General features: G+C 54.2%; 4 protein-coding genes and 1 long non-coding RNA gene across 5 annotated transcripts; 2 read left to right on the top strand and 3 right to left on the bottom strand.

Moving 5' to 3' along the window:
- The first annotated feature begins 7,314 nt into the window (after positions 1-7,314).
- On the top strand, positions 7,315-8,749 carry LOC119089985 (adult-specific cuticular protein ACP-20-like). The gene is made up of 3 exons (XM_037212784.1): positions 7,315-7,320; positions 8,323-8,453; positions 8,512-8,749. The coding sequence occupies exons 1-3, from the start codon at positions 7,315-7,317 to the stop codon at positions 8,747-8,749; spliced, it is 375 nt and encodes a 124-aa protein (XP_037068679.1).
- Positions 8,750-24,836: 16,087 nt separating this feature from the next.
- On the bottom strand, positions 24,837-33,074 carry LOC119089765 (uncharacterized). Its single transcript, XR_005093195.1, has 4 exons — positions 32,994-33,074; positions 31,135-31,278; positions 27,357-27,431; positions 24,837-24,882 (listed from the first exon to the last, which is right to left on the bottom strand). It is a non-coding gene; the product is annotated as an uncharacterized LOC119089765 (long non-coding RNA).
- A 3,907-nt stretch (positions 33,075-36,981) lies between these two features.
- Positions 36,982-90,837, bottom strand: LOC119090345 (FH1/FH2 domain-containing protein 3-like). Its single transcript, XM_037213138.1, is given in 23 exon segments — positions 36,982-37,705; positions 41,145-41,288; positions 41,702-41,873; positions 42,650-42,842; positions 43,702-43,919; positions 44,607-44,741; positions 46,033-46,140; positions 48,411-48,415; positions 48,781-48,970; positions 49,368-49,524; positions 51,133-51,257; positions 51,507-51,774; positions 51,776-52,263; positions 52,640-52,860; positions 55,355-55,608; positions 57,763-57,885; positions 61,494-61,674; positions 61,998-62,204; positions 62,560-62,665; positions 63,715-63,782; positions 65,672-65,730; positions 80,593-80,702; positions 90,386-90,837. Coding segments are annotated over 23 exon segments (3,786 nt in total). The 5' UTR covers positions 90,557-90,837; the 3' UTR covers positions 36,982-37,622.
- A 5,857-nt stretch (positions 90,838-96,694) lies between these two features.
- Positions 96,695-123,360, bottom strand: LOC119089983 (treacle protein). The gene is made up of 8 exons (XM_037212783.1): positions 123,205-123,360; positions 109,050-109,136; positions 102,971-103,056; positions 98,964-100,479; positions 98,199-98,593; positions 97,490-97,976; positions 97,144-97,387; positions 96,695-96,702 (listed from the first exon to the last, which is right to left on the bottom strand). The coding sequence occupies exons 1-8, from the start codon at positions 123,358-123,360 to the stop codon at positions 96,695-96,697; spliced, it is 2,979 nt and encodes a 992-aa protein (XP_037068678.1).
- A 12,358-nt stretch (positions 123,361-135,718) lies between these two features.
- On the top strand, positions 135,719-136,764 carry LOC119089982 (solute carrier family 35 member G1-like). Its single transcript, XM_037212782.1, has 2 exons — positions 135,719-135,745; positions 135,778-136,764. The coding sequence occupies exons 1-2, from the start codon at positions 135,719-135,721 to the stop codon at positions 136,762-136,764; spliced, it is 1,014 nt and encodes a 337-aa protein (XP_037068677.1).
- Positions 136,765-144,179: the final 7,415 nt, after the last annotated feature.

Raw genomic sequence — 144,179 nt, 5'->3', positions numbered from 1 at the left:
CATTAATTGCGTTGTTCTGGCGCGAACGCGCAGACTTTATCACGCAAACGAGCATGCTTTTGTTCGACGCAAGCTTCTGCTCCACCAGCAAATATCGTATTTTGCACCTGTCCAACACATGCCTCTTTGGGACAGCAAGTGAACATGGGCCGGGTGATGACACACCAGTCCTATGCTCAGCACGTCACCACTGATGCTGAGATGGCCGTTTTGGTGCTGAGCCGGACGGCTTTGACTCGTGCTTTGACTCATGACTCACGCAGCGGCCGGCTTTCGTCCGAGCAGCGCGCGCCGCCGACCCGTGCTCCGTACTCACCACCACCTGTGGTGACGTCTTGCCGGTGGCGTCTTTGACGGCACCCCGGCTGCCCTCGGTCTGGTATCGGGCTCTGTGACGCGTCTCCGGCTCTCTGGCCAACACCAGCCGGTACCTGGCAACGGAGCGGGACAGTCGTCACACGGGGCCTGTCAGCGACGCAGACACAGGCGCGGCATAACGACAGCCAGCTGTCCAACAGCCGTCACACGGGACCTGTCAGCGGCGCAGACACGGGCACAGCACAATAGCCAGTTGTCCAACAGCCGTCACACGGGACTTGTCGGCGGCGCAGACACAGGCACAGCAACAGCAGTCAGCTACTCAACAGTTTTGGTCACAGTAATGCGTTTCAGCAGGAAGCTTCTCGCCCTGCATAGGAGCTAGTTAACAGCACGACCAGGTGACGGCTGCAGCCAGCCACCGGTGCCTTGCATGGCATGACCACTGCATGCCTTGGTGGGGGCCATGATTATCATTTGGTTTCAATAACCTTCCAGGGAACTGATCTCCTCAAACCCTCCAAAGGCGCCCAGCTAGCAAAATACCATATTATATATAAGGTGTGTGTGCATACAAGTAACACGCTTCGTTTCGAATCGCATTGCAACACATCCTTCCGATGTGGTATGAAAGCGCCTTAACCGACGAATAGCTAATGACACATTTTGTGGGCAGAAGATAATTTCAGCACAGGTTTTCAGAGCAGCTTAGCATAAGCGTCTTAAGTTTCTTTAGCCAAAGTGAAGATACGTGGGTCACCAGAGCAGGCAGTCTCGGTCCACCTGGGTGGCGAGCCCCCTGAGACCGGCCTGAAGTCATCTGACTGACGGCAGATCGACGGGGGCCTGAGCCTCTTTGAAGCCGGACCTAATGCGGTTCATAAAGCACTTAAGCCTTTGCTATCTACTGCGCCGATCCGTATCAGCCATGGCCGGCGCCGCAGCCGACACAAACAAACCGTCGGCCAGCGCCGCCACGCCGGCCGTCGGCGAGCCCCGGTCGGACAAATAGCAATCAGGCGCGGCGCAAACAGACGGCCGGCACGCGAACTGCGACCGGACCGGTCCGGTCCGGTCCGGCGCAGGCCCGGCGCAGGCTCCGGCCCGGGCGGAGACACAGCCGGTGAGACCCGGCTCTGCCGGCGCGAGGGACTGGCAGGCCGGGAACGGGCCGCCCACACTCTACCAGCCTGCCGCCGACACCCTACCAGCCCGAGGCCCGGTCGGGGGCGGGCCTCTGCCGGGGTAGGGGACTGGCAGGCCGGGAACAGGCCGCCCACACCCTACCAGCCCGAGGCCCGGTCAGGGGCGGGCCTCTACAGATGCGCTCAATGCCTAATCACTATCGCTGAGTCGTGTCCGAGGACTGATCTACCGCGACAGTTGCCGTCAACGATCGGTTGAGGAGTGACTGGGGGCCTTAGCAGCAAAGGAATGACGTCAGTGATCATAGATGTTTCGAGGCGTAGAGAATGTAGTTAATTACAACTGGCCAAGACTTTTCCACACCAGCACTGCCCACTTCAGACCACACAGAATCGAAAATACATTCGCTGTATCATGTACACTGTTAAATGACCGCCCAAGGCCCGTACTCAGTCCATCCCTTTTGCCAAAAATGGCCGCTGAGCTGATGTCCCGTATTTTCGTCAGTTATAACGCCTGACTTAGTTCGAGATCCAACAGCCTCCCTCCCCCTCAATCACGCATCAACTGCCCCGGCGGCATTCAACTCCGCGTCCGCTTCGCCCAAGCAGCACCGCCGGGTGTCGGCGGCGGGGCGGCGGCGCCCGGTCGCCGTCGGCTCGGCCCGCTGCCAGCATCAGACGCCCCCCGTCCAAACATCCGCCGTCAGAGGCCGCCGGTCGGCGCGGCGGGGCGCGGGGACCTCGGCCGTGATCAGGCGGGTCCGCCGTCAGACGGCCGCCGGCCGGCGCGGCGGGGCACGGGGACCTCGGCCGTGATCAGGAGCGCCGGGGTCCGCCGTCAGACGGCCCCCCGCCGGCGCGGCGGGGCACGGGGACCTCGGCCGTGATCAGGAACGTCGGGGTCCGCCGTCAGACGGCCCCCCGCCGGCGCGGCGGGGCACGGGGGGGCCTCGGCCGTGATCAGGAACGTCGGGGTCCGCCGTCAGACGGCCCCCGCCGGCGCGGCGGGGCACGGGGACCTCGGCCGTGATCAGGAGCGCCGGGGTCCGCCGTCAGACGGCCCCCCGCCGGCGCGGCGGGGCACGGGGACCTCGGCCCGTGATCAGGACGTCGGGGTTCCGCCGTCAGACGGCCCCCCCGCCGGCGCGGCGGGGGCACGGGGGACCTCGGCCGTGATCAGGAGCGCCGGGACTGGTCAGCACGACATGGGACATCACACACGCTGATGTCTGTCATAGACAGCTTATGGGGAAGCGGAAAATGTGGAATTGCTATTTGCGTTCAATTATCCGTCCTGACGCCTTTTCGATAATTGCTACAAACTTAAGTTTAACAACCTGTCGCTTTTTTTCTCTCCTTTCAGAACAAAACGTCTAAGTCAGTGCACCAATAAAGTTCGTCCATCTGGCGTGCCATGATGTTTCTGATAACCCCGATAGCGGCCATACTGGAGCATTGTCCACCACCCAGCACGGGCCCCTACACTGGCCGCATGCCTGCCCGGTGAGCAGGCTGACCCGGCTCAAGCCCGCACTGGCTCCGGCAGGGGGCGCAGCTCAGGGCCCATGGCCCATGGCCGCCTATCGGAAGACCGCGCTACCTCATATGCAGACATTTACCGATGAATTTTGACTGGGCCTCTCTCAAAATTGCGACAGGCTCTGTTCTGGTTAATTTCAATTCGATGCGCTCAGCTTCAACGGCTCTCCCCAAAAATCCGTCTTACAAGACGCTTGATGCAGACAGAATGTGCTCACAGTGTTGGCAGTCACACGTTGGCCTGGCCTACTGCTTGATTATCCGCAGCACTCCCGGCCGAGCCCGCCGTCCGAGCTCGGCGGACGCGCGAGCCCGCGGGGTTCAGGGCGCCGCCATGATTCGCTCAGCTGTCCTCCCGTCTAACCCTTCGACACGCCACACGTCTTTCAAAGCCCTTATTTCCGTGCCATAAGCCAAAGCTCACTTTTGTTGGCCTCATCGCATCACCTTCTTATTAACGACGCAAGTTGAACGGAGACTTCGCTGTCACATATCTTCAAGGGCGCACGTGGAGTTTCACCATGGAACGGGGACATAACTAAACAAAGTTTAATTAAAAATGGGTTAAGAGCGCCGCAGGCGAGTACGGCTTCCCGAGTGCCGTGACAAATTGTCGCGGGTTTCTGATCTTCTTGATTTTACGTTTCTACCTGGAATATTTAACTCACGATGTTAGCCATGTACATATCAATACATGTCATAAATTTAACCAGGGTGGTAGTGGTGGCAGTGGTGGTAGTGGTGGTGATGGTGGGGGAGAGGGGGCACGTGTCCTCGGAGGTTATTAAGTGCATGCGCCATTGCACGTCACGCATGGCGCGCCCTCCCACCCACTACATCTGATGTATTTCAGGGAACTTTTAGCTCCGAGGTACACCGAAATTTACTTAACACACGACGAAAGCATAATACATCCAAATGCCAGTGGTGCGCGCTGCACGTCTTCATCTGCCCTCGCGTTCCGTGGCGAGTCTGCGCCGGCCTCCACCAGCCGGTCAGGCCCACACGCATGAATACTGCACACGAGCATCGCATGTGGGTGGCCATGGCCAGAGGCGGCGGGCGCCGGCCCGCGCGACCCCGGCCACCGGCGCACCAGCGAGTCGGACCGGGCGGCGATCAATGCCAGAGCCGGCGGGCCCCGGCTGCGCCGGCGGCCGAGCCGAGCCCGGCTCCGCCGCCGGCCGAGCCGGGCCCGTCGCCAGGTGATTACGTCACGAGCTACGCAGCCGACGCACCGCCGCCGACCGGGGCGCCGACGGACGGGGGCGGAGAGGGAAGGTGTGCACGCCCCGCAGGACTGCACGCATCACCAGCTGACCTGTATGGTGGAAAACAGACTAGCTGACGTTGCTTGGCGGTTTCACCGGTAATATCGTTTTTTTATTAGCGCCGCTCGTCGAACGTGCCGGCGTGGCTCCGGGTAATTTCCCTTCACTGGGATACAGATACGGATGGCTGCTGATCAATATCGTTTCGGCGACGGCTCCTTGCTGACAAACGAGAGTGGAAGCTCTCCTTGGCGGAGTGAAAAACAGGAATGCAATATGCGCGCAAGTAGGTTTTGGAAATTAAATATCTGGAATACTCCGAATTCTCTTCTAGGACAATAATTCATGTTTTCCAGTAATCAATGCCTCCAATTTGGACACATACCTTTACGCACACCACGTGCGCTGTCCGTACCAAGCTCTCCAAAACGTGGTCGCCAACATTCCATACCCAAAACCTTCGTGACAACGGGTTAATCTAGGCCATTTCCTCTCCTACATGCGAGGCGTGCTGACAGCAAGTAACTTGAAATCGGCCACCGAGTCCGATGGCAAAGGTCAGACCGAACACGAGGGCGGTCTGTCGCTAATCCGTCTCATGGTCAGCTGTGTGACCGATCGTGGGCCCCGCCCGGTCCGGTGCGGTCCGGTCCCGCCCGACGGCGGGGACCGGCGTGACAGTCTGACCTGCGTGACCTACGGTCATCAGGGCAGGTAGCGGGCCTACCGGTGCCGGGGTCAGGTCGGTGTGATTTGTGATCGCCCGGGCAAGGTAACAGCGAACCAATGCAGACATCCGGCCGACGCATCCGCTTAACTTATAAGACAAACGGGCCGGGGCACACACATCAATACGAACTCCAGCTGCCAAAGCCAGGCGGCGGGACACCAACCCAGTGGTCTGACCGGGGCACGCACATCCACACGAACTCCAGCTGCCGGAGCCAGGCAGCGCGACAGCAACCCAGTGATCAGACCCAAACAGCGTTTGATCGTTCGACGGAGGGGAAAGATAACCAATCCAGAGACCAGGACCGACACAAACAGAGAGGACTACAACAACCGCTTCACCAAGGAAACACACGATCAAAGCGGGACACCAATGCGCAGGCCAAGCCGACATAATTCGTTACTCAGGGCACAAACGACCACAACAAAAGCCTAGCCGATTTCAGGCCGGTGAGCCAGAAAACGCTGGCAAGCCCATGGTAGGATCGGAACAACCTATGGACACTCAAACAGAGCAAAAGGAAGCCGCCACACAGACCTCAGGCTGGCATCAGCCCAGCGCCACCATATGAACAATAACGCAGCCGATGTCCACTTGTTCCCAATGGTGGACGACGACCAGTGGTGGCGCCAACACCCTGGGACAGCTCCGGTACGGAAACGAAACCCTGGCGATCCAACCATATGTATGACTACAGCACACGCATTCTCTTCTTTCCACGTGCTCTCAATCTCAAACTAATTAAGCTTTCTATTGACGTCGATATCTATGAACTACGTAGGCCCGTACGTACTGCACTCACCCGTATCGACGCCACACGCCTTGTCACGTGTCAGGTTCAAGTGCGGGTGATGATGCCACATGATTAGCTTGAAGTATGTTAGACAAGTCAGGGACAACGTCTGGCGTGCTGCTACAAATGATTGGATTCACGTGAGGGTGGAATTGGCGTTGGCCATTCGGTTTAAAATTACCGAAGTTATTAAATGCGTATGCGAGGAGCATTATACACATAAATAAGAGAGTACTGAAAGCGTTATTCCTCGAGGAATAACCAGGGGAATGGAGAGATAGGTGTGTTGATCTTTGGGCCGCATGCCTGGACCGAAACGAATATCGGTAGATATTCTATACTAGAGCACCGTTTAGATATTTCATAATAATGATATTCGCTTCGATACAGGCATGTGGCCGAAATATCGACAGGTCTACCCCTCAATTCTCAAGGTTATTCTACGAGAAATAAGGCTTTTAGTACTGCCTTATCGATAAGCGTTGGTCTGGCGTGCTGTACAGACGTGCTTAAAACGACGATCTCAGGGCAAGACTTTAACAGAATACTGGTCCTTGCAAGAGCTTTTAGTTCAAAACGTTGGCTTGGGCTGGGTATGTACAAGGCTCTAAGCTTGTCAGGCAGCGCCATGGGTGCCTCAATGGAAAACTAACCAAAACCACGGACGAAAACTGAAGAAAGTTCGAAGACATACCCCATGCATCAAACGAAATTCGCCAACCTTCCCTCTAACCCCATGCCATGTTTTGCACTTGCTGAATGGATACATCTTCCCATGCAGTAACACTTGCACTCTATCTCCTCTTTTACAGTTTCTAACTTCAGGCTACAAGATACAGTATTCGAAGCCAGTTTCGAAAACGGTAACAATTTGCCGTTTGCCGGTTGCCTGCTGAGGACCAGATGGGCCTGACAGCTCTGAGACCTGGTCACGAGCAGAAGCGGCACATCCGCCAACACCATCCAGCCGGTCTCACGTCTCCATCCGCTCCAGCGCTGACATCTGATACCCATCTTCACCACTCGACACGAGTGAATCCGAGATGCGCGGACGCCGGCGCGCGACAGCCAGCTCACATCTCTGGGAATTCGACCCGCACTTCTGCCAGTACCACTGTCCGTTTTTGACCCCTGCCAGTATCAGCAAGTTTAACGTCGGATATCCTGTCGGCGTCTTCCTGCTGCGCCGCCTCATTCAGCGGTGGCGACCGGCCTCCTTCCGCAGCCGGGTCTGCCCGGCGGGGCTGTCCGGCGGGACTACCGGGACTGCCGGCGGGACTACCGGGGCTGCCGAGGCTGCCGGCGCGCCCCCAGCCCGGCTAACTGTTCAGGGGGGCGAGGTGGCGGCGCGCCAGGTGTGACCCCGGTGCCAGGCGGCCGGCCGCGCGTGACACGCTCATTGCGCCGCGTGCGTAACCGGCGACCTTCGCGGCGCCCCGGCGGCCGTATAAAGAACGGCCGGCCCGCCACCGGTCAGCACTCGCAGCCACCGCCCTTCCACCGCAGCACGGCAACATGAAGGTAGAGAGAGAGAGAGAGGGCCGAACGGCAGGGCCCGGGCCGACACAACGCCCGCCACCGGCGGCGTGGCCACACGCTGTCCGCCCATTGGTCACGCCGGCCGCCAGCACACGGCTCGAGGCACCCAATCACAATCATGGTACGATGCGGGCCCCGATCAACGGCCCAATCAGCTTCAGATCCCAATTCAGATACCAGATTCAGAGCTCCAGGAGTAGACCCCGTGGAGCCCAGGAACTGCCTCGGGACCTGGGTTCCACGGCATACAGAGAGCTGCCCGCACTCCCCTTTCGGCTTGCATAAGCATCATCATATATATCCTCTACGCCTGCCTATGCCTTACAGAAGCTAGTCTGACCCTAGGCACAAGTCACTTCTTTCTTCTCTCCCCGCTCCACTGCCTGGTGTTCTACAACACAAGCATGCAGAAGGCTTACAGCAAAGCTTCTCTCCCAACCCCATTTTTACCATTTCATAACACAGGCTTCCGAAAGGGCCTACAGCACAGCCAAGTATTAATTTCTGCCACGGCGTCCGTTGGTCCGGTCACCAGCATACAGAACAAAACCGTCCCAGTAAAACGACTTGAAGGCTAGTTGGAACCGTTCGATGCCACTGTTCTTTGAAACGCAGGTACAGATACGATTATCATAAAAACGACAGATACTCCAACATCTAATGCATGTTTGAATGATTTGCTCCCATGGCTCGTTTCGACGGCATACCCGTGGTGCACCGCCTCCCAACTGCGATGGAAGCCGAGCGCCTGACAGCGCCCCAGCGGGACTCCGTTCATTGCTGCCCACACCTCCTGCCCCTCCACGCCGGGACCGTCCCACTCCGGCCGCCCGCCCCAGCTCGCGCCGCTGTTCCAGTTCCTGGCCCTCCGTTTCCTGACAGCGCCCTAGCGGACACTCCGCCACTGCTGCCTATACCTCCTGCTCCACCACGCCGGGACCGTCCCACTCCGGCCGCCCGCCTCAGCTCGCGCCGCTGTTCCAGTTCCTGGCTCTCTTCGCCGCCATCGCCGCCACGGCCAGCGCGCAGGGCTACGGCCACGGCGTGGGATACGGCGCCGGCCACGGCGGCGGCCGCGGCGGCGTCCACGGCGGGCGGCTATGGCGGCGGATACGGCTACGGCGGCGGCTACGGCGGCGGCCACGGCGGCGGCTACGGCCACGGCGGCTACAGCGCGCCGCGCGCCTACGCCTTCGAGTACGCCGTGGAGGACCCGCACTACGGACCCAAGTTCCGGCAGAGCGAGCACAACGACGGCAAGACGGCGCAGGGCTATTACAGCGTGGCGCTGCCCGACGGCCGCACCCAGCACGTCAAATACTACGCCGACCAGGCCGGCTACGGCGGCTACAACGCCGAGGTCACCTACACCGGCTACGCCCAGCACGCCCAGCCCGCACACAAGTACTAGGATTGCGGACCCCGACAGACAAACAGCCGGCCCCGGCGGCGCGGTTGCGTCCGCGCGCCGCGCCGGGCTCCCATTCTACCCGTACCCAGCTCGCACGCCCGCTCGGCACGACACCAGTGTACATAGAGTAATTTATAGATGAATATACGTGGCTGATGAGACTCGCGCCGAGGGAGACTGTGCGCCGGCAGTGACCGCTGAGAGCCAGGCAGCAGGTCAGGTCACGACGGCTCGACGGACAACAGCGTCCGCAGGCATGTCTCACACCATGGAGGGTGCTGAGAACAAAGTGTTCTGGGCCACAGTCGGTGCATGATGGCGAGCAAGGTGCCTTGATAGTGCTACCAGTACTGAGACCCCGGTCACGGTGCGATGAAGCCAGCGGTGGCCTTACTCATACATGCCTGTGGATTGTCGCAGGGATTTGAACATGTTGTCGCAGTATTAGACATACAAACATAAAGACATCCGGTCAACCAAGCACCACCAGGGCCTATCCAGGTCGGCCTACCTCCGGTTCCGTACACATCCTCAAAGCTAATCCTATCACCTGACCTGCATGCATTTGGCTATAAATGAGATTTCAAGACCGATAGAACCTATCCGAACGGTTTCTAAATGTTGCTAGGGACGGACTTCCTACAACTTCGTTTGTCAACATATTTCGATGGTTCACTACTCTTTGACGAAGTGACATCTGCCTCTCTATAGTTATATTCCCACCTTTTTCTACATGAAACTGGTTCCCTCCATATCTCCGAATCAATTTCAGCGCTCCACGTAGATGTGCCTTGTCTATTCCTTTCATAGCCTTGTATACCACTATCAGACTTCCTCTAAGTCTGCGATATTTCAGTGAATACGAATCCAAGGCCCTAAGCCTATCCTTACAATCCAAGTCGCCAATCCATCTATAATCTTGGTTGCTTTTCGCTGTACTCTTTCTTGTCTATCTATATTTTTTGGAAGTATAGGGACCAAGCATGTACACCATACTCTAGATGTGGTCTGAAATAAGCTAAGTGCAACTTTTTGACAATATTCCTGCTCTTGCAATGGGCATTCCTGTTCAAGTCCCAGCATCCGAAGAGCCTTGCTCCTAGCAGCCGCACATCGTTTTCACCCCCCCCCCCCTCCCCCCTTTACCCTAAATCCCTAGAAATGATAATCCCTGAGTCCTCTTCTCCCTCGACCTAGCCTAACTCCCGGCCTCCCAGTTTATCGCTAACGCCCTCACGGCTAAAACTATCCAAATACATCACATTATGTACCTGTTGTAAATGAATGACATCTGCCACAGAGACGCCCAACTTTAACTTTATCTAGGTTAAGCCAAATTTAGTTCATCCAATCGGTGATTTTCGACAGCCATACCAATTTAATATCGTCCGCCAATTTCAGCACCTTGCTCCCTGATCCTAAAAATAATACCCCTGAAATAATAATCAGGAGTAGCCATTTCCTCCCCTCCCTCCCTCCCTGCCGTCTTCTTCAGTAACGTTTACTGTACAGCGCACAAAATTGTGCGTAACACAACGTCTGGAGGTAACTTGAGATTCGTTCATATTAAACACGTCTTTACCGCGAAAACATGCCGCGTGTTTCTGCGGCATTGGGTCACAGAAACATGATGTAACTGCCTGCTCTGCAAACAACCTCTCCTTGCTGCTCTCTACGACGGCGTTGGAAGCGTATGGGGGTAAGTTAGAAAACTCACATCAACAATCGCTTAACTACGACGATCACAACACAATCGCAACGAATATCGCTGAATTCTGAAGCTTACCACACAACTGCGTAACAATGCAACATCATACAGTCAACTGGCTATTCATGCTGACCTGCAGACAATTCTCGTGCGGGCTTCCGCAATTTCGCTGACCCCATGCAGCCGCATGAATCTGGTAATGCATTTTCAACCAAGATCATGGCGTGCAGGTCATGGAACGGGAGCACATACAGATCGCAGTCTGCCCAAAGACCGGACCGTGCTCAGACCTGGGAACCTCTTGTCACCTTCGAAAAGGCAAAGTACCGCGTCAAGTAGTGCGCTCACAGGTGATTTGTATCTTGAATCGGTGGCATGCCAGACAACTACGAGTGGCGTCGTCTCTAGCTCTCCAGCCCAGTCCGACCAGACGGCAACGCCGTTTGTACGCACGGCCGCGAACGTCACCTGCTTAGATCACTTCAAAGAAACCGCACTTCTCGCCTTGAAGCGTGCCTTGCCTCGCCTTGCAGCACGCATGGAGCAAGGAAGCATGCCACCTATTCCACTCTCTCAGCCCACGACAATGTACAGAGCTCCAGCAAAGCGCCTCTCTATGTCCCTCTAGAACCACCGCTGACCATAAGTTTTGAGGGAATCTTAAGGCTTTGACAGCATATGATCAGGAAATTCAGAGTTCCAATGTTATTTTCGACGACCCAGAAATACGGGAAGGAAAGCATGTCGGAAAACCTGGAAGTTCACAGATGCAGGCTATTTCAACGCCTTGTGCCCGCCATTTTCCCCTCTTTTGGTCTTTCGCGGGAGTCGGGTTGTAGAGCCATCTGTGACAGTTGTAGTTACGGTAACATCAGGTAGCAGCCGACACCCCAACTTACTTGCCACACTTGGACACTGGGTTGACGCCCCTGAGGAAGTCCCTCGGCGAGTACGGCTCCGTCCTGCGGGGCAGGGGGCGCGCGTGAGCGCCGGAGGCACGACATCCCCGGCCACAGAACGGCGGGACGACACACAGGTCACGGTGTCGAGCAGCACGAGCCAGACGTCTGCAGGCAGGCCACGCTGCTGGCTGACCACCCCCAGCGCGCTGCGGACATTCTACTGCGTGCACGATTAATACCCTCCGGATACGGCACACACCAATTATCTTGTTTTCTACAGCATGAGAGAAGCCAAAACAAAACGCATTTCCACCATCCGCCTCACATCATCATCAAGTTCGTGTTGAGGATTATTCTCTACAAAACAAAGTGTCGGTAATGCCAGGGACCCTCGAACGTCAATACAAGAATACAAATCTGCACATATATTGCGGTCCGTCGCAAATGCAGGGTTCAGGTTAAAACTGCTAACTTTACAAATCACATCTTTGACCGGGCATGCACAACTGATAAATAATGCCCAGTCCAATGTGAGCAACCGTTTGATGGCACCCAATTCAGCGATGACAATACGCAAACAAACAACCCACAATCTAAGTGGCAGCAAGACATCAGACACCCAGTGACGAAGATACAAACTCGTCCAGTCCGGCCCCTTCCATTCATCAGCGGCAGGGGCGTGCATAGCGCCTCACCCCCGGTCGCGGACCTGGCGCCGCGCCAGTCAGCCTTCCTCCCACTGCCTGGCGGCAATACCGCTTATCGCCTTAGTCCCCAAAAACCGCCACAGCCGCAGGCCCTGGTCACTCCACAGCAGGCCCCAGTGTCGTTCTGCGAACGGCACGTTCAGCCCGCGCAGCGCCAGCCATCCCCGAGGTTAAGCACCGGGTTCGCGCGGCTGCCGACAGATGCCAGTAGCGGCGCCAACAGCGGCATCACCGCCGCCGCCGTCGCCGCCAACTTACGTGGTGTCAAGATCCCGCACGAAGCCGCCGGCCGGGCTGAGGTCACGGCGCAGGCCACGTACCTGCGGGCAGAGCGGCGGGTCAGGTCAAGGCCGGTCATGACACGGGTCATGCGGCAGGTCGGGGCCGGTCACGACACGGGTCAGACGGCGGATCAGGACCGGTCACGACACGGGTCAGACGGCGCGCCAGGAGCGGTCACGACACGGGTCAGGCGGCGGCGGCGGTCGGCACGCGGCCGCGGTCCGCCGCCGCCGGCCCCCTCGCCCCCCGCGGCTCGGCAGACCGCAGGCCAGGCGGGCCGCCGCCGACAGACCGACGGACCGGCTCCGGGCCGCGATTTTTCCGACCACACTGTGGGTATTAATACATGAGGCCGCGCCGCATTACAGCGGCGGTGAGACCGGCGGGCCTGACGGCAGGCATGACAGCAGCCATGACGGCGGGCCTGACGGCGGGCATAACGGCGAGCAGCGCTCCCTCGCCGAGACCGGGTGCGCGCGATACGCAAGGTCACGCATTGGCGCCCTTGGCATGCCGCCCAGGACTCACACTGCACGTGCTCCGGAGACGACACGGCGGCCTCAGAAGCCGCCATTTACTGCGGCGAATGAGTGACGGTTTGGAGATGGAGAAACGTGCTTTGTGTCTGAATGACGGAAATATAATTGACCTTTAATTGACCTATAATTGACTTTGTTGACCTTAGGTATATCAGTGCAAAGGAACGTAGGGCTGGGAGCTTTCAGTCCTGATCCATCTAACAGAGGTGTGCCATATACACACGCTAAAGTAACTGGACAGGCTGTTCGCTGCTGAGTTGAGAGCAGTTTAAAGCGCGCTAAGGACGCTATGAACCCATGACGAACGTTATCTCTTCGGCGTATTACTTTTTGTCTGAAAATGACGGCAGTCAAGCCGGTAAATTAAAGTACGCATTTTCGGTCATCTTAACTCTCCGCTTGGTTACATGTTAGTTACGCTGGGTGAACCCTGCCCCCTGATAACTTGCGATAAGCGCACGTCACAAAATGTAACGTCCGCCTGGCCCCCTGATTCAGCTAGAGATGAGAAGCCGATAATAGACGTGTTCCTTGTCATGAGAGGAAGCCAACGACATTCGAGTTCGAGGCTTTGATTTGTTCTTACATATTCTAGAACTTGCACACATCTGGCCGTGATGCTACGCCGTCCAAAACCTTCGCCTCCTCCCGAAATACTTTGTTCCTTTTTAAAGAGCTTTCATAAAAAAGTTTCCACTTCACGCATATCACATTAATGGACGGCCCTAACACAACCACCTACTTGGTTAGCGCACAATACGAAGGATGGGATGCTCTTCAATAAAGTAAAAACATCCATGTACTCAGCAAAAAGAAGGTAACATATCAGCACCGTGCGTCCCTCCCCTCAGACATTTATCCGCAAACACCGAGACGACATCAACCCGTCGATGCCCGTCGGCTGTCCGGTGACGCATCGCCCGAGCCGGGACGAACCGGTGCACCGTCCACCGCCCGGCCACGTGCGGACAGCTGGGCCGCGGTCAGACGCGCCGGAGAAAACCGGTTCGGCGGCGCGCGACGCGCTGCTGCACGGCTCAGCCTCACGGCGTCAGCACGGGGGCCGCTGGGCTTACTCCCCCCTCCCGCACGGCCTCAGCACGGGGACCGCTGGGCTCTCTCCGCCTTCCCGCACGGGTCCGGCTTACGCCCCACCTCGCACGGCGCTAAAAGGGGACCCCCCCAGTGCGGGATTCCGCTTACTCCCCACCACGCGCGGCGCCAACACAGGACCGCCGGGTTCACTTCCCCCCCCCCCCCTCCCCCTACGGCGCCAACACAGGACCGCCGGGCTCACTCCCCCCTCGCACGGCGCCAGCACGGGGCCGTCGGCCCTGCGCCAAGCTGATGAATCAGTCGACAATTTATTTTCGGAGAACACTGCGAAAATGAGTCCGAAATAAATGAAACAGCAGCCGTGTACGGAATGAGGGAAACACAATTTGAGTCGGTACCACTACGTGGTGCGGGAGAAGGGAATACGCAATTTAAATCGATAACACTACGCTTTGGGAGACGAAGGGTGTTTTATTTCCAGAACATTCTGCGAAAATAGGTATAAAATACATGAAACACCGTTCGTGTCAGGATGACGGAATGTAAAACTCGAGTATCACTACGCGTAGCTGGTATCCCCGTCCGTGCCGTAGCGTAAATGGTTGTCGGGTCGGCCCCATGTCAGCCCGTTCGGCCTGACGCTGGGTTCGTACAGCCTGATGCTGGTCTGTTCAGCCTGGTACTGGTTCGTTCAGTAAACAACTTTCGCTTTTATATCCAAGAGCCAATCGGCGATGACTTAACCGATCATCGGCCAGCACGACGCCTATGTGACGTCACACACCGACCGTCGGCCCAGCACTGGCGACCGTGTGACGTCACACACCGACCGTCGGCCCCGCATTGGCGGCTGTGTGACATCACGCATCGCGATCGTCGGCCCAGCATTGGCGTTCGCGTCGTCGTGACGCGAGCGCCGGCCGCCAGTTGAGCCGTCGCGTCGGTCGTCGGTCGTCGGTGCCGGCCCGGAGGCCCGCGCCAGGTCCCGGCTCGTCTCCGGCGTCGCGCCGCTGACCGGGCAGCGGGCGGCATCGATTGGACAGCGTCACAGGCCGCCGGTGGCCGACGCGTCTAATCGGGCGCTGCCCGTCGTTCACACCGCCCGCCGCGCGAGACGCGGCCGCTGGCGGCGCCACGCGCAAACTGAATGTGATATGGTCAATAGCTACCCACTGCCCAGTGCGTGTGGCCCAATGGGGGTATATCGACGTCAAATGGAATGTAAAGGTCATTAGAATTTGTAGTCGCTAAATGAAGCACTTTCGGCCGCAAGAAGACTGACGGAAAATGAAACGAGTGCGGTCCTTGTCAACTGAAATCTGGAGGACATCGAGCACTCCCCAAGCGTCCTCATAAACGGCCGGGAGAGGCCGCGGTCAAATAACAATTGCAAACAACTGAATCGCAGAACTGAAGAACACCAAATCTGACGGCGCACGGCAGTCGAACCCACTGAGAGTGGCGCTGGTTCAGGGACGCGGACTGCGGCTTGACGGAATGCAATGGAGTGGAAAGGGACGGGACAGGATTATGGCTGTGGCTGTGAATTGGGACGGATCCAAAAGGAAAACTAAAAATCCTATGACATCCTCCATACATTACAGAATCTTACACGCACCTCTGACTTAATATGTATCGCGGCACTTAAGTCGGACACCAAGCACCTTTTAAATCAAGTTGGCATGTGTCACACGGATTTGAAAAAAATGAAGCAGCGTGAAGTGTGTTTTTCTGCTACTCCTACCTCCCAACTATCCCGCCGGTGGGTGTAACACGTGCCCACATTTCACATGCGACGAATACCGCAGCGGCTTTTCTAAGCTACTTGATTTCGCGCAAGATTTTTGCTGCCACCGTGTCCGCGACTGTTGCGACACAGTGATGCGTTGCGCAATGTGTCGCCCTTCTGGCCGCTGGGGGCCCGTTTAAACAAAGCACGGCGTCTGGGAGCCGTCGCACGCGGCCTGTCCTGCTTCATCGGGTGAGAAGCGTGCCGGGGCTGCCACGGGGCTTCCCTTCAACCTACTCGTAGGCAATTCGTAAGCGTGATCTGATCCCTAACCGGCTCAAATTTGTTCTTTTTTGTCAAAAATTGAGCACAAGTGTAACATCACGAACCGCGGGATGAGGGACACAGGACTTCAGTCACCACTCTGACTACCCGACATTCACCCGACCTTGAGGTCACAGATCAGCGGAGCGGCTACCCTGTCCATCGGGGCGCCGTCTCCGGGCACGCACGGGCGCCGAGCCGGTCAGGCGACCCATCATCAATCACCAGTCAGGCCCAGTGGGCCGCCGCAGCGCAAACAGCGGAGCTCGGCCGAGCGGCGCATCAGATAGTGGGCCGAGTAGGGCCGGCCGGCGGCCGCGGACGCCCATGCGGCCGCGGGGCCGGCACGGGCGCCGACACGCGGCCCGGCCACCAGACGGCCCAGCGGTGCCGGCAGGAGGCGTAAACACTTCCAGGAACCGATGGTCCCGGCGCGTCACGGCCGGTCACACCGGTCCGGCAGCCTCACACGAGACGCGGCCGATCGCGGCCGATCGCCGGGTCCGGGTAACGCCGGCGAGCGCACGGAGAGCGACGGCCTGTCGCGCTGCTCACGGAGAACCTACGCTACGAGAACCTACGCCCAGAAGAGCAGCTCCCAGAATACCAACGCCCGGATGACCTACTCTCGGAAGACCAACTGTTGTGAATAATTGTCCCCAGAATTGTCCTCCCAGGAATCTGCGGTCAAGATCGACTCTCCGACTCGACTGTTGCGATTTTGCCTTTGATCGTGGGATTTAGGATTTTTCCCTGGCGAATTGAGCTGATGTGATTCGGCCTCGTCATATACATACGATCAGGCCTCCCATTCCCCGGGTCGTCACGACGGCTTTCATTCCACCCAAGCCCATTCTTCCGTGGTCTAGTCAGCACTCCTGGCCGCGTCCTCTCAGCGCTTGAATGTTATCACTAGATGAACGAACATCTCCAGTGGCTTTTCACAAGCTTATTACGCTCGCAGTCGATCTTCTGAGCGTAGGTATTTCAGCAGCGGGTCTGCCGAGTGTACGTTTCCGAGCGTAAGTGTTGACAGCGATGGCCTTCCGACCGTTCTTCTTCTAACGGTAATTGTTTCAGAAGTAGACCTTACGGGAGTAGTACCTCCAGGTGTAGGTCGTCAAGTAAAAAACTAACAAAGACAAAGTAAAACAGCAAGCAGTCGAATGAGATAGGAACCAGATTAATCTAAATCGACCGACATTGAGTCAAAAGAACACAAAACCAAAGGGCAAAATATACGTAAAGATATACATCAAAGAAGTCAAATTGGCAAAGTAGCCAAGAAGTGATGATGATGATTGGGGTTTTAGGGCGCGTCGACTTCTAGGGTCATTTTGCGCCCATTCAAAGTAGCCAAGAAGGACGACAGTAAGATCGATAAAAGTCAAAAAGTAACAGTCAAATATACCAGAAGCTAAAGCAATCGAGAAACGATGCCGGTTATATGCAAAACGTTAGACAGACGAACTGTTAAACAGGATAAGTCAGCTGAAAAAAGGTCAAAGGCAACCATCTAATAGCATAAAGACAAGCCAAGGAAATACACGTCAAAAAGATCAAAAGGCATACAAAAATATCCCTATGCAAATCATGCAAAAATATCACTATGCAAATCATCAAACGATTTCAGCTGGGGAACATGGGAATCCTGAAGCAAATAAGTTAGACCAACACTCCGATGACCACAACCGACATCGTCTGGAACCAAAATGGACCAATTTGCACCCTCTGCATCTCCACGATGCTGGCCGCGCCATCAACATGTAGGCTGGCATTAATCTCGATCCCAGGAGGGTCAGACCCCATAGGCTAGTAAAAACAAAAGGTGACCCCGCTCTGTGCTGGAGACTGCAGGCAGTGCGCCGGAGGGAGGGGAGTTGCGGGAAGGAGGCAGTTACATAGTTCTTGCTCTGGATCAGGAGGCCCTGTTTCGCGTTGAGGGTGAGGGGGCCTTGCTGCCTGAAGAGGCTCATTTAATGAATCGGAAAGGCACTGTTCTGATTAAGGTGCATGCAACACAGATCAAAAGCCCCCTACTCTGGAATCGATTTCTGCATGTATTGAGATGCACTGCATGTTTCCGGCCACGAAGCCCTGTCCTAAGAAAATGAGGCCCTTTGCTGGATTTGGAGTCCCCCCCCCCCCCCCCCCCCCTGCAGAGGCGACGCCCGCCAAGTGATAGGCGCCGCCCCTGCCCCTGACCAGCGCGTGCCTGCGCCGCCCCAGGCGCCGGCGGCGGCGTGGGTCCCGGCCCGGCCCCCGATACTGCGTGGGGCGCAAGCACACACGCCCCGCATTAATGCCCCGAGGCGTCACGACGGCTGGCGGCGTGCCAGCGCAGAGGGACAGGACGGCCGGCTGGAATCCCAGACGCTCCAGGCGCCGGGCTACCGCGCTGCCACACAGGGGGACTACTGGCCGCGGCGAGGGCCTGCACGAACTGGCACAGAGGGAGCTCGAGGACACGTCAGAGGAGGGAGAGGGGGGGGGGGCGACAAACGAGAGGGGGAGCGGCCAGTGAACAGCGGTGAGAGAAAATGTGGGAAAAGGTTCATCACCGAAAAAACACCATTCAAAGTTGGTATCGATATCTAAATCGAATCATGCATTTCCGTGACACCTTATGCGCTTGTAAGCAGCCCACACACATACGGGCATATTTATAGGCACGTTTAGGCTCACCGGGCGGTGGGCGGCGTGAATGGGGCTACCCGCCAGACATTTCTGGGACCACGGAAACAGACAAAGACAAAACGGCACAATTGTGCTGTTATCTTGTGATATGACTGACTGGCTGAACTGTGATATCATGACTTAGAAAGCCCATGTGTGACCTTAGGAATCCACTGGGACAACGCTGAATTTCCTACAGACATCTTACCCACTAGCCTTAATTCGTGACTCGAGCTCAAACCTGGGCAAATTGGCGGAAGGGTGCCCATCCTCTTCTCGCTAACAATGCGGATCATAGACCTTCAGCCATGACAGTGTATTGCTTCAGTAATTAAGCGTCCGACCTCCGTAATGTAAAGCTGAACCATTTCCGAAGACTGCGTCGAGCCAAGTGTCCGGTTTCCAGCCTCACGAAGAGCGCCAACATGGACGGGAACGCCAGGTGACCGCGCTTCTGCGCAGTACGCCGCCAATGGCTTTCGGTGTCACGCAGGCGAGTGGCCCCAGGCTGGAGCGGCGCACTTCGAGAATTTCACATTGCGCAAGCCACCGTGAGTAAAATATCCCGCCGCGCAGCACTGGTTCCTGCGCGACCACCCACCACTAGAGCAGACGGAGGGGGCACAGGAGCTCCAAACCAGCAACGCACAGTCGGCTCCGTGGTGGCGTGGGGCTGCGGGCCCATTTCGCGAGCAGGGACAAGGCTAGAGCCAACGATCTACGTTGGTGCAGGCCCCAGCGTCTATCAGAGCCTCACAGAGGACAAAAGCGCCCTCTGTTGGCAACGGCCCGATCCGGCCAGATGCGGTGCTCGAGGAGGCCCGAATAGCCTGGAGGGTCCACCGGGTCCAACGATCAAGGGCCCGACTGGAAGGTCTACGAATACGAATGGCTGGTCGGAGTCTCATTCAGGGGCCCGGCCTGTGAGACGGGCCCTCAAATGACATTCAGAGGGCCTTTTACGCCATTCAGGGACACCTGAGTCAACATGGGTCTGAAATGTCGGTCAGGCATCACCGGTACCGCACAGAAGGCTGCGTGTCGGTATGGGCCTGAGCCCCACTTCCCAATCAGCCACAAAACGGAATCCAGCTATTTACACTTGTCAGGGCCTCTGTATCTTTCAGGGGCTCACAGCGTCCGACATAGGGCTCTTTTTTCGCAAGGGACCCCGAGCCGACCAAGGGCAGTGTTCGATAAGTCCAGAAGAGGGGCCCGGGCGGCCAACCAGTACCAACGATCAAAGGCCCGGTTGGGGGTCGGGCAGGAAGGACTGGCTGTAGTTCACATAAAGACTCACAGCCCGTTGGGTCGTGACCTGAAACATCAGTCAAGGGTAATCTTGCACCGTTTGAGGAGCCCTGACACAATGCGTGTGTCTAAGTTGGCTAGAGACCATGAAAACCGGACAGTTGGCTCCCTGTCAATCTGCAATGCGATCCATTTCCCACGCAGGAGCAAGGCCAGGGGCCACGATTTGCATTGCTTTTGGGTCCCCGAAACAATGGTTAGGGCTTCTATGTCGGTCAGGGACCCACCTTGCCTACCAGGGGTCATCGGTCGGCTAGTGGTCCCTAGTCGATCACGGGCTCTGTTTGAAGAGGCCTGGAGAGGGATATTTTGGCCCCTCGGGTCAAAGATCAATAGCCCCATTGGACCCGGACCTGGCCCCCCAACCGAAGTGCCGTGGCAAAAAACAAAACGTCAGAGGGCTTCTACTAGGGACCCAAGCATAAAAGTTATCTAACTCTTTTATACAGAACCCCGATAGGGAGCCAAACAGTCGGCCTCATGTCTGTCCATGCCCTGGGAACCATTTCCCAAGCAGGAACGAGGCCCGGACCGGCGATCTGCAATGTTTGGGGCCTTTGACACAATGAGAGGCTCCTATATCGGTCAGGGCCCAGTGTCTAACAGGGGTCCTATGGCAGCAAATGGGCCCGAGTCGGTCGGGAGTGGTGTTTGAGGGAGCAGGAAGAGGGGCCGAAGAGTCACTTGAGGCCAAAGATCGAGGACCCGACAGAATGGCTCAGGGGCCCGAAGGGCTGGCAGAAGATTGCATTAAAAACCCCGCCCGTAGGGTCGTGATCTCAAACATCAGTTAGAGGGCCTATTGCACTGATTGGCGACCGCTGAGACAGAGAGTTGTTCTGTTTCGGCCAGATTACCAACACCGAGCAGTCGGCTGCGTGCCGGTATGAGTCCGGTGGCCCATTTCCCAAGCAGGGACATAACGGAGGCGGAACTTACATTGGTCGGGGCCCTTGCAACAATGCAGGGCTCCTGTATCGGTCAAAGACCCACAGTGTCCAACAGGGTGTTCAGTGTCAACACGGGGCCTCGAGTCGGTCAGGGGAAGATTTGCTCAACGGGGGCGGGGACGTTCAAGATTAGGCTAACTTGTCTTTTTATAACTTTGATATTGTCCCCTGCACAGATTAACAGCTACAGCAAAAAGAACGTAGAGATTGTCATCCGCTCTTTCAGTTCTACCAACAGATTCCGGCACCACTTAGCAGCGCTCTTAAGCTAATCCGTTCTTATCATCCACCTTAAAATCGCACGTGTGAAAAATACGCCCGGATTACCTACTAAATGAAAGATGTGATGCCCTATAGCGTGCAGGGGTGCTTCTTTCGGAGCCGTTGTCATCTTCGTTCACCCATTGGCCACGACTCAGAATTAGCTGTCAGCTCAGCGCCGCGCGGCCTGCGGAGACTACAACGCCTGCAGCCGAGGTTTTGTCCTTAAGATTTGTTAGCGAGCATGCTCAAAACTACGTTACTATAACATTCAGGCGGAATTGATCTCACAGTATCTTTCGACCTCTTTTGCATCCGTAGAAGGCAAAAAGAAAAACTTAAAACCATGCCCCTGTTAAGAAATGGGGCATTTGGGCGATATCTTTAGGGCATTTTACTATCAACGGGCCCTTTGTCAACCCTGTGCTCCTCCCCCCCCCCCTTCCCCTACCTTGCAAAGGCTCTGGCTGCGCGCCTGCCACTCACTGCACACGAGCAATGTATGGCAGTTCCAGCCCCTGAAGTCCAGCTCCATACCACCAATTTATTGACATGGCAGGGACTATCTGACCATGCGTCGACGGCACTGGCAGCTACAGACGGCGAACAGGAGAGGGCCAACCCGCGCGTGCGCTGCCTTAGCAAGGAAGCGCGTGGGAGGTGGGAGGGCCCCGGCCCTGCCTGCAACGCGCGCGTGCCGACGGCCGCAGCGCCGTTGCAGCTCAGACTCGCGGCTGTTGTCGCCGGCGCGGCGGCCGGGCGGCCGGGTGCAGGGTACAGAACACGACACGGGTCAGCCGGGCCGCGGTTGGTTGTCGCCAGGGGCCTGGCGTCGCGGCCGGCGCGTCCGCCGCTCGGCGAGGAGGCCGGCCGCGCCCGCCAGCCGCAAGCCCGCCGCCAGCGCCGCTCGCCAGGCGGCCACGCACCACCGGAGGGCCAGCGGCGCCGCGCGCGCTCGCTCGACGCGCCCCTGTCCCTCCGAACCAGTCGGTATCAACATACCCGGCGGACCGCACCGCCAGCACCCCTCGGCGAGGACCGGCTAGAGGCGCCCCTGGCCCGGCGCGTCGCCCAGGCCGCACGCGACCGGCCGAGAAGCTGGGCCTGCGCCGGCTGAGCCCTGACCGGACGAGGCCGGTGTCTACCGGCTCGGCAGCCCGCCGCCCGGACGGTACCGGTGCACCGCCCAAACCACCCACTTCTGACGACTCCTCCAGCCGCACAGCCCGCCGCCCGGACGGTACCGGCGCACCGCCCAAACCACCCACTTCTGACGACTTCTCCAGCCGCACAGTCAGGGCGGTCAGCCGGCTGGAGCTAATGTCTGCTTTCGTCTGTTTTATGCCGGTTAAAACCAACGTAAACCGACAAACTCAACATAGTTCGCTTTATCCACAGCGTCATATTGCTTCTTTTTGCCAGCAAACCATGCACACCACACTGATACACAGACACAACAAAAATGTCGTACTTGGCACATGGCTTAGTTTCTGAACCTGTCAACTATGACCGCTTACCATGGCTTGTTTGATGTATGACTACTACATCTATAACCAATCATGATTTGCTGTCACACAGAGGTATCGCTTCATTATGGAAAATTATTAATTATTAACTGGAAAAGTGTGTAACATGATTCAAACTGCCTTTCAAAAGACAACCAGTACATTTCAAAGTGCTTAAATACCCGAGTACCACAGGATAATTAAATTTTTGTCATACAAATCAAATGCGAATACAATACGAAGTGATGCCGAACTGCTGCCAATGTGACTAGATTTGTGTATCCTGAAATTGGATAGACCATAATATTGCAGGAAGTGCTTCAAGAGTGTACCGGGTTTTGAACTGAAAAAGCCAGTTCCAAGATCATTCGGTGAAGTTCACAACCCTGCCATTCTTCGGACCTAAACCCCTCTAGTTGCTTAGTTACACCCCGCGAAGACGTGCAGACTTTTTTGTGCGGTCTATTTTTGGGGCATTCAGGTATGCATGACGCCATAGCAATGTAGTCCAAATCCTGCCACCCCACAGGCCATGCGGCGTTCAGGGCCAAAAATACTGTTATCGTCGAGCCGTTCAGATCTGGCACCCGTGAGGACGATTTCCAAATATTATGGACGCCAGTTGGTTCCCCATCAATATTGAGCAATCTGTGCGAATTTCAACAACGAATCACGTTTAGTGCTACGTCATGTAAGAAGTTAGATATGATTACTAGCTTTTACGGAAATAAGTCTTGTAATCGAATGACCTCAGAAAAGAGCCATTTACTAGTACGTGAACGCAAGAAAACTTCGTAAATCATGGATAAATATGCAAGAATACCATGAGAAAGGGTCAAAACCCAAGCACGGAACGATATCTGGTTCAGTGAACACTTGCAACATTGTACTGCCATCTCTCTGCGAGTTCGAAGTCATATAAGTGAGTGCAAGGGTGGCAATTCCCTACAGTTAGTATGGCAGCACCTCGACGTCGTGCAAACGCTTCATGACGCAATCAATGATTGCTGCCTAGAGCAGTCGTTGCAACTGAAAAGTAAACCGAAAGTTAAAAGCGAGCTTCTTTCACCATTTATGATAATTGCTCCAATATCTTCAAACGTGGAGCACTTTCCCTAAGGCACACTTTGTTACAAAAAAAACGACGCCTTGCATAGCAGTGCCTGACTTTGTCAATTGTGCTCCTCATTTGGCTACTAAGCAATCATTCTACGCAGTACATTTTGGCAACTTGTGATTTAGCCGCATGCTAAAAAAAGCACATTGTCTTTGCCGGGTCAGTGCACTCTGCCTAGAAGCAGGCTTAGAAGTGGAGAAGGACGAGTTTGATGTTCTCGCTTGATTTATGCATGCAACGGTCCATCTTATGCATCGTATCACAATATCTAACAGTTTTTGTTAGTACGTCGTTCTTTCTACTGATGCGTTTTCATGTGCGCACTACATTAACACTACGAATGCTGAATGCGAACGCCATATTGGCCTGATGTCGTTCCATTGACTTACAGCCTATTTTACCTCAGCCGAGTTTCTGCCAGTTCTGCCAGTTTTGCCATCTGTAGTTTCTACCAACCAGTCAAGACTGGCTGGCTGACATTGTTTCAGCCAATGGCTGCCTAACTTGCCAAAAAAGTGCATTCCTTAAGACAACGATGGTGATAATTGGAGGAGGGGTGGGGGTGGGGAGTAGAGGCACAGACGCGCCTACTGCTGGGAATATACTGCGCTCGTCGGTTCCTGGAAACGCGCACCGGGGTCACGTCACTTCCGGCCAGCACGGCAAAGACATCGCGAACGCCGTGGACATTGGACGCACAGCAAAGGTGCCGGCTACCGGCGGCCCCATCTGAGAAGTGAGCGCCGAGCCTTCCGACGCTCGCCTTCAGCACTGCCTACGGCCAAGCCAGGCGCCTCGACAGTGCGCCCGTCAGCGTGCCGCCGCCACCGGTCCTTCCCGTCCCCGGACGATAGTGCGCCCGTCAGCGTGCCGCCGCCACCGGTCCTTCCCGTCCCCGGACGACAGTGCGCCCGTCAGCGTGCCGCCGCCACTGGTCCGCCACCGGTCCCTCCCGTCCCCGGGCGACGTACCGTGGCCGTGATGCCGGAGCGGATCAGCTGGGCCGTCTCCAGGGCGCCAACGCCCGGCTCGTCCAGGCCCAGGCCCGAGTCCTCGTCGGGCTCCACTGGAAAACGGCCAACGACGGTCAGGCACCCGGTACCCGGGCACGGCATACGCTGACACGGTCAGCAGGCGGCTCACGCTGACACGGTCAGCAGACGGCATACGCTGACACGGTCAGCAGACGGCATACGCTATCAAAGCCATCAGACGGCATACGCTGACACGGCCACCAGACGGCATACGCTGACACGGTCAGCAGACGGCACACGCTGACACGGTCAGCAGGCGGCATGCGCTGACAAGGTCAGCAGACGGCATGTGCTGACACGACCATCAGACGGCATACGCTGACATAGCCATCAGACGGCATACGCTGACATGGCTACCAGACGGCACACGCTGGACGGTCAGCAGACGGCTCACGCTGGACGGTCAGCAGACGGCTCACGCTGACATGGCTACCAGAAGGCACACGCTGACATGGCCACCAGACGGCACACGCTGGACGGTCAGCAGACGGCTCACGCTGGGCGGTCAGCAGCACCCACCAACAGATCGACCGGGTTCGCCGGCACCGGCTCACCCAGATTTCAGACACACACAAAACACGCGCACACCAACGCAGCATTTACATGCATACCGAGAGCCAACACGGAGACACTAAGACAAGCGGTTCCATCTGAGATACACAGCATACCATCAGACATAGGCCCAATACGGGCCCCACGCGGGAACGCACGGAGGCACGGGTGCGGGGTCATCACGCATACAGTACGCAGTGCGTCACGTGGCTGACCTGAAATTGCCTGGCAAACTGTAACGGCGTGCCACTGGGACCTCCTCGGCTGATGGATCACGCACATTAGACGACGAATATGGCTCATGCCAGGGCGACAATGGCCAACACACATCCATAAATGAAACGGTAGCAGGAAGTGTGGGCGACTGGATGCATGATGCATGGGTTATTAATCGAGCGGCTGTAGCCCGTCCGCGCCAGAGACTGTGGCCAGCGGCTGCCATGACCCCTGATGCCTATCTGGGACCGTATTTCAACAGGCTGGCGGCGGTGCCTGACAGGAGCCGTTTGGGCTGACAGGAGTCATTTCGGCTGATTGCCACCGGCCCAGCGCGGTCGTACGTCCGGGCCGGAGTCTGGTGTGGAATGGTGGTGAGCTCGGCCGCCGATGTGGACCACTCTCCTGACGGCGGCCGAGACAGCGCTCCCGCCACAACGCGTCATGGAACGGGTCCCGCACCCGGCGGCGGCGCCGGCTTCCACCGCCGACCCCATCCCAACGGGTACCGCATCCGGCGGCAGCGCCGGCTTCCACCGCCAGCCCCATCCCAACGGGTGCCGATCCCGGCGGCGGCGCCGGCTTCCACCGCCGGCCCCATCCCAACGGGTGCCGCTCCCGGCGGCGGCGCCGGCTTCCACCGCCGGTCCCATCCCAACGGGTGCCGCTCCCGGCAGCGGCGCCGGCTTCCACCGCCGGCCCCATCCCAACGGGTGCCGCTCCCGGCGGCGGCGCCGGCTTCCACCGCCGGCCCCATCCCAACGGGTGCCGCTCCCGGCGGCGGCGCCGGTTTCCACCGCCGACCCCATCCCAACGGGTACCGCATCCGGCGGCAGCGCCGGCTTCCACCGCCGGCCCCATCCCAATGCCCGGGATCGTCGGCTGGCGACCATCACAAGTGACACAAAATGTCCGCAGCTCGCGTGCTCATCGTATATAAATACACACCTAAAAGGTACGTGTACACACAACCTGCACATAAAGCAAATGTTTGGTACATAGGGACCAAAATGCATTTCAGATGACACTAACTTCGCAGGAAATGTTTATATCTCGCCGTACTTGTCACTAATCTTGTTAGTGAAAAATCCAACAGACAGCATGACGCAGCGCTCTGCCATGAAGCTGCGCATTCCGAGAAGTTTGAAATCCACGGTTGCCGGTCTGAGCCTGAGCACAAGCTTGAGAACCCCTGCGAGCGGCTGGTATGGCTGGGCGGCGCTTACATTCCTCGACGGGTGATAACCGACCTCCTGATCGTGTGCCGAATGCAGGAAGCCCATTACAAACATCGGAAAACAGGCTTGGCACAGCACACAGCAGACTGGCCGCTGGCAACTGACAGCCATCTGGCTAAGGCCACGGGAGAACAGCATAGGCTTGCGTTGAAAATGTGCAAAACGTTGACGCAAACGGCATGTCAAGGTTACGGCAAATGCCCCTGATCATTTTCAGCCTTCCCTACTATTATGCATATGACAACCAGGGGGGAGGGGGGGAGGGTGCACCAAGCCCGAAGTATATTTCCAGCTGCCCGCTGCAGTAAAAAAAAAAACGAAAAACCACCAGTTGTACATTGGCTAAAACTTCTGAACCAGACGCGTCGGGAGTTTTGAGTTTGGCAGTGCACTGCCTAGAGACATTCCCCTGATGGCAGGCGGAGGCAGAGCGCCCGAAGTGAACGATCACGGCAGAGGGAGACGGACGGACGTTGGGGGGGGGGAGGGGGGATACTCACGCTTTGTGATCGGCACCGGCGTCAGCTGGCAGCGCGGCACCTTGGTCCGCTCCCGGCTGCCATGGCTGGTGACGCCTGAAACACATCGGCGGTGGTTTACGCGCACCAAGGCCACGCAGCAGCAGCATACGCCAGAGTTTACAGCTCCGGACTCTCCTCTTACCTCGGAAGGCGGCTGCCGAGAGAAAACATACAGGACACTTGCCGGGGCGCCGCCTCTGCCGTCGGCCATCAGAAGCACGCTTGCGTTCCCTTTGTTTCGCCCCGGTAATAGCCCCGCTGACACTAATGAGTAGCTAATGACCTACAGGCCATGCAGCAGCTGTACTGGTCCCTGGCAGTGGGACATTCACAGCCATCTGTGTGGGGGCGACAGCACATGTCCAGCAACACGATCATACTTGTAAGTGCATTAGCAATAAAAGTTAGGTTATATCTGTCAAGCCGTGTTACAACTCCATGGGTAGTTGTCTGGCCGAGAGCAGTTCCATTGTGTTAGTGACGCATGCTATCATGCCCGCCGACCCATTCTCCGATTTTAACAGCAGTAAAGCAGGCTAAAACAACCATGGCGCAAATGATATCCGTGAAGTGCACCACTGACGCTTGAATACCTTGGCAGCCATTCAAGATATTATGCTGACTTTTTCAGTAGCTCAGTTATCACACTTGCACCTCATGCCAGCTTTTCTGCACATTTTATCAATAGATTGCGAGGTATGCTCTATTTGTGAAGACCATATCAGTCATGCTTCTCGCCCCATCGCCAATGCAGTTAAATTATTACCGACTGGGCCACGCCACCAGATTGCTTTAAAATATAGCGGATTTTGGCGCCGGAGATGGAGACCTTAACTGAGGGCGACGGGCCGGGCCATCAGAGGTCAACCTAGGTCATACATTTCCAATCATTTTACATGGAATGCATGGCACCTACACCTGCGGCAATGCTCTATCAGGATCCATCACCCCAGCACCATTTTGAAGAACGTCGTGCGACCAATGGCAGTGAGTTTCTGGAGACAAGTCCACGCCGGGTCCGATAAATACGAAACTGTTGAGTGCAGGTAGGCATAGTTTGCCAAGTAAATGTGGCAAACGCGCTTCTTTAGCGATTGTAGATTTCTCAACTCGCTTTTGTTTGAGCACTAGCATGCAAGACCATTGACCTTCTAAAGGTCACGCAAGGTTAAACCTTTGAAATAAGTGCCTGCATGCAGCATCTGAGATTCCTTTTCATCGGTTGTGACTGCAGCTGTAATATGTGTCTACCATAGGTCAAGTGCGCTAGCCCAGCCTGATCGTCAGTGCACTGTGCATTATGATTAGTACTCCAATGTCTTCTACGACTCTGTGACATCACTTGACATGCACAGGTATCTTCAGTGGTTTTGAAATCTAAGTAATCTAACAGCACTCTTCACATCAGAGTATTGTTTATCGAAATGGTCGGTTATAATATGACTGGCAAAAATTCGCCCCACGAGCAAAGTTGACTTTTCAAAGGTTATATGCACACGATGCAAATTATTCAAAGCTGAAATGCAAAAAAAAAGGAGCGGGAGAGTGACCTGGAGCTAAAGCCAGACCCAAAGCCAGAACCAGAGCCAAAGCCAGAGACAGGGCTAGAATCAGAGCTACAGCCAGGGCAAAAGCCAAAGCCAAAGCCAACATGCCAAGCCAAGTGCATGCCAAGTACGTGCCAAGTACATGCCAAGTCGTACATGCTCAAGAGCTGTACATGCTGAGCCGTACATGCTCTGGAGCTGTGCGTGCTGAGTCGTACATGTCCAAGAGTTGCACATGCTGAGCAATACATCCTGAGCCGAACATGCTCTAGAGCTGCACATGCTGAGCCGTGCATGCCCCGGAGCTGACCATGTCGTTATACAAGCGCATCCTGCAGCGGGCCGGGCGTGCCGCCCAGACCCGGGGCGGGTGAGGCCCGTTGTGTTTTGGTGTTGATGGCTGTGGGTGACGTTGACGCAGGACGTCGGTACGCCAGCATAACAGACGTCCATGGTGCGGCGCGATCACTGGCGACCTGGCCTGCTCCACTCAGATGTGTATTGCGACGCTGTGTCCTGTTTAAACAATCGCCGACGTCGCCTTCTGAGTCCGGAGCAGGCATGCACGGAGGGTTTCATCATACGGGAAGTCAGTGTATTACAATTAAAAAACTGTTTTGCAAGATCCAAAAATCCCTTTGCTGGTTGATTCACCTCTCCATCTGCTACTTTTCCCAAGCGCCGAATCTCACTTGGATGTCAGACTTCATACCCTATATCAGCCCTAATTCTCCCCTGATATTGCGAGGTCCATTGGCCCCACTATGGTGATCAAAAACTACTATGAACCTTTGCAGATGAACTACCAATTTATTTAAAGGGCATGTTCTAAATTTGAAGATATTGATGCAAGCATCAAATAAGATGGAAAACTCATTGGCTTCCATTGGCATGCCTTTAAATGCATAACTCCTCTAGCTAAAAAGGTACCATCATTTAGAAAATATGGTGCTCACTACATCGCAGTCTGATTGCGTCATGTACCGTTTTTATGGCACTAGAACTGCTGTCAGATTAGCTGTGTCAAGTTTATCTCTGTAGCGGACGGGCTGACTCAACCGTAGGACTTCAACGCGTTAGCCTCGTTAATTTATGTGTTTCAAATGACCGACGATCGTTGTATACGCGTGTTTTGCCCCTTCTTGTGGTGTCCTTGTATATTTTTTCGTGACGGCATGTTTTTTTACTTGCATTTGTATTCTCGGTTACAGCGTCATTCTTGTTATTCAATTGCCAGTCTCATGTCCGTCATCACTAGCAGAGCTGGCCAAATGTCCATATAAAGAATCGCAAGACGCGGTAAATGACCAAGACTTGCATTCAACGCACTAAACTGCGTGAAAGCCAATTGCTATCTGTCGATATGATGATTCGTGCTGACGTGCTCCAGACCCAAATAAAACAATGGACACCTCAGTGCAAACCCCCTACAAATGCGGAGCAGTCGTCTAGCGTATACTGAAATGGCGAATTACTTAGGCATGTCCGTTGAAAAAAACATCCCAAGACCGTGGTGCAAGTACCTTTTATGAACTAAAGGCCGCAGGCAAATCTGTGCTGTGTGCTGCGCTGAACTCACGCTCGAGCTCGATTTATGACAGCGGGTTTGCGTACCTATGATTTGGATATTGAGCAGTAGTGGTGAAGACCTTGTGCTTTACAAGTTCCTCGGGGGACGGAAGTCTTCCAAGATGAAGAAAAGGGGGGCTAACACCCATATTTCGGTCACGACTCTTCCAGGTTTCAGTCGTTTCTTTCCGGTCTACGCCCATAGATAGGGCTAATGTAAGATCTTCAAAAAACAATCAAGCGGGGTCCCTTGGCCGAAAAGTCCCCTTTTGCCCCGATTTGGCCCACTCCTGGGCGAAATTCTGACTAGGACTAGGCCACAACTCCCCCTTCCCGATATCATTCAAAAGGCCGCATACGTTACCACTTACTTCATCTGCAAGTATATGAACGGTTACCAAAAAAAAAACACACACTTTCGCTTCCACAAATGACGACCTGAGCAACCATGGATGAAAATTCAGCCGGAATCCATCATCTGATAGCCAGGAAGTCAGCAAATTGCGTTGCTATATCTAAAATGGTTTGGCATTAAAAATGAAAAAGAAACAGGGGGCCGAATCCCCTGAAATGCAGGCAGGAGTAACCAATGATTTGATGTGGTGTAACGTTGCGCGCAGCCGGGACTGCTGCGGGCTTACCTCGTGCTCTCCTCTTCCGAACGAGCCTTGCCGGCCTCTGTTGCGCCGCCTCCAGCGATATGTGCTCCACAAGCATCACGCTCGAGCGATTCTCTTCCCCCGCCAGCTGCGACAGGCCAAGTTGTTGTCTTCCGTCAGAAAACACTGCAATGGCGAAAAACACAGCCGTGAGTAAAGACCTGCCGCATACACAGCACAAACCACCGACCTGAAAACTGGTGTGGACACCATCGGTGCTGTTTTAACATCTTACTGATCGATGTCTTACATACTTATTTTACATTTTGTCTTCCTGGCATCCCATTTCATCACATAATAATTTCTGTCCCAAAAAATCATTATTTGTCTGACTTCTAATGGACAAATTTCTAGGAGCATAGTCTATGCTGATCAGGGTTTGTTTTGTGAATCATGAACACCACTATCAGACAATAAAATCCCTGAGTCACAGCATGATTTTGTGATGAAAGCTTACCAGAGCACTATGCCCAGCACCAGCTGCCCCACCCTCTGACCTCATCTGGCCTTGAGCAGCCACTGACACAAGTCATTCCAGTCAGAGGCAACTAATGAGCAAGTACTGACCTGAACCCTCACCTCACTGTGAAGCTAGAGAGAAACACTATTTCAGCCACAAAGTAAAAAGCTGTGTGTGATTTTTTATTTTATGACTTAAGTGCAGTTTTCGAAGGATTAAGCATCCACATTTGAAATGTAAGCACTTCATGTAAGGTGCATATATTGGTGCATGCAATATGTTGCTCTAATGTGATTGTGGTCAGACATGTGGTCCCATAGCTAGACAGCATTTGTGTACAAAATTGGTCAACACAGCACAACCAATGACTTTGAAAAGCTTGATAACCAATTCAGGCACCAATACAGGTGGTTAGGAGGGTGGTTAGCTGTTGATAGCATTTTTTGCAGTTGCATTTATACTTTGTTGGAGATGAGCTGCAAGATACTCATCCAAGGTTGCCAACATATTTTCTTACACATATTTCCTCTTTGTACAATTACTGCTCAACCAGAAAAAAAGGCCAGCATCATGGCATGCTCAACTGGTGACATCAAGTAGAAACCTATTTTTGCTGGTACCAGCAGCGGAAATTGATAAGCTTTGCTCATTACACCAATGAAGGGGTCTAACATTCACAAGTTAAAGTATTTATTTCACTCTGCACCTTTGCTGGCACAACACTGTTCTTCCACTATCAGAAAAAATAAAAATTTTCACACTGCATGTAGTTGCCCTTCCATCTGCCTGTTGGGTTCTTTGGTTCCCGAGTGAATGGGCGGATGGGTGAGCATGGGGTGGAATGCTAGGACATCATGGAAAAGCATTGTGCTTCTGTTCAGCAGCTATACAGTCAGTCTAAAACACTATGATGAGCTTGACGTAAGTTTGTGACGCAAGGCAAAAGACACAAACCATTAGAAACAGCAGAATCAATGCTCAAAAATATCATTGTAAGACCAAATCATTTTGGCTGGAGATACCTTTAAAATATTTTTCAATGCAACTGTGTTTGCAACTACTTCAGACCACAGGTTTTCCTGAAATGATCACATTTTAACAGGGTACGTATGAGTATCATGTGTGCATGTGATACAGTATAGAAACTTGGATATGCACAAATTATGTAGACACTATTGACTGACTATTTTCACAGGCATGTCTTGGCATGACTTCATAGTTTCAGAGTGCTACACGAACTGGTACAAGTTCAAACGATGTAGTTTGACTTCGGAATCGATTAGCACTTGTTAGCTAGGCGCATCTCAGCACAACACGACGCGTCTCCACCGCATCAACAAGACGGGAAACCATCCCTCAGCGTTATACAAACTGGCCTCACCTTCTGTGGAGTGAAATATATCAGCTATGCTTCTAACAAATACCACTTTCAGCAGCTTGGTCACTGCAATAACCTATATCGTCCCTCGACCGCACACTACGCAGCAACACCTCCCACTGGCGCTTCTCGATTGACTCCAAAATATTCAAGGTTGTAAGCAGTGGGTACAATCCGAGAACTAGTGCAACGGAGGTATATTAATGACGTCATTAGATCCGAAGCGCACATCGGTTGCTCACAAGAGGCAGAATGGGATAGGCTCCACCGCAATTCTTGGGCAATCGATTGACATTAAGGTATGGTTGGTGCAGGATTGCCATCACGGAGCTCGACTTAAAAACAGCGTAAGGCTGGTGCCGCTACACAGTACATGGTAATTACCCGCGATGAGCCTTTTGTTTTAAAGCGAATGTTCCTCATTTAGAAATATTGAAGCGAGCATCAGATATTATAAAATGAGCTATTGAGCAATTTAAAAAATGAGCAATTTATCTATTGACATACCTTTAAGTGGAGAAGACTGTTCTAGACCATAAAATTTCTCTATTTAGTAAGCATGCGCCTCAACGCGTCCTTATTTCATTGCGTCGTCGTACCTTGTGCAGAAGAGGCCTTCTTCGGCCTCTTCTGTGTGAAGAGTGCACTCTTCGGCCCTCCATGCAAATGGCTTATCTACCGGCATCACCTCTTTTGTCCAAATGACATTCCCATTGCCCACTAATTCTTACTGCCGGACTGCCCGTGGCGTAATGGTAACATAAGGACGGTCCAGGAAAATGCTCATAATTGGGCGCTAACTTGTGCAACTGTGTGCATTCGATAGCGCTGGTATAGGGCTATCAGCTGAGAGTTTGACACTCTTGTGGGACAAGGAATCTTTTTGATTTGGTCGACACCCAACGTTGTCTCGCTCAATGCCTTCCGGCCGGATGAAGCCTTCATCTGCAAAGTGATGGCGTTCAATTACAAGTGTTTTTATTCCTGCGCGGCGGGTGCTATCAGGAACACACCGTGTCATTATGGAAGCGGATCAGTCGGGAATTTAAATCGTTCATCTGCCGAAATGAGCTTTTTCACTTATCTACACCTCCTCGGCGTGTTGCAACTGCGGCGGTCGGCTCGCACCGCACTGAGTTGAATACAGCAGCCCGCTGAAAATGCTTACATTCGGGCACGACAATGGCAGATGTGTGTTCTTTATAGGACTACAATCGGGCTATCGGATGTGAGAAGAATACACTCGTACCATTACAGCATCCATTTTATCTGGTCGACCTGCCGAATGATCTGAATGATCACCGAATGATCCTCAAGATGTTTCACCTGAAGTAAAATATATTGAAGATCATTCGGTGCAGTTCACAGTCCCGTCCTTATCAAGACCTACATGCTCTAGCTTCTATGCTACACGCCCACGAGGATGTGCAGACTATTTCGGGGATGCTATTCCAGGGTCACCCAGGCATCCATGACCTCATAATAACAGCATTCAGATCCTGCCATTCCATTAGCCATGTGGCGATCAAGACCATGACAAAAAATGGGGATTCTTTCATATCTCGAGTTCATAAGCACGATTTCTTGATACAATGGTTATCAATCGGCTCCCAATCAATGTGCCGCAAGGCCAATGACGTAATCAGACGATGACGTATTGTGGGACATATTTACTAAATAGAAAAATTGGGTTGTCTAGAGCAATCCCTTCCACATAAAAAGTATACCAATAGTTAAAAGGTAGCTTATTTCATCATACTAGATGCTTTGATATTCTCATACGTGGTACATTCTCTCCAATGCTGGTCGTCCGGTCGCTTCAATGATTGCGATGTCACGCCGACTGAAACAAAAATAAGTCGTGCGCGGCGGGTGAGACCCTGTGCATGGAATGACACTGCCGAAACACTATCGGTCGTGAATGTAAATCGTTCAATATGTGCTTTGTTGCTGAAATCACCCCCATGACGGCACTTTGCTAACTACGACGCAACTAATAACTGTCCGTTTAGGGAATTCATCGCATTTGGTCGCCCTCTGTCGATGGCTTACTCAACTGTGGCCGGCTGGCCGAAGTGCTGATTTGCAAAACCAATGCGCCCAATCGAAAATGCTTGTGTTGCAGCGCGGTGGGTGCGACCATGTGCACACGACGTCATTTTGGTGGCACTATCGGTCTCCAATGTACATCGCTCATTTTCCCGCAGGAACTTTTCGATCAAATCATCCCTTAACTGCGCATTGATATCTGCTGCCGTCCTGCCAGCAACATGAAGAATCGCGGGAAAGACTTAAAATCGCGCGCAAAGGGTGCCGATGACGCTGGTATGGGGATATGTATTTCCTGTACACCTCACTTGTCTCAATAGGAAGTTCATTTTATTTTATTTATTTATTTTTTCAGTGTCTCGCTAAATGCTTGCGTGTTGGCCGCTGCGGCAATTTGCAAAAGCGCGGTCTCCAATCTCATATACTTCAGTTTTGCGCGACGATTGAGATTTTGTGCACATAATACCTTTCGGGATCACTGTGGGCCGGCAACGAGAATCATTATTTTGCCGACATGACCTTTTGTGTTTAAATCAGGCAGGAACAATGCCTGTAGTCGTGGCAAGGAATGCGACACTGTGCATTTGACAGGTCTTTGAGCTTCCATTAGAATACACTAGTCTGACTCAGACTTGTCTGACTCTGAATGTCCTTGTGACAAGGAAATCTATTTGATTCCTTCGACCACCCGACAGTGTCTCACCCATCCAGCAGCGAATGCCTCAGCTGCAATTTGCAGAGATACAGCGTTCAATGCTTGTATTCGCACGCGGCGCGCGCGACCATGTCAGCACGATGTCAAAATAAAAGCTCCATCAGCCGGCGATGTTAATCGCTTATCGGACGACATGACCTTTTTTGTTAAAATCACTCCTTGGCACAGTGGATTTTTCATTGCAGCCACCATACAGCGTTAGCAGCTGACAGCTTCGCAAAGCCCCAATGACACGCCCGCAATCTCAGGAAGTTAGGAAAGCGATGGCCTGAATTGCAGCTTCCGTGCCCACCGTAAAATGATGTTTCTGAATGTCTTTCAAAATGAATTAATACAGTTCAAAGATTAAACTGGATGATTTCTTTAAAAAATTAAGATCGCCTCTTGGACAGATCAATCGTTACAGGACCACGACAACTAGAGATATCTCTTGTGCTCTTCCAGCTCTACTCTCATACTCTTCAGATTTCAGCACCATTTTGCGGTGCTGTAAAGGCTGATCCTCTATTATCACCATTCCTCAAATCGCACCGGTGAAATATGTTCCCTTTTGCTAAGGCATGAGAGCGCGCATGCTCAAAAATACGCTGCATAATCTGTACCATCATTCGATTCTGGCTGAATGTTGAAAATTTCCAGAGGATCATGATTTGGCCCTAGTAATACAAGTTGCTATGAATACAAGTCGTATACGCTGAGCACAGTTCTGACGTACAAAAGCTAAAGTCAGGCTGCTAATTTCTGAGCTGTGTAGAATAAGATCAGTCGATCTTGATCTCATTGTTGAACACATACTTCAGTTCCGGTTGGCACCTTGCCAATGAACCACTCCAACCGCGGCTTTGACAGCTCCCGGCTCATGGCTGCATGACGATCCTCAGGTTTCTGAAATGATATCTAATCTGTGTTGTTGGGGATCAGCCTCATGCGTTTCTCTGGGATGTCCTCAGTTCTCTGACTGCCAATCTCATGTGGTGTCTGTCCGAAAGGCGTTCAGAACGACATCCTGCGTCTTTTTCTGATTACGTCGTTGTATCAGTGGGTGGTACAACGTCGTGAATGTTCAACAGGCCCGGCGACACTTTAAGTGGTAGACATAAGACTGCTTACAGCACCTCACTTCTCGACAAAAGCGCTTAACGGAATTGGGCAACTCTGGACAACTGAGAAAACAAAAAACGCTATCAGCAGACACGCCCATCAAATCGGTCCGATACATGTATTTGGGTCGCGCACGAGTCACATTGCGGGAAATATCACAGTCAGGCACTCAATCCGGGACTGCCGGGAACGGCGGCGCCCCACGCGCGGGCCTCCGACCGACCCATCCGCTCACTCAGTACACGGCGCACGGGCACACACGCGGGAGGCCTGCTCACGGACACAGCGTCAGGCGCTGCTGTCCCGCGGGGCCTAGTATAAAAGTACAACCAACTCTTATTGACACTGCTCAACAGGCTGTCGTCCGTGACCGCACGATATCAACCGATACGTCATGTCAGCGTGCCCCAGGGACCGCAGACCAGAGCACGACGCTTTTCTCAGAAGCAGCGTGTTTCAGCGAAGCCACGCGCGCGGCTGCAGGACGCGCCTGCAGAGGCTCCGTCACCAGCGAGCGGGTGCCCTGCGGTCGAGCCAGCGGCCCCGTGTTTACACTAACAGCGAACGCCGGCTCCCCATCTGCCAGTCGCGCTGTATGTCCTCTCCTGCGACTAGACACACACTGGTCGGTTCTGTGGGCGGCGGCGACGGCTCCAGCAGGGTGTTGCCACTCGGTCGTCCCGGCCCAGCCGGCCACGACACGGCGCGCTGGTCCGTCACGATACCACTCCGCCTGGACGCCGGGCGGCTCTGGCTCTGGGCGCGGCTCAGCAGTGCTGCACCTTGGCAGCCAGAGCCACCAGGTAGCGCTGCTCCTCCTCCGTCAGGCCATTCTTCAGCGTCCGACGCACTGAGGGCAGAGAGGGCTGTCAGGCACGGGCGAGGCCCGGCGGCGGGTGCGGACAGAGGATTGCACGAGTCGGGGAGAAGCGAGCGTCGCGCCTAGCGGATGAACTTTCGGATCTGCGCAGTCCAGTGTCTTGACAAATGTCTGATTCACACTCTGATCCCGGCGGTGGCGGTGTTGGTATGCCGATACCAGGAAGCAGCGACGTGATGGCGCACTAACGACGACGATGATATTACGCATTTAGCCCTCTACGTCTAAAAATATTTTCGATGCTCGGCAGAGCAGGTGAAAGAAAAGTCAAATGCCAGCTTTAGATTTAGATAAAAGGGTCACTCATCCACATTGCGACTCATCAAATAATACATTACACGAAATGAAATATGCATAGCCAAGAAAATAAAAAGTGAGCATACTGTCCTGCTAATTTCTAAGAACAGTTTGTGTGTATAAATACACAAGACGATTATTTCTAACACTAAAACGAACGGAAATATGACAAAAAAATATTGGTGGGCAGCCCACGCCATCGGAGGGGCATTTGTAGCTCCTCCGTCCTGTATTGCACACTGAATGCCGCGCTACGATTTTCGCAAGTTATAAGACAAAAAGCTCGCCTAAACTAGACAGAAAAGCAAATGGCGCTGATGCCCACCTCGAGCACTGCACACGGCACGGCAGTCACGCAGAAGCTGTACGTCCACAAAAAGCCCCAAGCTAAGAAGCAGGTAGATAATTTTCCAAGAACAAATTTTGACATATTACATGGAAAATTGAATTAAGAACAGAATTTTACAAATTTCCCGCCGCGTTGGAAGAGTAAGATATAACGTTTTCGTATCAGTAAATGCACAGACGCACTCGGTGCCTCTCACTGCGTGCGCAAGATAATGTGGAATAATGAAAATGCAATGAGTTGTCATTTAGAATAAGCTGTGCCCTGGACCTTTCAGATGTAGCTTATAAAAAATATGAAGCACACAAGCACACCATTCAGAAAATGGCTCCGGCAAAAGTGTTAAAGCGTCGAGGTCAGCAATCATTGAAGTAGTTTGAGGGCACCTGTGCAGCACAACATACTTCACACTAAGCGGCATACCTTTACCAAAACCAGCCTCGCTGCGTTTCCACTGCAAACCGGGGATATCGACGTCAGTTACCTCACCCACCAGCGTTGGCTGACGGATAACAGGCCAGGGAGCGGATTACAGCAATAAAGACCTCTGTACTCATCCGCGCGGCTTGAAGTTGTGAATCACGTGCGCTGCCTGTGCCTGTCAGCTTGCAGTTCTCAATGCAGGGCCAGTTTTCTCCACCCCCCCCCCCCCCCCTCCCAGGTGCTAGGGGTTCTCCGTGCGCCGCGAAGTACTCCGGTGAATGCTTGGCCTGTCACACAAAGACATCTCTTTTACAGATTCAGTCCCAACATTTTGATTGGGTGGGTATGTAGGACTAACGCCCAAGCTAAGCAGCACTTGTTGAAGTCTGACCCCACCAAGTGACCTTAAACTTCCGTGTCAAACGAAGAATTTATGAGAGTTTTTGTGACCCGCTATGCTTGATAGTCAAATTTACAGTGCTTTTTAGCATGAAACAAAATGGCCGACACACACTTTTACACGCATTTCTCAGCGCCATATAAATGACAGCATCGACGTCTTCTTCTGTATCATCTACAGCCTGTTCGCAACGAACTAGACGCCGGGAACACGAACTTCTGGTACATGACGATGAGAAAACATACAGCCATGGCTACCGTGCACTGTTTCCATGGCAAGTGCCGAACGACGAGCAACTACCCTAGAGCTCTACTAGCATCTCCGACCACCAGCTGTTCTCCGTCAGCGCCACAGCTGCGGTAACAACGGCTTCACCACCACGAAATGCAGGCACTACTGCACGATGTGACGCGCGCCTTACATCGCAGTCTCGGTTTGGGACGGCTTCTAACCTTCCGAGGCAGTTTTCGTGGGTGAGTATGTACAGGAAGAAACATGTTTTTCGATGAACCAGTGTTCACCTGAACCAGCTACCAGTGAGGTTGCAGGTGACTACGTCACACACGGACCGCTGTGAGCCCCGAGCGTGGGACGTGTTGTGACGGAGCCCTCTGTGACGTCAGAGGTAACTATTTTCCCAAATGTAACCACTTTACCAACGAAGAACTCGCGAAGAACTCGCCTCAGGCTGGCTTACAGCTCCGAACGACCAACGATGGGGATAGCCGGCCAACAGCTGGCAAAAGGGGTGGAACAGGCCGTGCCGGGCCCTACGCTGGCAGCGCCGCGGTCGCGGACGACCGGCGCCAGGCTGGCGGGCCCCGCGGGCCCAACAGCGGTGGTCCCAGAACAAAGCAGCTGAGCACTCTCCCAAGCCGTTCACGCGGGAAAGGTGGAAAGCATGGACTGAGCAGCAACGACGGAACACTTCGCGTGAGGGGAAGGGACAACGGATCCGGGATAGCACGCTCGTCCTACGCCCGTGGACGAGCTCAGCTGTAAGGAGAGGTGCGAAACAGGGTCTCGACACACTTTAGTGTGCTTCCGCGGTCTTCGCGGTCGCGGTGCGTCAGCGGAAATGCGCCAAGGAGCCGGAATCACAAGCTACGCGTCGCGGCCTGACAGTCAGGGTGCAGGCCCGGGTCACGGCAAGTCAGGTCGGGTCAGGTCAGGGCGTCCACTCGGCCTGGGAGCGGCGCCAGGCTCGGCCGCGCGACTCTACCGGCCGATCACGGCACACCACACCGGGTTGGGGGACAGGGGCAGGCTAGACATACCGCCCTCATCCGCCGCCCGGTCACTCCTCCGTTATTGTACTGTCCTCTCGCGTGCGAGATCGCTTCACTGAGGACGAAGCAAAGCTGCAAACACCGCCAGGGCGAGAGCGCGGAGTTCCTATTTACTAAAGACAACGCACCGGACAGTACAACCGCGCGTGAAACTGGCTTAGTTTACACTAGATGCTTAGTTGAGCGGTTCGGTGGAGAGGCCTCCTTTTCTTATGGCGGACATAAGCATTTTATTTACCCCACTCGTCCAGCAAAGTGCCGGGAGACCCCACTGCTTCAGCTCCCATGCTACATCCCAGAGCCTAAGAACAACAGCCCAGCCACGGTAAGCGATGAAATGCTGCACCAAAACGGCTACCGCGAAGATAGTGCCCAAAGGACACTGAGCCGAGATCACTGCCCAGAGGACACTGAGCCGAGATCACTGCCCAGAGGACACTGAGCCGAGATCACTGCCCAGAGGACACTGAGCCAAGATCACTGCCCACAGGACTTTGAGCCGAGATCACTGTTCAGAGGGCACTGGGCCGCGATCGCTGCATAGAGCACACTGTGCTGATAACACGGTGCGCCGAGGACACTGAGCCGAGGACACCACGCGCAGAGGACAATGAACCGGAGACACGGAGCGCAGAGCGGCGCATCGCCACTTACATGATTTTCGCTCCGAGTTGCGGGAGGTGCGGCGCCGCTCCCTGGGCCCCGAGCGGGACGACGGGCCGCGCGTGGCCGACTTCACCAACGACTCGAGGATCTCGTCGTCGCCCTCGACCTGACTGTCTCCGTGACCAGCCCGGCCTGCCAACAAACGACACACGCTCTCAAGGGTGCCAACGGCAAACGTCTTTGGCGCTTCGGTCATCACGCACACCATCCCAATCGTTTCGAACAACAACCTCAACGCCCTACTCGTTTTAACAATCACGACGTTCTTGGCGTTTCCGACGGCAGATATATCGTGCTATGCAATACTTAGATGCAGCGACACTGCCTGACCAGATATTATTCAACGACTTCCTGGCTACGTATTCAGAACAACAACAACAACAGCCTTTCGATGCTTTGGAAAGTTAGAAAGAAAAGCAAACTTGCGAATTATGGTACCAGACCGACAGGACTTCCAGACAGATTACACTGCACCCCGGGCCGCACTCTCCCAGCGAGCAGGCTGCCGCCTCGCGCCTCCTCTCCCCGCGCCGCCGCGTGCTCACTCTGGCGTTTGCGGCGCCAGGGCAGCGTGCCGCGCAGGGTGTCCGTTTCGGAGGCGTCGCCAGTGCCCAGCAGCTGCTTCAGGTCGGCGTCGGCCTTCTCCTCGGTGGTGCGCTGCGTGCGGAGCCGCAGACGGGAGCCGGCGCCGGACGCCGGGTCGTACGGCTGACCCGTCTGTGGGCACGGACAAGGTTCTCAGCTGACCCGTCTGTGTGTGGGGGGGGGGTCTCAACTGACCCGTCTGTGGGCAGGGGCGGGTTTCCTAGCTGACCCGTTCGCGAGGAGGGGCCGGGGTTCTCAGCTGACCCGCCTGTGCACAGGGGCGGGGTTCTTTGCCTACCCTTCCGTGGGGAGAGGGGCTGGGCCCTGGAGTGGACTGATGAATTTGGCGAGGGCACGCGTGGCCCGGTAAAAACGACGTCCTGAACACAACGCACCAGAGGGTGGAGGGAAAACAGGAAGAGGAACGAACAGACATAACGTTCCACCAGGCCAACAGACGTGGTCACGAGGAGCTTTCAGTTGCATTCCTTACTGATAAGTTAGACGCATTGCCTATCCGTTATAGATAAAAAACAACAATTTGACCACTACAGTGCCCCATCGCCTTTCCATCAATGGCTCATTTTCATCCCGGAGCTCCGCTACATGCCTTTGCATGTCCTGATCACCTTATCGCCAGGAAAAAGAAAGCATCAGCAGTCGCCTAGTCACTGCTGGTAAGAACGCATCATGTCCCAGAGCTCCCAATGGACAGAAATAGAAAGCTCCCAACACCCGTGGCGAAACTCTTTTTGGCGAATTAGATTTACTCTAGCTTGTTAATAACAAAAGTGCACACAAACACGGAACATGTAATAAAATGCGTGAACACGGGACGGGTGTAGCCAATCACAGGGCGCTCCGCCGCCGAGCGCCGGCTGCGGTCGGCGCGCAGCTCGTGCTCTCACGTCTGTGATCATCTTGCCGCGCGTCTTGTTCCGCTCGCGGTGGTTGGCCTTCTTCTCGAGCTGCTGGATCACGCGCTCCCGGGTCGTGCGGTACTCGAGCGCGAACTCCGAGATGATCTTGCAGAAGTGGCGTGGCTTGGCGTCCCGCAGCTGGTGCGGCGGCACGCCCAGCCACGAGAGGAACTTGTAGAACCTGGACATCCCAGACAGAGTCAGAGCTAGTAGTACCACAGCTGGTGCGGCGACACGCCCAGCCACGAGAGGAACTTGTAGAACCTGAACAGCCCGGACAGAGTCAGAGCTAGGAGTCCCGCAGCTGGTGAGGCGGCACGCCCAGCCACGAGAGGAACTTGTAAAACCTGGGCAGCCCGGGCAGAGCCTGCGTTGGGGACCCATCCAGCCGGTAGACTCCTTCAGTTAGAAGAGGGGCCCCAGGCTAAGCAACGGCTTTCAAGGAAACTGCACACACACGCGTGCAGGATAACCATTGTCGGTTACATGCATGACCTACCGGAACCATTTCACGCCCTCCCCCGTAAAATCACGCCAGTGTGTGTTCAGGCAGAATCATATGTTCGCCAACAAAACAAAACGGAGTCTCGCAGCTAGTCAGATCAAGACAGGTCAGGGTCAGATACAGCTGGTCGGCTAACCGATCCTTGAAATGTATTCAGCTCACAACGGGGTGTTGTGTCCTTGACCTGACCTGTAAACATTCATGCTCTAAGCTGTCTTGATGCACTCCCTGCCCTGACCTGCTGCTGACCTGGTACCGTCCACATCCCGACGTGATGCTGATATGATGCCGCCCCTGTCCTGACCTGCTGCTGATCTGGTACTGTCCATGCCCTGGCCTGCTATTGACCTAGTGCCGCCCACGCTCTCACATGACGCTGACTTGATACTGCCCCCACCCTGACTTTCTGCTGACCTGGTACTGCTCATACCCTGACCTGCTGCTGATCTGGTGCTGCCCTTGCCTCGACCTGATGCTGACCTGATGCTGCCCCAGCCCTGACCTGTTGACGACTCGACGCCACGCCAGCCCTGACCTGTTGATGACCCGGCGGTGGATGATGCCGAGCACGATGATCCGCTCCGCAGAGTCGGCCAGAAACTCGGACACCTTCTGCCGCATCGGCGTGGGCCCGTCGTGCTTGGCGATCAGCTTCAGGTGGTCCCAAGACGACTTGCACTCGGTCTCCATCCGACGGATGGTCGCCTCCACGTCGTCGAAGTCGATGCGCGAGGCGCGCGTGACGGGGCCCACCTGACGACGCGGAGTGCAGTCAGCTGTCTCGAGGGGAGGGGAGTCGCTCGCCGTGTCCAGGCGACTCTGAGACGCCTCTCGGCGAGCGGACACCATCTGGATGGCAGCTCTGAGTCGGGCTGGGATGCACACATGCGGCTAGCCACTCGCATCTCGGCTGATTGTCTTCAAGTCGGCCGATGTATGTAGCGAAGCTAAAGTCACAGTCAGAGACTCACATGCTGCTGCTATGCCAGGCCAGTTTGACGTGGCGTCCCAGTGGTGGGATATACGGGCACTGTTTAGTAAATATAAAGCATGGCCACGCCAACATCGCATACGTCCCAGATTTCCTCCAACAGCCCCATACACGAGTGTTTACTGTTCATGTGAAATGCCTGGGGCATGATGGTCGTTGAGTAATTGCAGAACACCAGCAGGCCGTGCTTGCCGAATAGATAATCGGCAACAGCGCCTCTCGGCCAGCCGGAGCATGTCAAAGCTTGCACGCCACGATAATTACCTCTCAAGCGCATGTGTCCCGATCGCTGCAATCAGCAAACAGCCAAACACTAATGCCCAGACACCCGGAAAACTCAACATTTTGCCTGCAGCGCAACACAGCCAACGTGACTTTGGTTGCGCTGCAACGCGCGTGATGATGACGGTTCCGTCTGCGGGTACCTCTCCAGCCCGTGACCCGCTCACCTCTGAGTAAAGGTCAGACGATTCTGGGTACTTGTCCATCACCATGTGACAGAGATGGTGCAGCAGGGAGTGCTTGTGCACCGTGTCCTTCACCTCTGGCACCTTGGCTAGGTAGTCCACGTTGAAGCCCTTCGCCTGGATGCGGCACAGAGCGGGCAGAGGTCAATCGAAGCCTTCAGTATTGAGTGTCTTGAAGTTAAAGTTACAATCATACGAGCCATCTTTGTCGCTATTGCCGTCTTTCATAATACGAATGATGATAATGATAATTACGATGGTAATGCGATACTATTCCAACGAATGATATGATTGTAATCATCATCATACTGATCAACGTCATTATGACTATCACAATCACACGATCACAGTTATCATTATTGTGGCCAACATGATCCCGATGACCCTGCTTCCAAGCCTTACACACGACACTGAACACAATTGACAAACGCATGTGCGTGGCATACCGTTCATTAATCACGCACATGCGATGGACGCTGTCCTGCTTCCGCGCCGCAATCCTCTGCAGTACGCAGCACCTCATTCATTGCTTCAGGAGCGCAATCAATCCTGCTGAACTGGGTGCAGGGCTTGATGAAGGGCTCCCAGTGAAAGAGAAGTACCCATCCCTACCCTGCCTTCTCAGGGGCGGACTTGGCCCACCTTATTCCAGGGGGGCCCAGTTTTCGTCGTCTTTTACCTGGTCATGCCGACGAGGGCATGCATTGAGGGGAGGCGGCGGGGGGGGGGGGGGCGTGGATTGAACACCAGTGATGTCTCCCGCCTTCCAAAGCCCTTACGAATACGAAGGCTTCGTGGCTGTGGTAGAACACGAGTGACCCCGCTAAGTTTCCTGTTGAGGGGCTGAAGGGTCTTTCCGTCTCGGCCCAGGGGTGCTAGCCGGCTACCATTCTGGCTACGCGGAGGCTATGGTCCCTAATCGATCCAAAAAACATCAGAGACATGCGATGCACATCAGTTACATTCCATGACAAAGAGGCAGGTGGCCCCCGATCGATGAAGTGGACCTCACTGACACCAAAGGACCCCTTATCGGCACATAGGCCCGACAACTGGCACAAGCACCCAAGTTCGGCTTATGGGGCCCTCACAGAAAGGTAGACGAAAAGCTTCTTCTTCGGTTCTGGGGCCCCTGACTGACACAGGTGCATTGCATTGTCAGAGGGCTCCTGGCAACGCAGGATGCCTTCTGACATTCGGGGTCTCGTCCCTTTCTTCTTCATGACCTGAAGGGGCGTGGCCCGGTGCCTGCCCAACCTGCGCCCGTGCCCGCGGTCGATCTGACGGCCTTCTTTATGCTGGATCGTAGCCCGATCAATGTGATGAGAGCGCTGAGGGCACCTCGCCTCTCCCGAGTTTGTTGTCAGCCAGCGCTTTTCATCTCGGATAGCAACAAGGCATAGCTTACCTCTGTGCCGTTCAGGAAGTTCCCAATGCCCTTTAGTATGGCAAGGATGGACTTGAAAGTCTTGTTCTTACTCAGCAGCTCTACGCCTTGTTTCAAGTCCATCAGCGGCTTCGGCTACTTCCTGAAAACCAAAGGGACGTACGTCAGCGGCGTCCGGAGACGTGCACCACATTACACAACGCCGTTGGCGGGGTCAGGTCAAATAAAATAAGACGGCAAGAGTGTTAGCTGGCAATGCAGGATTAGCCAGGTCGGCATTAATAACCGCGGCGGTCGCGTGATAGGGAATAAGGGATTGAAACGCTGTGGAAGGGATTGATACCTCAATGGAATGCCGAATATTGTATTCGGCATTAATACAACTCTTCTTCAGAGTCACTGTGCCGAGCTGTCGTTGTATGGCAACGTGACACACTACAAATACTTTTTAATACGCGACAAAACTGTGTACCGGCTAACAAAAATGAAGAACTTGTTTGCCACAAACGAATCAATGACAAAAACGTCACTGGTATTATATATTATACTGATGGGAAAATGGTCTGCAAAATACGGTTTATCAAAGGAGTCGTCATGCGAAAATTTGAGAGGCGAAATGCTTCAACTAAGCCATTTCCATAACATATGGCGTATATGTTATGGCACGTCCCCATGTTATGGCATACATGGCATATCCATACCAACCCCGCCACATCGCATTCTCAACATCAGAAGCACCGAGTACGACATGAACTTTCAAGACTGAGGTTGGGCAGCCACTTTAGTTCAGCGTAGGCTGTTTCCTGCTGATAAGGCTGGTCACAAGTGGGTGAAGGGACAGCGATGCGCGGGACAAGGCCCTCAAATATGTCAAGCATAGGGCCTCTTGTGCCGATCGGACCACCTGGGACAATGAGGGCCACCGAACAGTCGGTTTCTTGCCGCCGTGAGACCAAGAGGGTCAGAGAACCTTTCGCGCTGGTCTGGACGCTTTTCGCGCTGGTCTGAGCACTGACAAGGCTTTTTCATCGCGCTGATGATGCCCCCCCCCCCCCCCCCATTCCAGCCAGAAGCCCGATAAGCCGAACTGGGCTACCGGTGACAATTACTGGACCCCTGTGCCGATTGGGGATTTGGCATTACTGCGGGTCCCTCCGTTAATACGCGGTCAACTGCTCTGGTCAGCAGCCTCTTGCAGCAGGGACTGGGCCGATGTATGACTTGTCCCTCCGAGGGCTCCGGCGACAGCCAGCGTGTACCCCGAGTTGGGACGAGAGACCCTTCAGGCCCGGACAGAGAAAGGTTATTGATCTCCTGGTGTTCCGACCTGTCTGTGAAAGGTGGCAAGTTTTCTAGATGCGCAATCCCAGGGCTTCATTGCGATTTGAAAATCATACTTTTCCCATTGCAATCGAATCGGGGGGGGGGGGGGGTGAAATAGCACTGATATTGCAACAATCCAGAAATACGCCCGCAATTTTCACAACTTGCATTAAAGGGGTTGGAAAGTGTCATGACAGATCTTTAACAGAATTAACCCACTTGTTGCTGAAAGTTGTACTATGACTCGATTGATAACTGTAAGATTTTAGCCCGATAAATCGCTTCTTGCCGAACCAGAGCACGCAAACCACCACGTGGATGGTTAGATGGCGTTAAGGCTCGCTCAGCATGAGGCCTCGCTTGTAACAATCGACGCATCGATATCACACGGCGACCAGGTCAGACCAAGTAATCAGTCTGGTTGTGGTTGTGCGTTTATTCCAAGCCTAAGCTGCCTTTCTGTGAGTTTCCCGTACGCTGTTCCATTCAAGCGGACCTTGTTCCGAGACGGTGACATGGTAGCACTGTCTACAGACAAAGGCAGAGCTGAACATATATTTTTTGTGGGCTGGACAACTCCCGATCAATTCAATAAAGTGTGCGTTTTGAGTCTGTGATGCATGCATTCTAAGCTCATATTTTTACAATCTGCGCACGCTATTTTTGAGCGTCTTCGTTTCAGGACGCGCTGGTCAACCCGGCGTCAGCATCGATCAGGATTTCTGACCCAACTCTAGTCAGTCCATCGACAAAGATTCGTGTTTATCTTCCCTACCTCTTGTTTACACCACGCTTGCTTTATGTCATCAGCATGTCATGGAATGGTGACTCGGTAGACAAGCAGGACTAACTACGCTAAAGAGTTGACGGACTTCTCATAAAAACTCGATCCCCGTGCCCGTGCCTATGACCTCAGAGTTATCTAATTAGCATGCCGCGCAGTTTGATGAAGTCCAGATTTTGTTAGTCCGAAAGCCTGCTTATATAACAGGCTCGATAAGAATGCAGCGAGAAACGGGCCGCAACACGGGGAAGGGACTGGTGAGCCGACTGCCATCTAGCGGTCGGCTTTGAACCTCGGCTTCAGGCACAAACGTTGCTACTTGCATCTCGCTAAAACACGCACGCACACATCATCCAAAAACGTCTGAATACACACCACTCCGTGTTGTTATCCGACACCACCAGGCTATACACAAGCGCACGATGTAGTTCCATACCCACTGGACCATGCATCAGCCAGCGACCAACATCCTACAATTCCACCGACGTACACTGTCCCATCCCGACGATCCACACCCTCCCATCCCACCGATCTATGCTCTCCCATCCCACTGATCCACACTCTCCCATCCCACCGATCCACACTCTCCCATCCCACCGACCCGCACGCTCCCACCTCAACGACCCACACCCTCCCATTCCACCGACCCATACAACCACAACCACCAACCTTTTCCATGTTGTCGTAGTCGAGCTTGAACACCCACAGCTTGAGGCGGGCGGCGATCTCCGAGATGGAGCCGAGAGTGAGCAGGAAGTTCTCTGCCGAGCCCAGCGGTAGCTCCGGGTTGGACACCTGGGCTTCGCTGATGCGGCTCACCTCTTCGTCAGACGGCAGCAGCGACAGCAGCTTCTGCAGACGGCAGCGCCGTTAGCAGACTATGCAGAGGGTCGGAGTGAGAAAACTTTGCGGGCAGCATTAGCGCTGCGGCTTCCATGAGGCAAGCAGTCAACACCGTCTGCGGACGGGAGAGACTCATCTTTGCAGACTTTTTGCGGCGATAGATTGAGCAAGAAATGATCTCTCACTTAAATTGTCCAATGGATGCTACCAAGTCCACCGATATCTGCGAACCCGCCAAATCCGGCTACTGTTCAAGAATACGTTTATCCAGTGAGTAGTCGTTTACAGACCACCGCGTCCTCCATACTCCCATTTTCGCGCACGGCAGCGAACATATTCCATGTGCTAAAAGACACTGGCAGATTGGATCTCGGAAATTATTCAGGCCGCTGACTCGGCTCCTTGCCTCGATGCCCTCCTTGTTGATGATGGTAGCGTCCATCTTCAGGATGGCAGTTTTGATGGTCCGCGGCGGCGGCAGCTTGGTCATGCAGATGTTGATGGCGTTGGACCGCTTGTGGTCCAGCACTACGATCTCCTTGGTGCCCTTCGGTCTCCTGCTGCTTCTGTTAACGCGGCCAACGTACACTTAGCTGCACTATGCTATCAGCGGTTTGTTGATGGGACAATGTGGCAAATGTAGCCCCTTGTCAGGCTCACAGTGCTTGGTGTGAAAATGGTTCACAGCTTAGTACACATCAGGTCGATTTGGTTTCTGAGATATGCAAACTATGCCACAGAGGACTCAGCGGGCGGCGAGACAGCAGAAGTGAATTAAACTAACTGCCGATGAGAGCATGTTGTCAAGCAAACCCGAACGAACTACTTGCGACTGGCAATACAATACATATGTCAGCGCAGTCAGTCCTAGTCATACACAGAACAGCGGCCGGCAAGCCCTTGTGTTGGTGCCTTTCACGGCAGTCCATCCGAGGCCGACCGTACACAGTTAGTGAACGACATTCAAACACATGGGCGCTTGTCGGCAAAGGGACGACAAAATGTATCGGGGTAGGAAGCGCACATGTGCGCACACGTATGGGCATTTTTATATATATATATATATATATATATATATATATATATATCGGCAATGCTAGCTATTTACCTATCACGTGCATCAATCATTAACATGTCACGGACCCCGTGCGATGGCGAAAACAAAATATAAAATATGCCTGTGAAGATTTAACGAATGGAATATTTTTCACCAGTGTCTTTAGATGGAGTTGTTTGTGAAAATTGGACATTATATAAACCAAAATATATCACATGACGCAAAGGCTGCATCAGACAATGCTGATCACTTTCAACACAGCAGGATCACAGACAAATACCAAATAAACGGAAACTCAACGAGAAGAGTTGGAAAACGCATCAAAGGAGTTCGAGGCCCTGATGCAGTAACACGGCTTAATCAAACACCGTCTAAAGATAACAGGGGCTGACTGTATATTTCAGCACCCCGCGTACAGTGCCGCGTAGTGAAGTATTCAGTAAAAACCCGCTGATCCTCACGGAGTACCTAGCACATATCAGTCACGAGTAAATGCGCACACACAAAGATCAGAGAGACACAGTATGGCAGGCAACGTTCGACAGGTCTTACCTCCTGAGAAGCCGGAACGGAGGTGGACGACAGACAGAGAGAGATGAGGGAAAAAGAAGCATTAGTACGGCATTCACGGGACCAACAAGGCATAGACGAGGCGCGCCGGTAACTAGTGACAAACTGCGAGGACACTGGCGACCAGCTAGTCACGGTCAACTACCACCTGCGGGCGCCCACAGCCGCCAGGCCAGCGTTAGAGTCCCTACAGAGCTGTCATCTGCAGCCCAGGCGGCCGGCGAGTCAGCGCAGTCCCAGGCCTCCGACTCCGACTCCGGGCATGTCCCATCGCGAGTTACCCCACAGATGGCCGCGTTGCGATGCATTCATGAGAAGCCGCTCCGCTCACCCGGGTTAAGTCCGCGTTACCGACGGATCGCTACTCAAATCTAAGCCCGAAGCATTGCGCCGTCCCACGAAGTGCGCCGGTGCCCGCTCCACCATTAGTGCGCCCTAGGCGGCGCCGGCACTCTACCCGCGTTGCGGCGGCCCGGGTTAGGCGTGGCCCGGTCTCGGCCGGCGCCGCGCGCCGCGCGCCGCTCGCCGCGCCGCACCGGCGCGCACCTTCACCACCAGGTCCTTGGCACGCGACTCGAACAGGTGCTCCAGCTGCTGGGTGTCGACGGCCACCTGCGGAATCTCGTCCCAGATGGTGGTCTGGTTCGCCGGCACGAAGTCGTCGCGCACCTAGACAGTGCAGGACCGTAGATGTAAAGGTTAGAAAATTGAGGCACATGATTACAGTGTCATTTAGGTCTCGAAGGTTGAAGTAACGCTTAAAATTAGGACGGATGTGAGTCTATAAAAAAGGTCCATTGTGATAAAATGTGTCATGTAACAAAGAGCGCTCGACGACCATGGTGGACAAGTGGCACTCGATTGCCAGGATGTCCACGACACACCCACCAAGTTTCAAGAGACCTAGAATGTGCTCACCTCCCTCCAGAACAGCTTGACCGTCTTCTTGGTCTTGGCTGGCCGGGCGGAGCTGTGGCCGTTGGTCCTGTTGCGGTAGAAGGACGACTGGCTGCACGCCTCGGTGGTGCTCGCCGTCAGCCGGGAGATGGGCCCCGGCGGCGGCGGCGGAGGCGGCATGCCGGGCAGCCGCGGCGGCGGCGGCGGTGGTGGCATCCCCGGAAGTTGCGGCGGCGGCGGCGGCACGCCAGGCGGCGGTGGCGGACCGCCGTTCATCGACAGCGACAAGCACCGGCAGGTCGGCGTCGTCGCGCTCGTTCAGGTCGGAGAAGTCGAGGTCGGCGAGTACCAGCGGCCGCTCGAGGCTGCGGATCAGCTGCTCCCAGTGCAGGTCGTTCTCCGACTTCTTGGGCGCCTCCTGCACCTGCCGCACCGCCTCCGGACTCTTGAGGTCGTGCTTGCTCTTGGAGCGTGACAGCTCCTCCTTGGCCTTGGAGATGATGCCGCTGGAGTCACCGATGCGACCGGGCCTCTGCTCATCGGCCGGCGAGAGCGGACTCGGCTGGCTCAGCAGCTTCTGGCGTAGGTCACGCACGCTGTCCGGCTTCAGGTCAAGATCCAGGTCGGCCCGCCGCTGCTCGGCCGGCCCGTCCTCCGCCACCGGCTCCGGCTCCGGTGTCGCCTCCTCCGCCGCCTTCTGGTACATCATGCCCAGCACCCAGGGCTTCTTCAGGACGCCCGACTCAGAGCGCAGCAGCGGGCCCGGCGCCAGCTCCGGCTGCACCGGCAGATGCCATGTTAGGCGGCAGTGCAACTGGCAGGAGCCGATGCATGCTTCAATGCAAGTGTCAGCTGTTAAAGACATTGGAAATCCTTGTCGGAGTAAGACCCTATACAAACTCTTTATATTTCCTAGGTTACAATGAGCTGACCAGAACGTGATTCTCGTGCGAACTGCGGTCAGTCCGGTGTGCCCTGATTGTGCCACCACTGCCTGCATCCCATAAGCACCCTTCTACACTTCTTCTACAGTCCTTCTACACTAGCACACTTCTACACCTCTCCCTTGTATCGTGTGAGTGCCGAGTCACAGCTACCTGGCCATGTCATCAACGTCATCCCATCCCCTCGCCCTATCACATCGTCACCCTCACCTGTATGCCGTGCGAGCTGGACTCCCGCGAGAGCGGCGCCGAGCCGGGCACCTCCAGCCGGCTCATCTGGGTGTTCTTCCAGTTTTGCTGGTCGGTGCGCCGGGCCTCCTCCTTCTCCGGCGAGCTCGAGCCGCGCTCCTCCTGCTCGCGGATGAAGCTGCGCTGCCGCTCCTGACGTTCCCGGCGCCGCCGCAGTCCGGGCGTCACGCCCATCTCCGAGACTGGCCACAGAGACGCCGGCACGTGGGAGGAGGCGGGCGGCTGGCGAGCGTCGCCACCAGGGCACAGGCTGGGGCTTCTGGAGGGCGGAGGTACGCTGGAAAAGGGTGGGATGGGGACAAGGATGAGCACCGGCGCGACGCCAGTGGGGGTCACAGGATTCAAAGGCCAACTGTCCAAGTTCTGGGATGGAGCACTGGGGTTGGAGCCACACATTTTCCTATCACAGATCGACCATCGAGAATCCCAAGACGAACGCCAGGCTTCGAGCGAGACGCGCGCCGGAAGTGGTCATCGCCAGGTTGCCGAGCGATCCTTGAAAGGGCTATTGAGCTATGTACTTTGCTTTCGAGTAGTTTTGCCTGAGCTGTTAGCGCTGATGTAGGCTGCTGAGGAAGTCCGGAGCGACGCATACTTTATATCTAAAACCCACATCAGCTACTATAAAGCCGTGATGACCTACATCATGTCCTGGCGTATGCGACCTTTAAGCTGATCGAACCGACTTCACGGCTGTCGATCTGGTCAGCTCATGGTCAATATCTCTGGCAAGAAAAACAAACTGAGGATGCTGCTGAGAGCTGAATAGTTACAAAGAATGTGTTAAACGAGCTGGCTGATCGTAAAACCAGCTAGTAGTCTTCGGACGGGCTGCTGCGTGCCGTCCACCCTTGTAAGACCCAGCCGATGCGCAAACGAAAACACCTGGGTTTGACAGCCGCCGAGTGCCCCAGCCATGAGACAAGCAATTGTTATGTACTCTCAATCGTACGTGGGTCATAAACATACCTCAAATCTTTCACGTTATTTGTACACAAACTTAGTTTTGACGTATTCTTACAGTTCGCGGCATAGCTGTTCTGCCCAGAAAACTTTTCAAGTTTGGAAAGGCAAGCTGTCTGATTCCAGACAGGTCACACCCGGCCACTCATCTGTACATTACCCGTCAGCCGACGACACTTAAAGCTCCAAAAATAAGCAAATCATGCAGACTCACATAAACGTGTCACGTGCGCTGCCATTTCAATACAAATGGTAAATGATACGGTATGAAACGCGTTTCGGAGCATGGAAAAAGTCAGTAGAATAGAAAAAGCCTCATGCTCATAGCACGGAATCAAAATTGTGACTATTCGTTTGGTATGTATGAGCAGCATTGACTTAATTGAAGGTATTTAATCGGGTGCATGAAGGAACTTTTTCATTTTTGCACGCAGGACTGTTTTTGTTCTTTGGGCTTCATCGAGCTTGATACCACTAAAGAACCAAGTGCGACATATATCTATCGTTAATTTTGCTTTCTATTCCACTGCCAATCCTAAATGTGAATAGCGTCGCATGGACAGCAAAGACGCTTTCGACAAAGAAGAGGAGGAGCGAGCTCCGGGTTTCCCAGAGGTTGAGAGCCTCTGGGCGCCACCCGCCGAGCAGTGGCGGCGCCGTGTGGCAGCCATGCCGAGCCTGCTGCTCTGTGACGAGCACCGAGCCTGCTGCTATGTGACGAGCGCCGAGCCTGCTGCGCTGTGACGAGCGCTGAGCTCAGTCAACAGCCCCGCCCCCGCCGCTGGCGCACGCACAGCGCCAGCGCTGTCCGGCGTGACACGCAGCCGGCCCCTGCGGCGCCACGCAACCGCCCTCTGCTGAGAGGATACGTCGCAACAGAAAATAAACCTGGACGTCGCCACCCAGCTAACCGGGCTGCGGCACAATGTCGCGTTGTCCCCATCCTCGACCCTGCTCGGTGTGAGCGGGCGGTGGCCGAGAGATTATAAACCCGCAGCTCATAGATGACTATAAATGGCTTCAGCATGATCTCTGCATTTCACAGTTTGGCCGCACACAAAGTGAACTAGGCCAGGTTTTTATGCAACGATGGCAGTCAACAAGAAAGCTGACGTCAACGGAATGCTCCAGTGAGCTCCTCTGACGTCCGCAAAAAGAGCTCTTCGCTCTTTTGAGGCCCGCACGAAACTCCCATCACACAAATCAAGTAGGAGCTGGGTAATGCCAGCGTGCTGAAAGCGAATTCAAAGGAAGCGCCATTTGCCGGTGCGAACACTTTTGTGGCGGGAAACTACGCTAACCGGAAGTTGTCTCCAAATGGATGTTAAACTGAAGAGCAATCGAATCATAGAGGCAAAAAAGCCTTGGGCCTCAAATTTGTCGCTGTTGTGACCTGGGAGATCATACTCTGACACATTTTATCTTATTCTTTTCTGATTCTGCTATGAGATCTCCCAACTCACATTTCATCAAATGGTTTTTACAGAAGCATAGATAGAGCATTACCGATACCAACGTGGCAGCATGACAGAAAAGTGACATCGATCCCACTTCCATCAATCCATTTGAGGGGGTCAAAATAAGCTACCATAACCCCTTCACATCCCCGCACATGCATTTTCGCAGCTGAGCCCGATGGGACATGGCTTGGGCACGGATACCTGCCGCAAGAGCACGCTGTCTGCGTCACCAGGCCCGCGCCCCCGGACTCACAGTTGACCGGGTCCTGCTGAGATCCGGTAAGGCCGTTGATCTCGACGCCGGCGGCCGGCGCGTTGCGGCTGAAGACCCTCCTCCGTTCGCTGACGGACCAGCTCTCGCCCACCGGCCGGTAGAAGCTGAACGAGGGCTCGTGCTCCTCCGGCGAGCTGGGCGAGTCGGGCGAGGTCCGGCGCGTGGAGAAGCGCATCGAGCGCCTCCGCTCGTCGGACTCGGCCGGCGGCGATCTGCGGCTGCGGGGCAGCGTCCTGCGCCATACGCGCACCGGTCAAGCGGGTCAGGGTCACGCGAAGTACTCAGCCAGATGGGTACAGACACAACCGCGGACAGAAAAGGGTCAGGTGCGGGCAGCGGCCAGCGGCACACACACACCGAACATGGATGAGGGCCTCACCCTGCGCAGAGGGAAGATAAGCCGGGATCTCCCGCTGCGCAGAACGGGCACGGGTGAGGGTCTCGCACTGGCCGACCCCGCCCGCCCCCCCCCCCCCCCCCGCACGGCTGCGGCCCTGCTGAGCGCCTGCGGGCCTGCCTGACGACCGGACGGCCGGTCTTGGTGCGCGGATGCGACGAACCGATGCCGTCCTTGTGATTCGGTAGGGCCGCCGAGACGCAGCGATGGGAAGCCGCTTGCCTGTGAGGACAGCGCTGTGCGTGCGGGCGAGGACGTCAATGTGGGCTGACCCCGCGCTGGCCGCGCATCACCTGCGAGGGACACCTTCCCGGAAGTGTGCGTGGGGTGCATTCCACCACTGGAGTGAGAGCTCCGTCCCGATTTTGACGTCTGGGAATCTGACGTTGACGTTGACATGACGTTGACGTGACGTTGTGTCACCCATCTCTGACGCTGCATCGGAGGGTGTTTTGTCATGGTATCCCGCGCACAGAGTTGTGATAATCGTCTCTGCATTGTTTCTGTCGTCAGACATGCTGATGTGGCTCATCTTATGTGTTTTCAGGTAACGCGAATTTATGAGGTAGACCAGCGGTGTGAACTAGGTAGATGAGCTCAATGCGAGAACGAGGTATGCAAGAACGCAATTGTAACATTACATTAGTTGTAATATTACAACTGTGTCGGTAGTGCCAGATAAGTAGGGTATCAACACAGCTTTGTGTGATTATTGCAGGTTTCTGTTGCATAATGTCATTGCGACTTCACACGCTCGTAATCGTGTAGCAATGCTGTATGGTTCACACTAACATGAAGGTATATCCCTTGGTGGTCCAAGCGGCATGATGGCGATTGTTCTGCAACGCCCTCCTCTGAGGTTGTTGGCAATGCGCGCCTGATACAGTTCTTGTTCTGTGTTATGCCCCATAGGACATTGTGATATCACAGGCTTCTTCACAGCTTCAGAGCAAAAGACAATGATTCGCGCTCGAACTCACTCGGGATTTAATTAAGCTGGGCCAGGCATGGCTAGATCTGGGCCAAGCTCAGGTTGGGCCAGGCATGATTAGATTTGGGCCAAGCTTAAGCTGGGCCAGACACGGCTGAGATGTATCCACGTGCCGTGAGGTGCACTGCAGTGCCTTAAAACACCGTACGTAATTGAGGTAATTGATGACCGGTCAGGTCATTATTTTGACGGGAGAAATGTAATCGGTTAGACCAGGCATGACTTACTCCCGGCACGATTCGTCAGTCAATATTGCGGCGAAGCCGACGGCCCCAGCCGGCGTAATCAATAGTTGCACGAAGTCAGGAGGGTCACAAGCTCCCACCTGGGGCCGGGAAAGTCACGGCCATGCATATCAGTGAGGGTTCATGGAGAGACGCCAGCTGTGGATTGTGGTCAGCGAGATCAAGGCGGCGGCGCCGCGGTAGCGCAGCGTGGCGCTCTTGAAAAGGCCACGCAGCCGTGACAATGTTGTCGCGCCGACCCGCTGTACGTGGGAGCACGCAGGAGCAGATGACTCAGGACACGGTTATGTATGAGCAAGCCCAGCTCGTTCAGCAGCGGAGGAACGTGTCCCGGGCGATACATCCCGACCAGCGAAATGGCGGGAGATTTGGCGTGCATCAGGGCCACGCGCAGTGACATAGTGGTGTTCGAAGTCTCATCAGGTTCCGCACATCACGCCTCCCCTCACACGACGTCACCATCTGCTGGCGTGCTGGAGCCGTCTTCACCTCAAACTAGTGTCTGCAGGTACGCTGGAGCCGTCCTCACCTGATACCAGTGTCCGCGGGTATGCTAGATCGTCCTCGCCTCATACCAGTGTCCGCGGATTTGCTGGGGCCGTCCTCACCTCAAACTAGCGTCCGCAGGTATGCTGGAGCCGTCCTCACCTCATTCTAGTGTCCGCAGGTATGCTGGACCGTCCTCTCCTCATACTAGTATCCACGCCGTCCTCACCTCATGCTAGCGCCCGCAGGTATGCTGGTCCGTACTCACCTCATACTAGCGTCCGCGGGTATGCTGGAGCCGTCCGACTCGCCGTCCTCCCGTTTGAGCACGGCCTCGTAGATCTGCAGCTGCTGGGCCAGCTCTGGCTCAGTGTCAGCCCTCGCCAGGTACCTGCCGCACAGCCAAACACCTCAGACACCCGGCCGGCGCGGGGTGCCCCCCCCCCCCCCCCCCCTCCCACCCACGGCTGACACGGCCTTATTGAACCAGTCCGTTGTTTTTGCGAGGAAAGAGACGTAGTACGAGTTCTGCAACGTGAGTCAATGCAACGTGGAATGGAAAATACATCACGCAGACACGGCGCGCTGCAGGAGCGGCAGCGGTCGTTAGCGGCACATGGGGGTGGAGGGCGGGAGGGGATGAAGGTCAGCATTGAGACCGGAATGGTCTCGAGCACAATATTGACCACTGTTAAGTTTGCACTGACGCCCACATGGTGACCGACCTGGGGTCACAAATGGGAAGGTGACGGACTTTCAGCCGGCGCGTCGATAAGTAGGTGATTCAAAGCAGTGGCAATGGCACTCGTAACTCGCAAACTACAGAGGTATCGAGCGGTGCCGGCATTGTAGCCCCACGCCGTATCGTCTCACCACACGCCACCCGGCTGATAGCTCTTGTACTGTACATCAGAAAACATTTTACAAACAGGAAAAACTTGTTTTTCATTCACGGTCTTTTATCAACCGCCATGTGTGAACGAAAACGGTTCAGGCGCAGCCTAAGGGGGCCTCGAAACCGCACTCTTTTCATTTTTCTATCGGTGGCTCCTGACAGGGTAAACACAATATCAGCGCGGTGCGTTTGAAATGAGCTCCGTTTTCTGTCCCTCTCCCTTAAGAAAATTTCTGGCTGCACCTCTGCACATGAGCAACACATGTGGGCGTAGCAGCGTACTAGCGTGTACTAGCGTGTACGCGTCTCTGGGTAACGTGTCAGACCAGTACTGAGCGCTGACTCTCCAGTGCATATTGCATCATGTCCATGCCTAGCCAAGCAGAAGCAGCTTGTTAAATGTTTTCGGATGTTGTCACCCTACATTGCAGCCTCATTTGAACCTGCCACAGAATCAACTCTCATTCCAAAAATTGCACAAAAATGACTCCTTCGTGCGGTGGAGCATGCACTTTTTATTTTGAACGACGTACAGCACCCTTGTCTATGATAGGAATGGACCTGGAACAGAATGACTTATAGGAGTCCCTCCACGAACAATGATATATTTACATAAGCCGTTAGGTTTTTAAAGATCTCAATGCCGGACCTTAGACAAGCACGCCCACTGTGCAAAGGCCTTGTCCCATTTGGATGACAGCTCTCTTGCTTTTTAACGGTGATACTTAAGCTAGCTTGTCAGGTCTGCACATGCAATGTTTCGGAGTTTTGTTAGATGGCGCATCACTTCCCCGCAAGGACGCACTGCTTCTCAGTGATGACGCAAATATACCACACAACTCGCACTACGGGCTGATATTTATCCAACGAGCAGAAATTGCAAGCTCCAGTTTCCACCGCAGTGCACCGCGGCGCACGCAAAAGTGGACGAGCTGTGGAGGAGCACGGGCGGCAGCAGCAGCAGCCTCAGCAGTCTTACTTGCGCGATATGAACAGCTGGACGGTGGAGACGTGCGCCATACCGATACCGGTGTCTCCGCCCACGCTCTGCTCGGCTTGGCTCGGCTCAGCTCAGATCAGCTCAGGTCAGCTCAGCTCAGCTCAGCTCAGCTCCCGACACAGCTCCCCGTCCCGCGCCCAGCTCAGCTCCCGGCGCAGCTCCCCGACACGCGCCCTTCCCGCCCGCCGACGCGACAGACACGACGCGCGCCCACCACCGCCGCGCTCCGGCCGGCGAATCGCCGCTCCCAATCGCGCCCATGAATGGCCCACAGGCGGCGCGAGGAGCGACACTGGAATCGCGAACCCGCGGCCGCACTGCGCCGGCGACGTTGACGGCCGCTGGAATCGGCCGACGGCGACCGCCGGAATCGGACGAGAATGGTCCACCGGGGTTGCCCAAGTCAGACCTTCCCGATCGCGTCACGCGCTAGCCTGCGCCGGTGGGGTGGGGTTGGGGGGGGGGGGCGTACCCCGGGCGTGCCGCCCTGCTGAACGCGCCGCTGCGCCGACGCCGATTGAAATGTCGCGTCGACAATGGCCGGCGCGGTGCGTGCGGCGTATTCGGCGCGCTGCAGGTCGTCAATGGCCGACGCCGCGAACAAAGGCGTCCGGCGGCTGTTGTGTCGGCCGGCGGCCCGGGACCGATCAAAACACACGGCCGGCCGGGAAGTCGCGCCAGAGCCTGCCGATGGATCATCGGCTGGACGCACCTCGTCAGCACCGGCTGGCGGTCGATACTGACGGGTCCGTGGCACTGGGTGACGAGGCACTGGTCAGCCAGTGACAGGTTGACGAGTCGCACGGGCTGGAGGAAACCACGGCGACCGGACAACGCCAGCTAAAGGATGGCTGACGAGTCGCATCGGCTGACGAGTCGCACAGGCTGACGAGTGACGCACGTCATTGGCCAGTGTCACTCGTCAGAGCTGACGGGTGGCACAACTCATCGGCCGGTGCCAGGCGTCACACATAACGGGCGACGCGCGTCATCGGCCAGTGCCATTCGTCAGAACTGACGAGTGGCACAACTCATCGGCCGGTGCCAGTCGTCACACGTAATGGGTGACGCACGTCATCGGCCAGTGCCACTCGTCGGAGCTGACGGGTGACACAGCTACATCGGCCAGTGTCGCTCATCAGAGCTGACGGGTGGCACTGGCCGATGAAGCCTCCATTACACAGTTGCCAGATTGAGCGGATTTCGGAACATCATCGCTTCAAACGACGCTGAGTTCAGTCAATGACGGAGTGACCCTGCTATCACCAGACGAATTGGAGTTAAGAGGCGTCAAACGGAGTGGAGGTTAACCGACGGTCATCAACTTCATAGAGCCCATTGGGCACTGGACATCCCAAAGCGGCTGTGCAGCACGAAGAGGGCAGACGTTATTCAATCTCGGCCATGGGCCATTGCGGGTGTGATGCGGCGAGTTCTGAATGTAGACATGGCCTATAACAGTCATTCTCGCGACATGATATATGGTTAGCTGGTGCTGTACTGCTACTCGCACTAGCGAAATTCGCAGAAAATATTTCACATTGGTTCTTCACACAGTGCGAGAACAATGTGCGTGCAGTCATACTTAATTACGGTCCGACCTTCATATGCGTGCATAAGGAACTGTGCATGCTTTTGTAGGACGGTGAGGCACCATCTAAGGAAAAATGTCTCATAAAACTTGCATCAAAAACAGGAGTATGTTTGAAATGGCGCCACATCGAGTTCTCATTCGTACCACTAGCCAAATAACCACATAACGGACTGTGATTTTTGAAAGTTACTGCACTATAAGCCCTCAGTTGTACAACGGAGTCGTTGTCATCCTGCCCCCTCTGCGCTCGGCCCACCACTGGGCCTGTTCCCCTCGCCTCACCCGTCTCGCTCCCGCCCATCATTGGCCCTGTTTCTCTCGCCTCACCCGTCTCGCTCCCGCCCACTACTGCCCTGTTCCGGCCTCGTCTCAACCGTCTCGCTCCCGCCCACCGCTGGCCCTGCTCCCCTCGCCTCGCCCGTCTCGCTCCCACCCACCAATGGCCCTGTTCCCCTCGCCTCGCCCGTCTCGCTCCCACCCGCCACTGGCCGGGCGACCGTCGGTACTCACCTGTTGGTGATGGCCTCCATGCCGAGCTGCTCCAGCCGGTCCGTCTGGTCGTAGTAGGTCGACTGGTCGTCAACGGCGTTCAGCGCCTTGTTGATGAGCGTGGCGGCGAACACGAGCAGCTCCGAGTCGGCCGAATCGCCGCCGCGCAGCAGGGACATCAGGCCGTGCCAGGGCGTCCGACCTGAGAGCAGGTCAGGTCACGTCTCGTCAGATGGATCACGGGTGGTCTGGTCACGCTGGGCCGGGCAGCCATCGCAGCACGAACACCCGACCTTACCAGGGCGTCCGACCTGCTCATGACGGTAAGTCAGGTCAGTTCAGGTCACTCCAGGTCAGATATATAAATTCAGATCAGGTCAGGTCAAGTAAGATCAGGTCAGATCGGTTCAGATCAGACAGATATATCAGGAAAGGTCGGGTTTGGCCGAGGCACCGCGCCCCAGAGGGAACATGGGCCGTGCCGGGCCTTTGTCTGTCAGCTCACCCTCTCTCCCTGGCTCTCACCTCTTTCTGTGTCGACGGCGTTGATGGCACGGACCAGCAGGAGTCCGTTCGGTTCCGTGTACTCCACGAAGACGAGCAGCAGCTTAAGTGCCGTCTTGACCACCAGCCGGTACTGCGAGTCCAGCAGGCTGTACAGCCACTGCACCGTCTCGCCGTGCTCCATCACGCCCGTCATGCCGTCCACGTACAGCATCACCTGGCCCAGAGCTGACGACATGGGCACAGCGAGCTCAGAGAACGGGCGAGATCTCTGACGTGGCGCTGCCGGCTGGGGGACAGTGAGGTCGGAGAAAAGGGGAACATCATTTTGCTCGTCGCTGGCGACGCGTTGAGAAAATATTTGACCTATTCCTCTCCGGCAGCAATAAAACAAGATCAACGTAGCGTGCCTTCTCCTTCTCATACCTTATCGCTGCCCCCACATACAACAACGGTGGACAAATGCATCGAGACCGAGCCCCTGCCGGCAACAGATGGAGGCACTCAGCGAGGGACACGTCCCGTAGTGCGAGACCAAAACAACGCCAGCGCCCCGCCCGCCAGTCACCGGTCAGCGGCCCACCTCGCAGGATGTAGTTCTGGTACTTCTGGTCCGCCTCCAGCCCCACTTTGATGAGACACGCCAGACCGTCGTTGTTGACAAACTCGTGCACGAGATCCTTGTCGTCCTGGAACAGGGAAGGCGGAAGTGTCTGTGTAGTGCAGCAGTGCTCCGGCACCATCGCCGTGTAGCGCGTCACGGGTACTGGCTGTCTGTGCTCCGGCATCATCGCCGTGTAGTGCAGCACGGGTGTCGACTGTTTGTGTTCCGGCACCATTGCCGTGTGGTGCAGCATCGGCTGTCTGTGCTCCGACACCATCATCGTGACGCTCAGCGATCTGCACGCTGGAGAATAATAACCACCTAATGGGTGAAATGCTTGGTCAAATCGAATAATAATTGTTCGAGTAGAAAAATGGTTTGCGGTAGGCTCTGAATAACAACTAAGTAGCTCTACATAGTACCGAAAGCATTGCTATGTGTGGCGGAGGTAGCAAATCGATGCGGAACGGCGCTCGGTCGCTTTCTTTCGATGCAAGACCGCAAACAGAAATGCAGTTTCATTACAGGGACAATAAGAACGGCTGTCATTATCTTCCTCTTACGTTTTTAAAAAATTGTGTCTTGCAGGAGTTTTCATCTCGGATCGAGTCAACGTTGGCAAGATCGAACAATCCAAATCCTGTCCAACGAGTTCCTTCAACTCCCGAAGAGGGTCATCAACGAAGCACCTCCACGCCCTCAGCCTAGCAGCCCCGCTGAGCTGTTGGACCGACGAATGACCTGGCCCCCGGCACCAGTCCCGCCCGTTGGGCGCATGATGACAACCTCACGGCGCGCCGGTTAACTGCGGAAACACGCTCTCCGCTCACATGGCCTACTTGAATAACTTAAAAAATAAGGCTTGAAATCAACGTGAATAAGAAACAAACACTTGCACAGCGACGAACCCACCAGGTAGAGAAAATATGATCGGGTCACAAAAAATAGAAATGCACCTTAGCAACGGTCCATTCGCCCAACATTAATGGTCTGTATCAAAATAAATATGCTGTGATATGTGACACTTTTGACATCATATTTCTCCGCCTCGCTATGGGCTTATCATTCAAACCAGTTATCCCACATAAACAGCACACTAAACAGCAATGGGTTGTGTGCCAACATTACTCGTACCTGAAATATTTGCTTGAGTGAGAAGAGGGCTCTTCTCAGGTCTCGTTCTTGCGAATTCAGTAGCTTTTCTGGAATCGAGAGCAAAATGTCATGAGTCGAAGGACATAATCTGGAATTAGAAATACAAAACATTTCATACCTTTCGCAACTTCCTCATCGATTCGCCCATAATATTCATGCTTAGACTTCTTGATCGAGTCCCAGCGACACAACATTGTGAATACCATCCTTCTATATAAGAACCCCAATCTACGGCGGCAGACGGTCGTTTGGACACCACTCCCATTTGCTTGGTGCTTGGAACGCCAGCGCGCCCTGGTGGCGAGCAAACCGGTCATGCCTGACGTGCCGCCGGCTGAGGCTCCTGTGAGCCCGTGCGCCGGCGGGGGCGGGGGCGGGGGCCGGGGCCGGACGCTGTGCGCGGTCGTCTTGGCAGCGGCGCCCGGGCCGCTCGGCCGCGCGCATTCATCGTGAAAACAAACGCCTGGCGCCCCAGCGGTAGCGGCTCCCGACGGCGGCAACGGCTCGCGGCGCGCCGCCGCCACAACCTTGGCGCACATCCGTCCGCCGTGGTTTTGAGCCCGAAACCCGGGTCGGCCGCGCCAACCCACGCAAAAAACGGCGCCGCACGCGCTTAATGAGATTCCGGTGGGCCTGCAGCAGCAGCCGGTGGGAGTCTGCCAGGAGATGGGCTCACGGCGGCGCCGGCGTGAGCGCATTGTCACCAATGGCTGCCCGGTCGTTCTGCGGTAGGGACGGGCGATAGGCTGTCTCATGTCCGTGCGGCGTCGGAAATGCCAGGTGGAACGAACCCTATGAGATTAAAGTCGGGTGTGAAGCATGGAAAAGAAAGAAAGTATTCCAGCGGCCGGATTTAGATCCGCTGTCGAATGCAGCCGGAATGCAGGTTATCGCCACAGTCAGCCAAAAAAACTTTGTAGCTAATGCTCTTCACAGACGCATCTAAATCGCCAGTGGAACACGCGCCTTGACTGTGAACATTGAGATACGGACAGAACGTCGAGGAGAGCTAGGGTTGGAAAGCTGAAGAAACGACATCTTTGCAACACAGCATGTCAAAATCCAGCCATACACCATGCAGGCCTGTGCGGCCGCGGTCACACCAGCCACGCCGCATTCTCCACCCACGGGTACGAGACATCGTACGATTGGCACATCGGGCTTTCCCTCGCTCGGGGAGCAAAGCCACAAAGCCGGGAAACACAATGGTATGCACAGTGGTCACGACGTCCGCAGCACCACACCAGCGCCTGCAGCAGCGCTGCGCTGGGGTCGACTCCCCTCAGACCGCGGTCCGCCGCAGGCCCTCTGTGGACGGCATAGCGCTCCCTGCGGCTGCTGTGTGGCTTCCGGCGAGGCCAACGCTGAGCTGTCCCCCCCCCCCCCCCCCCACCTGGACCCGAATCCCGAGCACATTCATGCAAAAGGCTTGGTCAGAACTTCCTTTCAAAAGTCTAAGGAAGTCGAGTCAACTTCTCCGGAGTCAGGCACGCTCGCTCTCACTCACTTGCTTACTCCGCACCGTTTTGCTCACTCTCACTTACTCGCTCACTCCGCACTCTCTCGGCTAGGTCCGTCAAACCATCTTCCCTCTGCCAAACCAAAGAAGCCCAAGTGCTTTCCACCAACGTAACTGGACACCACGCATTACGTACACCCATAATCTTACGCCCTTACCACCCGCCCCTCCTGCGACCAAATCATTGATGGCGTGGTTCAGCCAGCAGCAGCAGCGACAACGCCTCACCACCAGCGCATCGCCCGAGGCGGCGAGATTTCACGCAGACGCCGTTCGGGACTACCGGGACTGCGGGTCCGTACCGTCACCTCCTACCACCCCGGCGCATCACCGGCGACCCCGGGTCATCGGCACCGTCACGGATCGTCGAGGTCGACGTCCGACGGCCGGCGCGGGTGGCGCCGCTCTCGTGCTCACCTATGATGGCGTGGCAGCGTACCGACAGCTGCGTCCGCACCACCAGCGCGTTCTTCGGGCTGGAAACGAGACACAGCACGGGTCAAGGTCGTCACGGTAGCGGCTCTTCTCCGGTGCCGGAGGGCCGCCGGTGGTTATTAGCGGCGCGGTGTGTACCGGCGCGCCGCTCGTTGTTTAGCCACGGGGTGAACGCGCTGGTCGGCAGCCAGCGGGGCGATTAAATCCCGCGCCAAACCTGAGCGCCACCTATTGGCGACGTCAAGGCGCGCTGAAAACATGGGGCATCGTCCGTGCTCTTATCCACCTTCGAAATAACCCAACGCAGGGTAAATTCTAGCACAAAATGAGCTGTTCGTGGTCTTCGGACCAAGACGGATCTATCGTAGTGGGCCGACCGTACATGCTTCACATGTGCACGCCATGTACGCACGCATACATACACAACCGTCGCAGCCCATAGCTTCGTGGAAGTACAGCGATTCGAAACTGGTTACAAATTTCCTGATGGTAATTTAGGCTGAGTCTCACAGTCTGACTCCTGTTTTCTTTTCTGAGCCTCTGCCACGCCATGGCAGTAGACATTAGCCTCCTCCACGTCTGTCTGCAGGTGACATTCAGCCACCTTTTAGCCTAGCTTTCTGTCCGTCTTCCCCTCCCTCCCTCTCTCCGCCGGCCTCAGCCCCCGCAACGGGGCCGTCAGACGGATCCAGAGCTCCTCATAGCTGGTTAGCGGACCCAAAAGGTCCCAGTCCCGTGAGAAGAGTGTAGAGATTTCCGGTTCCGTAGACGAGCCCACAGAATCTCCCTGCCCAGTCTCGGGAGCAGTCTCTAAGGCCCCCGGTCGCGTGACCTGGAGGTCCCTTGGTCCCACAGCGTACCCCAAAGGTTCTCGGTCTCGTGAACAGGCCCATAGTCCTCCAGTCCCTTGAGCAGGCCCAGAAGCCCTCTGGTTCAGTAAGTTGACCCCAGGCATCCCCGGTTACGTGTGACCCCAGATGTCCCTAACCCAGGAGGTCCTCGGCGTCGTGACGCGGACCCTAGAGGTCCCTCTACTCCCGGGTGCCTGATCAACCTAGGAGGTCCTGAGCGTCATGGCGTAGACCCCAGAGATACGCGGTCGTGACACAGCCCCGGCCGCCAGTAGCCGGAGCTGTGACGCCGTGTGGCGCGGCACCAGTCACAGCCCCGGCCGCCAGTGGCCGCGGCAGTGACGCCGGGTGGCGCGGCACCAGTCACGGTCCCAGCCGGCAGCGGCCGCGGCTGTGACGCCGGGTGGCGCGGCGCCAGTCGGCGGCTGCAGCGTGCCCGCTCTGTGCCCGCTCATCTGGCGCCCGGATTAGACGTCACCGGGGCTAGGGACGGCAGTGGCGCCCGCCGCCGAGCCACGCAGCTGACCCGCGGGTCAACGGCCGGCTCGGTCCGGTCAGCCGCCGTCCACATTAACGACCTTGGTACGGACCAGATCGGGGCCAGATACACGTCTGCTTGCGTGTCACCGCCGTGACGCCGCCATGTCACCGCCGTGACGTCGCCGTGTCGCCGTCGGGATGGGCCGAGGGTGTCTGCCGGCGCTGCATCCTTCAGGGCGAGGGGTCGCCACATCCGTCCTATCAGCGCAATGATCGATCTGATCAAAGCTGCGTCCCTCTATTATGGCAGCCGTCTGTATTCCACTTTGTCACCCGTTACCACCCGTGTCCTCTGCGCGTCAGTACTTTTGAGTGGGTCCAGTTTTTTGCCTCGCGCCGGAAAGCCGGCTAGTCATGGTTCATGTGCAGTTATCACAGAACCATACTTTCCTCCCATTGAGGAAAACTTCATTGAGTTTCATTTCATGATTTTTAACGTCGAGCATTGTTGTGGTGGACCAGTAAGCGCCGCGGAAAGCATCGCAGTTGCCGGGGATAAACTAAACGGTTATTGGGGCATAACGCGGGTTATGTTGGCCTTCAACCTGTACAAGTGCGTGATAAACACATTGGTGGTACTTGTATCATTAATGAAACAACAGTAACGTGCACTAAAAACTGTTTTATCTGAAGCGAGCCGTGCGAACGGCCGTAATTCAATGACAGGAAGTTGGATATTGGCTGTAAAACACATCGGCGTCAAAACAAAGTTTGCAGGTGTCATGGCATCAGAAAGTTCTGAGAATGCCATAACTTTACAACGAATTCCATTTCATGCCTTCCCAATCCATGGGTATATATATATATATATATATATATATATATATATATATATATATACATATAGATATATATAGATATATATATATATATACATATATATATATAGATATATATAGTTATATATATGCTATATATCTATATATATAGATATATAACATATATATATATATATATATATATATATATATATATATATATATAGGTATATATATAGTATTTTACAAGTGTTGGCATCATAGCTAAAAACTCGCTGCAGACAGTGAATCACGTCAGTGACCGCTTTGCACGCCGTTATGAACAATGTGTCGTTCTGTAAGGAAACACTGTTTCATGACCTATGGTCTCATTTGTGTACGGTAGTGGAGAGGCGTTGCTCATCAGGACACATTCTTGGCATCTTAACACAGTTGTCTTTCACCACAAAAATGTATGTCAGCTCCATGTTATGACTTTCCAGCGCTGGCAAACGGGATCGGTTGATCCGCAAACGAGCCGGCGGAACGGGCGAATTTTGCTTCCTCTGCCGACGATGCGAAACTACGACCTGGTCCAGCTCTACTAGGTCGCAGGGACCTGGCAGCTCCGTAACACCTTATAAACATGCCACAGGTTGAGCAGCGAGTTGTAACATCTCTCAGAACAGGCTGACCAAGTTGTCTCCATCATGTGAGCCCACATGCTGGTCCTGAGTACATCCAGAGCGCTGCAAAAAGGCGCAGCTTTGAACCTTAGAAGTTCTACGTGCTCCGCCACGGAGGGCTGCCGCGCGCATCTGCCAGCTCCCGCTCCAGACTGTGCGCCGGGTTTTCCCAGCCGTCGCGACAGCCGCGTGCGCTGGCGCCGTCTGCTGGCAGAGCACAGAGGAAGCTGGCGTTGGTCCAGCCGCTCCCCGCGCCGCCCACGCGCCGCAACCGGTACCTCGCGCCCACCGGCGCCCAACGGCCGCCCGGCGCGGCAGCGGCCGCACCGCCTGCCGCGGGTGCGGCCCCCACCAGCGCTCTGTAGGGCACTCCCCTGCCAGCGGGTCTGGCGCGCCGACCAGCCGACGACACACAGCCATGTCGGCTGACGGCGGAGCAGCGCTCAGCGATGTCGGCTGGCGGGCTGAGGCGGGCTCGCCCCGGCCGCGTCAACAGGTGCCGCCCACAAGCCAGCGGAACTGGGGCGCGCCGACGGCAGCCGAGACGCTCCTGACTCACCGGCGCGTCGTTCTCCAACCGACGCTGGCAGTCTGGCTACAGCCGGCCGACGACAGCGAAACACGATGTCGGGTCAGTCGCCGCGCCCGTCGCCAGTTCGCTCAGGCCCCGCCGTACCGCATCATTACTGAAACTTTTACTTGATGTGCCTGTGCATCACTGTTACATAAGGCGGAACACCATAGCAATATCCACATAGCGTAACTTATGTTATACCTATGGACTCACGCTATCCTTACTATCATTATTCAATTCACCGTTGTTCTGCTCAGCATGGCTGATCCGTTAAGTCCGCCGCGTGGAGAGTTTGCCACCACATCGACGTGCGGATAGCTAGCTAGCCATCAATGGCGAAAAGTTGTTCATGAAAGGTCCATCGGCTTCGACGAGTTCGTCCGGCCCTGCTCAGGAGAAGCTTGGATATCAAAGAACGACCATTGTGCTTCCTGGCCCCGACCATTCCTTACACTAGACGCAATGCGCAGGAAATTTTGGCGGCGGCCACCAAAAAAAAAAGTTTATGGAAGCTAGCTTGAGGAAAGAAGAAGAACCGGACACTGCGGACACGGCGTGCAAAACGGGGAAAAGCGAGGAGTGCATGGTTGTGTTCGCGGATGAAATGGCACGTCACGCCGCCTTGGCGCATTGGTTGAGCTATTGCAGCCCACAGCCAGTGACGAGTCTCGGAGACCACAGAGCCGCCCGGCAGTGTCTTGGGATCGTTCAGTGACATCTCCGAGGCGTTGTGGGTACGCTTAACGCTACATTCGTCCATCGGAGACACATTGTAACACTTTTGGGCACGCGATGATGAATCTGGAACATTTTCAGGACGCTCGACTCCACTTCCTTCTGGTGTTTGATTACGCTGCTGCGTTCGCTGCATGGCTGCGCGGCCTAGCCGTACCGCGCCCCGCCCACCACCACTCCCCGTTTAACCCCGCCCAGGCTAGGTCGCGGCTGGCATTTCCAGCGCCCCCCCCTCGCCTGTTTAGACCACCTGTTTAGACCCCCCCCCCCATACACGCACACTCTGGACCAGGTCGCGGTCGGTGTCTCCAAAACCCCCTCCCCTGTTTAGACCCCCCCCCCCCTGTTTAGACCCCTCCCTGTTTAGAGCCGCCACGGGCCGGGCGCGGGAGGGCGGGGTCTCAAGCGCCGGTAAACACCCGGCGGCGGCTTGTTTCCAGCGTGGGGCGCGCCCGGCCATCGACGTCGGCTATTCTGGAGCTCAGCTGGGGCGGCGGCCCTGCTGGCAGCGGGTCAAACGCGCGGCCGAAGGCCCGGCGGCGGGGTCAGGACCGTGGCCCCGTACCGGCCCCCAACTGGGGAGGAGTGGCTGACCGGCCTCAACAGCGACGGTTAAGTGACGCCCCAGGAGATAAGTGGGCCCACTGAAATAATCGTTGAAGGGAGTATCCCACCTTCTTGTACTTTTCACTTATTGTTACACCAGACGCGTACGGCTCGATCAGTAATATCAGTTCAGTCAGTAATATCAGTCCTGAAAAATTTATGAAAAGCGCAGAATTTTGGCCTGAAAAAGCCGACGCTGTGGGAGAAATCTCATTTGACTGCCTGTCCACCACTATGAAAATAATGCATTTGATCTGCTTTGCATTTTCTGCTTTGCATTTTGCAAAGGTATGTATGCTGCAATGCTTGCAACACACTTATGCGCCAAAATGTTTGCGTAATAAGTGTTACAAAAGCTTGGAACATTGTTTAAGCAAAACAAGCAAACATGGAGCTATTATACAGCAAATTCAACGCAACGTTTAACTATGTTTTGAGATATCCCCTGCGGCTTTTATCATAGGGGCTGTTTTCAGTGCGCCTTTAGCTTTGGGAGTGGGAATATCATGCTTTATGTGACGCACTGCTTTAAACTTCAACCAACGTGCGCCTCGGCAACAGACCGTTGTCGCTGGGATAATGCCAAACGTTCTTTTATTCAAGCAGTAGAGGAGCGCATGGCCGTTGTCATAACGACGGAGGTTGCGACTGCAGAGAAAAAAGCGTTTAAGTACTGGGTGGTGCTGTTACAAAGCGTTGTCTGCGTAGCGTGGACTCGAAAATGATTAAAATTGATATCCTTATTGTGTCTTGACGGTGCTGCAGCGGCATTACCAAGTGATATATCAGACGTAACTAGTCCTGATGTTTCACTAGATCTTATTTTTCAAATGTATCCCAAAAATTGTACACTCCCTCTGCGTTTAATACGTAAAAAGCTAGTTCCATTGCAGCCTTGTCTGTTACTCTCTAGTGAAAATGGAGTTTGCTCTTTAAGTACTAATGATCATACAAAGTGTTTGATTCAAACGGAGTGTTTTAGATTTGAAGATTTTGAGGCAAGCATCATATATGATGAAAAAGCCTCGCTTGTACCTACTGGTATCCTTTCAAGTAGAAAAGGATCCCCTAAACAATGCAATTTTTTATTTAGTTAATACCCTTCTCAGTACGTCATTATTTGATGACGTCGTATTACATTGCAAAAGATTGAGTGAGAACCAATTGACGGCCGATATGTTTAGAAATCCTTCTCACGAACGTCAGATATAAACAGTTCGACAATTGTCCTTGTCTTGGCCTTAGTCGCTGCATGAACAGTGGAGTGGCACGATTTGAGTGACGTTTTTGTGGTGTCATGGATGCCTGGGTAACCCTGAAATAGTCCCCCAAAATAGTCTGCACATCTTCACGGACTTGCAGCTCAGAAACTAGGAGTACACCATGGACATACTGCGAAATACAGCATTGCTTTAGGTCACACCGTTACGAGGGGGCAAGGGCTTGGACGAAAAAGTACACAAGATGCAACATTTCCGTTAACTGTATCTGTTATGGACAAATGGATATTTCAGGAGAACAAATTTTAGCATTGCTAGGGCAAGACTAAAAAAGAGCTAAAAAAACAACGTTGGGATATAAAAGGTAAGACCAAACCTATGAAACAAATCCATTTCAAATGTTTGCCACGATACGCCTTAGACTCAGATCTCTTGCCAACAGCACCCAAACTGCGTTGCAAGTTGTGCTTCACCCAGCACCGTGTTCACAGAATCATTTTACCTTCGACCCTTTACCCAGCTTGGGTTGGGTAAGGACTTTCTTTGCTCAGTGCAATATAACAGCACGGCCATGCTGTCCTACGTCGACTCCTTAACCAGCTTCCAGCCGGTCTTTACATGCTGGTCGAGGAGACGTCCTGGGACTCGTACCCAGTACCGCTGGGCATGAGTCAGGTCCAGCATCATGCCCACGGCGAAGGAAGCGGTCGAAAGATTCTGGGGAGGAGGATTCTGACACTAAACAATGTCTCAAAGTTTATCTAAGGATAGCAGAAATCCAGTGGTGATCATAACCTTGGATACTGGTAACCATTGCTGTGATTCATTACTTACTGGCTGCACAATTATTAGTTAGACATTGGGCCGCAGCGTAACATCTGCAAGGAACCAGGTCAGTGTCATTCAGTGCTACCGCATTTCCGTGCATTTGCGGCGTGCTATTTCAAACCGTGAGACAGAATAGGTACGTCATCCGTGCAGTTCGGGGTCAAACATTCAAGCAACTGTCTCAATGCCACGGCTCATTTATCGCAGTCTGTGATCATCAAATGCTAAATATTTGGCCTCGCGGCCAGACGAAGCAGCCGGTGTTACAACATAGTAACAGACGCATGACACGCGGTGAGCTGGCCTCCGGGGTAAAACACCCGGCTGCGCTCCGGCCGAACGAGGGTTTGGTTTCGGAGCCGAGACTGTGGTAACCTTAGACCAGAAGATTCGCCTGCCGCGTACGTCTTCAGTCGTCACCTTTGCCCAAATACCGAAGCCCCACGAGGGTCAGAAGCGGCGGCGGCCTAGAAACCGAGGGCTTCTGAGCTCGTGGCCGTCAAACGAGGGCAAAACGCCGACAGAACGCGCTACCCATTTTCATGTAACGCTTGGCTCAGTTGAGACCACAAAAGTTCATGGATACTTAGATGCTGAGAATTGACGCAGTTCCGACATCGAAAGCCTACTATATACTGTCTCAAATAAAGGTGGCCGTTGGCCACCGCAGAAGCTTTAAAATGGCCATGCGTGGTGGTCTCCGACACAAAAATGCACTTAGATTAATCCCAACTATGATTGTTTGCATGCCGCTATAAGAAAACAGTCTTGATTTGGTGGGGGCGTCAAGCAGCCGCTTCTTGAGACATCAATCAGGTAGACTACGGGATAACTCGATCCACTCCGTATCTTTATTTTCTGAGGCATCATTCCCATTTATTAAACCCTGCTCTAAGAATAAACCTTCATCACTATTCGGCACAGCTGGCTCCCCCAGTTACTCGCGAGCATCATGAAAAAGCGCCATTCCTGCAGCTCCAAGCGCGGGACGGGCCAGAACGGCAAGAACGCGTGAACCTTGGCTACGACACATGGCGCATAGTTTGCTCCACGTTGTAAATAAATGCTTCAGTGTGATTAACCTTGTTTGCCTGTTCTACAACAGAAGTCGTTTCCACGTGCAACAGGGCTTGTATTCACTGGCAGCCTCTGAAGGCTGCAGGCTTCGAGCAAAAAGCGTTGGTTTATGCATGGCAGCATTTTCCTTCCCATCCATAAAAGTACAGTTCCGTCAAAACCTAGTCACATATGGTGTGCAATAGCCCGTTCTAAAAGACACGCAAGACCTCACCAAATCCAAGCCACAAGCATATAGCACTCGCCGCATTCCTTTTCAAGCTCAGCACGCTAGTGCACTGCAGCTGGACCCGAGTTGGCCATCCCGAGCGGCGTTCCGCTCCGGAGTGCAGCCGCGTTCCGTCCCGGACTGAAACCGCGTTGCGTTCCGGACTGCAGCTGCGTTCCGTCCCGGACTGCAGCCGTGTTCCATCCCGGACCGCAGCCGCGTTCCGTCCCGGACTGTAGCCGCGTTCCGTCTGAGCTGCAGCCGTGTTCCGCTCTGTACTGCAGCCGCGTTCCGTCCCGGACTGGCGTTCCGTTCCGGACTGTAGTGGCGTTCCATCCCGGACTGCAGCCGCGTTACGTCCCGGACTGGAGCCGCGTTCCGTCCCGGACTGGAGTTCCGTTCCGGACTGTAGTGGCGTTCCATCCCGGACTGTAGCCGCGTTCCTTCCCGGACTGAAGTCGCGTTACGTCCCGGACTGTAGCCGCGTTCCGTCCGGACTGTAGCCGCGCGCCGTTCTGGAGCGTGTCGGGCGGCGTCGGCGGCTGCGGCCGCCCGCAGCGGGGCCCGCGGCGCTCCAGCCGACCGCTGGCCGCGTGGGAACTGGCGTGGGCCGGCCGGCGGCGGGCCGTCGTGGAACTGGGCCTGGCCCACTGGTGCGGGGGCGGGGGCGGGGGCGGGCACGTGAGACCGGCGGCGGGTCCGCCCAGCCCCGCTCGGGCCGAGATTCGAGCGCAGGCGTCAGACAGCGCCGCCACGCCGCTCCTCACTGTGCCGCGTGCAGTTCGGTGGGCCATCGACGGGGACTTTGTCGAATTCCTCAATGAAGAAGTGTTGTTGTGCCCTGGCATTCACCAATATCGCATGTTGAGTGTCACCGCCTCAAATTATTTTAATTAGAAGCTACCGGGCGGATTTCTTTGCAGCTTATTTCTTCGTGAATACCTTTTTTTTCTTATCAGATCTCTTAATATGCGAGATTCTTGCTGTCGCGCTCCGTCGTATCGTGATTCTTCGCATCGCATTCTGTGGTGTGACATTTGTACATGCATGATTTTCGTCAAACCATATCATTCTACGTACGCAGCGCTTCGTATGAAAGGCGTAGCATTGAGAGCAGAAATATTTTAAACGTATTTTTCAGTCAGGAGCGTACGTAAAATTGATCGATGGAGGGCCACATGTAAACAATGTTATTTTAAAACCAAGTTGGGTATCCCAGACGTGCGCGCACTTTTTGCGTGTCGTAAAGAGTTATTGCGTTATCGATCATCTCATTTTTGCGTGTCTACCTTGACTTTTTCACCGAGAACATTTGGTCACGTCCTCATCAACGGATGTCATAAACATGCTGATGACGGGGCACGTGACTCCATGGCTGATATATACGTGCGCTCTTGTTTTTTATGCCTGAAAGGGCCTATTTGTTATATGCCCGCAATCACACCTAATTTACACACGCATCCTTTGTACACGGCAGATGCTTTTTTTGTATGACTGAGAGGCAGTCTTGACCACACGTTTGCTGTCAAGCTTTCCAGGTGGAGCTTGTGCACAAACTAGGACTACCTCAAGTCCTAGGATTTGGTGCTTGGATTTGGACTTTGAACAGCCGCGAAGTCGCTGGTTAACGGCTGCCCAAATACAGAGCAATGAGAGGTTTTCAGACAGCTGAACTTCTCTAGCTGCTGCTTCGCTATTTCTTAACGTTTTCAAGCCCTTGCTGCTTTTTGTGGTCGGCTGCATGCTGCATGTCGTTTGGTGTAGGTTAAAAGATATCTGTCTGAAATCGGCTAGGGACAGCGGCTGGATGGCCCCGCACGTGGTAATTGTCGGACGCCAGGGCCATGTTTGTCACGCGTCTGGGTTTCTCATGGGAAGGTTTTCGTCGAGGCTGTTTGTGTTGCTGGAGAATGGATGCCTCGCTACGTCTCAGCGCATGTTGATAATATGATTGACAACGACAATTTGTGCCAGTATAATGACAGCTGACAGCTCTGCAAGTAAGCCCATGAAATTGTAAATAGCTCGGCTACTTTAGCAACAAAGTTTCTGTACCATTCCGACCTGCACGGACTTCTGTCTTCGAGAGCAAAGTCAGCAGTCCCCGAATTAGTCATACTTCTCACCACATTCAGCCAGGTTTTGTTTCGCAGTGTTTTGCGTCGTATCTTGTGGACCTCACCGACGCGCAGAACAGGAGATATGACACTGCGTCCTGGTGTCTCGGTACGTGTCCATCCGACACCCACAGATAGAGACCAGCCCTCACGACGGTACAGCGAGTGCTGTCTGCCCGCCACGTCATCAACCAGCGGGCGTGCGATTATTACCCATGCTGTTCTTTATGGAATACTTCTTTAAGATCTTGGTTTCTTTTAAGGCTGGTTTTGTCTGCCGCCGACGCCCAGATACGCGTTCGGACTTTAAACGCCGGAACAGGTGGAGAAAATGTAGTTTCAATCGAATCACAGGCGTCCCTGGCATTTTGCATGTTTTTGGCACGATGATTTCTCCTTTGTAAATAACAACTTTTGGAAGCCCCACCCCAGTGTACAGCGTGGGGCGTCCATAAATCGCGTTACGCATGGGAAGGGAGGGGGGATTGGTAGAGCGCCACTGAAACGCAACAAACGGGATATGTACTGTGCAGGATTACGCTCAGACGTAGTTGCAAATCATACGAGCATCCTTTTAAAGGCCTGACCATCGAAACCAGTGAGTAGCCAGGGCGGAAAGAAAAGGACCGAAAATGCTAAACAGAGCTTACAGACAGCCTCCGGGCGTGTTCACCGGGGCGGAGAGGAGGCTGTGATGGACCAGACCCGGACACCACGGGTCGCTCATCCGACCCGTGGTGTCCGGCTCGGCCGCTGACGAAGACACCCGACCTCGCGCGCCGGAATGTTAACAGTCCGACACTCGAGCCCAATCACCGCTGTCGGCTCTGGCAACCAAGCCGTGCGGTATGGACTGCCACCATTAGCGGCCAGCCCCCGTGAGATATGGCGGGGTCACGTTAGCAGGGTAATGGGCCCGTCGCTCCACCAGGCTCGGGTGCCGATCCCACCAGGCTCGGGTGCCGATCCCTTTGTGCGGCACGTGAACAGGGCAAACATTTCGTTTCCTGGCACGCGGTGTACTGTTCTGATGCAACATCTGGCGTGCTTCAAATGCCACTAACCGCTTCCTTATAAATGCCATTCCAGCTGCCCAGTCGCGGCTCCGGTGCATCAAACTTGTCGAATATCGACAAATGCAAGAACTGTCACTATCCAAAAGCATCCATTTCAAAACGGCGGCTGCGACCGTCATGCTGTTATCTCAAACGCCAAGCCACGATACCGCAGGTCAATGAGCAGCTGTTCAAACACGGCAGCCCCGTGTCATAAGACTGCCGTCGTGTAATGCCCCACGGGCGATCTGATCCGCTCAGCGAACCATAACGGCGCCCCGGCAGTCTGGCACGGCGCCCGCCTGGCTGGGTTCGTGCGGTTTACAGCCCCATCGCCTCCCACCCCGCCGGCCTCCATCAACATGGACGCCCAAGTGGCGGCCAAATGTCCATGACCATCATGGCCGCATCTATCACCGGACCGCTTTTCGGCGCGTGTTGTGAGACGACGCCAAAAATATACGGGTATACACCGATCAGGTTGGCATCCCCGAACCACACGGGCGCCGCCGGCGGTGCCACCCATCATCAGCCGGCATCGCCACTGCCACCGGACGCCTGTCAGGACTCAGGACATGCATCAGTGGGCCTGTGGGAAGCTTAAAGACGTGTCGACCGTCATTTCCCGGCAGTGTTTGGACAACAGCTAATTCTGATATTACTAGGTCACACCCGTACAGTCCACACATATTGAGTGGATCATCCCTTCACGCTTGGAAAGGCCAAGGCCCCTGTCAGGTCGTGTTCCTCAGGAACGCATGGAAATACCAGCTGAGGGCGAGGCGCGGTCGACCAGGTCAATATTTGACTTGGAGGTGCGCGTCCGGGGGCGGCTGGCTTGCAAACCGTCTCACACAGACCCATCTGAGCAGCGGCGGGCTGGAGCACGGTCCACCCAAGCGCAACCACTAGCCATGCGACGATTGGACCGGACTGGACACATCATAGTAAATATGGAACAGTTACGCTGGCTGCATTTAGTGAGAAAACGGAACTGCGAAGAAGTTTCATTTAGGTCACAACTGTTGAAAACATTGGTTATTAGTGGTGGTGGCCGTGTGGTCATTATTCCTCGCATTCTATCAGGTAGTACCCATATTGAAGTGCTGATAACTATGACCCGTTTGACAAACGCTTAAATATTGGTTTGAGCGTGGCAGTTCAATTCGCTTCGAAAAGAAAACACCACGTGCAATATTGTCAACGCTTCACATCATGCACAGTGCGAGCAGGGTTACCGATGTTGCCAGTAAATCGCCAACTGGCGATTTTTGGAGAGCGCTTGGGAAGAAAAATGTCGCATTTTGCAAGCAATAGCAAATGACATAAATTGGCGACTTTTCCAAATCCATGTATATAAAGTAATAGAAGCTTGCAGAACGTGTACGTGTTATTATAGACTGAGGTAGATAATGCTATCGGTATTCAGCAACAGCGTTTAGCTTGCGGTGCCAGTTTATCTTCTGTAAGTGCTTGACCATACTTTTGCTTGCATCAGTCGCTTGCAAGAACAGCTGTGGAATCCGAGTTCTCGCTGGGTGAGAGATTATTGCGGCGAACAATTACGTCCTGAAGTTCCATTCCATCCAAGTCTTTTATACCCTAAATGTTTGTTTACGTAAAAAGTTAAGTGTGATGAGGCTGCTTCTGCACTGCTTCACTCCCCCCCCCCCCCCCCAACGTGTGTGCATGTCCTCTCCCCGTGAACAAAGAATATTGCATCGCGTTTGGAAGAATCGGAGCTAGCGTCCATGACCACCGCGTAAAAAGCCCAGATAACCGCACATGTCTTCCACGCTACCGTAACTAATCAGAAGACAGACTTGTTACTTTGTTTCTATGCTGGGGCGAATCAAATATTTTGCAAGGGAGGGAGCACAGTTAAAACTTTAGAAGACGAAGGCTGAGCAACATGTTTTAGCGCGCCGCGGGAGCGCGAGTTCCTGTGCATCACAATATTGCACGCTTCAATCTCCTTGTTTCTCCTTTTTTCATTTCAATACATATTTTTGCTGGGGTAGATATTAGCTGAGCTTGCACCTTTGAACGCCTCTCTACATATCATTATTATGACGTAGGCGCATAACTTTGGTAGAACTGGAAAACACAAAACAGAACACAACTAAATCAAACAGAGAGCATTCACGACACTCGCAGTGGCTGTGAGTGACCTAGTCAAATGAATACCGTTGAAACGGCCAAGACATAGGTGTATTTATGTTTCTTTTTTTAATAAACTGGACGTGGCAATGCAAAAAGATAAAAAGGCGGATGCAGTGTAAAATATATGGTAAAACGCAGCGCTGCAAATGGGGGCGTTAATGCTCCTAGCTTCCCAAAATGCTTCTCAAAGAAAACTGTCCGTGTCGCAACGTTTCTGCCTTGAATATGGTCACACCGCACCTACCAGACCTATGCAATGATGCACACCGATGTTTCGTTGCAACTAGCGTTTCCAAGCAGAAGCTATCTCGTCGGCAAAACATCCGCCTCCTCTTGTGCCAATTGGTGTCAGTATGGTCTGCTGCGCCGTAAACGAGACAAAGGCAATAATGCCGCTCCGTTGACTGACAATAGCTGTTCAAAACTGTGGCACGTAATTGGCCACGTCACCACGACAGCAACAGCGAGCACTGGGACAAGGACAGGGCAAGCCGAGCATCCATACGCTTCCATCAACGAACGCAGACAGAAGTGAACGTAATGTCTGTGGCCAAGTCCAGACAAGTTCATGGCTCGGAAGCGACAGCACAAACCGGTTTTCTCCACGGCCCCCAGCGGTTAATCTCCGTAGTTACCTTTCTCAGACTTTTCATTCAAATGCCAGACTCAAAGTCACCCGGCTTAACGTCGCGTGGCGACCTGACAGGGGATGATGAAGCAAAACTGTGTATGGGGGTGGGGGGGGGGGAGAGGTGGTGGTGAGAATGGGGCCTAACATATTTTGCTTATGCTAAGTAGGGTTACTTAATTTTTTTCTCGTTTACCACTTCTAGATCGAGAAGTAACTATCGTTTTCAATGGCAACCTTTTACATTTAATCAGCGCAGACAGACGCAAATATTGCTTCTTTGTGATACAAGGGTGTTAGAGGGGGGACGCCTCAGGCCCTTTATTGGGGCGCTAACAGTCTCTCATAATGCCCATGCTAGGACCAGAGCCTTGCAAACATACTGTAGCACGAAAAATGCACAGGTGAGAGAAGGAAAGATAAAAGTTGACTCAAGACATACCGTAACCCACTAAAATTGAGAGGCACCCAACCTGTGTAGCTCAGGAAGTCTATCTGAGAAAGGGTAACGGTATGAAATGATATGGTGTTGCTATGGGCGTCAGAGGAGAGAACCGTGAGAAACGCGTCTGTCTGCGGGAACTGTTGTGCTGGCAGTGCACCGCAATGACTCCCGAAATCGGACGGCACATGGCCATACTTTCTATTTCCTGTGGGAGCATGAAGCCATGGAGCATCGCCGTCGGTTTGCGAGCATTTATGGCAGACATTTCGCAGGCTTATGCGTAATGAAATGTCCATCAGCGCAGACATAAACGAGCTTCACATGTTGCCTCAGGCTTAGTGCCAACACAACACCACACCTTGTTGCCATCGGAACTTCACTGGGCATGTACTCTTCGTTCCACATCACACGACGTGTTCAATGGCTGACTTACTTGTCAACGAAGCCCTCGAACTCCTCGTGCTGTTCGCTGATGGACGCCTCCAGGTCGAGGTAGCTACCCAGCTCCCCGTCTTTGTACACCTGCATGGTGGCGTCCGACAGCTGCAAAGGCAGACGATAAGGCCGGTCAGCACACTCAAAGTCTGTCAGCGCACGCAAATGACAGAGCCCATCAGGGTGTCCCAGCCAATAGGGCCCGCCGTCGCAGGAAAGCGAGCGTCTTAGAACAGGCGGATATCATGGTGCACCAGCACACGCACATAACAGACAGCAGACAGCACAGCGTCCATCAGGACAGGCAGCCAAGGGCGCTCATCAGCCAGTCCACCAGCTGCATGGGCGGCGAGGCCGTTCATCCGCTGTCCCAACGGCCGCAGCAGAGATGGAAGGCTGCCAACACGGCGGCCAGCAGCATTCCCCAGCTCAGCCGATAGCTTGAGTCAGTCGCTGATAAAGTGCGCTTACAGCTATATTGTCAGCACTAGCCGGCGCGCACGACCTCTGTCCTCAGGCCATGAACAGTAGCTGGGTGACAAACCGGTAGGCTGTATCAAGAACTGACTTGCCTTATTAAGGCATTCGCCATTATACTTGTGCACCTTTTGAACGGCTGCCTGGAGTGGTCAACTTGAAATGGAAGAAAGCAGCCCCATGCCTGTTCTGAACAAACATCGGAGTGTAGCAGGGGTGTAGCTTCGTATTCAGTTGGCGTGGGGACTTTGCCTCCCCCCCCCCCCCCTAACTTGGGCCTCCCCTCCCCCTCCTAACTTAGGAAAGAAAATATGCAAAATCCATTGAGAAGCCTGGTTGTCGGCACATTTTGGGGGCAGATGGGTCATTTTTCACTGTAAGGCCTCCCAACACATTTAGCGAAACTACGCCCATGTGTTATAGGCCATATCTGTCCTTGTTTCGGAGGGCACTCTGCACTGCCGTCTATCGTACGACGTCGTCTGCATCAACCAACCGACCAACCAGCCAACCAACGGTTCAAGGTGAGCCGATCAGACGGCTGGCTGCCAAAGCGCGCCGACCGACGGTCATGCACACCAGCCACAATCTGGAGTGAGCTGATCGGTGGTAGGACAGACCAGCCACAATCTGGAGTGAGCTGGCCGACGGCCGGACAGACCAGCCACAATCTGGAGTGAGCTGACCGACGGCCGGACAGACCAGCCACAATCTGGAGTGAGCTGACCGACGGCCGGACAGGACCAGCCGCAATCTGAAGTGAGTTGACCGACGGCCGGACAGACCAGCCGCAATCTGGAGTGAGCTGACCGACGGCCGGACAGGCCAGCCACAATCTGGAGTGAGCTGACCGACGGTCGGACAGGCCAGCCGCAATCTGCAGTGAGCTGACCGACGGCCGGATAGACCAGCCGCAATCTGGAGTGAGTTGACCGACGGCCGGACAGACCAGCCACAATCTGGAGTGGGCTGACTGACGGTCGGACGGGCAGGTCAGCTACGCAGATATGTGATCTAGAGTGTGCGTTGAGAGCATGGTATTAGTCATCTGGCAAGAGCCTTTACACAGCCATGTCAAACAGTCTCCGGTTGATCTACCGGGGGCTGTTTATCTTGTATAAGCTCACGGACACACACCTGATTCAGTGACATGACATTGGACGCAGCCGGCACGGATCTCCGCGGGAGCCACCGTCTTGACGGACTGATGCCGGGAAAAGGACAACAGAGTTTGAGAGCGTGAAATATCTCAAGATCATTAAGTGAGAACCTTCACCTCAGGTGCACCTCAACACCATTGTTAACCAGCTGCTTCCCGGGCAGTTGGCGCAACGCGAACAGATTTAAGTCATGTGCAACCGGTATACCATCTTTTAATTCAAGACTTCTTGGGCTCAGCTAGCTCAAGATCTCAAGGTTAAGACCGTATCCATCTACATATTACGTCATCCTTCTCACAACGTCTGATGTGCATCGCGCTGACGCGACCGTTGAGTGCGCCCACGCCTGTCACGCCCGTCAGTAAAGCCCACTAACCACAAGAAACAGTCCGCATGATGAGGATCTGGGGGGCAGGCGCTCATCAAAACTCCTCAACAGCGGCGTGTTTGTTGGCCATTTCACGGCGCATGGGCCGGTATCGACAATGCCTGACAGCCCCTCTCACAACAGGCGCCGCCCGCCGACCTCGAGGTCTATCTCGGCTCGGCTTCAGCGACTGTGCGGCACGTGAGTCGCATCGTCATGGTCCGGCGTCACGTGCACGCGCCCTAGGACCGGCCAGCGGCCAGCCCCGACGCCTCCAGACGTGTCCACACCTGTGGGCTGGGCAGCGGTTACCTCGGGCGCGCCGCTCCCCTGCAATCGAGGGCCAGGCGCGGAGCACCGATGGCGATTCCAACGGTCGGCCCGGACGAGCGCTGACGCTCGGGAGTGGCAGTGCATGAAGCCGGCCGCTAACATGGCCCTGCAGAGTGCCTCACTAGGCAAGCTCTGACAGCTCGGGAGTGGCAGTGCGTGAAGCCGGCGGCTAACATGGCCCTGCAGAGTGCCTCACTAGGCAAGCTCTGACAGCTCGGGAGTGGCAGTGCAGGAATCCGGCGGCTGACATGGCCCTACAGGGTGTCTCACTAGGCGAACGCTGACAGATCGGGAGTGGCAGCGTAGGAAGCTGGCGGCTGACATGGCCCTACAGAGTGCCTCTCCGGGCGAGCGCTGACAGCTCGGGAGTGGCAGTGCATGAAGCCAGCGGCTGGCATGGCCCTACAGAGTGCCTCACCGAGCGAGCGCTGACAGCTCGGGAGTGGCAGCGTAGGAAGCCGGCGCTGACATGGCCCTACAGAGTGCCTCACCGAGCGAGCGCTGACAGCTCGGGAGTGGCAGCGTAGGAAGCCGGCGGCTGACATGGCCCTACAGAGTGCCTCACTAGGCGAGCGCTGACAGCCCAGGCGTGGCAGCATAGGGAGCCGACGGCTAACATGGCACTACAGAGTGCCTCGCCGGGCGAGCGCTGACGCTCGGGAGCGGCAGTGTATGAAGCCGGCGGCTGACATGGCCCTACAGGACTGGCGGTACTCCCCGACTGCTGTGGCTGGACATCCCGTGCGCTCGCCACCGCCGACAGCTCGGCGGATCCGCGCCGTCCCAGCGCACCGAGGCGGGAGCCCAGCGCTGCAGCGCTGAGCGCCGGCCCACACGGATGCCGCAGGGCCGGTGATGACGAGCGGTTGGGACGGGGTGTACGCGGTATACGCGGCGTTTTAGACGCCAAAGCAGCGCACTTGTCAACGCAGCAACACAGGCGTGACCGTGGACAGGTGTTCGGCCAATTCATCGCGCCACACAATCCTCATTCTTATCGCGCCCCCCGCTCCTCTCCTGCGAAGGACCACCGCGAAGCATGCGTCCGGATGAGGGCGACCTCGAGGCCGGGTCAAGACCGGGGATCGATCGCGCCCCGTCACCCCTGCACTCGGCAAGCTCACACAAAAACCGGGCCGGCGCCGCGAGGCCGCCGTTTCGAGGTGAAGGGCGCGACCGGCACTGGTGTCGCTCTGCTCTGCTCTGCTCTGTTCTGTTCTGTATGTGCAGTGCGCAGCAGTGCGCGGCGTGTTTTTGCTGGTCGGGTCGGGTCAGCGACAGACTGGCGGCCGCTCCTGCCCACCGTCGGCCGGCAACACCCCGGGTACAGGCGCGGCCGGGGCTCCAGCTGATAACGGACGATTGGGAGGGAACCACCGCCGCCCAGATCGTACGAGCGCTGGGTTGGACTGCTACATGAGCCACCAGAGCGGTCGGATCCGTTGCCGACAGGTTGAAATGAGAGAGAGAGGGCTCCGGAAAGGAGACAGAACGGGTTACGGGAGGACCAGCCGCAATTGCACGGATGAAGGATCAGAGACATCTGGCTCGGAGGGCAAGGAAATGAATGAGCGTATTGCTCAGTGCACCAGAGCATTCGTTTGCCGTCCTCCGCCGACGATTCCAGAAATTACACTGATTTATTGATGAGTACCACCTACGCCCTGCCTGTTCGCTACAGGCACAAAGTGCCAACCTAATCTTCTGTGACGACGGGAGTTTTACTTTGGGCGCGTTTCGACGGCAGCGATCATTTGCGTTCATCGCTTACACAACATCGCCTAATCCTCTGGTGGTTCGTTAACGTTACGCATGGGCCGGTATCTCGTTAGGCGTTTTCAAGCCGCTCCCCATAGCGCGAGTGGTCTAGAGTGGAGGATTCAGAGCACTTGGGGATTCGTATCTCAAGGGTGTGTGAGTTGGGATTCAGATTCGGAGATGAAGAGGTTGAGATAGATTCGAATTTTTGCATTGAATTTTCACGCTAACGCGATGTAGTAATGAGTCGAGCAAGTCAATCATTCCGATGCGGTATTGACATAGGCGTGTCGCATTTGGTCTATCTGAAAGGAATGTGAGCCCAAATAACATATCAGCCATTTAGTTGCGAAGATTTATTTTCAGTATTCGACGTAGTTTTTAGAAATCGAGTCCTACATTTCGGGGGCTCAAATCTCCGCCCTTGGGGTTCTGGGATTCGAAGGTTACAATTCGTTCAAACCGATTCGAGTTCTGGGAATCCCAGTCCCCAACTCAAACGTCGTCCCTCAATGCAAGGTCTCTCAATAAGGCACGAGAACATGCTGAGCAAAGGGTTATCAAACTAGCATTCCGAAAGTGTTCATTACCTTTTTACGTATTTTATGACGGAAGCAATGGTACGTATTCCCCAACTATGCCCGGCATGCAGACATCGTCTGCACACCTCTGGCACTCCTCACAGGATTACGGACGAGGGCGGTACGTCAACTGGACATTTCCATCCCGTCAGCACCTGTGGCGACCATGCCGCCGGCGGGGCAGGCGGCCAAGCGGCACCAGGTGGCGGCCAGGGCTCACCCGGAGCCCACCTGCACCGGAAGTGCGTCTCGCACGCCGCCGGCCACCCGGCCGCCGGCCAACCCGGCTCCGGCCACCCTGGCTCCGGACACCGCGGCTCCGGCCACCCCGGCTCCGGCAACTGCGGCTCCGGCCACCCCGACATCGCACGCTGGGTCAGCCGGTGGAGCGGCGCTCCAGCTTGCCGGGAGCTGGCACGGCACAAGGTTTTCGGGTCAGCAGACATACGAACGGCGGCCGCAGCGCGCGCAACCGGGTCACCGTCGCGGGCGGCGGCGCGGCGGCGGCAGGTCACTGAACGCGGCGCCGCCGTGCCGGGGTATCGAGTGAGGGCTCACCGCCGCCCGGCCGGCCGCATCAAACGGACCGGACCGGCGGGTTCGGCCAGGCTGACCGCCCGCTGCGACGGCCTGGGAGAGGACTGGCTCGCCACCGCGGCGCGGCGAGGGCACGGGGAGACGGATCGGCTGTTGTCAGATACAGGCCGACGCTGGGCCCGGAAACCGGGCGGCCCCTGTCAGGGAGGGGACAAGACTACCCACCGTCCGGGCACGCGCGACAGCACAGGGTTCATAAACCGGTTAGGTGAGCGTTTTTTACGTAAAAGCGAGATCAGAGTGGAGCGCAAGGTGTCCACGGGAAACAAAGACAAAATATATTGCCTAATGTGATGGCGCCGTCCTTGTGTCCATCAGGGCATAATGTGCCAGGCGATCAAGACAAGCCATATGACCAGGTAATGGAAGCATGCAAATATAGCTGAACTGATGTATGGATTGGGACGTAGGGGATCCAGCACCTGTCCTTGGCTTCGGCTATACCATGAATCATGGGTGCCGGTTATATCAGTGGGTCCGGGATGGTTCAGCAGTCAAGTGCCCGGCTTGCATCAGCACACAGAGTGGCTGGGCAAGGTCGGCTGCTGATGCACACACGGTCGCCGGGTCCCACCGCGGCCTTGTCTCCCCCTCTGGAGCGCTGATCGGGGTCTTGTCTGGGCTTAGCCACATAGGACTTCCGACGGCCCTCGTGTGACGCCGACACGGGGCATCTAACGGGCGTTTGGTCAGCTGCGGGGCCATACAGAGCTATGGGCGGCGAGCCGGAGCTCAGCTGCGGGCCCATACAGGGCTATGGACGGCGAGCCGGAGCTGCCAGCGCGGCAGTCGCAGGCGCCCGGCCGGCCAGCCGTGACGCGCTGCCGCGACTGCACATCGCCTGACTCGCCCGGCAGACCACCGAGCTAATGAAATGCGGGCGGCGATGCCAGAGCCTGGGCCAGTGTCGGGTGCAGTACAGCCCGCTCGAAAACACTGCACTCGTCCAGCGCCAGACCCTACCTGGAAATCGCACGCGAGGATCACCCCACGACGCCTGGTGGCGCGCCCTTGAACCCCACCCGGAAGGCGCGATATCTATACAATGACAAGATATGATACGGCTGGGGACACGTGCATGGAGGATCAAACCGTTGAGGTCCCTGATAACAGAAGCTGGCACATGCGCGATAAGCCACAGGCTCGAGCGGTGTGCCGGCACCGAGACACGCGTGGCTTTTAACCAGTTCTCCTCTCCTGCAGCATGAACGAGTAGTATTTCACAACTGCACTGACTGCGACAGTTCCTGTGGCTCTGACAGCATGCAGCTGGAATATAAGCATAGGTGCAGTTCGGTGAGCGGCGAAATCGTGAGGGCGACTACAGTCTAGAGAGCTCGTAAGGACGACTACAGTCTAGTGAGCTCGTAAGGACGACTACAGTCTAGTGAGCTCGTAAGGACGACTACAGTCTAGTGAGCTCGTAAGGGCGACCACAGTCTAGAGAGCTCGTAAGGACGACTACAGTCTAGTGAGCTCGTAAGGACGACTACAGTCTAGTGAGCTCGTAAGGGTGACTACAGTCTAGAGAGGTCGTAGGGACGACTACAGCCTAGTGAGCTCGTAAGGACGACCACAGTCTAGTGAGCTCGTAAGGACGACTACAGCCTAGTGAGCTCGTAAGGACGACTACAGCCTAGTGAGCTCGTAAGGACGACTACAGTCTAGCGAGATCGTGGGAGCGACTACAGTCTACAAGGCCGTGAAAACCTGAACTGTTTCCGAACGGGCTATCCAGATCTCCGTGGCGAGTCTCTGCGTCCTTGATCCGCACTCAACCACGCGAGCCACCCCTGACCTCTCAGGCTGTGACCTGGCGTGACCTCTGGGCGGCTGGTGGCGCCCGCGTGTCGGAGTCCAGTCGGACATGCCGGAGCTGCGGCTGGCCGGGCGGCCATGAGGGCGGGAGTTGTTTGATGATAGACACGCGAGCCAGTCGGTCACCCCCCCCCCCTTCCGCCCCTCCCCCCGGCGGGATTTTCCGGTAGGCAGGTGACTGCAAGCGCGTGAGCGCCCACGTCATTACGACGCAGTGGGAGGGCGTCCACGAAAGAGCTAAGGGTCCCACTTCAGCCATGATTTGTGGTTGCAACGCGAGACCCAGCTCCCTCGCAACGAAACTGAATTCGCAAATTTTGCGTCTCATGACTTCTGTGATGGCATGCGCTGTATTTTGCGTGCTATGACTGGAGTGGCTGCATAAAACAGTCGCTCGCCCACACACAGGCACAAATTTCGTGCAGTCTGTGATGCTGTCTACCGCCGTGCAGATGTTGACACAGGCGCTGCCTCAACGGCGGAGTTCGCATAGCTGGGCTGACCGATCTCCAACCAGCCCTGGCCAGCTGATTGCCGTACCTTGCACGGCGTATCATTTGGCAGCGCTGCCCGGGCTACTGGCTGTTTATTTTCACATGGAGTGTCTGCGCCACTGGGGCTGACCTGCTGGCCGGGCGCGGGCCGCTCCGCAGGTGGCGGCGGCACGTCAGCGGCCCCGTCCAGCCTCACGCCGACCGTAATGATTAACGGTGTTGAAACAAAGCCGCAAGATCCTGCATTCTGTGCACCGTTGGTGGCAATGGGTAGCAACCGATCGGCACGAACTACGCCATGAGGAACTGGTTAAAATAGGAAATGTCACATTCTCTTTGAATCGGAAACAACTCGAAGCTGTGTCTTTCGGTTCTGACTTGACTAGCTCCTACTTTACCAGTTGTCATGATAGATATATAAGAGACCGATCACCCGCACTACTTGTGATGAACACTGACCGCTTGGACCAGCTGAGGCGGAGGGCAGCAGTGTCGGCTGCCTACGGACACTTCGGTTGCCCTCCCAGCCAGCGTGCCAGGCTGACGCCAGGCATGACCTGGTGTGTGTGCTGCTGACTATCGTATGGCGAGGACCATTAGCGACCGCATGCGAATGTAAACGACGCCGCCGGAAGCGATGATCTCAAGCGTTCAGCAGACTTTCAGCCGTTCCTGAACAGGACATGGCGCCAGTGTCATTACGCGGTACCTGGTATAGGCGAACGCTTCTGGACAAAGCAACACAACTGCATGCTTGTTCACAGAAGAAGCCAGGGTGCACAAGAAGTCGCTGAACGATGACAGGAGTTGTGTAAAATTTTACCGATGAGTTTTGCTTTGTGAATGTACTGAGCCCGTGTACAGCAAAAGGGCCATTTTACCCAACCATCACGGAGGCGCTGGCTAGGAAATCCACGCAATCCAATTAGGAAGAGATATTGAAATACATGTAAGTGTAAATATGCGATACAGCGCATGCCGGAAACCTAGAGCTATCACCCCAGACATTTCAGAATTGTTTCGAGCGGAATCGGGTCCAGAGCGCATGGCTGGTGAATAAGACGTAGATCACACTGTCTAAAACCTCCAAATACGACTGCAGTGTAAAACAGTCCCGTTAAATGTGATAGGAGCCATGGGTGTGCTGATACGCATTCCTGGTCAGCCTTTTGCCATAGCTATCGTACTTGTTAGTCTTCGATCGCCCCAACTTCAAGTCGTGCCTCCCCTAGTGCGAGTTCGTGTAGGGGAGGGGTCTGGGACCTTCAGGCAGCCGTGGCCGGTGTTCAGTGGAGAGCCATGCCCACGCTGCGCTCTCTGTCCAGCCTGCGCTCCCTGCCCGGCCTCCGCTCCCTGCCCAGCCTGCGCTCCCTGCCTGGGCTGCGCCCCCTGCGTGGGCTGCGCTCCCTGCCCAGCCCGCACTCTGCCTGGGCTGCGCTCCCTCCCTGGCTGCGCCCCACATCCGGCAGGCTAGTGCACCCACGAGAAGCCAATAGCCAACCCTCCGTCGCGGGCCCACATAATCCACAGCGGGAGGTCGAGCCGCCGATCAGACCGGCCTGCAGCCGACCTTTCCATCTGATCACCTGTGCCCGATAATGCTCCTGACCACCGGAATCTGGAGCCAGAAATTATCCCGATAACGAACCGGACCACCTGCACGTACTTAGACAAGAGTCTGGCCACTTCAGCACACCTAGACCAGCACGTACTTAGACCAGAGCCTCGCAATCTAAGTATATCTAGGCCGTACGTACTTAGACCAGAGCCTGGCCACTTAAGTACACCTAGACCGCACGTACTTAGACCAGAGCCTCGCAATCTAAGTATATCTAGGCCGTACGTACTTAGACCAGAGCCTGGCCACCTCAGCACACCTAGACCAGCACGTACTTAGACCAGAGCCTCGCAATCTAAGTATATCTAGGCCGTACGTACTTAGACCAGAGCCTGGCCACCTAAGTACACCTAGACCGCACGTACTTAGACCAGAGCCTCGCAATCTAAGTATATCTAGGCCGTACGTACTTAGACCAGAGCCTGGCCACCTCAGCACACCTAGACCAACGAGTAACCGCCCAGAGCCTAGACCACCTAGCCCACCCAGCCGACCTAGCGACACGGCACAGGGCGGCCCGCCCTGAGGCCTGACCGGAGGCCAGTGAGGCCCCTGACCCTGTGACCAGCTGCAGGGCCAGCCGCTCACCTTCTGCGGCGCCTCCAGCTTCCGGTGCACGCCCGGCAGCTGGCTGACCAGCGGCAGCCGAGTGTTGAACACGTACGAAGGCGGGCGCACCGGCTCCAGGCCGGCGCAGCCGCCGAACGGGTCCACGTCGTGCAGATACTGGATGCGACATGTCACGTAGCTGATCTTCATGGTGACGACGGAGAGCGCGGACGGGGTCGGCTCGGGTCAGGTCAGACCAGGTAGGCCACAGAGGCTGGGACTGCAGTCGTCTCAGCAGCCGCAGGTCCGTTCAGTGCGTGAGCTTCGGCGGCACAGTAGCCGGGGCCGGTCCAGCCTGCTCCAGAAGCTGTGACTGAACCGAGTCCAACCGGCCCGCAGCAGCAGTGACTGCGATCAGTGCCGCCTCCCCCGGGTGCACATGTCTTCAGACGACAGCGCCGAGCCGGCAGGTCCGTCCGCCTCACGAGGAAGCCGTAGGCCACCCCACCCCGCGCCCGCGCCAGGTGGCAACTGACACTTGGCAGCGCCGAGCCCACGGCGAGACGGTGGACCGGGCATGCGCGCTGCACACGGCGGCGGCGGCGGCGGCGGCGCGGTGGGCGCGGCGCTGACAACAGCCAGGTGAGTCGCAACGGCTCGCTGTTGCTTCAGCTGACCGATGTGACGTGATATCAAGATACGGCGGGTGACGTCACAGAGGGGAGTTCCAGGAGCGCGGGGGATTAGAGGCTACTACAGAGTAGCGGGCCAGCCCAACGCTGAAGTCAGACCACCTTCTCATCTGTGTTAGCCTTTGTCTCCGTCGTCTGGGCTGGTTCCTACCGCAATCCCTCAGAAGCTTCCCCACTCTCCTCAGAGCCCGCCTGCACGCACCTGGTACCCACGCTGTTTGATGACGGCGGGCAAGGCTGGGTCTTCCGGGCAAGGACCATGAATCAGCCTCGCTGGTAAGCTCGGCGGCGCAATAGCGGACGGTTAACAGCGGAGCCGGCAAGTAAAAGTTCCCGGCGCAAAGCCCAGCTGAGGTGGGCTGGAGCCGAGTAGATTAGTAGCTTCGTGACGAGTGACAAACTCTCTCACTCAACAGCGCATGTTTGTGAAAATAAACGAGTAACAGTGATCCGCTCGCGTACCGACGAATGATCACAATATCCCCCACGCGACTCAATTCCCGCCTAAAAGTCCACATCTAGCGCGATCGAGGACGAGGCAGTTGTGGACGCTGTGCACTGACCGCGCGCCCCTCCCCCCCCCCCCCCCCCCCCCCCCAGCCGCGGGGCAGGAAGAGGAGGGTGGCCGTGACGACGGCACGGCTCGGGTGCGGACGTGGCGCGGGGCCACCAGCCATCCGAGGCGAGGGCATGGCTCGTGAGGGGCCGGGCGCAGCGCCACCGGCGGCCGGCCGTCTGCCCGGTGGCAGGTCACCCAGCGTGACAAGCACCGCCACTGACACGTCCGGCGGCACGCGGCCACTGCCGGAGCCCGCTTGTTATCCGGGACAACGCGTGCACAGCGGCGATGGGGCTTGGCTGTGCAGTCACTGCGCAATGAACCATGTTGCATGAGCAACGTGCAATGTGCCGCCGTATTTTAGTGAATGTTTGTGGGAAATTTGCCACGATTTGACATCGAACGAAATCAAAAATAAAAGTAGCCGACGTTTTTTTTTACTATGATGGGTATCAAAGATGTTTCAGACGGTTGCTATCTACACAGCGTTGCACTAAGCACCCGCGTAGCCTCATAGACTAATATCCAACGTTTTAAGCCACAGCGCACCGCATTCGACGCTTTTTTTGTTAAGACGACACTGCAAGTTTTTCGCGCGACCATGGGCGCGAAAAACTTCTTTGTTTGGTTCAGAATCTGAATGAACAAAACAAAATGGCCTGCAAAAATCTTAATCCGATTTAGTTTGAAAGAGTGCTGCGCATTCAAGTCATTATCCGGCTCCCATAGTCAAAACCAGCTCAAATCGCGCCATGGCAAATCAGCCACCATGTCTGCATGGCGGTGCCATCATGGCGACACCGTCTTGGTGGTGCCATCATAGTGATGCCATCATTGTCTGCAGAGATTTAAGACGGTCAAAAGCGTGACTGGTCTGGCCGGGACAGGTCGGGCCGGCCGTTAAAACGGCAATATTCTCAACAAAGGCAAGCTCGTTAAAACGAAGTTGTTGGAACAAGACGTTATTACGACACTGACGATAAAACGGTCCAGACCAGCGGTCTCCCTCGCGATCCTCCTGAGCTCAGGGTAAGGTGCAGGAGATTTGTATGCCTTGCACGATAATGGTTAACGGAAATGTAAACATCACCGTACAAACGGACCTAGACCCTTCTGAAATTAAACAATAGAAGGGTTTAAGTCTCCCGCGGGCTTCCCGGACCAGTTCTTTAAACGCAACATCACACGAAGAGCAACAGCGTACATCATCTTTTGTCACAAATGGATGGAGGAACATAGCTGTCATAACAACATCTTGAGTCATCCATCTGTAAGTGGATTACCCAATATAGCGCTTTGGTCATAGATCGATCACGCTGCTACCTTTCGATAGCTCTCATCTCAGGCCACGCGAACTATGTCATACACTGTTGACATAGCCACGTAGGTATTTACGTTTCGAATAGTTCTTGCGCACAAATAGCAACGCAAACTCATGACAGAGGCAACGTGGTGACGCATTCGAACGAAAGATTAAACAGCCCTCGGCGATAACCGACGACGATCCATAACGAAATGTTATCAACCTCGTCAGGCCGGCAACGCGGTGTTGATAACCATCTAACGCTGCGACGCGCATACATAAGTCGGAGTTTTGTTCGCGTGCTGGTGATGCTAATGGACATAAGACCCGGGTCGCGCACCTACGTCAGGCTCAGACCATCGCACGCACACGCAGAGAAAGCGGCTAACTCTCCTGCATCACCGCCGTGTCCCCTTCACCCATACTTCACCGCTCGCAGTATGCAGCAGCGAATGACAAGATTCGCTCTCGCTCTGCAAGTCGGAGCCATCCCGTGCAGAGTGACCGAAGCGATGCACCGTGGCACGGTCGGAGCTTGCGACAAATGGAAACGAGAGTGAGTGGTCCTGTGTCAAAGATCAAACGTCACTCGCGATTGAGTCAGCATCGGTAACAGAGTATTCACGGCGAAGAGCGGGGGTGCATACGTTACTGTCGAAGTGATCGGTCGACGCAGCCTTGGCACGGATGCAGACGGCGTGTGGCGCGGTGAGCACCTCTGCACAGCGCCTGCTCGTCCAGCGGGTGAGCGGAGAAGAGCAACGTCCAGAGGCCGTGGCCGGCTCGGCGCGGGATAGAGCGGTCTGCTCGTCCAGCGCCGTCCAGAGACCGCGGCTGACTGTGCCCAGGACAGAACAGCCAGCTCGTCCAGCGGATGCACAGAGAAGAGCGCCGTCCAGAGACCGTGGCTGGCTCGACGCCGGACAGAGCAGCCTGCTCGCCCAGCGCCGTCCAGAGGTCGTGGCTGGCTGGCCGGACAAAACGGTCTGCTCGTGCGCAGCTGTCTTCGATAATGAGCATGATGCAGGAAGGCTTGGTGATAAGATTAATGCAAAAGTGGCACGCGGCGACCGCACGTCGCTGGGGAACGGATGCGCGGCACACTGACACTGCGCTGGCACCGTCTATAAGGGACAAAGCATCCCGCTTTTGTGTCCAACTGCAACGTGTCCAACGGAGTATTGCAGAATGCATCAATAAGGTCAGTGCCGGCGTGCATTTGTCGTCCTGGTAGTGCAGTGGCTTAAGTGCCGGTGTCGGCACGCTGCAGGTAACAGACGCAGAGGGTTCGAGGCTCACCAGCCGCGCGTGTTCGAATCGCCCCTCGGCTTTGCATGCCCCGACAAGGAGGAGGATCTTGACCACCTAGTGGCTATGTTGTGACGGGGCCTGGCACGTTAAAACCACCAATACTGCAGCCGGATACTTACACTACATACGGAGTGTTCTAATACCTTCACCACGTGAGCAAACGATTCACGCAATTAACTAATCAGACCACGTCACATGGTGCGCTAAGGAACATCTTAGCAAGCTACTTATTTCCATGCCAATGAGAACAGACACGAGCCAATTGCACGCCCCCCCCCCCCCGCAACGTATGACGCGACCGTAGCATAGTTCTTGTTTTCTTCGCGCCACTGTTCTGCTAGCCTGACCCTGGATAACGTGCACGGTTGTAAACGGTATCTGGTATACTTATTAAGCAAAATGAATTTAGATCAAACGAGGGACATGCTTTGGAACCCGTATGGTGACCCATTGATCGCACTTTCCGATGCGAGGCTTGTGCAAGAGTGTTTGTGATGGTGTGTGAATGTGTGCGCGCGCGCGAGCGTGTGTGTGTGTGTAATGCTCGATAATGCCATCAACTTTATTTGACTGACCTTTTGCGTGCAGATGTCTGCTGCTGGTGTAGCGTCTGTGTTGCCGCTCTCTCTGTAAATGAGTATCCATTTGTGAGATGACGCACAGCAGTGAAGCTTCACCACAGCGTCATAAAAGACGCCAACCAGGTACCATGTCGTTAGCAGCCAGCATGGGGGGCGGGGCGGGGGCGCATTGCAGTCATTCTTTAAACTGCGGCAAACGAGCATGAAGTCGGTGATACCCAAAGCTTTGCAATTCTATTAAGTCCATATAAACTTTTCTGCTTGCATCCCTTGTTTTATCTCACCGTTTAAATTTGGATACTGTCATTTGTAGTGTTCATAGTTTTTGGTGATGAAAATAAGTCATGATTGTTGTCCTTCCCAGCTACATTCTTAACTTTCGTTTGTGTTTCACTGAAAAAATGAGACAATATTTGTAAATACATGAGTCATTCCTCGTGGTTTCACTTGATAGCTTCGTTTGTATCTTGAGGTGCGCTGTTATTGGTTTATAAGTTATTAAGCACATCCAGTAGCAAGCAGAATTAAGGCCAGGTCCCAAGGAGTATGCTCATATAGTTTTGCTCCTGAGAACGGCAACAGTATGGATGAGCGCGAAACCTGACATCACCAGAAAGGGTCCAACTAGGTTAGATGTGTATTAGATTTCAACGTTGTCATCAACGCACAGTAGACTCAAACTGCTACGCAAAAATAAAACTAGCCTCCGACCGACCAGTTTCAACCGCAAATCATTTTTACTTCTAACCAAATGCCTATAGACTAGTGTGCAAGGCGTCGCTGACCTGTTGCTTGACCCATGGACAGCGGCGGCCGACGAGTCTTCCTGGCACCCTTCTGACGGCTCCTCGGATTCCGAGCTGGTGCTGCCCTCTGAGCTGGAGCTGGAGCTGGTGCTGCCATCTGCAGAACCGGGACGACCGGTCTCCGCGGCGCCTGGCTCGCCTAGTGAGCGGAAATGCACGTCAGAACTGGTGCCAAGACGCCCAGCTGTCAAACACACATGTGGGAAGACACGTGCACGGCAGCCCAGCGGGCCCGCCGCATGCCACTCATCCTGCTGTACGTGCAGCATACCAGCGGGTAAAGGCCGATGTCAAATCATGGCCATACGTCCGGTCAGCGAGGGGAAAATATCGTCAGTCTTCGGTGTTTACCTGAAAACTGGGACCTTGGTGCGGCTGAAAATCGTCAAGTTGAAAGGGTGAGAAAAAGCTTTCTCGAAAGTCGCTTTAATTTTACGCTTTAATAGCAGCGCTAGCATGTTGAGCGAGATACAGACAACACCAATGCAGCAAGCCGTCATCGACAATTACGGTGTGTTACATTGACAATTACATTGGAATACGCTCCTATGAAACCAAACAAACCGTGCCACTACCAAAGACATGCTATCAAAACATCATCCAAACTCTCAGCTGAGCTCAACAAGCCCGGAATCCTCCATACGGCAGACGTCGCTGCGAAAGCCCACAGACCTGCCAGTTTCCGCTCGGTCGTGGCTAGGGCTGGGGCTGGGACTGGGCGCTGTTCTGCACACCGCTCCGGAGACAGGGCGCCCAGGACCTCGTCAATATTGGTCAGCTGGCCTACGGGACAAGCCGTGCACCGGCCGTCAAAGGCTGCAGGGTGGGGGACATCCGCGGACGGCATGCGGCTCGGTGACGTCTGCGGCACGGGTCAGCCACGTTCCAGTCGCCGGCGTTTCGGTCCGTTGAGAAACACTCGCAATCGCCGCCACGGCTAGGCTGGGTATCAGGCACGACGAAAACACTGCGGTGACCCTGCCACGCTGAAGGTGTTCGTTTCGCCCGCGGGTATCAACATACGCAACACGAACAGTGGTATTCAGTTACAGGATGCGGAGACGTCGCAGCGACAAAAACGTTAGCAGCGCTAGCGTTACGCAACTGAAACCGGGTTTTATGGCATGGCCACAGCAAACGTCTGGTGGTAGCGGTTGGTGCGATGACGGCAGGCTTCTCTCGAGTGACGGGCTCAAAAAACAGGTAAGCTTGGAGGCACACACTCCTCCCACCGTCGGTAAACATACAGGGTTATGATCATACAGCATTGGAGGAAATGCCAACGAGCATTTTCGCCCGAATACCCTACCACCACCATCATTTATTGCTTGTTGCTGGCTTCCTCACGCCACATCGACATGCTATGTCAACTTTTGGTGGTTTTGTTGCAATGCCAACCGCCAGCATGGCAGTAAACAGGATTACTTTTCCTTAAAACCACACTATTTTCGCTCTACAATGGACTTCCGAATCCAGGCCTATATTGTAAAGGTAGCAATAAGGCAAAGAGATGCAGGCCCGGAAAAGCCACCATCTGACACTCACCGATGAAGAGGGAGAGGTTACGTTTGGCCGCGAGCCGCTCCTCCTCGCTGTGCGCCGGGCCGCCGGCCGAGCTTGGCTCCTCGACCGCCTCGCTGCCGGCCAGCGTCCGCTCAAACTCCTCGAACGAGTCTGGCCGCGCCTCGCCGCGCAGCAGCGCGTCAATGTCCTGACACTGACCGATGAAGCTGACGCGGTCGGGCGAGCCGCGCTCGCCGGTGCCGTAGCCGGAGTCGCGCTGGCATGGCTGGAACACGAAGTCGGACGCCAGCACGGCGTCACCGAGCGCCGCGGCCGCGGACGAGCCCGGCGACGAGCCGGGCTCGTCGTCGCTGGCGGCGGAGCGCACCATCGACGGCGAGAAGCGGAGGCGGGGGTCGGAGCCGGCGGCGCCGTCGCCGGCCGCCGCCTCGTCGCTGCTCTCCTCCGAACCCACTTCCTGGTGCACGGACGAGCCCGACTCGGAGCTCGAGCTCTCCGTCTCCGTGGACGAGCTGACCGACGTCGACGGGCCGGGCGCAGCGGCGGACGAGCCGGCGGCCCGCTCGCCCACCGGCGGAGAATCAGTGCTGGTGTCTTCGTCGTCGTCCTCGTCGTAGAGGCCCAGCATCTCACGCGCTGTTCTGAAGCGGACCGGACTGACCACCCGCGGCGGCGGCGACTTTGGCTGCTCCTCGATGGCGTCCTCCCACCAGGCGCGCGGCTCCGACAGGTTGCGCCGCACGGGGAACGCCTGAAAGCGCGCCTCGAGCTCGGGTTCGTCCTGTGGCGGCTCGGCGTGCTGTGGCGCAGACTCGTTGAACTTGTTCTCGTCCACGTCCCACCAGACGGACGAGCTGGAGTCGCAGGGACGCGGCACGAACGCCGGCGGCCGATCCGGCGCCGCGCCCGGGAGCGGCTCGCCGCCGAGACGGTCATTAGGCGACGTCAGTTCGCCACCGCTGGTCCGACCGTGGCCGTTCTGCTGCGTGGCGCTCTGTTCTGTGGGGCTGGGCAGTGGGACTTCCTTGTTTTCGTCGCCGCTCTCCGCCCACCACGGTTTCGGTTCGGAATCAAACCTCCTGATCGGGTACAGCGGCGCCGTCCTGCGCTCAGCCGGACTGGCCTCGAACGTCCAGAAGGAGCCCTCCTCCGCCTGCGACGACCTGCCTGAGCTGGGTCCATCACGAGAGCTGAGCGGCGACGCCCTCCTGTCGACCGGCGCCTCCGCCGAGACCTGCGGACGGCTGTCCGATCCCGTACCCCGTGCCGGCCTCCCCAGGTCCTCTTTCGACCTCCTGACGTCGTTGGAGGATCGCTTCTTTCTGAGGCGCCGGTTGACGGACGTGGACGAGGTAAGCGCGGTGTCCGACTCGCTGGAAGAGCTGGAGGACGACGCGCGAGCCACGCTGCGACGCGACGATTCCCTGGAGAGCGCGTGCCGCGAGCCACCGCTCCTGACCGAGAGAAGCTCCTGTCGGCGCGCCGACTCACTGCGAGCCGGGCCGCCGCTCGCTGACGCCCGAGACGGCACTCGGGACGGCGCCCGGTCCTGTCGGCTGGAGCTGTCGCTGCCCGAGGCCCCACCCCGCCTCGAGTGCGGACTTCGGGCGGCCGCGGCGCCGCGTGACTCGTCCGTGCTGCTGCTGCCCGTGGCGCGCGTGCCACTGCCGCTGCTGCTGGAATCGCGCCGCGGCGCGAGGCCAGCGCGCTGCGGCGTGGCTGAGCGACGGGGACGGCGGACGCTGCGGGGCGGCGCCCGGCCGGCCCACGCCGGCCGCGCTCGGGCCGCGGCTCAGACGGCAGCCGCTGGGGCCGCGGGACAGCGGCGCGCGGCCGCCCACCGCCGGCTCGCCGTCGCTCTGCTCGCTGCCCCGCCGACTGCCACCAGAGGAGCTCCGACTCACGGCACGCGCTCCGCGTGCGGAGCTCCTCTGCCCAACCGCCGTCGCCGCCGCTTCGCCACCGTCACCGCACATGTTCATGGCTGACTTGCGGAACTGTTTGTTGCGCGGACGCGGCGGCAGCGGCGAGGACGGCACGGAAGCGCGCCGAGCGTCGGTGGGTGACGCCGGCCGGCTGCCAGCGCCGCCGCCCACCCTGGCCGGTTGCTGGTACGGTTTGGGCGCCGTCACCAGCAACCGGTCCAGGCCCTCCAGTGGCGACTTCGGAATTTTGCCCTGCGAGCTAGCCGCCTGGATCGTCGACACGTAGACCTGCTGCTTTGGTTCTGCCGCCGCCGTCCGCGTCGCGTCCACGTCCGTCGCCTCCTCGCGTTTGGTCCGAGCTCTCTCCAGGTCGGCGGCAGTCTCTGGCGACATGGCGTACACTGCGGTCGGTTTCTCGCGGACGAGGTACTTCTTGTGCGACTCGAAGTCGAAGTCGGCAGGCGGAGGCAGCGACACGTTCGTCTTGGCCGCCATCTTGGCGTAGCCGGGCGAGTAGCCGCTGGTGAGGAAGCGGAGCGGCCGCTGCGCCGGCTGGCCGGCCGCCTCCGGCGCCGCCGCAGGCTCGGCGGCCGCCGCCGGCTTTGGGGACTCCTCCGACTCCTCTGAGCTGGACTCCTCGGAGGACGACACGGAGGACGAGGAGGACGACCGGCGGGCGGGAGCGGCGGGCGGGGGCTTGGTCGGGGCGGACGGGGGCGGGAGGACGGAGCCCACAGGTCTGGATGCCGCCCGGGATATCGGCGAAGTGACCTGAGGCGCGACCGACGCTCGCATCTGCGGCGCCACTGCCGGCCTGGCCTGGGGCGACGTCGGCGACCTGCCTTGAGGCGACAACGGTGACCTGACCTGGGGCGTGACCGGCGGCCTGACCTGACTGGCGGCGGCTGACCTCGTGCCCGCCGCGGACACTCCCGTCAGCAGCGAGGTCGGCCGGCTTGGACGAGACGCGTCCGAGCCGGCCGCTGCCGGTGCCGCCCGCTGTGGCCCATCCGAGGCCTTCTTCTGGTAAGGCTCGCGCTCCGGTTCCCTGCCGATCGCCTTCAGGTACGCTGCGCGCGCCGCCAAGGCCGGCGGCGGGTTCCTGGTCACGCCCAGCCTGCTCCAGCGCTCACTCCCCTCCGTACCGGCGCCGCCACCGGCTCGTCCAGGTCGACTGGCGTTGCCGGCGTCGCCACCGTCGCCACCCCGGCCGGCCGCGGCATTCGGTTTGGCCTCCTCCCTTGCGAGGTCGTGGCGCGAGCCGAAGCGGCTCTGGTAGCCGGAGCCGGAGGAGGCGGCGAGGCGGGAGCCGAAGCGATCGGAGGCGCCGCCCGGGTCGGTCTCGCCGCGAGAGACTCGGGTCGAGTCGGCGCCGGCGGTCCGGGACGGCTCGCTCGACAGGCCGCCGCCGAACCGGTCTCGAGACTGCGACCTGCCCGAGAATCCGGGGCCAGCGCATTAGAGGAGCCCGGACGGAGCACGTGCAAGTACAGGTCAGGGATGCACAGCGGTGGCACGGAGACTTCAGGTCAGGGGTGCACAGCGGCGACGCAGAGACTACAGGTCGGGGTACACAGCGGTGGCACGGAGACTACAGGTCAGGGGTACACAGCGGTGGCACGGAGACTTCAGGTCAGGGGTACGCTGCGGTGGCACGGAGACTTCAGGTCAGGGGTACACAGCAGTGGCACGGAGACTTCAGGTAAGAGATACACAGCTGCGGCACAGAGACTACAGGTCAGGGGTACACAGCGGTGACACAGAGACTACAGGTCAGGGGTACGCTGCGGTGGCACGGAGACTTCAGGTCAGGGGTACACAGCAGTGGCACGGAGACTTCAGGTAAGAGATACACAGCTGCGGCACAGAGACTACAGGTCAGGGGTACACAGCGGTGACACAGAGACTACAGGTCAGGGATCGTCAGCCACGGTGCAGAGACTACAGGTCAGGAGTACACAGCGGCCGCACGGAGACTACAGGTCAGGAGTACACAGCGGCCGCACGGAGACTACAGGTCAGGAGTACACAGCGGCCGCACGGAGACTACAGGTCAGGAGTACGCAGCGGCCGCACGGAGACTACAGGTCAGGGGTACACAGCGGCCGCACGGAGACTACAGGTCAGGAATCTGCATCGACGGCGCAGAGGCCAAACCACGGAGAGCAGTCATTGTTCCTGAGCTGCAGTCAAGGGACCGGGATACCAGAAGCAGCTTAGTGCTGTTTTGTTTGGAATCAAGATACCAGAAGCAGCTTAGTGATATTTTGTTTGGAATCAAGATACCAGAAGCAGCTTAGTGATATTTTGTTTGGAATCAAGATACCAGAAGCAGCTTAGCGCTATTTTGTTAGGCATCGAGATCCCAGAACCTACTAAGTTCCGTCTTATTTGGTATTAATAGATAACTCACTTGACATAACTCGCACGCGGCCATGCAACCGCACAGGACAGAGGTAAAGCAAGAACAGGTCGGCTCCCCCGCCACACCAGCATTCACTGTGGTGATGTAACAGAAGTCCTGGCTGCACTTGAAGACCCGAAAATCGTCCAGTAGCACAATTCTGATCCCAGCACAAAAGTGGGTGTTTGGCGCCGTGGTCATCGAAAACGACAAAAAAAAAGAAAGCGGGGAGAAAAGCACAAGCAGACGTCCCACAACGCGCAGCAGATCGCAGAGGCTCGACTGCACATCTTCAGCAAGTCCTTGCGGCGGTTGGGTCAAGAGCCGGCAACACCAAGAGCACGGATCGCAGGGACTGGCCAGGAGCGACAGGAAATGGCTCCCATATAAAGCATCTGTCTACGACACGCAGTGGGAGACTGATTCCGCATTTTTTGCATCAAGACTTGCTCAGCTATGAGGCCAGTTTTCACTTCGACGAGCAAGTCAGCAGTCAAAACTACCGAGTTTGGTCCATTGAAAAGCCTTGATTGGTCTATTGAATGGTTATTGCCGAAGCCCCGTTACACAGTGCAAGATACACTGCATGGTTTACCACAAGCAGCTGGGGCCTACGCTGCTGTGCACAAGCACGAGCAGCCGGCTCGGTACTTGCCCGACGTGGCCCTTTCAGATTCTCCCTCTGCGGTCGCCTCAGGCCTGAGGTCAATAGGACAAGCCCCAGAGCCTTCAGCCAACTGAAGAAGGTCGCGGGCTTTGCAGTGCGCAGGGCGCGGTGCGACACGGTGCTATATAGACGAGAGTTGCTTGTGCTATAGACCTCAGGACTGAGGTCAACAGCGCAAACCCCAGAGCCCTCAGCCAACTGGAGAAGGTCGCGGAGTTTTAAGTGCGCAGGGCGCGGCGTGAAACACCCCCTACGGGTGTGGAAGCGGCGTCGCGCTGCTGCGTCTGGACCGCAGCGGCGGCCGTACGGAGCATGTGAACTGTAGCCTGTCAGAAGGCGGGTGACAGAAGGCGGAAGGCCCTCTGACGGACATGTCAGAAGGCGGATGGCATCCACCTTCTGACGGACATGTCATATGACGAAGGAAGGGTGCGGCTTGAACGCCGAATAGCGTCCCATCATTGGTGACGCCTGACGGACAGCAAGAATTTATCGGCTCATACAGAGAGCCAGGCCGCGGTAACTCATTATTTCATGAGGTGGTCGAGCTCACCACCACTACTCAGTAATGATTGAACCTCTAAATGCGCGACGCACGTTGCATAAGGAGCACTCCGCTCTGTTTAGCAGCATCCCCAGTTCTAAAAAAGTTGCAGAGTTCTACAACGCACCGCATTGAACAGCGAGAAACCTGCCGCGATATCCTTGCGAAGCGATCGGAAAAAGAACACGGAGAAACGGTATTCTTTTATGGCGCGTCCTCAGCTGCCGCGCGACACATGAAGGCGCGATGACAGAACACAACCCGGGCCGATTATAGCAGGATGGCAGCCCCACCACCATCTGTCACACCTGTTTCTGGCCGCCGACGGGGTCCGGGCCGCGGATGATGACGTCACGCTGGGGTCATATCTCGACCGGAAGCTGGAGCCGTAGCCCTGTAAGACAGCGGGCCGCGGTCGTGAGACGAACGTCACACGCACGCACACACGCACGCACACACACATGCACACACACACACACACACACACACACACACACACACACACACACACACACACACACACACACACACACACACACACACACACACACACACACACACACACACGAGTCGGAGCATTACGTGTCGCGAGCTAGCCTGCGAACGTCATGAGTGGATAATCTACGCGAACGTCTTGTGGATCGGCAGGTCAGTGGTCAGATGCCGCGAAGTCGAGGTGCTAGTGCTGTTTGGTCCAGTGACTATGGCTGAAACGCTCAGATCCTGCAGAATAAACGTTTTGTATCCGCAGTGGCAGGCTGCATGCATAACACATGGCTGAACAGTGTCATGTTCATGTCTCACGATCCAAACTCATTCCATTCATGCATCTCATTCCATTCCATTCATGGAGGTCCACAGCCAGCGTCACGCGTGCTTAAGGAAGCATGGCATCTTTGTCGGTCGGAGAAGTTCCGGACACTTGAAACCCCCTTTAAAGGTCCTTTTCATGAGGATAAGCTTCCGTCTGTTGTCTAAGTCAGTTCGCTTGGTCACATCCCACGAAACTATAGGCTCAAGACGGTACAGGTACTAGTTTTTGAGAATGTTAATGGCTGTACCATCGGCGCGTAGGGATCCTAGGGCATATCATCCACATGCATTTGAGGGTTTGACTGTCTGTAAAAAGATGCATCTTCCAGTTAGAGCCAACAGAGCTCATCGTAGCCGAGGACATAAGAGATTCTACGGAATCTCTCGCTGTTCCTCAGCACCGAGGACGGCCTTCCAGCCGTTAGAGTTGGCCGGGGCCAGCCTTCCAGCCGTTAGAGTTGGCCGAGGTCAGCCTTCAAGCCGCTCGCCCCGACCGATGTCGGCCCTCCAGCCGTTTGAGTTTTGACCGAGGCCTGTCTTCCAGCCGTTCGCCCCGACCGAGGCCGGCTCTCCAGCCGTTCGCGCCGACCAAGGCCGGCCCTCCAGCCGTTTGAGTTTTGACCGACCCCGGTCTTCCATCCGTTCAAGTCGACCAAGGCCGGCCTTCCAGCCGTTCGCGTCGACCAAGGCCGGCCCTCAGCCGTTCGCGCCGACCGAGGCCGGCCGTGTCTCGCTCTCCGCTGCGGCGCTCAAACGAACGTGAGGGCGACACGGAGCCGGCAGCGGCCGGCGCCGCTCGAACACCGGAGCCGGCGCTGCCGACGCCCGGCCGCCGGGTATTTTCGGCGCCGTCCGCGCCGCGGCCCGCATAGCTGACGGGCCCGCCGCCGTGCCCGGCGCCGGAAGCCGGACGCGGCCGCGAGGCCGGTGGCGGCGCGCGCCCCCGCCCGCGTACGACCGCTGCCGTAACGCGCCGCCGGATCCGTGCTAGGATGGCCTCGCGACGGACGCTTGGTTGCTCAGCTGTGCATGTGTTCTTTGGAACCAGCCAAAGTCCAGACAAACAATGATTCAAGGTTTGGGGCACCACGTGAACAGGCTTGGAGCCCGGGTATATAAAGGGCATATTTATATCAGGAATTTAGGCTAAAATAGCCATGCACGTTGACCTCATTGTAAGCGAGTCGGCAGCTACAAATCTCCGTCGCCCGGGGACCCATCTGTTTACGAACTATGAACCCAGTAGCCAGCAGCATTAGCCGCTGGTGACATATGAACCGACATTGGTGGATGGATCGGATGCCCACCGCCGCCGGCTGAGCTGTTCTGCAGGGGAGCAGGGATTAGTCCGGCGGCCCGTCGTCAGCTCGTGACTGGCGAGGTGCGGTCCAGCGGCCCGATGACGGCTCGTTTGAACGCCGCACAGTCGCCGTCAGTGTGACGCCAACACGTGGACCGCCCGCCGCTGATCGATAAGCCCCGGCCTGCCGTCATCAGGGGGAGGGGCGAGACGGAGACTGCCAGCTTCGTTATTGGCAGCTGAGGGCGGATGTGGGGCGGCCGACCGACTGCTGTGCGTACGCCGCCGGCGCGCGCGCCTGCTATGGCGGATCATTGGTCATGCTGCGACGGACTGCGAGAAAACGACGGAGTGTCCGGGTGATGAAATAGCCTAAAGACGTAAATGATGCATCGATAATCCGTGTTTTGTCGCGATAATATTGCTACCGTATGCTAAGCATGGCCCTCGCAGACGGAAAAGAGAGCACGCGAATACACCCATCTATCGTCTTCTCGAGGCAGCCAGAGGGAACCATGGGAACGGGATCCTTGAAACAACCGACACGACTCCGAAACAACCGGGACTTGAAACGACCGAGACTAAAGCAGCCAAACATCTACTGCCACAATCTGAGGGTCTGGACAAGTCCAGTGACCATTAGTACCCTGAGGGATCAAAACACCTAAAATTTCCGACAGACTCCTGTAATAACACGGACCCACAAAAACACGAGCAGCAATGAACTAACAACGCGACAATGGACTGAGAGGCTCGGGGAATCAAGGGGTTTCGATGCGCGTTAACACGCGCCCGGGTGGTGGGTTGAATATCCCTCGCTCGGGTGGGGGTCTATTTGACCCCCGGAATCTAAAAAGAGAGAGCTAGAAACACTTAATTTAAAAGTGGGCTGGCCTGTATGTAAACTCGCTTGTGTCAAAATTCAAGGTTGATGGATCATGACAATGGGGTTGACACGCGCCCGGGTGGCCGGCTGGATACCCTTCGCTCGGGTTGGGGGTGTATTTGACACCCCTGAGATCTCAAAAACTAAGAGTGCTAGAAACACCAAATTTACAGGGTATATTGACCCGTACGGGGACGCACTTAGATCAAAGTTTTAGGTTCCTAGATGATGACCTTAGGATCAAATAAAGCCGAACAAAGTCAAATTCCAGGTTGGTCTCAGAAGTGCCCCTAAAACCTAGATAACTGTTTTAAAGCAAAAGGTCACATGCTCACTTAAGGTCAGTGACCCTGTTTCGCCTCTTGAAGGTCATGGTGCCCAAAATCGTACAAGGCTGCTCTGAGTTTGAATTTGAATAACAATAATCATTCGAACAAGCGACAAAGATTACGCTAGGTAGTATGTTTCTAAGAACTAAACGTTGACCTGGGTCATTTTAGGTCAATGACCTATTCTGACCTCTCAGAAGTTCATGAAAGACACATAATGCGGTTCCTGCTATCAGTTAATTCGAAATGAGCACCAGAAACAACCCCATACAGCAAGCCCTAGATTCATAAAACAGGTTGGTTTTGACCTTAGTGTAGCCTTCATAGCTGACCTTAGGTCAATGTACTTTGCTCATTCAACTGTTGTGTTGCTTGATAAAACGTCTCAGAGATGTATGGCTTCGTCTTACACTCCGTTGTTGGATCAGATTGAAGGATTCCCTAGAAATTGCCTTCGCTGAAACCACGGCCTGACTTTGACCTGACATAGGTCAGAGACCTTACAAGGAAAATCTAAGTATTTGATGCCAAAGGATCCGCTATTTAATTTACTACAGCCATGCCAAATTTGGCGCGGCTACGCTGCACCGTTCGGAAACCATTCTGGAAAAACCATCGGGGGGTCAAATTGACTCCCCACCCCCACCCGAGCGCGAATTGAATAAAATCAAACAAGGTCAAACTCCAGATTGGTGTTCAAAATGCCCCCATGCCTCCTCATGCAACCGCCTTGAACCTAGATACCTGTTATAAGCAAAAGAACACTAGTGTTCATTTAGGGTTAGTGACCTTGTTGGACCTTTAGAAGGTCATGGTAATCCAAGGTTCCACGAGACTGTTTTAATTTTTGCATTTGAATCAACGTCAAGGATTACGCTAAGGGGAATGTTCCTCGTCTTTCGCCATCTTGGGTCAGCGACCTACCATGGCCTTAAAAAAATCATGAAATACGTCTGTTGCGATCCCCGTTATCAACAATTTCGAAATGATTACCAGAAACTATTCCATGCAGAGGCTGTCTAGTAAAAAAAAAAATCAGGTTGGCTTGGACCTCAGTCTGGCCTTCATGCCTTGCCCTATGTTATTGCAATTCATTGTGATATTAAATTAAAATGTTTTATTGCCTAAGAAACTACTTGCCAGATGTATGGCTTCGGCTTGATTTGCCACATTGCTTGCCACGGCTTGATCCTTTGCCACATCAGAGTGAACGATTTCATAGAAATGGCTTTCGTAAACAGCCAAGGGCTGACTTTGACCTGCCATAAATCAGCAACCTTACAGGTGGCAGCTAAGTACCTATTTTCATACCAAAATATCTGCAGCTCAATTGCTCACAGTTATGCGGGGTTTAGTACGGCTACACCGCACGGGGGTATGCGGGGTTTGAAAAATCTTCGGGGGTCATTTCACCTCCACCCAAGCGCGTGCTGAATGTCCCAAGCCATTTACATGGCTTCACAATGGGCCAAAGCGCACTGGTAATGGCATAAGGAAAACGCCCGATGCAATGCAGTCATCAGGTAATGAGGTTTTTTTGGGAGGGGGGAGGGAGCGCGGCCACTGGCACCCCACGCTTATCCTCCTACTAGCCAGGCGATAACATTTATAAATGCTATTGGTCCAGACCGTTAGCCCGTTTTTAAACTATCGATGGCTGCGCCTGAGACAATCTTTAACCTGCATGGCTTGACAACTGCAGGAGGTGGTAAAACGCTCTGAAAATCATAATGCCCCCATACTCATTCCAACCGGGATCAAACCATTCGAAGACCACGATGCTCCCACAGCTATCTCAATCAGGACCGCGTGACCAGCTACCTCAACACGACGGTGTCTCATCTGAACCGTTCCCGGGACTCCGCAGACGCTCAGGACCACGGTGTCTCATCTGAACCGTTCCCGGGACTCCGCAGACGCTCAGGACCACGGTGTCTCATCTGAACCGTTCCCGGGACTCCGCAGACGCTCAGGACCACGGTGTCTCATCTGAAACATTTCCGGGACTCCGCAGACGCTCAGGACCACTTGGTAGTGTGGGAGCTCCTTGGAATCAATATCATGGCGCTTCCGTAGTCTGGAGAAAACGTTCTGGAGGCGTAACCCAGCGGCACTGGGTGCAGGATCCAGAGCAGACGCATGACTTAAACTGACTTTCATAGAACGTCAGCTGGCATTTCGCCAACGAGATGGACCCAGCTTCGGGTGGCCGTGCCGCAGTCTCGTGGGACGGGGCGGACCCCGGCTCGGGTGGCCGAGGCACGGCCTCGTGGGACGGGGTGGATCCAGGTTCGGGTGGCCGAGGCACGGCCTCGTGGGATGGAGTCGATCTCGGCTCGGGTGGCCGAGGTACGGCCTCGTGGGACGGGGTGGATCCAGGCTCAGGTGGCCGTGCCGCAGTCTCGTGGGATGGGGTCGATCTCGGCTCGGGTGGCCGTGCCGCAGCTCCGAAGGACGGGGTGGATCCAGGCTCGGGTGGCCGTGCCGCAGCCTCGTGGGACGGGGCGGACCCCGGCTCGGGTGGCCGAGGCGCAGCCTCGTGGGGCGGGGTTGAGTTGCATTGACTGGATTGAGGATTGAGTGGATTGAGTGGACACAAATGAATTGAGTTGATGTCCCACGAAAAGTGAGCCATATCATGCGTGGGTACATGGTGTCGTGATCGCGAAGTTACGCACTACGGCAATCCCCTCAGCGGTCCGGCTTCATCAGCAGTACTATCGGTGTTGGGACATTATATTTTGAGTCCACGTGGACGGGTGTGTAATCGTCAGCAACATGCTCGAGTCAAAGGAGCCATCTTTCATAATCAGAAGAGGTTTTACCCATCTATATACCCAAAGAAAGCGCGTCATTAGCAACCAATGTCATTGGTATGGAGTGGATAATATTTGTCGCGTTTCAAAAAAGCCGCTGTGTAAAAACCAGTTGGAGCTACCTTAACTTAGAAACAGCCCAACAGGCTGATCTAAACATTTGGACACGTTTAAAACATTTCATGCAGAAAACTCCACGAGAAAGCCAACCACTGCCTGGCAGCCAGGCGGCCCGAGACGAACCGTTCCCAGCGCCGTTCTGGTGCCACTGGAGGAGCCGCCATAGCTTCTGGCGGAGGGGGATGTGTAGCTCGAGGGTGTGGCCGTGCTCTGGAACAGAAACAGGCCCATCAGAGACGGCATGATCAGGTGTGCAGACCGCTGACGTCCGGCGTTCTTGAGCGGCATCCTCGAGCGTTTATCGGCGGCGTCGCCTCTTTCCCGAATCGGCGCCGCGCGCGCCGGTGGCCGGGCCGGGCCGAGCCGGGCGCGCGGCCAGCGGTGACGTCACCACTGGGCGGCCGGTCGGCGGCGCACGTGTCAGCGGCAGTGGCACCCTTCTGTCCCAAAATACCCGGCCACTCCGCCGTCCCGCGTTCCCCGCCTGACCCGGCTCGTGCAGGGCCACTCCTGGCAGCGTGTGGGCCGCCGCAGACATCAAATAGACGGTCCCTTGGATGGTACAGTACACGACAGGAGCATGATGCCACTGCGCCGCCTGTGACGCACACGGTGTTTAACTGATACCTTGGCACGCCATTGAACGGCGCAGGCCGTTGAGACAACCGATTGATGCGCGCCATCCATTGTTTTTGCAATTTTGAAGCGGAAACGCTGGGTGGGGCTCTCACCCCTTCACGCATTCCACTGGCAAATGCTGATTCAGGAGGCAGCATGCCGCTTGTATTGGCTAAACCCGAATTGCACTGGCAGATATCTATTTTTATCAGGCAAACGGGGTAAGTGGTGAGAAATTGGGCTCGTCAACCCTTACATCCAACGTCCTGGCCGGGTGAGGCCAGCTTGAGGCTCGCTTTCAACATTCTTATACAAGAACGAAGCGATATAAATTCACTGGTTTCTAAGTTTTGACCACGTGAAAGAATTTACCAAGCTTCATATTCCCTAGGATATTGAGTGAATATATGCAGAGAATACTGGCCATGGTCCCAGATACTGGAGCAATACAAATCCAACCAGCGCATTACAATTTAGCCCCTTGGCTACGGTTTCCCGTTCCCCTTATCTCTGAGCATGCCGGTGACTGTTGTGATGTGACAAGCCCTTAGTCATTGGAAGCCGCAAGCGAACTTCACCTTCTCAGACGCCAGCTGGTCGGCGTAATGGTTGCACGTCACCGGTATCGCCACACAGTAAATAATGTGCATCTTTCGACCAAAAAGTGCATCCATAACATGCATCGAAGCATTACCTAGGGTGATGCTTTGAATGCATGCAAATTTGTCAGACCACTCACTGTCCATCCAGCTCACCAGCTGGCTACATGACTGACCAGACCAACGAACAAGCTGACCATCTGAACGCTGAACCAGACCACGACCTGGTCAGTTTCCGGACCGGAGTTTTGCAGCCAGACGGCGCGCGTCTCAAGGTGCGCCCCAGCCGGTCGGGGCTGCCCCACAGCTGCCCGCGCCGCGCGGCTGGCCGGCCGGCGCCCGCGCCGACCGCCCGCGCCAACCGCCGCCGGTTCCCGACGCCTCCAGAGTGCTGGCGTCGACGGCGACGACGCCTCATCTGCACCGACGCGGCCGGAAAACCCAAATATTTGCCGCGTGACGCCGTGTCACTGCCGCCGCCGCCGCCGACTCATGCGCGAGACAAATGAGCAGGCAGGTGCGTCAGCGGGGCAGCGCGGCAGGACCGCTGCAAGCACGCGGGCTGCGGCGCCGACCGCAGGCCCAGGCGCGGTCACTGACCTCCGCATGTCCGAAGCAATCGGTCAGCCATCGGTCACGACGCGGCGCACTGCCCGACCATCTATCGGCGCCGCCCTTAAAGCGGGCAGATGCCGGCCGGGCCGCGCTTCCGGCGGGGCGGCAGGTCGGACGGCCGGCGCGCAGACACGTGCGCGTCCACAGGTGACGAACAAAACCCTGCTCACTCGCTGTCAATGATCGTACGCTTGGGGAACAGGCAAAAGACGTCCCTGTTTCGTGGATGGCAGACATACTCCCGCCATGCGCGCGCAGCAAATGCGGTCGTTCCATCTTTGTTGATCAGATCTTCTTTCGCTCGCTCTCAACTGGCAGCCACATGTCCACCTGTTTCACAGAGGTTGGCCGGGCACACCTGATCTCAGCCGTAGCGTGTTCACAGAGGGCAGTCAGTCACTCCTCCGCGCACAGATCATGATCAGACGGCTTGTCCCCCACCCCCCTCCCCCAGTCCAATTATATTTCAGACATGCTTCTCCTCACACAAGAGCTTTTGCATCTAATGGTACCGGGGGTGCGTGCCCCCCCCCCCGCCCCTAACTGAATTAATGGTATGTTTTAACGTGTACGTGATTAAACGTTGACGGTCAAAAGTTACGGGTAGGCATGTTAACGTCAAAATATTGATGTTTCGCTGTCGTCGTAAAATGTAACGTAAAGTCTTAAAATAGCGGCACGCTTAGTTGTTTGACGATATACATGAAAATGAGCGCTTGCGCCGCACTAAGCTCGGCTTTTAGAAAATGTTTTTGGCTGTTGCTTCCCGTGCTCTCCCCCCCCCCCCCAGCCCTCTCCCGTTGCGAAATATTGGTCTCACATCCTTCCGTTTACAGATGGTCACAGGATCATCACTGGCAACAATTAGACGCGACCGTGTTCACCAATGATGATCGGAAGCATTGCTGCGCACAGGCGCACAGACATTAAACGTATGTCTCTCTTCAAGGAAGCGGTGCAATTCAGAAAACATTCCTTTTAAAAACGATGACAAGATGCTCCTACGTCCACGGACAGTGATCCCTTCGTTCACAGGCCGTAAGTAGGTCTACATCAGTTCGCAGGCTACGATTAGGTGTCCGTCCGTTCACAGACCATGATCAGACGTTTCTCCGTCCACAGATCACAATCGAAGTTCCTCCATTCACAGACTGTGATTATGTGTCCATCCGTTCACAGGTCGTGATCAGGTGACGCTCTGTTTGCATACCGTTTTCAGACGTCCCTCCGTTCACAGACCATGATTATGTGTCCACCCGTGCACAGACCGTGATAAGACGTCCATCCGTTCACAGATTGCGACCAGCCATTGAATCACTCACAGACCGTGATCAGGCATCCATCCGTTCACAGATCGCGATCAGGCATCGAATCACTCACAGACCGTGATCAGGCGTCATTTTGCTTACAGACCGTCGTGAGAACTCCCTCCATGCACAGATCGTGATCAGACGACTTTGCGTTAGAATATCGAGATCGGGAATCTTTTCACTTAAAGACTGGACGAAAGCCACTGCATTCGCAGAATGGCCGAAAGCCACTCCATTCGCAGAAAAAGATAGGACACTCTCAGTTTTGCAGACCGTACTGGCATACTCCTCCGCTCGCTGCTGATAATCATAAGTTCAATCATGTACATATGGCACTCAGATGTCAGTCCATTTCACAAACCGTGATTAAACGAGGCTGGCTTTCGACATAATTTGGCGCACATGCAGAAGTCAGTCATTGCCCCACCCACAGGCCGTGATTAGAAATGCCTCCTTACATTGAGTTTCGATGTTTAGACCTCTGTGAAGTGTCTTGAAGTGTTCAGAAGTTACTTCATCCACAGAGGAAAATCCGACGTCTCTCTCGTTTAAGTTAAGTTCAAACTTTTTGAATCATTGATTTTCTGGGATCAGAGCTTGGTCTAAGCAGCGTATATTGGTTGAGTCTCTCCATCCACCATCCGATCGTAAAATTCCAGATAACCGGTGAGATTTTGTGGCAAGGTTGAACACGCCAAAATCCTCGGCACGATTTGTCCTGCCCTCTGACCTAACCTTGTGCATGGCCACTGCTGTCGGACGCAGACCATCCCAGCCAGGGACAAATAGCGAACACTTCAAGCACGTCGAGAAGCCCACACTGCTACAGGTGGGAGACCGGAGTACATGCGCTCCAACCGGGCTATCGGGGCGGAGCTCTGGCACAGATGTTGATTCAACGTCACTGCATTCATAAAAAGAGCAGAGGCCGCCCCACACCTTTTCGTTCGCATGGAGTCATAAGACACGCCTTCATTTACTAGTAACAACACCACAACATCCCCCCGTTTACAGCCGGTGATGGAACGTCCCCCCATTCACAGGCAGAGCAAGTAAGCGGAGGTGTAGGTTCACGGCATCAGTTGAGGTGTTAAGCAAAGTGAATGCTAAACCTACCACCAAAATACAGCGTGAAATGACTTTCTCCCCGAATGTCATCCACTTTGCTCACAAAGATGCAGGCTGAGCAGGCTGAGCTGCTCCCCTCCCCCTCCCCCCCCCCCCCCACACACACTGAAAAGGAATCGGTATCCCTGAGGGTGGCACCGGGCCTCCCTTTATCACAAACGCTCTTCAGGTAGTCTTTATTAGATGAAAAGGTCGCGTGAAATCAGCATAGCAGCAGTTATAGTTAGTTGCACGCAGTGCTATGACTTTCCATCGGTACAGGAAAAAGGGAGGGATTGCGTGTGCCCCACCCACTTTTTATGAATGCTTAACATTAGCCCAATGACGATGCATGACAAACTCTGTCTCTAAACGGGCTAGTCATTCCATCTTTAGGACGTTCCAACGACCATGAAGTCGTCTTTAAGTCACCGCACGCTTGTCATTTTTTTTTGTGCTCACATTTTGTGCTCACTGACAGCAGTTCAGATTAAGAGCAGCCTGAAGAGTAACCGGTGAATGTTCAATGAGTGTGGTCCTCTCCTGCGTGGTAATGAGGTTATACCATAGCGAGAAATATCAATCAATCGTTGCGAAATATAATTCGTTGTGATATTTGCACATCGATATCCAGTAATTAATAAAGATAAATTGGCTCTGTTAGCAACCTGCCTCGTCGGCATGTCTGAAACATGGCTAAAATAATAAAGATACATCGCTCATTCCACTAGGGATATCTATTGATTTCGACTAATCAAAAAGCATAGCCGGTTGAGTGGAACATGCACGGAGACGGGAGAGCGGTTGGTCATGGTGCGGCATGGTTGCACCACATGCACCAGCCTTAGTCAGCTAGCTGCCCAGCTGCCACTCTTCGACTGACATTCCGATATCATGGCAAACCGTGCGTGCGCAAAGGGCTGTCTTCCCTTTGAGCAAGTGGCATGACGTTTTCCCCACACCCTATATCTCCGGTGGCCAATAAATGCCCGTTTCAATTATAACGCACGTCGGACGTCAGAGATTTGAACGGCAAAAGGCGTCTGCATAAATAAACACGTGGAGGTGAAGCTTTTCATAGGTGGCGTGCACTTACAGCCAAAGACAACATGACAGCAAATTGTATGCAATTACTTCAAAATGACATCAACCATCCATAATCACCCCATTCGACCGCCAACGGAAGAACGCCCAAGAGACAAATGGCTGGTAAACATACGCTTCAAACGACACGTGGGCAAAGAAAACCCAGAGGACTACTGCGGAAGAGGACCTGAGCAACCTCTGATGACATAAGAGGCCAACAACCACCGGCGGACGACGGTCCAAACAACTGCGAAGGGAGGGGTGTCTGAACCATGCCTAACGGTAGGTTCAAGCTGCCGCCGCCGGGCGGAGGACCCAGCCGCCCGCAGGGGGCGCCCATCGGCAGCTGGTGCCCGCTCGTCCCCACTCACGTATCGGCTCCTGTAGGAGGCCATGGCTGGCGGGCGGCGCGCGCTGGCCGCTGGTCACTGGTGCCCAGCCTCGGACACGACGCACAGGTGGCCGGCCGCCGCCGTCGCCGTCGTCGGCCCCTGCCGCTAAAAGTAGCCCCGCGTCGCGCCGCCGCCGCGTGCTGGCACCGTACGCCATTCCGGTCGGCGGCGGCCGCGAACAGAGATGGAGGAGAGAGCGCGTCACTGACACGGCCCGCCGGGCGCCGGCCAGCGCTGCACGCCGGCAAGAGGGACACGTGTAGTGTCCACCCACCCCGGCCAAAGTCGCCGTCAACTAACGCGGCTAATGCTCTGTGAGATGTCATCAGCTTTTCTGTGTTTGTCATGGCGTTTGCATGAGGACTGCCGCTGGGGATCATTAGCGTAGATCACGTTTCCCGACTGGTTGAAAAGTCATCATATAAATCTCTACCTGTGACGCTCTCTTGAAGTCTTCGACTGCGAATGTTTAAGCATGAGCCTTGCTTAGCTACGGGCAGGTACCCACCAACTGCCGTGTTATGATCCCGATCGAGGCACGCGTGGGCACGCTGCCAGCCGCCGAGCCGCCGGCGGGGTGGCGCCGCCGCACGCGGCCGGGGAGGAGCCTTCTCTTCAGCCGGCCGCGCTCACTAACGGCAGAAGACACGGTGCCGAGAGGCTTCCGCGGGCAAGCAGCTGGAGTATGGTGCTGACAGACAGGGGTATTTCGGATGGCGGAGTAGGGTAAGACTACTGTGACCACATCATGCGTCATATTTTCAAAGTGAGATGCTGTTTTCGTTTGTAGCCAGTAAAGGGGCTAGACGAAGCACACCACCGTGTGACTTTTGGCGACTAGAATTTTAGTCGCTGAAGTCCAAATCTGCGATTGGATTTCAAGGGCTGAGTCTTTATCCTCAAACACTGTTTTTTCTCTCCCTTTTTCATACGCCGACGCAATAGAATAGCATGTGATGGTTGCGTTTGGTCAACGCAATTACCACAAAATCCGTTGAATATTGTACTTGAAGTTCCAACACTGGACAGAAGCGTGGTCACAGTCACGCCTGTGATATTTTCGTCGTCAATTTCTGTTTAACTAACATTTTGCATTGTCACTGAACAAAAACAGTTCAATATATTCAAAATTCCCAGGGTCGCAACCATCTCAATTTCAATGGTGGTACACCCATGCGCAAAAATGCAAAGCAATACGTGAAGGTGCGTGTACCGCAAAAGTCAACCATAACGGTACCAAACGACTATCCAGCAGTTTAGGCAATGTATGTAGCACCGCCAAATCCTTAACCACATGTATATTCACAGGCATCAGTCAAGGGCGAACGAACTTAAGACCTTAAGTGGCGCAAACGAGACGGAAATAACTCAGTGTCTTGAGCTGAACATGTACGGTGAATACATTACTCAAGACGCAACCGGAAACATTTATGCATCAGTCATCTCTATTTTTTATATGAGATTATCAGTCATCTCTGTTATATATCAGTCATCTCTTTCATACGAGATCCTATTACTGGTCGTCGGTTGCATCAGTAATAGGATCTCAATCAGCTTTGTGTTGTGTGTGTGTGTGTGTGTGTGTGTGTGTGTGTGTGTGTGTGTGTGTGTGTGTGTGTGTGTGTGTGTGTGTGTGTGTGTGTGTGTGTGTGTGTGTGTGTGTGTGTGTGTGTGTGTGTGTGTGTGTGTGTGTGTGTGTGTGTGTGTGTGTGTGTGTGTGTGTGTGTGTGTGTGTGAGTGTGTGTGTGTGTGTGTGTGTGTGTGTGTGTGTGTGTGTGGGTGTGTGTGTGTGTGTGTGTGTGTGTGTGTGTGTGTGTGTGTGCGTGTGTGTGTGTGTGTGTCTATTTTGCGTATGGTGTGTGCGTTGGTGTCATGTATGTATGACGTCTGTATGCAACTGCAGTTTGCGCCATGGAAGTTGTGGGAAAAATGTAAGAACACAGGTGAAAAGTTTGTGGTAAGCGGCAGCTCCAGCCTGAAATATCTATTTACAAAAGGCACAGTACATGTTTATTGCTTAGTAGAAGCACCGTTTAGTACCTATTTGCTTCCACGTGTTGCATTTCGTTTCCTACATATTCCGGGAACGTTATTTGTTGTCGCACTGCAGCCGGGTGAACCTGGATCCAGATATGCGGCACCGTCCCCCAAGGCCACCGCTATGTGGATCGCAAGAGATGCGCTCCAGTTGCGTCCGCACACCTGATCTTGAGAATAGAAACCAGCCTGTTGGTGAGGTGGCACACTGACACATCGCTCCTGCGTGGTTTAGGGTGGAAAGGACCTAAACGTGTGGTGAGCATATCGAGAGCACATAACCCTACATCTCAGTGATGTCATCCGTTTCATCCGTTTGTATTTCATATCCGTCGATGACAAAGTCATTTTCCTGGGTAGCACCTTGTACCTCATTGGAGGATCTTACCGCCCAGTCCGCTCCTAGAGAGTGTTCTGGTCCTCTCATGTGTGACCTAATCACAAAAAGGTCGCACCAAATCGCGGGAAAACCGCAAAGATATTGATATTTTGAGGGCAAAGAAAGAAGGAGAGTAATAAAACTGGCTGCAAATCCGAGGAAAACCCGCTGTTCCAATACGGCACTCCGAGCACGCGGTGACATAGCCACGGTACGTGGGTCATGCCTGCCTCTCCCAGGCTAAGAAGTTTACACTAAATTCTGGAAGATTTCATCGGATTTAATCCTGTAACGTCCCCAGAATCTAGTGGTCCGCTTTTCGCCCACATTTGCTTGAGTCCGCAGACATTTGGCATCCCCTGAGGAAAACTCTGACTACGTGCCTGCGAGAACATCGCAAACCCTTAGCTTCGAAGAAGTGATATACTTTATCTATTTGGCCTTAGGGGAAGAGCGATGACATCACTGGAAAGTGGAGTGCCACACAGCTCAAATCAGTAGAGTGGTCGCAAATACGTCGTTTCAAAGAAGGGCGGTGGCACTTGATGAACTAATGACACGCGGCCAAGGGAGACACTTCATGAGTGTAACACTGGGATTTCGTGCCCTTTTTGCGCACACAATGCCTGTGGGCATAGAATTTGTCTAAGGAACATTAGGCCCGAGCTTAGTCATATCTGTGTCATGTTACAGTCGTGATAACGAAAACTAGGCGGAAGCACCCACCTCAAAGGTACACGAATGCATCTCACGCACCAACAGACAATGCACCGCCACAACATGCCGGCGGTGGGTGGGGACACATCGATATTTCTCGAGGCGTTTTTCTACGCAACTCTCATATAGATTAAAAGCTGAATTTTACAAAATTGGAGGATTTGATCGCCGTTGTCCTCCTCCCCCCCCCCCCCCCCCTCCACACCCCACTGCGTCCCCGGACGAAAGCCCCCACACAGCATTTTATATCAAGACAGGGACGTAACCAAGAGGGGCAAGTGAAGCGGAGCCCCCTTCAAGCCAAGAGGTTTACGCTAAGTATTGGGCGATTTCGCAGGAATTGTCCAAATTTGCAGGATTACGGAGTCACCTTGCTATTGTTCCTGCCCGCCGAGGCACATTCCAGCAACGTGCCTTTTTTCTTAGTGCAGTAATTAGCGTAACAAGCCAATCAGCTAGACTACGAATACGGTAGAATGGTGGCCATAGATCGCTAACCGGGCGTGACATGGACAGTCATCACAGGATGCTACGGATACATTCGAGTAAAGCAGATAAGAATCCCTAACGGACGCGAATGGAACCAGCCAACCATGCCATTACTCCGTGCCGCATGGCACGTTTGCATTGCGGTACAGCATGCTTGCCCATCCCTACGCAGAAGTGCGTGACATGCGCATGTGCATCCCATTTAAGAATTACGCATGGGGTTGTCATTGAGTAAATAATGTTGGAATAGCATCTGCTCCACCATTCGTCGCACACAAGGATATCATGATACATATATAGCTAAACACCGTTGAAGACAGCAGCATCTGCGTCACCCTTTGTTGGGCCAAGGATACAAATATGGTTAAACACAATTCAATACAACAGTTATGCTATCAAATACATAAAAAATATGACCACAACCGCATGGTTTGTGTACGAATCTCATTTGCATCAGTTCACGTTCATGGCGAATGTGTTTATATTTGGTGCCGTGTCACGTAAGTGCTGCGTATGGTTCGCGGCATAAATCCTTATTCTGGCAGAGCGCAGTCTCTGTGCTACATGCTGCGAATATTACCGTGATAAACGCCGAGGCTTCAATTTGATCCACAATGTGAAATTTCTTGCACCGACTGGACGCCTGACTTCATCCACGGAAAACAAGCCAGCAGTCCATACCAACGGCGGAAAAGCTCAGAGCAGAGGTACCATTGTTATGCTTGGTTCCGAAGTATTTACTGCACATCAAAGTGTTATTAATTTTTATCAAGCTTGGGATAGTGAGCCACACAACTATTTCTCGTCCTATTCGACAGCTTGTGAGACGGTAAAGTTTGTAAAACATCGAGCAACGGGTACCCGAAGCATCAAGATAGACTGCAAGGCTAAAAAGGTCCGCGGTCTAAAAAACCGCCTGAGGGACAAAGTGGCTGGGAGTGGCAAGGGCCTATATATATATATATATATATATATATATATATATATATATATATATATATATATATATATATCCACTGCCGGGTTAGTCACGTGATTACCACGTCTGCACACGGCCCTAAAAGGCCTTGGAATATGAACAAACACACATATGCATTTGAACGTTGCGGTGGGGTGACAATGGTTAAAGCGGCAAGCAAAGCTGGTTGGGGCAGACAACACAGTTGAAAAACCGGGGTCAGTAGTTGTAAGGATAAGTCTAATGTCTTGATGTATTACCGTTACGAATATGTAAGCCGAGCCAGAGCGGCCCATTACAGCTATGTGGGCCAGTTATGACTTTTTGATATTTTTATGCCCATAGATATGAACCACAGGGAATGATCTTGAAAATGCCTTTTGAGTTCCAATCCATACAAACATGGAACTAAGGTCCCTTTCAGACGCATTTTGAACGATTTCTTAACCATGGATCAACAATAGATGGTTGATCAGTGTGTGTGCATAGTCACCTATGTTGTCATAGGCGATAGGGTTGCTGTAATGTATAAGCATTGTGAATTTTATGGTACGCTCATTTTGGCTTGTTGACGCAATTGGTCATTTCAGAATTGTGGCGGCCTTACCTGAAGTTTGAAGTGTTACTGAAACGCTTGATGCTGATACTTGATATTCTAGCTACTTGTGATGCAATATAAAGTTGCAAGTTAACCTTATAATTACGCGTACATGTTTTATTTTGATAGTAGTGAGGACCAGACCGTGTCTTGCAGGATCAGACCGTGTCTTGCTGCGTACGCCAAGTGGCTTTGGTCCGCTGAAATACATTGTTAAGTCAAACGGTCAAATATTCAGCCCTATCAGACTTCTGTCCATACTTCATCAAAAAAGAGGTACCGTGCTGATGAGCATTTAGCTCCATTTGGTAATCAGCCTTGCAAACCAAGAGGGACCAAAGACCAAGGTGAAGATCACACCATACTGGGACCGGAATAATTTTTACATGACCTTGGTTGTTTTTCCATTGTCTACCATCAGCCGATGGTATGTAGAGGGAGAAACAAAACAATGACATCGGTCCTGATAATCAGTTTACCGGCTGGGGGTGAAACTCTACCATTTAACTGCTTAAGGAGACCGGTAATTAATGGTGATTGTCGCCACTGAACGTTAATTTGCACACTTAAAAATTTAAATCGAATCTAAAACTTGTCACTGGCTGCGAGTGGACTACGGAGTGAATCATATAGCCTATGCTAAATGATAACAGACTCTGAAATTGAGCGATAAAACGACCCAGTCCTACGGCCCACCACAGCAAAGCACTTTTGGCGTGCTTTGCTCTCGTGAAAATTGCATTGTGGTTGCATTTTTTGTAAATATCCTTTTGGTGACTACTAATGCCATTAAGTGCTTTGACTACACAAAGCCTCACAATAACATTTGTGTTACATATGTGTGTTGATCAGATGCACCTTCCAATGCTGGTGATAACAAATTATGTTTCACCAGCATAGCACGATTAGAATAGTTTCCTATCATCAGATGTGGCAATATTTACCTTTTGACATGGAACGCCCATAAACAAATTAATAACATCACAAGCCCTTAACTCGAGAGGTGGAATGCCACCATGGGGAAAGTTGGTTCATAAGAGCTACGGCGTAGCCCGAAATGTGGTCCTTCATCGAAAAATCTCAAGAGCTTTGGTTTGCCGTTGATTACGAGGACCAGACCACTCTCGAAATCAATGCTGTTCTGTCATACCATTATTGCATGACAGTTGTAAAATCCCACAGCTCGCACAAAATGCAACAGCATTTATTACAGCCGTGGTAAATTTTGCAGGCAGCATATGTAAAAATTGTGTAATATATTGCTTTTGAAAACTTCATGGAGCTGCAAGACTGCAATAATAAAGTCATTTGAATAGCGTACTGGTCAAGGTAATTCGGGCCGGGCTGAGCTGGGCTGGGTATTCTGTTAATTACATTTTCCGCTGCCAAAAACTACTCCGGTCTGTTAACTTATCCGTGATAATTTTTTTCGCATGCCTTTCTTTGAGCTGAAACATCTGCAGAGTTCCAATTTAGTTGACGTTTGGATGGTGTTGGTGACGATGAGCTCAGTGGCATTTCTCTGCTGCTTAGTTAAAATGGGGAACCTGTTATGTTTCCAATGCATGCATATTGCTACAAAAACATGCATGCAACGCATTTTCTTGCAAGAATAAAATCTTTTCACCAAGCAGCATTAAAGAGAATGCTTACATTCGAATATATTGAAGCAAGCATCAGCCGTGATGAAATAAGCCCACTTATAGCCGTTGGTATACTTTTCAGTGGAAGACTGTAATATACAAAAATCTTTATTTGGCAAATATGCTCGTCAATACGTTACTTTCTGATGAATCGTCATGTGACTATGACACCATCTACTTGTCGTTCTTCAATTTCCCGAGAGATGACAGCACGGGGTGGAAGCGATCGCTGAGCCAAATATTATGTACTCGTGTTGTGGCCCTTTACTTCGTCGTGTTCTTACATATTTATGCGCGAGCTTACGATGTCACTTTCGATTCGTAATCGAATGGAGGGCCTGTACCGTAAGGGCCTGCATCGAATGCAATCGCTTGTAATCGAATTCATTCGACTGCAGGCATTGTTTCCGTAACAACTAGGAAGAATACACCGCTTCTTGCATCATGTAGAACAAGACACCATTTGTGCTGAATTGATCCGATTCTCCCATCCTCTTCCTTGCTACATTCTGCATCCTAGCGACGCCCCGCTTGCCCGGGGCAGGCGGCATGCGTCAGCCACGAGTGAGCCGAGAAACCCCTGGGGGGGGGGGGGGGGGGGGACACCGACCAGGCGCCCGGCGCACACTCCGCAGAGGAGTCCTGGCGCGGGCTGAAGCTTGACTGGCCCCCAGGCGCATATAGTCCCGCTCCCCCTCTCCCCGTTATCCAGTCTCCTTTATCCCGTAGCTCTGAAATGAACATAACTGATCGAAAGGGCTTTCATCGAAATAACCTAACTACAGTGTTGGAATATTGCGTAGCTCGCACAACATTGGTACAAGCCAACTGACGGCTCGACAACTACGTTGCCTCTTGACCTCAAATGCCGCATAGGCAGCGGAATAGTCGGATTTGAATGACATTATTGTGGCGTAATGGATGTCTGTGTAACCTTCAAATAGTCTCAAGATCTTCGCCGCGTGTAGCTAAAAACTAGAGAGGTTTAGGTCTTAAGAAGGGCGGGCCTGTGAACTGCGCCGAATGATCTTCAAGATGTCGATTTCAGTTCACAACCTCATACAAATGTGGGCACTCCTATTAATACATAATTTGTCCGTGCTGAAGTCCACAATGCCTGCTGAGTTCAAACATGCGTGTCTGAAATAGTTCCGCCCGCCGTACCTGGCATGCCACCCAGAGCACCGGCATAATGCCTTTGCCTGTTCATATCCTCGGGCTATTAAGTGCCGGGTGCAGACGTTGTAACCACGTGGCCTTCCCGCCGGCTGGGAGGTCGTATTGGCAAGGCGATGGCAACATGCGGCTGGCCTGTCCCGCCGCGGGGTGTCAGTAGCAGTTTTATATCGATATTGCAGACGTCCGAAAAATGCAGTCACTGAATGATGCATTAAGCGGACGCTGCCAATCATGCGCTTCCAATGCATGTTGAATTAAAGTCCGATTCACAGTTTAAGGCACGCTGGAGGCCGAAATGTACCAGACCAGAATCATGGCTATTTCAGCTGCAGCCTATTTATGCAAGTACGTATGACTCGCACAAAGTGACCAATCACTTGCCCGAGTGCCTTTATTTTGCACCTTTAAAGTTGCGATGACGGCTAGCAAGGCTATTTAATTGTCATATGTTAGTATTATCGTAAGTCCTTTCTTGGCACCGGTGGTTTGTCTCTCTCCCCCGGTTAGCACGTCACGGTGAGGCCCTGCGTTGGCAGCAGCGCCACACTCACCTTCTGTTCAGCCTGCTCCTTGGCCGACGGCTTCTGACGGCCCTTCGGGACCGCGCCCGGGGCCGGCTTCACTTCGGCTTCTTTCCGTCGCGCGTCGCCTCCGCTGCGACGCCCGACCGTCGCACGGGCGATCCTGCTGCCGCCCGGCGGCGACATGCAGCCCCGCTGTCCCGGCCGCGCCGCGCGGCCCGCCTCCGCTGCCGGCCGCCGGCACTGCGCCCCCGAGCACCGCCCGGGGCACTGAGGGCCGCCGGGCTTCCAGCGCGCTCGGCCGGCTCCAGCGGCTCTAACCGGGCCGGCCGCGAGGTCCTCAAACAGCTGGTTTGGCAGGGCGCGGAGACGGCCAGCTGCGGTCCGGTTTGAGAGCCCTGCCCGGGTGTTGCCGGAGGCATGAGGCGTCCGGACTCCCCGTGGCAGCTGCAGCCGGGCTTGGACCGACGCCCACTCGCCACACGGGAGCGGCCGCACTGAGGCGCGGTTGCATATCCTGGGGCACTCGACGCGTGCATGAAGGCTAATGACGGACGTAGGAATGTCTTCAAAAGTCAGTGGACCAAGGCGTGGGTAGTTACCCTTCCCGGTATCCCGGTGCTATTCACTTCCAAATGGTTGATGTCAGGGTCTCACGGAAAGAAGAGAGTCTACGTTCACTTAGTTGTCCTCCTGTTTGTTGCCATCACCTAAATCGCAGGAACGCTACGCCTTGCGCATGGTAATATCTTTTCATGTATCTTGCACTTGTACCAACTTGATATAATCATGGGCGATTGGGAGAGCGCCGGTGAGTGTGTGGGAGAGGAGAGTTGCAGGAGAGCGGCAGTGAGTGTGTGGAAGAGGAGAGTGTGCAGGAGAGCGGCAGTGAGCGTGTGGGAGAGGAGATTTGCAGGGGAGCGACAGTGAGCGTTAGGGAGAGGGGAGTGTGCAGGAGAGCGGTAGTGAGTGTGTGGGAGAGGAGAGTGTGCAGGAGAACGGCAGTGACTGTGTGGGAGAGGAGAGTGTGAAGGAGAGCGGTAGAGACTGTGTGGGGGAGGAGAGTGTGCAGGAGAGCGGTAGTGACTGTGTGGGAGAGGAGAGTGTGCAGGAGAGCGGCAGTGACTGTATTTGAAAGGAGGGTGTGCAGGAGAGCGGCAGTGAGTGTGTGGGAGAGGAGAGTGTGCAGGAGAGCGGCAGTGAGTGTGTGAGAGAGGAGAGTATGCAGGAGAGCGGCAGAAGATGTGGAACTCGAGACAGATCAGCAAAGGATGCGAGATAGGTGAACCAGGGACCCACGTCACCTTAGCTTCTGGGCCCGAGAACCTTATGCTTCCTCACAATGCGTGACGCCCTCCTTCGTCTACCACAAGAAGAGGAAGCAGCATGCACCAGGAGCGAATACAAAGAGGGCATCGGCCAGTGGGTAACGCACCCCCCCCCCCCTCAGATGTGAAAGAAGGCGGCCCTAAAACACGTCGGTAAACAACACGGCTGTTATAGTGGGCAGCATCGTAACGAACTTAAGCGCCGTCTAATCATTCAGAACACAACAATTGAGATGAACTTTTCATCTACAATAGAGAAACTGTTTGTCAGATTGATGGTCAGTTACGAAAATTCCCAATTGGATTATGAGATTACCGTAGGACAAAAAGTGAAATAAGACAAACTTCTACTGCCAAACGGCAAAAATGACGCTTGCTTTTGGTGTGGTTTTAACAGAGGCAGTGCGTTCTTACAAGCGATATATACGGTTTTGGTGAGGCACATGTACAGGATGGTTGCCATGTATATGCGTTTGAAATATAAACGCCAATGTGCGGGTGGAAGCTGCATCCAAAATAAGATTTCCTTCGCCAGGAACCGGGTGGATTTGTCCCTTTTGCCACCATGTGTGGACATACGCCTTGAATTCGTCATAACCAACGACGCCGACGTCGGACGTGATAGTACAGTCCCGAGCACATCATGCTCTCCACACACGGGTATCGTCTGTCTACACCAAAGATCTGAGATAAAATGTACTCGTTTAGACGACCAGAGTACGGTTATAGCTATTTCTATAACGCTGCCGTACATAACGACCACGCGGCCACAAACAGCTCGTATCGAATAATATACTGTTTCGATTATACGATTAATTAGTACGATCTATACCATAAATTAGGTATAATATACGATTTCGATTCATGTGATTTAATTAAAGGGATGTTTTCACCTAAAAAGATATCCATCCTAACAGTTTTTTTAACGATGCCACATAATTGCAACACGTGACGTCAAGAAATCGGAATTGAATCATAAGGTATGAGGGTGTAATGTAAGGCTGATTTGACGCAGGCAGCCGAGCCCGATCTCGGGCATCGTCCCAGAATACTTAAGAACTGCAATCAAACTCTCGACTCGCATGAACCCATCACGTCACACGGGCATCCGATCATGAGTATGTGCCAGTGCTCGAAGGGCACCTAAACATCTGCTGCGGAATACAGTATATTAAAAGTCATGACAACCAGGCTATTAATGTATGTAGATCACTGCGTGGGAGGATGCGGCAGAGGACCCAACGAGTGAACCTTCGCCAAATTCTTGACTCATATCTCATAAAACATTCAGCCAGTTTATCTTGGCAAGTAGCAAGTTGCATGTATGATTGTTGCATCCTCTATGACACCACATATCATTTTGTGCACTATTTCGCCTCGCTCCGTCGTTTCGACTCCACATAGTCCGATGTTAGACTCAGACTCGTATTGTCTTTACTCAAAGCGAGTCAGCCATTCTCTGCAGGCGTCCCCAGTCCAGACTCCTGTCGCTCGCGCCGACCGCGCCCGCCTGACGTCACCGTCCGTGTGGCGCCGCAGGCTATGCCCGTGTGACCCCGGCCGGGCCAACCGCCACGGCCCACCACAAGCCGCCCTGTTAGGCGTAGGGCGTACGGGACAGCACATTACACTTTGAAAGCGGAGTACTCATTTTACAAATGCAAGTTTCGGGGCATAATGTTCGGAAAAACTGCGTCGGAAAGCTAAATGCACACATTCTCATGAAAATGTGTCAATATAACATTTAAGGTCAGATAGGTCCATGCAGTAATCTAGTTTGACCTTTGACCTCTTTTAAAAAAGATGAGGACCAGATTTTCTTTAAACCCATGTGAAATTTTGGACCAATTCACCGCATTCACATTGAAACAAGAATTTCATGGTATCTCTTCCAGAACGGCTACAAGTCAAATTTGAACATTTGTGCGTCACACACGGCGACATGCCATGAACCGACCGGCTGGTGTCGTGTAACCGGGTGCCATTGGCTCACGTCGTCGGAACCGTGACCGTGACCTTGAAACCATTTGCTTAAATTTCGACCAGTCATTTTGACATTCCTCTGGAACTCCAGACAGTGTTTGAATGACGAGTGTGTATTAATCAATCTTACGCACCTGTCGTCCCTCACAAGTCGCGTAGGTGGCAACACCGTACGCTCCAAGTCCTTGCAATGCATCGATGACCATTATCTAAAGTTGAGCCGAAGCCGAACCTGAAAAGAAACAAACATCTCGTCTGAAATTGCCTCATTGTTTTCTTGTCTGGCTCTGAGTCGGAGCAAGGTCGGCCGCAGCGTGCTTAAGTCAGAGCGTGTTGGTCCAGCATGTCTGCGACCGAACATATGACATTCGATACGGTACGCATGCGCATCTAACTCGATACGCATCCAACTCGATACGCATCTAACTCGATGCCGGCTCCGAGTAAACCAGACCGGGGCACCAGAGAGGGTCAGTGAGTGCAGAGCCTAATTGCTGGGAGGTCAGAGGAATGAAGACCTGAGGTCCCGCTGCTTTTGGCAAGCACTTGCAGGGAAAATTAAACAAAAAGAATGGGCTGAAATTAATCGAAGCACATTGTATAGCCATGCGAACGTTCAGACATGGGGAGGGCAGTGCTAATTGGAAAGCCATGGGGAGGGGGTTTGGCCCCTGCGCCTCCCCCGTCACTACACCCACGCCGTCACCCGACCCACAGCGTCCTCGCCTCGTAACAGCCCAGCAGCCGTCGTTCGCGAAATACGTCTGGGAAGATCTGTGGACAACGTTATCACGGCGTGGCGCGGCGCGTGACGGTACGTCGGACTCGAGGGTGAAATTGGCAGGGTGTAAGTGGAACTCACTGAACTTCTGCCTGTCTCAGAAAGTGGGAGAACCTCTGACGTCTCGAGCGTAGATGGCTATTCCCAGAGCGATGACCGTCTGAGCCGCTTCCATCGTGTGCGTCTGGGTGGCAAAATTTATCGGGCGATCGAATGCACGGCATGCCTCACAGTTTATGCAGATCTCACACCAGCCGCCTATGATGTGAGTGTAGGACGGTCCACCTGGACGACTCATTGAACCCGCACAGTTGCTTCAAGGCTAGCAGCCAGATCCACATAACAGCTGTATTCAAGAGAGAAATGTCAGAGAAGGTGGCTCCATATGGTTTGCTGTCGAAGCCGTTAGCGGCAACGGTATGCGGGTGTCGACATTTCAGACTCGCACTGACAGAGTCGCATAAGGTAATAATGTGACAATACAGCTTTTGTTAGGACAAGGCTATGCACAGTAGCCGCCAAATTAAACTGATCATCCGCAACGGGCTTCTATGAGAGATTTCCTGCCCCGGGCGGAGGCAGCATTCTGATGGGCTTGACAGAACATAAGCGAGGCCCTTTCGAAACCGATTTCTCAAGGAACATCGGTTATTTTGTGGCGGGATTTTCGAACAAGAAGCCAACAGCCTTTAGGTTGATTTTCTAGCACTGTTCAGCAGCGTTTTGCCAAATCATGCAGCCAGAAAGAAGCAGTCTAGCCACGTTTCCGGCGAACCAGTGCTGTGCGCTATCCGGTCAAGTGCGGCCGCCAGGTGGCGGTGGCGACTACAGCTAGGTGGGATTAGGAGCCAGTCGCCTCCCACGTCAACTGCGGCCAGTCTCCTGGTACCGATTTGGATATGGCCGTGTCTGGCGTCCGGTGTGCCTTTTAGACGCTGTCAAAATGTTTTATGAGCGTAAGGCATGGCATCAAAAATCTTAACGCCCGTGAATCTTTGAATGGGCCGAATGGGAGATTATGCACTCCACTGGTAAATTTACCTTACATCACATTTCATAAATAAATTGATAAGCTTTGCAAGATGCGTATACAATTGTTGCATGTTCTGATCTCCAAAAAGCAGCTCAGACCCTTATCGACTTAAGAGCAAAGTACGCCGAATCCGGCGAACCCAGTCCTGCCCGCACGGAACACGGTGGCACAAAAAAAAAAACCAGAATGCACGTCAAGCGTGAACAGCTGCAGGAGGCAGGGGCCTGTGGACAAATAAACAACAACATTGACAATTTACAGCGCTGTCAACGTGACGTGCGTAATTTAAAGATGGGAGTTTAAGTCACGTGCGGTCGGCGTGAGGCCGCTGACAGACCTGCACAAGTGTGCAAACCTGATGTTCGCCTTGTGACAGAATGTGGAGACTGTTTGGTGCTGGAAACTCGATGTGGGCGCACATCATGTCTGCAACCGATAATGTGTCATCGCTTTTCGTATGACCAGGTGCATGTTGTGGTAGAAGCAGCTCTATTATCCCGGTCCTTCCGCTGAAATATTAGCATGTTGTTCTCAACACACACACACACACACACACGTGGACCATATATATATATATATATATATATATATATATATATATATATATATATATATATATATATGTGTGTGTGTGTGTGTGTGTGTGTGTGTGTGTGTGTGTGTATGTGTGTGTGTGTGTGTGTGTGTGTGTGTGTGTGTGTGTGTGTGTGTGTGTGTGTGTGTGTGTGTGTGTGTGTGTGTGTGTGTGTGTGTGTGTGTGTGTGTGTGTGTGTGCGTATTCGTAGACCTAGGCAGTACAAAGTTGATAAGCCGGTTTCATGTCAAGTGGTTTCTAAGTTCGTAGATTCAAGGCGGACTCAATCTCTTTTCGTCAATTGTTATTTTCGAATAGTTCTCGTTAACGAGCATTTGCTTACATCGTTAACATGTGTTTATCAAAATCAAATGTCCCCGTCGTATAAGGGGGATAAAACAGTTTTGCGGAATATAATAAAGACAACTATTGCACAGGCTTATGACAACACTGAGATAAAACTTACCATGTATTGTAAGAGAACAACTAGTAGCCTTATAATAAAAAAACAACCTGACACCAGACTAAAAACAACTGAAGCGCGCCCGTATAGTGTATGAATTTAAATGACATTACGGCCATTGCCGTCTCCGTAACTCGACCTATATTACAATGACCATATCTCTATTACGACGCGCGACTATGCAACTACTGGAGGAAGCGCCAGACCAGCATATGTGAAAAAACAATAAAATCTCCCGCACTCTGACCCTGACCGAAAACGCACTGATTCTAAAAGCATGTCCCGACAAGCGCCATTTAAAAGTTCTCGAAGCCATTCCACCAGAAAAAGGCGCCTGACTTAAACAAACGGTTAGAGTCAGGCACTATTTTGGACCTGTTCAGTCACCCGATGGCAGCAGAGTGCTTCGATGTCCTTAACTTTTCACGGTGTCAGACCGGTTGGAAAAGTGAAATGCGTCTGTTTGGATGTTTTTTGTAATTCAACTAGATATCTGGGTGCATAATCTTTTAAATGATAGTTCACAAATGATGCCTCGTTGAGCATGCTTCGTATTTTGCCATACTTGAATGGTTTTCGTTAGACCGTGTTACATTGCTTTGAGAATGGGCAATGAATGTCCTGTAAACGTTCGGTAGCTTAAACTAATGCATATGACCATAGGCGAGTTGATTTATGACTTACCGAAAAGAAGAAAGGATCTAAGTCGAGCAATTGAACAAACTTACAAGAAACTGATTAAAAGTATATTTGCCCTTGGGTATAACAAAACTTGCATACACACACACATATATACATACATATATAAATATATATATATATATATGGTGTCACGAAAACACACACTATATATATATATATATATATATATATATATATATATAGTGTGTGTGTTTTCGTGACACCATATAACGAGCGGTGAGTTGGTGCGTGATAGTCAATGCATGGTATCTTTTAAAAATGTTTTAAATTGTTCTTTGCGAGTGAAACCGAGGGTATTCGATAGCAGTGGCTTAACGTTATCGCACAATCGAAAAAAATTGCTCGGATAAAGCCGCGTTTACTTATCTGACCCTATTACTGTGAATGTCTTGATACCCGCGTCCTTTCCTCATTTGTTGCACAATGTTCGGCAGCGGTTTAGTTTGAATCAGTTATAATCGATCTTTGCGAGCCTGACCTAGCCTAATTCATCGCAGATCTTTAATGTGATCAAACAATGCTGGATTACCGTTTGTGACTCACTGCATCTATTTGACTCCTGTTTGAAGTGGTTCCTTGTCGTTGCTTGGTGCGCGCAATGTCAAGTGTTTTCGAAATCATGATAATCGACCTGTTCCAGTCGCATCAAACATGTTTGATAGCACACTGCAAGAAAAAACCATAAGATATTTGGCCAAACTGCCCGAAAGAATTCATCAAGAAAGAATTAATAAAGAAAGAATTAGCAGTTGGTGTATAAACAGGGCCCGCGCGCTGCGCTGGGCGACTGTTGAGGTGGTTTTAAGGTGAGAGGGCTGTTACTTTGACACTTCCCGATCAGCCAGTTCATTGTTGCGTCTTATCATTCGCTGAGACAGGAAACATGTGGTAAGAAAATCCGTACTTGCACATCAGTTATCACTTAACGATCGACCTGAAAACGAATGTAAATGGATGCTAGCGCTACACAAGAGATCGGTTTTCTTTTCGAAAATAGCTTTTCTATTATTTGATGGGCATCTCGTCTAACCTCGCCGCCATATCGCTTTGGATTTGCCACATAACATAAGGAAATTAAGTACCACATTCAGGTCAGCATCACATTACATACCACACAGTACCACATTCACAAGTTCAGCTCAGTCGGTAAACCATGCAAAGTCGCCTACCACCAGAGCTGAGATTTTTGCCGCTTTGACCAAAGACATGGTGACATGCGGACATGGTGGCAGGTCATGCTAGTAATTTTGAAGGGTGACAACATTAACAGGTGGGTACAGCATCAATTAACACTCGAGACTTATGACATCGTCATGCAGCCAAGCCGATGAGAACAGAAGATGAGAGACGAAATCGAATACCACAAAGTTGTTTCATCGACTGTGAAACAACTTGGTACCGGCGGTCTTCTACAGGCGCGCGTGCACAGTCAGCCTGAACTGAACTGAACTGAATCTGAACTGTCAATGCCTCTTAACGCTGAGGACAGGATGCTGCATCGTGGCACCGCTAATGAAGTAAACAACGCCCAGACCTTAAATCCTCGGCAGGTATTCGTGATACTGTATTACGAATGCCGCTTGCAATGCCGCAGTGTGTTGAAAGTCACCGCCCACCTCACATCAATCGCATCGCAGCGATTGAAACATGCAACTGCGGCCGAGTGAGTCCCCATATCTGGATCGGTTCAGGATGTTATACTGTCTAGTTTAGGACGCTGAGAGTCGGCTGGTAAAAACGGCGAATCGTCTGCCAGGCGCGCCATAAGTGCTTAGGGAGTCCACTGATTTGTCGCCGACGTGGCGATGTGTCGAGCGAGCAACTAAAAATCATAGGATATTTTTGTCGCCGGGCTGGGATGAAACCTAAAAAAGGTACCATGGTGCCGTACGGTACGGCAAAGGGTCTTTACGGAAAGGTTTGCTTGTGTTGTGTTACGAAGGAACAACAGAGGGCAAAAACCCATATTTTGCATGCATGTTTCGTCTGGCTCATCTGTTAATTTCGGTACAACGATGTCAAAATTGATGCAGTATGTATACTTTGTGAAACTGAAAGTTCATGGGCGTATCCAGGCAATCCAGACAATGTGTATCGGGAAACAAATTTGCTAAAACGCGTTTTAATTAAACAAAGTGCGTCAAAAACGGTGGTGCTCTGCTTCATATGGGAAAAGTATGTGTAGGCCAAGCATGAGGCATGTGGAGAGACTGCCTTTTGGGATGATGCAAACGGAGACTAAGCAAGCAAGGGAAGGGAAATATGGTGCCGATAAAGCATTTGCGGGCATGCGTCATAGGCCAGCTTTTCAAAGGATAGTGGTATTGACACGAAATTGGAGCGTGGCGCATTGCCGAGGTCGTGGGCCGACGGTTCGATGTTAGTGGACGCGATCTCCATGTGTTGCAATCTCCTCCCATCTGTTGCTCCTGGACTCCCTTCCAGCACACAGTTTTTAGATACCGTTTTTTTGCACGCGAGTAAAACACGGAATGTTTTTCCGTTTAACACCGGTATGCGGTATTTCGTTTGAAACTGGAATGTGGCATTTCGTTTGAGACCGGTGTGCAGCATTTCGTTTGAGACTGGAATGCAACATTTCATTTGAGGCCGGTGTGCAACATTTGCCCGAGACCGGTATGCAACAGGTCGTTTGAGACCGATGTGCAACATGCCGTTTTAGATCGTGCTTCTCCATCGCGGTGCCTGCGGGGCACCAACGAGTGGTGACGTCACGGCGCGCCAGATCAACTGCCGGGATCAGCTGACGCCGAGCAGCGACGAACACGCCGCGGAGGGGCGTCGCGGCCGGCGGACAGGGCGGCGAGGGGGAGTCATTGCGAGAGGTGTCCTGACGATGTGGTGCGGCGGAGGGCGGCCCGACCGGCGTGCGACGCCAGGAGCGCCGGCGCCGCGACCCGTCCTGACACGGCCGCCGCCGGCTGCTATAACGCTTGCCCCAAGGTCGCGCAGATCAATGCCTCGCCCGGCGAGCAGCGTCAGAAATCACCGGACATGGAGTGGGTGAGTTGTGTTCTATGCTTGTCGGCTTTGAGGTAGTTCAGCACTTCATGGAAGTTTTGGTCAGACGCGTAAGCAGGAATTTGCAATGGAGAGGAATGGGGCACAGCTGAAAAACTTCAACTGAAATTTGGTTCAGCATCCCCCACGCGCATGAGTTTTTGCGTTGCGTAAAATAACGTGGCATGTTCTTGATCTGTTAAGTCTCATGTGTCTGCTCAGAACGTTAAGCTGTTCACGTGTATCCACGCACATATAATGCATGCCATGCATCTCATATGGGTGGCACGTGTCCGCCCCGGGGCCTTATGTGAATATTACCCCGGTGTGATGTTTTCGGTGTAATTTTACAGCTCTTTTTGGCCCATTGACTAGCTCCAATCATCCAGTACTGCATTGCATGCCATTACGTCGTAGACTTTATGTTTGTTATGAGGCATACCGAGTCATGCTTCATGACAAATGTTTCGGGCGAATAAATCTGACTTAATATGAATTTCCCTGTACGTGATGAACATTTAAAACTTGCTCATTATCTGATTTCAAGATTTTGCCTTTCGGGACTGTCAGATGTGGTCTGTTCAGTTTCTTTCCCCTTGGATCGTTTGCTCCATGGTCTGACTGTTACGCAGTCACGATGTCTTGCGACATGTGAATTTCCATCACGTCGATGTAATGCATTATTATGTGCCAGTGTCTTGTGAGGATTACTGAAGCATGCGATCGCTACATGCATGGAAGGAATTGCTACTTTTATACGCTCTATAGTTACAAAGCTTCATCAGTAGGCAATTGTCTGGTTTCAACGGCTTGTAGCCCATGCCCATGGGCGACATTTTGCATACTTTCAGTGGGGCTGCCCCCCCCCCCCCCCCTGCTCCTCTGAGCCCTCTCAATGCACATGGGCAGAGGTAATACTGGGCCAAATGAGTACAAAACAATTATCTGAAATACCGGTTAATATATAATGGGTAATTAGTATGATAATAGTTTTGTGCCAAATGTTGTTCTGAGCGCCGAGCGTTTTTGGCATGCTAACCCTTCATATGTTTGTTCAGCCTGAAAAAGTTAAATTTTCTTTGTGTTCAAATGATGACGCCCGAGTTGGGATAAAGATAAAGTTTGACTGCATCATGCGGTCGCTCTTAAATGTACGGGGTGACCCAGGTCAGATGCAACGCATGTTTTCCCCCAACAGTGGCGAGTATATTTGTCGCAAAGTGATAGCTGTGGTGGTTAGAAAACATGATCAGTGACAGCGCTAGTCATCAGTAACCATCTAATTCTGAGCTTTTCACAAAAGGGCATTTCACATTAACTTGAAATGATGTCATTCCTGCGCAAGAATACAGTTGTGAGTCTACGACTCTGGTAAAATTGTAACATCGCGGACGCAACTCCAGGTGACCAAAATTCGGGAAACAATCATATTTTTAGGGCAGGTTAGGCCAAGGCTTTCCGCTGAGCCCCCCCCCCCCCCCCCAGCTGATTAAAGAAAGCAACACGTCTGCCCTGGTCTGTCGTGATTAAGAAGGGCTGACCCCTCTCTGGAGTTTTGCAGGTGTGCACAAAATTATATCATGGAGTAGCGCTCTGAAGTGGCTGAACTATCGACTATTGAAGCACATGAGAACAGACAGCTTGCTGTCCCATTTATGTGCGATGGGAGAATAGGCTCAAGGATGCTGGAGCCGAAGAAAGGTAAAAGTTGAAGATGGGGCGGCGTCCCTCCCCCCCCCCCACACCTAACTTGGAGGGCCCGCGGAGACCCCATTCTGGTAGGACCCACTGGTTAGGCCCATTCTGAGCTGTAAAGGGATTATGTAAGCAGAGGACACTTCTTACCCTGTAGAGGGGCCATTCTGACCTGTGCAAAGCACATGATTAACTTTTGAGGGCCCATTTCAGCTTGCAGCCATTTGGACCCGTAGAGCGTCCATTACAAACCGTGGAGAGCCCATTATGAACTTCGGAGGGTCCATTTTGGATTGTGGAGGCCTCGTTCTGGCATGTAGCTGGCCTATTCTGGCCCGTAGAGGATGCAATCTGCCCTATAGAGCGCCATTCTGACACGTAGAGGGCATTATTGACTATGGAGGGCCCATTTTGGCCTGTAGAGGGGCTCATGCAGGCCTAGAGTGGGCTCATTGTAAACTGTAGAGGATCCATTATTGACTTTGGAGGGTTACTTTGTTCTGCAGAGGGCCATTCTGGTTCGTATTGGCCCATTCGGAAATGTAGTAGGTCCAGTAATGACGACAAAGGACCCATTCGAGCTTGCAAGGAATCCACTATCTCATTCAGACCAATTCTGGCATTTTGAAGCCTGCCTACCACCCAACTTGAACATAGTTCCCTTGTGCACTGGAGGGGTTTTACAAAGCCGGACGGTAGATGTGAAAATAAGGTATCAATCGCCGAATGCGGTTCGTGATCAGGAGTCATGAACTGACCTGAACTGATACCAACTCGCCTGGATAGCTACCAAAACAAAACAGACCATGGTGGTATGACTGAAAAACTGATAATATCCTCTCACGATCGTACGGGTTGCAGGCACAGCATCAGCACCGGCTGCCTTTTGGGCGGAGCACAATCAAATATCACGTGATCGACGAGGTGCCCGAGGACCCAGCACAGGAGCCAAACGGAGAGAGACATGGCGCGCCATCCCCTGACAGTCCACGTGAAATAGAACACACCACTTCCCTTAAACAGCTCCCGGAAGCGGCCTCCGAAGCATGCGCCAAGAAACCAGCCGGCCACTGGACCTGCTGTGACCCATCGCAAGCCGGACTGCTCTTAGCCTTCGGCTCAGGGTTTTTCGGCGCCACCTGCTTACTCCTCATCCAGTTGCTAGACCACTTCGACCCGGCCGAACTGGCGGCATTCCGTTTCGTCGGCTTCTTCGTGCCGAGCCTAGTGGCGGCGTTGCGTTCGGGGCATGACCTGTTCCCTGCGGGTCGGCGCTGCCTGCTACTCCTGCGCGCCCTGCTTGGCACCGCCGGCATTGTCTTCAAGTTCTACGCCCTGCGACACATGTCGTTGGCGGACGCCAGCGTCATCCTCGTCAGCGTGCCGGTGTTCGTGGCCATGTTCGCGCGCTGCTTCCTGCGCGAGCCGTGCGGCTGGCTGCACGTGGCCACGATCGGGGTCACGATGGTCGGCATGGTGCTGATCGTGCGGCCGCCGGTGCTGTTCGGCACCGACGCGTCGCAGACGGATGTCAGCATCCTCGGCGCGGCGCTAGCCCTCACAGGCGCGCTGTTGATCGCCAGCAAGTACGTGGTAGTACGCATGCTGAAGGGCGTGCCACCGACCGTCATCATGACCTGCTTCTCGGGTGTGGCGACGCCGCTGGTGCTGGGCTTGTGCCTGGCGGTGGCACAGCTCAAGATACCGCGCTCGCTGCCCGAGGCGGCCATGCTTCTGACGTTCGTCGCCGCCAGCTTTCTGAGTCAGCTGTGCCTGACGTGCGCTTCCCTCGCCGAAGAGGCCGGCCCTGTGGCTATCGTGCGTAGCGTTTGCGGAGCGGTGTTCGCCGTCTGCTGGCAGTTTGTGCTGTTTGCTGAGGTGCCCGGCCCACTGACGGCCACCGGCATGGGGCTCGTGATCGCCTCGGTAGTGCTTGTCGGGCTGAGGAAGTGGGTGGCCTCGCAGAACGAGGAGTCCAGCGTGCGCCAGCGGCTGTCCTGGCTTATGTAGCCCGATGTGATTATGGGAACAAAATATGGGAATTCGGTTGGTAGATTTCAGAATGTTACTCTTACCTCCTAGATATTCTTTCCAGCCTACCTATATCGCTCCGGAACTATGGCGACAAAGCCTGCGCATACTAATCTAGGTGTGGTCTGACAAAGTACAAACACACTGAGTACAGACTTTATGACAGCAATTCCTATTTTTCTAATGAGCACTCACTGTCAGTAACCTCACGCTTCCCAAGCGCCTTGCTCCCAGCAGGCCGCGTTGCTTTTCAGCCTTCAACATCCAGGAAATGACAACCCACAGGTCCCTGTCTTCCTGGATCTGGTCTAACCCCAGGCCCTCCTTCTATAGTTAATGCCCTCATTGCGTAAACTACCCAAATGCATCACCTTACGCCTCTCATAACTGAATGTCGTGGCATTCCAGAATTCTTATAACGTAGAATGCTGGCTGCCAGCAAAATTATGGCCTCTCTTGATGTTGGCTCTTGCTGCCTATTGGCTCGAGGCTTCATTTAAAATGCGATACATCTTGTTTGTATATCTGGTATATGATTGGATATTCATCTTGCATGTTTATGTTGACGTATATTGGAAATTGAAAAAGGGAAGGATACTACACAATTCCATTGTTTTTAACACTGGTGACTTCAGTGTCTCACAATCTGAATGTGGACAATATTAGCACTGAAGGCCAGAACATTTTCTAAAACTGGTAACGCTGCTGGTGCCCGTATTCTGTAATACTGGCAACGATGCTCGTGTCATATTTTGTAATACTGGTAACGGTGCTCGTAACCGCGTTTCGTAAGCCTCGTACCCGTGCCTGTAGCAGATTTTTTCAACATGCTGTACCTTGTACCAAATCCATGCGTTTCCAGTCAGGAATGGATGCCTGCAGGCTGACCCGGCCCATGAAGGCATGTACTCTGTACCGACAGCCCGGTCATCGTACCATTTCTGTTTGCTCTGCGGGCCGCGGACAGTCTTAGGCGGGTCTGGCTGCAGTGCATCGAATGGGGTTTGGAAAACGATCCTTGTGCGAGCGATTGTCTGCATGGTTAGGTGTATACCACGTGCTGATTATATATGATGAACATGACAGAAAATTGGAGGGGTGGACTCCAAAACTCGGGGTTTAAAACCCCGAAGCACTTTGGCATAGCAGTCAACTTCGCTTTGCAATAGCTGTATTTTACGAGTCTCTTCATTGCATCACTGGCAAGCTATTCTTCGCTCAATACTTGTGGTTTCCCTTTAATTTTCAACGCAAGGCATTCGACATATGACTTCGGTGTGCCGACTTCGGTGTGCCGGACACCGGTAAAATTCGGCGCTTGTGCTTTTCGTCGTCTTACATGAAGCACTTGCCGAGGCCGACTGCGCGATCACCCGGATACATTTAGACGACGCGAAGAAGCTGGAATTGCAGCCTTTTAGGTAAGATGATGTTTGGACGGGATAGTACACAGAATGACGACTATGTGTTGCAAATGCAGGCAATGAACGTGGCGCACTGTGATATCAATGTCACCACGACCGGGGCCGCAGTTTCTTCAACGTTTTGTAATCGGCACCGTATTTCAAAATGGTGACACCCCCAGATGCGCAACGATTACTGGGGAAGCCGTGCCTCGCAAAAACTCATAATGAACGCATGTATTGCAGACGGTACATTTATAGGCACATTGAAATGAGATTCGTACCTCCACCCATTCTGGCTGCCTGGCTGTAAACAAATACCGTACCAACAGAACGGCCCGCCCGTTTTTCTGGGCAACTGATGCGATGATTTTTAGATCTCTCCAAAAATGACATGACTATCTAATATTTCGTTTTCTTTGATCCACATGTGCTTTGTGGATGGCATGACCCGTTCAACATATATCCACAATCTCTGTTTGCTTAGAGAGTTTGACATCATCAAACATCAAAGGGGTGGGCTGAATGAATGGACACCTGATTCGAACGCCCACATGACTTACAAAAGTAAAATGTTCACAGCCATTTTTCCGAGCCGGTAAAGCACTAAATGCCGTCCGGCACCATAGGTAAATCGCTTACAACATTGACTAAAATAGCAAAGTGACGCTGGCACCAGTCCGGCACTGTTCATGCCAGTGCGCGGGACGCTCTTTAACACATAGGTTAAGTCGGCTGAGTCTAAAACGCATGCTAAGTCTAAAACTAAGTCTAAAACTAAGTCTAAAACTAAGTAAATCTAAAACATATAGCATGGGCAGACTTAGCCGATGTGTTGGAACCGGTCAATGCCAATGAGTTAAACCGGTCAATGCCAATTATCAAGTAAAAACAACGCTATAAAACATGAGACTAGTGCCAACTTCGCTCAAACGCTTGCATATCAGATGTAGCGCTGCACTCGGTGGTCGAATACGTTCCATGGTAATGTTCTATCTGTGGCACTGCGGCGGGGAGCGCATTACTGATCTGGCTGATGCGGCTGACACGTACAAAAATACTTTGCCGCATGGGCGTTCGTCTCAGTCAATGGAGCACAAAACCTCTGTAATACAGAACAGCATGAAATCATGCAACGCTTATGACCATGATTACCATTCGTCTGCCTTCAAAGTGTATTAATCATCTTCCAGGTTCTGCTCTCCAGATGCTCATTGCTGCTGGACATCTGACGTGGATTCCAGACGCCTCTAGAGAGCCGTTCTGGCCGTCACGGCTAGCGCCGAATTCGCTACACGTTTGTAGCAGTCTTAATCACCGCTGCGATGCTTCTGTTCCTCTGTGCAGTCATACCAACAACGCCTCTCTTGAAAGCATTGCGCTTGTCCTTGAAACAGATTGCTTCACTAAAAACGACCTGTATTTAATGTATATTTTGTAACCTATCATTAACTTATATGTGTATCTACCTCTTCTTACGTTTCTGTACCCATTGTTGTAAATATGCCTTACGTTGTTATCATAGTTTTCCCTGGTCACCCATTAATTAAAAATGTTGATGCTGCTGGCTCACATACGGCGCACGGGCCTTCCGAAGTTTTAACTAAAACTTTCGGTGACGGCGACTGGACGATCCGCCGATGTTTTTTTTCCATTTCGTGAAAAAGCGTTTTCACAGCCCTTTATTTAAAATATTTGTTTGAACGAGATAGTGTCAGAATAGAGCAAAATTGGGTCGCAACCGCAGGCAATGAATCGGCGCCCGCCGTGATGTAAATTCAGCTGGACACTGTGACAGTTTACACAGCAGTGTGCTTCGGTACCGTGTTCTCGAAGTGTCGACAATCCCGGCGTATCCGAGAATTTCTGCCACAACCATACGTTGCACAGTCTTGTGTTGGCCACACCAACAGTAGCTGTTTATCGAGGCTTTATTAACACGCGCTCGGATGGGAGGGGAGATTGACCCCCCCCCCCCCGAAGGTTTTTCTGGAATGGTTTCCGAACGGCGCGGCACAGCGCGCCAAATTTGGCATAACCGTAGACAATTGAGAAGCGGATCGTGTGGTATCGAAAACTTGCATGTACCTTGTAAGGTCGCTGATCTATGGCAGGTCAAAGTCAGACCATGGTTTCAGCAAAGCCAATTTCTAGGGAATCGTTCGATCTGATGCAACAACGGAGTGTTAGGCGAAGCCACACATCTCTGAGATGCTTTCTTAGGTGACACAAATATTGAATGAGCAAATCACGTTGACCTAAGATAAGGTATAACGGTCGGACCAAGGTCAAATCCAGCCTGCTTTATTACTTCAGGGCTTGTTGTGTGGTATGGTGTCTGGTGCTCATTTTGGATTTACTGATAGCAGGAACCGCATTCTACATCTTCCATGGTCTTCTTAGAGGTCAGAATAGTTCATTGACATGAAATGACCCAGGTCAGCATTTTCTTTTTAGGAACATGCTGCCTGGCGTAATCTTTGTCGCTTATCCAAATGCAAAACCCAGAGCAGTCTTGTATGATTTTGGCCACCATGACCTTCGAAAGGTAAAAAACGGTCACTGACCTTAACTGAGCATGTGACCTTTTGCTCAGAAACAGTTATCTGGGTTTTGGGGGCACTTTGGGGACCAGCCTGGGACTTGACCGTATTTGATCCGAAGGCCACAACCAAGGAACCAACAAATTTGACCTAAGTGAGTTCACGTAGTGATCATCACACCCTGAAAATTTGGTGTTTCTAGCTCTCTTAGTTTCCGAGATCTCAGGTGGGTCAAATTGACCCCCACCCGAGCGAAGGGTATCTAGCCGGCCACCCGTGCGCGTGTTAAAGTTGGCTTCTCGATTCCACCGGCTCAGCCTGCCGAGTTGTGGCATAAAACATGAACACTGTTGAACGTGGGTAAATATGTCTCAACTGCTGTCGTGTGCATGACACGTGGCACATGCAGGATCGAAGGTGCAAGCGATTCCCCATTCCAATTTCCTTAGGCGCCAGTTTCGGCTACGGCACCCGTTGGCCGATACGCGGCGTCGTTTTCGAACGTGCGCTCGCCGGCTTTGTGCGCGGGTTGTGCTTTCGCAACGCCATACAAAACAAATGAGACCACACAAGCACTTGGCAGCACGCGCCACGCATCGTCTGTAGTCCTTACCGACATAAAACATGCCGCATGACAGGTCTCATTTTAGCCCTCGCCCTGATTCGCCGTTTTCATCACGCGGACTAAGAGAGGGACTGATGCGACCTTCTGCCTTTTCCAAAGTAAGAAAGATCAAGCTTAGAGAAAAATACCAGTGGATTGGTCTTGACGAGATCTTGCGATTTGTAATAATTGATACCGTTATGCCCGGTCAAGTACCAGTTATCCCGAAGAGCGAACTTTTTCAGTTTTACATTTTCAAATGAACGAGACAGCACCTTGAAGCGAAAGGAAACCGAAACAGGGTGTTCATTGTTCCATTTGTAGCACAACGGTATACAGTTTCCTACGTTCTGGGCGTATATTGATGGTACATGGCTCCGTAGCAATGTTACAATGTCGGCCGCGGGCGGTCCGCGGAGTCGCCATTGCCTGCCCGCCGCCCGTGCTGTTGGTAGATCACCGTGCAGTGTTCTTAAAAACCGCTGCCACTACGAAATCATAAGCGCTAGAGACACGTTTTTGGCGTCAAAACAGACGCAGTGGATAACCACAGGCTACTGAAACTTTGGGCACGACTGCACGACATGTGGGAAAGGAATTCTGTGAAAACCTAAGAGGAGGGGTACATTCGGACGCTCGGTCCTACGCCAAAGGACTGCTTTGAACTATTTTTGAGCTGTGCTGTACCTCTTGCAACAGGTGACGAAAGGCATCGGAAGTAAATAAAGCGACGGCAGGCTGTCTTATTAAGCATTTGCGCACCAGCAACCAAACCTAATTTTCGGGTATCGTCCGATTTCATAAACACGCGATGGGAAAATGTACTCTGTGTGAGCTCGGTAAGCATTTTGCGAGCCTGGTTTTCGAAAGGTGCTGAGCAGCGGGCGGCGAGCGGCGAGCGGAGAGCGGCGAGCGGCGAGCGGCGAGCGGCGAGCGATCAGCGGCGAGCGACGAGCGGCGGCGGCGAGCGGCGAGCGGCGAGCGGCGAGCGACGAGCGGCGGCGGCGAGCGGTGAGCAGCGAGCGACGAGCAACGAACGGCCAGCGACGAGCGGCCGGACGGGTAGGCACCATGGCTGCTGCTCTGGCCGACTGTATGAGACTAACTCGGATTATGTGCGAGAGAGCGTGGCGAGCACCCCCCAGACTCGTCCGAAAACCGACTGGTACCTGCCAGCGTCGGGTCCCTGCCGCCGCTTCAGCGGCCGACCCTTGACCCCGGCGAATCGGGAGACCCACGGTCACGTGACGCCCCCCGGCACCTATCCAGATACAGAGCTCGGAAGACGGCGAGGGCGAGGGCGAGGGCGCACACCCCGCACAATCACACCACATTCCGGAAGACGGAGCTCTTAAAATCTGCAACGTGAGCAGATCATCGGGCATGTACAACGAGGAACAGAGTCCATGGCATTCAGGTGCGGGAGGAAATCTGTGGCCTTTTGGAATCCCGGACACAGCGAAGGTGAACCGAGCGGCCTCTAGTGCGATAGTTGACACGGGTGCACAGCTCAAGCCAAAGGTACTCCGTCGTGTTGTAGAAAGGAGATTGCAAGATTCAGAATCCGTGATGCACGATGACGAACACGAACCCGGGCGGCAACAGCTCGTTTTGGGGTTGACGGCTATGTGGATCCGCCAGCGGAGAAAAGTGACAGGCACTGCATCGAGATGAGCATCGGTAGACCGGCAGCGACTAACGTCGTTGTCGAGGTTCAGAACTGCATTTTACTTGTATTTTTGATGAAACGAAAATCCGCAATTCAGGCTCGCAGTGCCCATAGCTTATTCACACCCCTCGCCGAAGTGGAGCATAAGGCGGGTGCGTACATCCACCTGTTACACACTTGTAATGATTCATGGCTATACCACCTGTAGCACCTGCGTACCTGTGACGGTCTCTGCGCCCCAGGGAATGGCTGATGCGGTGATAACTGCGAAAGCTCCGAGCTCGCTGGACCAGAACACCAACTGCGGACGGACGCCGTTCTGGTTCGTGCCTTTATACCGCGACACCCGGTCAGGACTTTGAAGTACGAAGGAACTTCACGCAGCTAACACTGCTGATTCGACACTGCGGCTTCCTGAAGAAACCGATGCCTTCTACTTCCTGCGTGGTGAAATTAAATTTGAAATGAACCTGTCGCCGTTGTCTTAAAATTTTAGGGTGCAACAGATGATCAAGAGCTATACCTTTTTATATCAAATTGAATATTTTCCAGGAACTTCCGTCCCACCCACCTCGATATGAATGGGAGTGCGTGTCGTTTGACATCAAAACGCTTTTATTAGGCACGTCACGCGTGAAATCCATAGACTATGGTATACATTTGAATCGGCGTAAAGCAGTGGGATGCAAATCATTCACAGCGCTTGCTTCGCCCGACTGAACCAGTGTCGCGTGGGACCGCAGTCGCTCACGGGCCCGAAGGGCGCACCACCGCGTCGGCACCGCGGTGGTGCGCCGCGAGACACGCCAGTGGCCGGCCGGTCGCCACGGTCACGGAGCGCGAGAGACACGAGAACGCTGGATGTCTTGACGCGCGGCTCGCCTAAATGGTCGGCTTAAGCGATCAGGCCGCCCCAAGGGCTCATTTCGGAATACGTACCATGGAATGCACTCAACTTACCATACCGTCAGTTGTGCGTGTGCTGCGCAGCACGCCGGCTGCTGAGCCGTGACGGGTAAGGATGGAGCATGCAGTATGTGCTGCACGCTCATGCTGACTGATGACAGGCTGACAACGTTTTACATTTCGTTGTCATGACCTGTCAAGCAGCCACAGTATGGCATATTGCGGATGTCTTGAATGCACAAACAAATGAAAGGTCGGGTTGAATATGC

This window comes from Pollicipes pollicipes, unplaced genomic scaffold (genome assembly GCF_011947565.3).
Source record: "Pollicipes pollicipes isolate AB1234 unplaced genomic scaffold, Ppol_2.1 Scaffold_3087;HRSCAF=3621_pilon_pilon_pilon, whole genome shotgun sequence".
NCBI lineage: Eukaryota > Metazoa > Arthropoda > Thecostraca > Pollicipedomorpha > Pollicipedidae > Pollicipes > Pollicipes pollicipes.
The sequence above is the reverse complement of the archived record's forward strand: the minus strand, read 5'-3'. Positions and strand labels throughout refer to the sequence as shown.

Excerpts from the sequence above, each read along its gene's own strand:
- LOC119089985 (XM_037212784.1), top strand. Across the intron at positions 8,454-8,511 it reads CGGCTATGGCGGCGGATACG|CGCGCCGCGCGCCTACGCCT; the intron begins GCTACGGCGGCG and ends CGGCGGCTACAG.
- LOC119089983 (XM_037212783.1), bottom strand. The coding sequence starts at position 123,360 with ATGTCGCCGCCGGGCGGCAGCAGGATCGCCCGTGCGACGGTCGGGCGT. Across the intron at positions 100,480-102,970 it reads CCGTCGGCGGCCAGAAACAG|GTCGCAGTCTCGAGACCGGT; the intron begins GTGTGACAGATG and ends ATTCTCGGGCAG. Across the intron at positions 97,388-97,489 it reads TCCGCTTCTCGCCGTCGATG|CCATGCCAGCGCGACTCCGG; the intron begins GTGCGCTCCGCC and ends TTCGTGTTCCAG.
- LOC119089982 (XM_037212782.1), top strand. The coding sequence starts at position 135,719 with ATGGCGCGCCATCCCCTGACAGTCCAC. Across the intron at positions 135,746-135,777 it reads GCCATCCCCTGACAGTCCAC|CTCCCGGAAGCGGCCTCCGA; the intron begins GTGAAATAGAAC and ends TCCCTTAAACAG.